At 33.9% G+C, this 121,896-nt stretch overlaps 3 protein-coding genes, 2 long non-coding RNA genes, 1 other non-coding gene and 2 pseudogenes across 10 annotated transcripts; 4 read left to right on the top strand and 4 right to left on the bottom strand.

Annotated features, from left to right (window-relative positions):
- Positions 1-1,207: 1,207 nt before the first annotated feature.
- LOC146898174 (uncharacterized) lies at positions 1,208-5,911 on the bottom strand. Of its 5 annotated transcripts, none has more exons than XR_015021746.1 (8): positions 5,497-5,911; positions 4,854-4,969; positions 4,619-4,755; positions 4,280-4,382; positions 3,226-3,299; positions 2,934-3,075; positions 2,168-2,268; positions 1,208-1,453 (listed from the first exon to the last, which is right to left on the bottom strand). It is a non-coding gene; the product is annotated as an uncharacterized LOC146898174 (long non-coding RNA). The 5 variants fall into 5 exon arrangements; XR_015021749.1 differs by having other exon boundaries at positions 4,625-4,755; XR_015021748.1 differs by lacking the exon at positions 2,934-3,075 and having other exon boundaries at positions 4,480-4,755.
- Positions 5,912-10,878: 4,967 nt separating this feature from the next.
- Positions 10,879-12,489, bottom strand: LOC146898173 (uncharacterized). The gene is made up of 3 exons (XM_085736513.1): positions 12,404-12,489; positions 11,297-11,770; positions 10,879-11,176 (listed from the first exon to the last, which is right to left on the bottom strand). The coding sequence occupies exons 1-3, from the start codon at positions 12,487-12,489 to the stop codon at positions 10,879-10,881; spliced, it is 858 nt and encodes a 285-aa protein (XP_085592639.1).
- A 44-nt stretch (positions 12,490-12,533) lies between these two features.
- Positions 12,534-14,338, top strand: LOC146898172 (zinc finger CCCH domain-containing protein 24-like; annotated as a pseudogene).
- An 18,658-nt stretch (positions 14,339-32,996) lies between these two features.
- Positions 32,997-35,647, top strand: LOC146898171 (zinc finger CCCH domain-containing protein 30 pseudogene; annotated as a pseudogene).
- A 5,689-nt stretch (positions 35,648-41,336) lies between these two features.
- LOC146898170 (protein DETOXIFICATION 43-like) lies at positions 41,337-48,549 on the bottom strand. The gene is made up of 12 exons (XM_085736512.1): positions 48,518-48,549; positions 47,512-47,633; positions 46,286-46,573; positions 44,833-45,026; positions 44,233-44,368; positions 43,914-44,010; positions 43,472-43,572; positions 43,081-43,244; positions 42,374-42,562; positions 42,173-42,268; positions 41,960-42,081; positions 41,337-41,775 (listed from the first exon to the last, which is right to left on the bottom strand). The coding sequence occupies exons 1-12, from the start codon at positions 48,547-48,549 to the stop codon at positions 41,721-41,723; spliced, it is 1,596 nt and encodes a 531-aa protein (XP_085592638.1). The 3' UTR covers positions 41,337-41,720.
- Positions 48,550-53,661: 5,112 nt separating this feature from the next.
- On the top strand, positions 53,662-55,981 carry LOC146898169 (uncharacterized). The gene is made up of 3 exons (XR_015022560.1): positions 53,662-54,092; positions 54,785-54,880; positions 55,724-55,981. It is a non-coding gene; the product is annotated as an uncharacterized LOC146898169 (long non-coding RNA).
- Positions 55,982-72,899: 16,918 nt separating this feature from the next.
- LOC146898168 (protein DETOXIFICATION 43-like) lies at positions 72,900-78,880 on the bottom strand. The gene is made up of 12 exons (XM_085733849.1): positions 78,583-78,880; positions 78,230-78,351; positions 76,628-76,936; positions 75,902-76,086; positions 75,521-75,656; positions 75,014-75,110; positions 74,813-74,913; positions 74,205-74,368; positions 73,863-74,051; positions 73,664-73,759; positions 73,421-73,542; positions 72,900-73,199 (listed from the first exon to the last, which is right to left on the bottom strand). Exons 1-12 carry the CDS (start codon positions 78,657-78,659, stop codon positions 73,157-73,159), a joined length of 1,641 nt encoding a protein of 546 aa, XP_085589975.1. The 5' UTR covers positions 78,660-78,880; the 3' UTR covers positions 72,900-73,156.
- Positions 78,881-115,625: 36,745 nt separating this feature from the next.
- TRNAS-GCU (transfer RNA serine (anticodon GCU)) lies at positions 115,626-115,707 on the top strand. The gene has a single exon. It is a non-coding gene; the product is annotated as a tRNA-Ser (tRNA).
- Positions 115,708-121,896: the final 6,189 nt, after the last annotated feature.

Raw genomic sequence — 121,896 nt, 5'->3', positions numbered from 1 at the left:
TGGCTATTACTGGACCCTTTGATGAAGACATTGAGGGGACCATTACTGATGCTTCTATTCGTACTTGGGAGAAGAGAGAGCAAAGATGTGCCCAAAATCACTTTTCTGATGATGAGGGTGGCCCATCTGAGGGCGCTGGTTCCTTTGACTTTGCAGGTTTGTAGACTTTCATGCTGGAGCAGCAGATGCATAACCAGTATGTGAGGGATCAGAACAGCTTTTTGATGGATCAGAACGAGGCAATTTGGAGGAGCAACATGGGCATACACCAGGACCTCTACAATGCTCACATGTATCCGGGAAATGCTGATTACCCGGTCATGACACCTGACCAGTACCAGAGCTATGTTCACTGGCCTGAGGGCAGGCCAAGTCCTTATGTGGGGGTGGCAGATGCTGTTGATGATGAGGCTACACCTGAGCCTGAATATGCTGGAGGTGAAGATGATGATGTGGAGGAGGATCTTGAGATGGATGATGCTGATGATGATCAGTAATGTGATCATGGCTTTTTAGTGATGTTTTTCATTTAGCTTTCGAACTTTATGTTTTTATTTTATTATTGTTGAAACTTATGTTATTTGGTTGTATTTTGTACTCTTCAAGCACTGTGGTTTTTGGTGCTTGATTTGATACTTTGTTGCTTTACATTTGGTTTAATAACTTATCTTGTGGATTTTAACTTATGTTTTGGATGAATTTTTTGTTTAAATCTTGCTTGTGTCTCTCAAAAGAAAATTGTTCATGAACAATAAATTTTAAAGTGCTCCAAGGAGCCAATGTTCACTACAAGAAAAAATGCATTTTGCGACCCTTAAAATGACGGATTGCGACTGTTCTAAGGGTCGCAAATCCACAACTGCGACTGTTCTCGAACTGTTAGGGATGTTGGGGTCGCAACAGCATTTTGCGACAGTTCAAGAAACAGCCGCTGCAACAGCCGCAATGGGTATTGCGACAGTTCATAACAGTCGCAAAGTACTTTTTTTTTTGATAGGGGTGTTGCAACAGTTCATAACAGTCGCAAAGTACATTTTTTTGTTTGAAAGGGGTGTTGCGACAGTTTATAACAGTCGCAATTGATGAAAACTATTTAAAAAACAGACCGACCCTTTTGAACTGTCGCAATTTGTGAAATATATTTAAAAAAAATAATAATAAATTATAAAATATGAATTCTTAATAAAAAAAAATATGAACTAATCCATAAACTAAAATTTGAATTTTACATTCATATAAAATTATAGGTGGCATCAAACACTCAGGACACGACTTCCAGATCAATACAAATTTTATGATTGATAGTTTCACCTAAAATGATGTTTATAAACATCGTATAATATGTATCAAAAAGAACAAACTAAAATAATTCTAATTCTAAATGATTCTAAAGGTAATAAGATGGAGACCAATAAATTCCCCTTCCGTTTGTATCCTCCACACATGTCCATGCCTGAAAGACAGAAACATAAAATAAGAACAAATATAGCTTAAACCCTCAACATTTCAATACTTGCATATATGGTATCCTATAGAATTCCTAAAGAAGTTTAAAATGAAAAGCCCACACAATAAAAAACAAACAAGTTGATGACACCATGAAGGGTAAACATAACACTTTTAAATCCAAATAATCTTGGCATAACATAGCATTTTGCAGACACACAAACATAACATAGCAAATTTTGTGAGTTTTTACCAAATTTGATTTACATAGTTTATAGCAGAAGTGCTTAACAGTTAAATGACAAGATATTTGATTTCAGAGATTTTTTTTTAAATAGCAAATATTATTAAAGGCACCTAAACCGGAGCCGAACCCACCTAAACTTTTATGTAACCAAAAAAAAAAAACCCCTCAAGGAGAGGATAATGTAGCCGAAAAAAGCAATACAATGTCCCAGTGTATACGCAATACTGGACAGCCCAAGCAAAAAGATTCCCAAAAACAATAGGCAAACATCATAGCACTAGAAAAAGAACTGCATCATCCACACCACAGATATACGCAGCAGGTGCTGCTGCCCACCTGAAACAGCTATAGGCCGAAAAACAAAACCACCAACAGCCACACACCACAACAACACTCCCCTTCCCAAAAATCTCCCCTACAACAATATCCTTTCGGAGATTAAAAGGATGAGTAAGCTAAAATAAGGGAACTTACAGTTTTTTCCTTTGCCGTTTCATTGACAAATGACCGTTGGAGCTTTTATGAGAAACTGAATACATATCTCCCGTACTATATTTTCTTCCATCTCTTATTTCCTACAAGCAAGAATATATAATAACTACTTGTGAAATTACATATATAATCAATAATAAATTGAGTGAACCCATTATCGAAGCATATATATATGTTTTATGTGTAATTTCAAAGAAAAGCATCCTTTTATCTCATGTGTTCAGGCTATACGTAGAAAAGATAGAACATATGGACTTTAGACTTTGAACACAATGACATGCAGTGCTATCTAGACTGACGTTTACCACCTCATTTGTTTAATGAAGAGATAATGTCAAGGACCAAATATTGCTACAGTTATCACGACTAAACATATGTTTAAACCAAGTATAAATCACTATAATGGAAAAATATGAATGTGAAAAAGAATGAGACATAATGGCATTTGTATATGCTTTCACTTTTCCAGCTACTAAATCAACCAATTCAGTACCATTAACAATTAGCATGTAAAACCTTTAATTACTAGACCAGGGTCGTGCTCCTTAGCTCAAGACTTTTCCAGATATTGTAAAGTCTTCGTAATGAAAAAGAAAACATTATATCTCCCTACTCTACAATTGTTCATACAAGTTCATTAATTAAATTTTTAAAGTTGCACATGAGATAAATTAAATTTTTTAAATTGCACACGAACAGAGAATTCAGATCCTAAGATTCATGAACAGCCTAATTAAGCCAATCTTACCTTCTGACAGATGCATTTAGCTCTTTCTTTGACAAGTTAATTGTTATCATTGAAGAGGTAGCCCTTTTCATATATATATTTCTAACTCCTAAATGTGTCTACCCTAGTGATCTTCAACTTCTTGACACTAGATCAGAACATCCTACACATTTTAAAGTGAAAAATACATTGACAGTGAATGCATTCTAAAATACATTGACAGTGAATGAATTCTAATATAGAAAAGTACCTCAAAGAAAAAAGGCAGAGGGCAATACATGGAGGAAAATGAAAAGACGGCTAGATTTCTTACCCGATTAATTGCTCTATAGCTTTCTTGTCAAATTTATCAATCACATAAGCAAGTCTTTTGTGAACATTGTATGCCTAAGAAATTTGAGAAACAAAAATGGTTATTTTATGGACAAGATAAGCAAAACAAGCGAGTTGAAAAGCTAACACAGTGCCTAAACAGCTTAAAACAAAGGTGCCACACATGCTAACTACATAATCTAGACATAAAAAATTCAGATTTTAGCTGGTAACAAAGGCTAATGACTGCATATAATATAACTACATATTCAAGTATTTGATGTGCCCATCAGCCTACGTCAATGACATGAACCATGAACGTTCTGCAACTACAATATTCTTCATCTCTTGCAACTACATATTCAAGTAATTTGAATAAAATATTGAAGACATCAGCCCAAGTACATATCTCAACTGCATTTAATTTCACTGATAAATTTCAGCTTTAACCCTCCATCACGTAGCCAAATTGATTTTTTAAATTAAAAAATTACATATAAATTTAATTGGATCAAGAACTATAAATTGGATCAAGAAACTATAAATTGGATCAAGAGACCAAAGTCTAATTCCTATGTTACTAAACAATACTTCAGTAAGGACCAAAAGACTCTACTACCCCAAAATCACCAAAAGCACCTGAATCCCAAGCATCCTTGGAGTCTACTAGAATCGTCTCTTAACTATATACCATGAACATAAAATCCTCTATTTATTTTTGAAGCACTCAATCTCACTCAACCAAATTAGAATCTTAGCTTCTCCATCTATATGCATAAAGATGGAAAATGATAAAAATGAACGATATAGAAAACAAAATACAACAATGATTATAAATGATTGGCTAATAAGAAAAAGTAAAAAACAATTTCAGGAAAAAACTTAGGTGCATTTCCTTAGGTGAACCTATGATTCTTAACTACCTATGATTTTCTCAAATCCATAATTTTCTCAGAGTTTGTTATAACCACAAAATGTGTATTTTAAGTTGAGAACCATACAAAAAGCACATAAGGAAATGCACCTAAGTGTTGTGCTAAATTTACAAATTATACCTGCATCAACAGATACAGCAGGCTGAACATAATCTGGTGGAAGAACTAGATGCGCAGGCAAGGATCCAACACTCATATAGGCAACAAGTATAATCTAATGCACCTAAGTGTTTTCCAAATTAACAGAGCACATAGCTAGTCATTATTAAAGTCATTATTTAGTCTAGGAAAATAAAATAGAACTAAACAAGAACACACACTTTTATTTTAAAAGGACCATTCCAGGGATCACCAACACAATAGCAAAACCAGAAAATGGTACATGAAGCTGTGGACATATAGCTTAAACGAATAACAGGCAAATATGAAGATATATTATTTTGATTTAGTATGACATACAACTACCAAGTCCTTTGCTGGATTTTGTATTGTTATCCACCTTAAGATGTCTTCAATGTCATTAGGTAGTTTGACATACAACTACCAATGACTTTACTGGATATCAATTCTTTAAACAAATTGTATTTTCACTTAACCTGTCAAAAGTTGAATATCATGACAAAAAAGTGAATTATAAAATATGGTCATAAACAAGGATATAGGGAATTCCACACAAATATATCTCTTTGTTTACCTTCATCAAAGCCATCTTGGGTCTTTTATGTGTTCAGGAACGTCAATTGTGTCTTGTTCATTGCTGCAACTTAGAAGAACAAGCCAAGGCATTCACTCCTCATCAACTCCAAAGAGCTTACATAGTTACAAACAAACACATACACATGACAGTTACAAACTTATCCAGAACATTTATAAATCTTCATAAAAAAATATTTATCTCTAAAAGGGCTTAAATAATTACATTATGCTACCTTCACTCATCAAATATCCAACAAATTTCTTCTCTTGTATTGCTTTTAATAATCAATCCGGTTTTCATGAAGCATCAAGATATTGCAAGCCATCACAATAAACATAACAAGAAAATAATCAATTATAATGAAATCCCCAATATCTAATAGCAGCTTTTGCAACCCTTAACCCTAAAAAAAGACCCCTTTTTTACTGAACAATCATTGCTCAAATTGTTGGCTTGTCAATAAAATAATTCAAATTATTAATTGAAAAAAAGAAAATCTTAGGTTATGAATTAAACATTGATATTCTAATAAATCACTAATCTAAGATCCAAATCCCAATCGGAAGTGCCATAACATAGGGAAAAGAAAGAATTCATAAACAACAACATGAACAGAACTAAAATAAACGAAGTAACTCACTGCTTTTGGACCAAGCTGGATAATTCCAAAAGGGTTGATGTTCCGCCGTGAAATTGATGTTCTTCTCTTTGATTGATTGAAAGCGTTGGATTTGGGTTCAGCTTCTTTCTCCTCCCTCTCTCGGATCTCATGAATGATTTTGAAGATTTGGGTTTGAGATTCAACGAAGGAGTCGGATCCGACGGAAGAACGGCGAGAGGTTTGTGAGATTTGGTTCATGATTTGAAATGGAAAGAGGTTTGAGATTCAACGCGGAAGGGAAAGATTTACAATTTGAGAGAAACAAGCAACAATTTGAGATTCAACGAAGAGGATTTTGGGGAGAGAAATTTTTTTTGCTGAGGGAAATTTTTTTGGAGATAAAGAGTGAGAGCAGTTAGATTTTTTTTATTTTTTTAGAAAAGTGAGAGAGCTTAGTCTTGGTGAGAGACTGAGAGGGATTTCTATATTTCCAATATTTCACTTGGCGCCGTGAATGCTCCAAAAGGCCAAAATATTGCGACCCTTAACCAAACTGTTGCATGTGCCATCACTAAAATCCAAAAAAAGACACATTGCGACCCTTCAGAGGCCAACAGTTGCAAATTATGTGTCGCAAATGTTCAATTTTCTTGTAGTGGTTTGAGCAAAAGCAGGTGAGTGATAATGATATTAATTGTGAGAAAGCGCAAAACCAAGGTATTAGTTTCCCGTTATTCTAGGTTTTTACTAAGAATTTGAAACTTGTACTCTGCACAAAATGTATCTCATTTAATTCTTGTCATAAACATAAATATTTATGAACCACTTAGTACTTAACCTAAATGTGAGGTAACTTCAAACTCTTTTATATATATGCTGGAGACCGATAATCACCGTGTAACTTGTTTTAGTTATGTTAAATCTGATAATTATTTTGAATTGTTTGAAAGCATGGAAAGGATCAAGGCACTTTTTGAATTGAGAGTAACCTACTTGACCACATAAAGCCTACCTATGTGAAGAGCGAGTATCTGATACCCCAATCTGAGCCAAATGAATCAAGTCCTCAAACATGAACTGTCAATATTCATAAGCACAATGCTTGTTGAATTTGCCTGAAATTTTTCAAAAATCCAGTTCATGGTTGAATCTTATAGGACTTTGATATTTTTACTTTGTTGAACCCTTAACCTTTTTGTACTTTGTCCCTTGCCTTAGGATAGGGGAACATTCAATTAGAGTTTTGTTGTATTCAAGTTGGGGAGAAAAAGGAGGCATTATATGTCAAGTTTGTGGTGAAATTGTTAGAATAACCTGACAACATAGAATCAAAGAAAAAGTTGTACATTTGATAAAGAAAAGAGAAGAAAAGAAAAAAAAAGAAGAAAAATAAAGTACAAAATCAAAAATAGAATAAGTTGTCAAGGTTATTAGTTTGATTGTTAATCACCTAAGGTTTTAATTATTGGTAGGGAAGATATTGGATTTCAAGTTGTATTACAAAGAATGTTCCTCTTTGATAGGCTTTCTGATTAATTGCCCCACATATGACATTTCTTTTGTAGCCTGGCCAAGTTATAACCCTTGCAAGACCTTTTGATCCATGCTTTTATGCTTTTTGAGACGATATTTGGATGGACACCTAACTTAAATAGGATGTTAGCCTGATTGTTGGATGTGTGTTCATTACCTTACTTATTGTTATCATAGTATTGCATATACTTTTAAAGAAGTGTGTTAGGTGTGGTTCATAGAGAGTTATGTTTATGTTTTGAAGTTTATGATGTACAGTTTGTGCTTAGGACATATTTCGCATTCTTAGTTTGCACCTAGAGTAGCGGAGGACTTCATGCTTGCCAGCACGATCATATTTGAATCACCATTTGTTTAAATTTTTGTTTTGAATAGTTTGACACCATGTTAAAAACCTTGTCCAAAGCCTTGTTAGTTTCCTTTTCAATTGATTTGTTTGAGGACAAACAAAAAGCCAAGTTGGGGAGAGTTTGTAAGTGTTTAAAAGTGATATATTTCATATAGGAGTTTAGGCATTTTAGTGACTTGTTTTGCAAGATTCTCTATGGAAAACTCCAAATATTGTGTAAATATGTCATTTATGCTTTTGAGCCTTATTCTACCCTTTTTGTGCAGGAAAATACAAGCAAGGAGCAAGAAACGTCAAAGTTCAAAGTCATACGCCATTAGCGTGTCCTACGCTATTAGCGTGATGAAGAAATGCCCAAGGTCAGAGAGATACGCCAATGGCGCACCTGGGGCGTGGATCTGGAGCACTCTTGAAGAGTACGCTATTAGCGTACAGGCTCCAGAGAGCTACGCCATTAGCGCACCTGGAGCGAAGCTGGTCATGAAGAAACACGCTATTAGCGTGGGTTACGCTATTAGCGTAAAAGCTCCAGGGGGATATGCCATTAGCGTAGCTGGAGCGTAGAAGCAGGGCAAGGCCAACGTGGCACAAGCCCATTGGCCAGATTATAGGCCGACATACCACGCCATTAGCGTAATCTGCGCTATTAGCGTAGGTACAAAAACACAGGCCCTTTAAATAGCATTTTTACCTCTCTTTTAGGTCATTCACTATTCCATTGATATTTTCATACATTCTAAGAGAGAGGTCAGAGCTATTTCCAAGAGAGAAACACAAAGCAAGGTGTTTAGGAGTAGATTTAACTTAAGATCACTTTGGACACGAATGATCTTGACATAGAATCTTCATCTTTCCTTCATCCTTTGCATAGTATACATGTCTATGTGTAGCTATCATCTTCTTTGTAGTATTGAGGTAACAAACAAGCTATTATGTAATCTTTTGATCTTTTAATATATAAGGTTCTAGCTTAATGATTCAATATTGTTGTTATTCTTGCTTTTAATGCTTTCAAAGAGATTCAAGATGATTTGGATACAAACTCTTGAATCTAGAACTAGAATAACAATCTATCTTATGTTACATCACTCTTGACAAGTTTGTAAACCTTTGATAATTACTTTTAATCAAGATTTTAATGCTTTCGGATACTTAATCAGGCTGGACACAGTCGATTAAGTTATCCGATCGACTTTGTTATCGTTTAAGGGATTTGGACGCGAATGTTTAAACGCTAACTTAGAAATAACGATGTCGCTTTGGACACGAAGGATGTTGTAGAAATGATTGTAATAATATTGGTTATAATGCTAGAGTCTGTTAATCGATCGAGAGATTGCTGTTGTTATGCTTGCTCGTTATCTTATACCGCAAGCGAAATAGTTCGATCTCCTCTCGTTTTTACTTTATTGTCATCTATGGATATAGTGTTACAAACAAACCTTTTATAAAGGATACCTTAATGTGAAAGATTGTGAAAACGCTTATGATTTAACGCAACTCCCTGTGGAAAACGATCCTATATATACTCACGTGTACATAGTTATATGACATGTAGAAATTCTACATCAACCCGTAACAGAGTTCTGGAAATCTGGTGTAGGACGCTTAAGCGTGCTTAGGACGCTTAAGCATCCCACCAGCGTCCCAGAAGAATGCCAAAAGCGTGCTGTTCCAGAAGTTACTGGAACTAGGACGCTTAAGCATGCGGAGGACGCTTAAGCATCCTAGCCCCAGTTCAGCAACTTTTGATTTTTGTTTTCGAGCACTTGGGGACCAATCCTATACTTCTAAAATGTTTCTTTGGACTTAATTAACCTCCGTTTATGCCTTTAATCCTACTGGAACATGATTTGATTTGGTTTGGACTTGAATTTGTGAAAATCGTCTAACTTTTATAAAAACGGTCCAAATGTTGATTTTTCCGAAAACTCGTTTTTCTCCGGAATTTGAGGTGGGATTAAAGTTGTATATTGTTTATATGATTTCTAAAAATGGCTGTGATTGGTTTCACCAAATCTTAACTTGTTTTGCTTGAAAATGAGAGTTTTTGTGAAAAATGATGAAGTGAGACGAACTTTGAGTTTTTATTGAATTTGTCATGTTTGGCCGATGAATTGTTTATGTAATCTCTATTACACACATATGTGACTTGTGAGAATACATGGCATAGGCAATTGAGCTTGTTTACTTGGTTTTGACCCAAATGTTCAATTAACTTAATGTTGTGATTTTGAGAGACGTACTTAACTAGAAATGACTTTTGAGAATTAAGTGATGGTGAATCCTTTATGGAGAGTTATTATATGTCATGTAAAGATGATTGGTGGTGTATTTATGTGACAACTACATGTTGTGGAATTTTTGAATATTGTTGGTGATTGTATATACAATATGTAGTGGTGAATTGTTAATGATTGCATATATACAAGTATTGGTGATGGTGAGGTGATTATTGTTTGTGTGAACATATGCATTTGTAGTTGAGTCATATGTTCATGCATTCATGACTGATGGTGGTGGATTTTATATCCAATTGAGGTGATTACGATGTTTTTGTTGCATCGGAGGTGACGACCTTGAGGTGTTTTGGTACCACATGCATCTAGATGAGTCTAGAGACATTTCATAAACTGTTGGTGGATTGAATTGCATTAAGATGTGTTTGATGGTTGATTATTGCTAATTGTACTTGCGGATTGAATTGTTAATTGTTGATTGACAAGGTGAGGTTGTGATATGTGTATGATACACTTGTGGATATGAACTTGATATAATGATATTGATTGATCTTGGATTGCTTATATGATGTGAATATTGAGGAACCATGTATGAATTGTCATTCTTATCCTTGATTATATCTTTTCATTTTCAAAGTTTTTATTAATCTTATATGGATTATGATGATGTAATGCTAACCCTCAGTGGTTTACCACCTACCTTTCCGTATGGACGGGTAGATGGAGTGCAAGATGCTTAGTCTGTTTTGCTTGATGATGCCGAGGAGTGGAGTTCCTCTTTATTTGCAAGTGTCTAGATTAGGGCTCTGATCTAGGATAGTTCTTGCATGTTGCTTTATTGACTATGTATTGTGGTTTATTCGAAGACGTAGCATCTATTTCTAGAATATGTTTGTATATTCGCGCGTTTTACCGCTTATTAGAAATAGGGTGTTACAACTAGCCCAAGAACAGGCCGCTCTAGCTAAACTATGAGCAACCATGTTCGCTTGTCTCCTAACAAACTTAACCTCGAAGCTGGAATGTAAAGATAACTGATAAATAATACTAGAAACAATAGCATAGAATTCCGAATCACCCTGGCAAGGAGACGATAAAGCTTGCACTAGAGTAGATGAGTCGGACTCGAAGACAACCCGGTCCCATCTGTTCGCATTAGCAAAGTGAAGAGCCTCGAGTAAGGCTACTGCCTCCCCCTCCAAAACTGTCATATTTGCCCGCTGCCATTTCGTTTGAGCCCGAATAACTTGCCCGCGGGAGTCTCTAACACAACACGCAAAAGATGTAATATGGTTACGGTCATGGAACGCGACATCCACATTGCACTTCAACCATGTCTCGCGTGGTTTCTCCCAAACTGTTAGCTTGCACTCTATTCTGCCCGTGTTGCAAAATCGATTGTGGGGGATGTTTATGAACCTCCTGCCATTGCTGCCATGCATCTAGTGCCGTCCTCCCAATGTTTGTTGAAGTATGATGAGCGGCATTCCAAATGACATCATTACGTGCAGCCCAAATTTTCCAAAGAAGTGAAGCCACCCGACCAGCAATGTCTCGGCTTTCGGAACGACATATATCAAAAACAAAATCTGCCAAACTGTTCACAGTTCCAACTCGCGGTTGCAGCACAGTCGAAAGGCCTGCCCAATACCAACTCTCACGCGCCACCGTACAACCCACAAAAGCATGTCAATCATCCTCAACATCCGTCACACACCAGGGACATATCACGTCACATTGTACATGCCGTGATTGTAGTCGGAGACGCGTCGGAACACACCATCTGCAAATCCTCCATAACAAATTACGAGCTTTGTGAGGGGAATTCACATTCCAAATTCTATGCCACTCTCCTTCAACATGGAACCGATCAGTATGTAACAACTCCATCATAGCAAGTTTATAACCAGTCTTAACAGTATACCTCCCGTTACGTTCCATCATCCACACTATTTTATCATTCTGAACTTCTGCAAAGAGTGGTGTGTTGAGAATAGCTTGCACAATATCATCTGGAAACAGAGATTCAAGCTTATCAATATCCCAAAATCGTTCCTCGTCAACTATCAAATCAGACACACGCAAACTATGCACACCCTGACTTTGTGGGGATTGAATCCAGCTACCATGACCACCTCGAACCCATGGATCATTCATCACGCTGACCTGCTGCCCATTTCCAATTGTCCACCTACATCCATATAAAAGTAACTGACGCGAATTCCATTACTGAGATAATGAAAAAGCCAGCCCAAAATCTTGCACATACTCGATTTAGTTTCTTAAGCTTTTAAAAGCATAAAAGAAAAAAAAAATTGGACATATATTCATATTGTGTTTATTACATTTTTTTTAATTTTGAATTCACTCCCATCAATTATTTTTTTTTAAAAAATAAATAAAGGATAAGGAAAAAGAATTGATATATCGTGGACAATAAAGATTGAGTTTGTTACACATTTTTTTAATATTTGAATCTACTCTTGTCTATTTTGTTATATGTGTTATTTGTGTTTAAAGTTGAAGGTAATTTGGGAAAGAGAAAAGTCAACCCAAAAGGGCCAAAAGAAGCTATTTTCTTTACATATAGTATAGATTCGAGGGTTTTCCTCAAATGTATTTATGGAAATGCATATCTCACAAGAAATGATTGACATGTGGCACGTTGAAATAAACCAAATTTTCTCATGCATTTGACTTTTAATGCTATTCTCACCACATTCATCCTAGCCAATTTAGGCAACATCATTTATAACATTATATACTATTCTGAACCGGCCAGAAGGCAAATCCCATACTGACATGTGGAATAAACGTCCATCACCTTAGGCTCGACGCCTGAAGGAACACGCCGACATCAGTGCATTGTATTACATTCAAGCACGCATCCGCACGACGATCACCATACATGTGTCCTCTAACTGTTCCTTAATCACACACTGCAAAACCCAAAGATGGTTATTCTCACGCGCGCGTATATAACGGTGACTTAGCTTCACCCTCAAGGTATGATTCACTTTACACAACACTTTCTACACACTCTTTCTCAGTTCCATTACTGACTTGAGCGTTAGAGTGCTAACGTGCCCACAGGTACCTTTCGTCCCACCGCAAAGACTCTTCGCCGCCGTGCCAGAGCATATTTCGCCACCGTTGCCTCTATCCATCCTCACCAGACATATCATTTGAGAAGAAACAGTATCCAATTGATCCATCATTTCCTGGTATAAAAAACATGTATGCAAGTGATGAATTTCGGATGTTTTCTTTCAAGGTCCTTCGTTGTTCCCGTGCACAATCTCATGATTGGACTGAGTGTCCATATGTGCACCCAGGAGAGAATGCTCGGAGGAGGGACCTTAGGAGGTTCTCTTACAGCTGCGTGCCTTGCCCTGAATTTAGGAAAGAGGCTTGTAGGCATGGAGATAAGTGTGAATATGCTCATGGAATATTCGAGTGTTGGCTACACCCACATCAGTATCGAACACGACTCTGTAAAGAGGGGACTAGTTGTGATAAAAAGGTGTGTTTTTCCGCACACGATGAAAAGGAATTGAGGCCACTGCCTTCGTTAACTAGATCTGGTGTTCCTTCACTACGTTCATCTGCCTCTGCTTTTAATGCGATGGACATTGCTGCTGCAATGAATCTTTTGGTCGGTTCACCCTCGTTAGTCTCTTTCGTTCATCCATCTAATTTAATTTTTCCCGGCCTACGCCCCCTTCTGGAAATGGCATCTCATTCTCAAGTGCAGCTTGGTCACATCAAAATGGCATCTCATCTCCCAGGTATTCTGACCCAGCAATGGCTTCTGTATTTTCCCCTTCACGTAAATCAGCTGCTATGAATGAGCTTCAAAACATGTTATCGCCTTCAAATACTAATATGCTCTCTCCAAAGAATGTTGAGCAGCGTCTGTCACAGGCTTCATTTGGTGTCCCTTCATGCGGTAGCATGCCACCTAGAAGTATTGAACCAATCTCCTCAATGAGCCCTCAAATGTATGCATTTCCTCATCGCGAGAAACAGAAGCAACAACTGCAGAGTGTTAGTTCTAGGGAACTTGGTTCCAAAATCCCTTGCTCGGTTGTTGGATCCCCTGCGAACCCATGGTCTTATTTGGGATCTCTTACTGAGATGTCTTATCGCACAATACATCCTCATTTAAACATAAAATCAGCAGGGAAGAAGATCCTGATCTATCATGGGCCCAACTCCTACTGAAGGAATCCTCACCTAAGATGATTAAAGAGAAGTTTGCATCTTCTGGCCCTATCACATCTTCTGCTAGATTGAATTCCAATTCGCGAATTTAATAAGTTAATTTGATAATTCATCTTATTGAGATAGGTGCATAAATTCTTAAGGTACATATTCTTTTGGTTGCATTTTCTGGAAGAGAGGTATTGAAGGAGGCAGAATGGGCTACTGAGCTCATGAACCATATGCTATTTTTCCAATATATGAATAATAGTTTTTCATTCTACATTTTTCTAGGTATTTAATTTTAGCTGATATTCAATAGGGAGAGAAAATCATGTGGCAGTCGTGCATTAACGCCCCATTTTCAGGATTCTCCCTTTTCCATATTATTCCCATTTTCTTTGAAGAAACCTAGATGGTTTACAAGTTTTTTCTCAAGTTAATGGTGCTAATATATTGAACATTGAATTTATTGTTGAAGGAATAGTTGCAGGAAATCTGCACTGCTGATTAATTACTGCAGATCACGGTGAAATAGTTAATTTCATTATGTTAATCTGGTGTATCATTTCATTTTGGAATTAAAATGTGGTGCTTTATTGTCTTATTTTTATTTATTTTTTACTTTTTCTCTTGTAACAACTAGAATTTGGATGTCCTCGTGAGCTTAGCTTAGTTGGTAAGGACATTGCATAATATATGCAAGGTCCGGGGTTCGAACCTCGGCCACCACCAAAACTAGAATTTGGATGGATTGTTTTAGATTCTGGTTACTAGAATTTGGATGGATTGTTTTAGATTTTGGTTATAGTATGAGTTCCTTGAAGAAATAGAAATTTCTTGAACTGTGTGTGATTTTATTTGATAGAAACAAGCATCAATATATATATATATATATATATATATATATATATATATATATATATATATATATATATAAAATAAAAGTTTACACACTCATAATGTAATAGGAAGTAACATTTTCTATAAATTATTTTGATATATATAAATACATCAAAGTTTACACACTGACTCTCACATTCACACTCACATTCGTTCATTCATTCGTAATTCCGTTTTCCGTTTGCGAAACGACGTGGGAACTCTCCATCGTTCATTCCATTTTCCTTTTGCGAAACGGCGTGTTCTCGCTCCTCTTCAGTGTTCTTCTGTACCTCTCTCTCTCTCTCTCTCTCTCTCTCTCTCTCCCCTTCCCTCTGGACCAGGTTTTGGTGTTGTAAAATTAGCACGCTGCTCCCAATCTCAACTGTTCATCTCAGATCAAACAGTTGAGATTGAAATTGTGTTTTTAGTTAAAATAATCCTGACCTTTCAATTGGATCGGACAAATGTAATTGATTACAACACCCTGCTGTAACAGCAGCGAATCCTATTCCCTCTCCTCCTCCTCCTCCTCCTCCTCCTCCTCCTCCTCCTCCTCCTCCTTCTCCTCCTCCTCCTCTTCTCGCACCATGGATGAGTCTTATTTCAAAGGGTCATTGATGGCATAAAGACCGTAGAAGAAAAAAAGTTCAAAATAGTGGAGAACTTGAAATTTGTTTCTAAGGGTGGCTTCCAATGGAAAGCCAAGCTTGTAACGTGGTTGCATCTATTTTCATGATTTTCATTTTTGAACCATGTGTAAGGTCATGTAAAGCCAAACTCTTGTTCTCAATAAAATAAAATAAGAATAAGACATTCTCTCGTAAAACCAAGTATGGTACTTGGGTAAGGTAGAAAGATTCAAGCTATCTCATGTAAACATCATTGATTTATCACTAGAATTTAGTCAAATTATCAACAATTTTAAAGATGTAACTTTAATATCGTAACACGTAGTAAGTGTATACTAAGAAACTGATCCTAACCTCAAGGGCTGTTAAATCAATAAAAATGAAAAGGAAAAGGAACTTCTATGTGGTAACCGAAAGAAGAAGAAAAATGAAAAGGAACTTTTATATGGCAACCGGAAGAACTTTTTTTTTTTTCAAAAAAAAAAATAATGATGAAAAAGAATGGCCATAAATAAAAGGAACCACTAATAATGAAAAGAAACTGCTATTAGAAAAGGAATCGCTAGGACTTTTGTGGCTTTAAAAAAATGTTTTAGTACTGTATATCAATTTTAGAAGCAACAAAATTTCAACAAAATGGAAGTGGCCTAGTGGTGAAAGTTGTGAAGTGTAGACATACGGTACTCAGTTTGAATCCTTGCGGTGACTTTCAAACCCCAAATATAATATAAATTTTTATCTTTTTTAATACCACCAACAATATTGTTCATGTTGTAGTGCGATATTTTCTATTTTAATGAGATTTAATTTTTTTAATTAAATTTTAAAAAATATTTTTAAAGGATATAATAGTAAATAAAATAGTTTAAATGAAGGGTTAAATATGTAATGAAAAATCCAGCCCAAATTTATGTATTTTAAGCTTATTTTCTTTATATAAACTATTAATATCATGATTTAAGTAGAATTTACAATAAATTTGTAATTCTAACATATATAATGTTCATTCTCATATGTCATGCATGACTTTGCAACAAAAAAAAATATATGACATTCATGACTCAGATCCATTTTTTTATTTTTTTGTATAACAAAGATCCATATTTAATACACAAAGAGTGAGGAAGATATGCATTCTTTTTTTTTTTTGGTAGTGTTCTTTGAAATATATATTAGCGGTTCGTGCATATATAGTGTTGTTTGTGATTGAAATGTATGACTCTAAAAGTTGTGCTTAATTCATGAGAATGAGATAAAATCAATTATGTGTGATTTATCTAATATACAAAATTGGTTTTTATTTTATTTTAAAGTCAATGATAAATTACTTTGTGTTTTTTATCTTTTCATGAGAATGAGATAAAATCAATTATGTGTGATTTATCTAATATACAAAATTGATTTTTATTTTATTTTAAAGTCAATGATAAATTACTCTGTGTTTTTTATCTTTTGTTTAATTAATAAAGCATATGCATTATCAAAAGTTTGGTAGATTTATTAATTCACCTTTTTAAATGTTTTAGTAACTAATTTCTTAGCATGATTTAAATTATTTACTCTTTTTATTGCATAAAATTTTGAAAATTATGAACGGTGTTTTTCTATGAAATTTTGATTTTGAATATTAACGAGAGACAATACTGAAGTGAAGTAAATGGGGGGTGCCACTGGAAGAAACAAAAAAACATTAAAAATCAATTTTCAGTTTTTTTTCCTCCCGGTTGCCAACTGCCACCTGTCCTGGAGAAAGGCACTTTCCCATGGTGGGAAAGAAGTTTCCTTTCCCATGCTAAATGCCACCCAACTTTAGAGCTCCCTTGAGAGTTTTATTCAACAAAATGTTAAGGATGCAACAAGAATGACACGGTTGTGAGGTTTGGGAGGGCAGCGTTGGTGAAGTTGATGTTGCTGGTGGGTGAGTGGGGACGTGGAGGAGAGACAAGGGTGGTGTAATACTGTAAATGTATCCATTATATTAATAAAATGAGATTTTATGTCTATTATTTTTGTTCCTTTATTTTTGTTTATATTTGCATTTATTTTATGATTGTGTATTGAATAAATAAATTCGAATAAAGTGAATTCAAATAAAAGTTGCGTATTAAATAAATAAATTCGAATAAAGACTAATTAAACCCAGCGTGAATTCGAATAAAATTTGAATATTGAGTAAATAAATTCGAATAAAGACTAATTAAACCCATCGTGAATTCGAATAAAATTTGTGTATTAAATAAATAAATTCGAATAAATTCAAGTCGTCGAATAAAAGTTGCGTGTTGAATAAATAAATTCGAATAAAATTCCAAGTAAGGTAAGAATCCGTGACGGAAAAGCTTGGCTTCCCATTGGAAGCTTCCCTTAGAAAATATAAACAAAATTCAATTTTTGAATTAGGGTTTGTTCAATCAAACCCTAATTGAAAGAACAAACCTAATTAAACCCGAACTACCCTACACTTTTTTGGGTACAATACAAATAAACATGAGGGCTTTCATTGGACTGAAAGATGAGCATGGGCAGGCTACTAATTCTTCTGGAAGCTTAGCTGCAATCCCTGGACAAAATGTTGAGCTTGAATTGAAAGTTGAGCCTGAATCGGAAGTTGAGTCATGGAAGAATTTTGACCCTTCTGGACAGAAAGGTGAGACTGAGATTGAGTCTGCACAAATTGCCGACCTTGGACAGAAAGCTGAGACTGAGTCTGCACAGATTGTCGACCTTGGACATAAATCTTTATTCCGTTGGTTGCATCTATTTATATGATTGTGTGGTTATGTTTAATTCATTTCTATGATTCAATAATATGACTTAGTTTTTCTTCTTCTGCCTGTAACGTGGTTGCATCTATTTTCATGATTTTCATTTTTGAACCATGTGTAAGGTTATATAAAGCCAAACTCTTGTTCTTAATAAAATAAGAATAAGACATTCTCTCGTAAAAACCAAGTATGGTAGTTATTAGTTTTAACAATGCTCAGTGTTGGATTTGAAACCTTGGGTAAGGTAGAAGAGAATCAAGCTATCTCATCTAAACGTCATTGATTTATCATTAGAATTTAGTCAAATTATCAACAATTTTAAAGATGCAACTTTAATATCATAACACGTAGTAAGTGTAGACCAAGAAACTGATCATAAATGCAAAGGCTGTTAAATCTATAAAAATGAAAAGAAAAAGGAACTACCATGTGGTAACCAAAAGAAGAAGAAAAGTGAAAATGAACTTTTATGTGGCAACCGAAAGAAAATAATAATAATAATAATAATAATAATAATGATGATGATGATGATGATGATGATGATGATGATGACAAAGAATGGCCATAAATAAAAGGAACCACTAATAATGAAAATAAAATGCTATTAGTAAAGGAATCGCTAGGACTTTTGTGGCTTTAAAAAAATGTTTTAGTATTGTATATCAATTTCGGAAGCAAAAAATTTCAACAACAACAACAATATTGTAACAAACCAAAAAAATCATGTTTATCTTTTTCAATACCACCAACAATATTGTTTCTATTGTAGTGGAATATTTCCTAATTTAATGAGATTTAATTTTTTAATTAAAATTTAATATAATATAATTAAATGATAAAATAGTAAATAAAATAGTTTAAATGATGGGGTTAAATAGGTAATAAAAAATCCAGCCCAAACTTATGTATTTTAAGCTTATTTTCCTTATATACAGTATATATAAACTATTAATATCATGATTTAAATAAAATTTACAATAAATTTGCAACTCTAACATATATAGTGTTCATTCTCATATGACATGCATGACTTTGCAACAAAAAAAAATGAATGCATGACTCAAAGATCCATATTTAATACACAAAGAGAGAGGAAGATATGCATTCTTTGAAATATATATTGGTGGTTCGTGCATGTAGTTGACAGTGTTGTTTATGATTGAAATGTATGACTCTAAATGTTGTGTTTAGTTCATGAGAATGAGATAAAATCAATTATGTGTGATTTATCTAATAAAACATGCATTATCAAAAGTTTGGTAGATTTATTAGTTCACCTTTTTAAATGTTTTAGTAACTAATTTCTTAGCATGATTTAAATTATTTACTCTTTTTATTGCATAAAATTTTGAAAATTATGAACGGTGTTTTTCTTTGAAATTTTGATTTTGAATATTAAAAGTATAAATATAAATGATTGTTACTTTCAAATTATAACAAAACAAACTAATCTTGTTTATCTATTTCAATGACACGAATAATATAACGAAAAAAAATATAATCTAAATTCTTATCTTTTTTTTTTGGTCGAAAAATTCTTATCTTTTTAATGACACCAACAACAATCATTATTACAGAAAAAGTTATTTTAGGGTTGATGTAGTAAATCCGCAAGTGCACGGTTCACCGATGTAGTAATAAAAGAGTATCGTTCCGACAAGGAGTTGTTGAATTCAATTAACTTCTATGGATGATTAGAAGAGAGTTAAATTGTAAAGTTAGGATTTTTAACGGTTTTGAAAATAATAATAAAAAAACGCCTTGAGATTATTGGTTCGTCATGGTGACAAATCCTTTGCAAACCAAACCCTAAACCTAGAACTTTATGTTGGACCTACTTTCTAAAGACAAGTTTCTCTTAAGCTTATCACATCTCCTTTCGGTTTCAGTGAGTGTGTTCCTCTAGCAACCACGCCTATTCTCATGGTTGATTGCTATTAGAATCCTTGAAAAACGAAACTTTATTGTCTCAAGGTTTGCTAGACTATTATCATGTTTTGCAATCCTTGTCTAATTTCACTTGTTCCAATATCAAAACTTCTTCTTTCGATGCTTCGCTTTGATATTTGTGATGATGAATTAACAAGTACTAACCCTCCGATGTCGCATTATGAGTTTGATACTTGTTAATTCATTATAAAAACGGTGAAATTAGATTAGAAAGTAGATTTACATAAAATTAGGGTTCGAGGCTTGGTTTGATTAGGATTATGTCATTAGACTCATCCAACAATCCCAAGACAAGAAGATTCTACTCACTCATGTTCATTGTAGACATAGAAGAGAAGAACATAAAACAAAATAATAAAAAGTAGAACTTTTATTCAAAGAAAACAATTGTCACTATTAATTTCAGAGAACAAAAGATAATTATACAAGCTTGATGGTTGCTCTATTTATAGTCGAATATTAACTTAAGCCCTAAGAAATAAATCACTAAAGTGTTGCACAAGAAACCACAGGCTTTAGGTCAAAAATAAACTAATAGGCAGCTTGTCCGGGAAGCAGAAAAGCAGCAAAAGTGACTCTGGGTGTTGGCACGGCCGTGTGGCTGGTGGCGCGGTCTGTGCCAAGCTTCTGACTTGGGGGCTTCATATTTTTGCATTCAATCTTCGTATTTTTAGCCCAAATCAGCTCCAAATCTCCTTTCTTTTGCTCCAAGACTCAATCTTTAGAATATTCGTTCCTGAAATTAAATAACTTGCAATTGAAGTAAAATAGTTACAAAAAAGGAAATAAAAGCAAATAAAATCTAAATAAAATAGACTCAAATAATATATTAAAAACACTAATTATTGACTCATCAAGGGTATAATTGGAATAATGAAAAAGTCAGCCCAAAATCTTATACATACTCGATCTAATTTTTTACACATTTAAAAGAATAAAAGAAAAAATGTTAGACATCTATTCTCTAATTATAAAACTTAATGTCTACCAAAAATACAATCTTACCCCTTCTTAATTTTTTGACACGTCATCAAAATTATATTCTTTTGTGTCTTTTGCTTCAACTTTCCCCTATTTTTTCTCTCTCAAAAACAAATTAAAACAAACTCACTCGATAAAACACACTAACTAAATCTTTTTTAAAGAAAAAACAAACTTAATCTTAATCCCAATCAAAACAAATTTTCCTATAATTCAACTTTTAAATATCTAAAGAGTTAAAAAAATTACAATCTTCTATTTTCTAATCATGATACTTAAACGTCAAAAAAAAATAAAATAATCATGATACTTAATGTCTACCAAAAATACAATCTTACCCATTCTTAATCTTATGACACGTCATCAAAATTATATCCTTTTGCGTCTTTTATTTCAACTTCCCCCGATTTTTTCTCTTTTAAAAACAAATTAAGACAAATTCACTCAATAAAACACACTAACTTAATCTGCAAACAAACTTAATCTTAATCCCAATCAAAACAAATTTTCTTATAATTCAACTTTTAAATATCTAAAGAGTTTAAAAAACAAATACAATCTATTATCTTTCTCTAATTATGAAAGTTAATGATCAGTAAAAACACAATTTTGCCACATCTGAATATTTTGACACCTCAACTTATATTTATTTTTTTGTGTCTTTTGTAACAAAAGAACCTATTTAGCTGAGAGAGAACATAAATTTCAAAAGATTGATGTGATTTTGCAACAAAAAGTTTCTTTTATATTGATGTATCTTTTTTTGGTGGTGGCCGGGGTTTGAACCTCAGACCTTGCATATATTATGCATTGTCCCTACCAACTGAGCTAAGTTCACGAGGACTTATATTGATGTATATAAACAAACTACAGTATATTATTTTTTTAAAATGATTTTATATTACCATAAACAAACACAAAATATATTATGATATTTTTATTGAAATTTAAAAAAATCACGAAATTATTGAATGTCAAAATTATTTTTATTTTAATTCGTAACGAATAAGCTCTACGGGGTTTTCTATAAATTTAAAAAAAACTTCAAACAAGAAGATAATTTTGTACCACAAAATCCATTTTATATAGTTGTATCCAAACAATTTTTTTTTCAAAGAAGTGATTGTTATTATGATAAACAAACACAAAACTGATTCCACTTTTTCAAAAATAATCTCTAAATGATTGAATATCAAAATATATATAACTTTCTATTCAATATCAAAATATATTTTTATTTTATTGAAAGCAAATTATATATTCAATTTACATTTATTAAAAATAAGTTTTGTGATTTGACCAATTTTTATTTTTTTATGACGTTCATGTGCTTTTATCTGACACTGAGTCTATTGATGCAACATAACTAACTTCCTATGATTTTTTAGTTTTTAGGATGCAATAGAACTACCTTCCTATGAGTTTTTCTTTTGCAGGTAATCCAATGAAAAAATGACAATTGTTTACATATCCTATGATTTTTTAGTTTTTAGGATGCAATAGAACTACCTTCCCATGAGTTTTTCTTTTGTAGGTAATCCAATGAAAAAATGACAATTGTTTACATATTTAAACAAAAAAAATATTCAAAAATATAAATTTTAATAAAAAATATTAATAAATACATTTCATTTATCAATAAAATAACAAAATATGGTTGAGACGGTTAACTTCGATACTAACAAAACATTGAAAAAATATTTTCATTAAGAAAATAAAAAAAAATTCAATAATTTCTGATTGATAATCACAAAATAACAAAACTTCATTCTTAAAAAAAATAACATAACTTCAAGAAAGTTACAAAATATTTATTACAAGGCATATATCTATTTTTAAAAAATTAGACATTTTAAAAAAAAAAAGATTGCTTCTCTTCTAAAAATACTTAGTCAAAAGAAAACTTATATTAAATAAAAAGAAATAGATAAAGAGTCTGAGGGCATTAGACCTGACTCAGGTACAACCCAAAATGGGGATACAACATAATAAATCAGACCAAGAGGATCGACCCAAATCTATCCTAACAAAAATTCACTAATCACGGGCGCAACCTAGCAAACCCATATACGTGCGCGAAACCAGGTTACAAAAAAATATGAAACTTGAACCTCTGCGAAAAACAATTAATGGATCGACCGTCAACACAGTAAATAATACAGTTGTACAATTTATAAACAAGACTCATAACGACATCTTTATCAATAATGAAATCTTTACACTTTTAAATATTTTTACATATAATTACACTAACCTCCCTTAAGATCTTTTTTTTTTTTGAAGAAGCTAAAATGGAATATATTACTGAACGCCTAAAGATTTCAGCACAAGGAGTGCCAAAAACCCAGCTGAAAGAGTATCAAATACAATAAAAAAATACGGGGAACAAAAACAGGAAAACCCAAAAAAGAGAGCTACCCTGTTACATAATTATTCCCAAGCAAGGTAAAGGATTTAACCACCAAGAATGGTAGGAGAAAACAAAACTAGGACGATTTTCTTTCAGCCTCCAGTAAGATTGAAGCTTAACTTTATCTAGCAATTGATTAATCGAAGCTTCTGTTTGGTGAAAAACCCGAGCATTCCTTTCAAGCCAAATCACCCACACACAAGATAACCATATAAGATGAAAAGCTGAGCGGTTGTTATTTAAGATCTTCTTAAATAACACAAACACCCGCTCTATTTTTTAACTAAATATTAATATCCTTTTTTTTTAATCAAATTGACAAACACTTTTCTTATAATATAACATGGTTTAAACTTTGTTAATTCCATTTATTTTGAGCAATTAACTTCTTCATACAAGTATGAAACTCATTTAATTTTCGACCATTTTTCTTTCCATTTTTCATGTAGGTAATTTTCCCCAGCTTATTGTTCCTAGGTCAAGGTGGTTTAATTTTTAAACTCTAATGTAATAAAACGGATATATAGAAGATTATTTACTTTTCATTGATCAACCATAATGTCCATCCACCAAAAAATTTCTCATTTCTATATTCTCTTTTGACCTCTTCTGTAATTGTCGATGTTAGATTCTATTTGGTGGTAAAAACAAATGTTGTTATTGTTTCTCCATTGCGAGAAAAACACTTCATTTAACTTATTTGTGAAAAGAGAAAGCTGATACAAACAAACCAAACTGACGGATTAAATTGTATATTTACAAAGTGATTGAAATGGATAAAATGAAGGGAGATTGGTGTGTTTCAAAAATTAGATGGGGTGTCTGTGTTATTTAAGAAAATCTCAACGAAAGTCAAAATAATTTTCCCTTTTATCATTAACGTCGGCTTTATCATTAGTTTTTTCATATATTCTCAATTTACAATATATAAAAAACACGAGATCTTTACTATATTTAATATTTTGACATATTTTTATTATTCTACGCTATAATATTTAATAAAAATTATTTCAATGTTTTTATCATTAACGTCAACTTTATCGTTTATTTTTTTCTTATTTTTCAATGCATATAACATTGCAAATGTGCTTCGACGCATAACCCGCACTTCAACGCACAGCCCGTGCGTAGCACGGGCCCCGTGCTTAGCACGGGTCTGTTGCTAGTATATTCATATTGCGTTTGTTACTTTTTTTTTTTAGTTTTGAATTTACTCCCATCAATTATCTTTTAAAAAAAAATAGGGGATAAGGAAAAAGAATTGATATATTGTGGACAATAAAGATTGCGTTTGTTACCCATTTATTTATAATATTAGAATTTACTCTTATCTATGTGTTATGTGTTATTTGTATTTAAAGTTGAGGGTAATTTGGGAAAGAGAAAAGTCAACCCAAAAGAGCCAAAAGAGGCTATTTTCTTTACGTATAGTATAGATTCGACGGTTTTCCTCAAATGTATTTATGGAAATGTATATCTCACAAGAAATGATCGACACGTGGTTTCTGTAACCTTTTATATTTTTTACATGTATATTCTCACCACATTCATCCTAGCCAATTTAGGCAACATCATTTATAATATTATATACTGTTTTGAACCGTCCAGAAGGCCAATCCCATACTGACACGTGGACTAAACGTCCACCGCCATAAGGCTTGACGCCTGAAGGAACACGCCAAAATCAGTGCACCATAGTACATTCAAACACGCCTCCGCGCGACGATCACCATACACATGTCCTCTAACCGTTCCTTAATCACGCCGCAAAACTCGAAGATGGTTATTCTCACGTGCGCCTATATGTGGGTGACTTAGCTTCACCCTCAAGGCATGATTCACTTTACACAACACTTTCTACAAACTCTTTCTCAATTCCATTACTCACTTGAACGTTGGAGTGCTAACGTGCATGTAGGCACCTTTTGCCCCATCGCAAAAACTCTTCACCACCGTACCAGAGCACATTTCGCCACCGTTGACTCTCATCCATCCTCACCGGACAAATCATTTGGGGCTAGAAGGCGGGGATCGTTCGCTAACCGCCACGGTCTAATGATCCTCCATCGTAACCGTTTTTTGTTACAAGCTCCTCCGTCGTTCCTCCATCGCAACGGTTGATAGTTATTGCTCTATCCACCAAAGTAATGGTCAAAACTCGTAGAAGAGACACCACGAGTCACTCCTCCATTACGCAAGAATCACGTCTTGTGATTCAAATCCTCCAAGATCTAACAATTCCAGTTCTTGAATCGGTGAATCAAGGAGGAAACATAAACGACATTGTCCTCAATGTAGTGATCGACGCTTGTCCTTCCCCAACAATGGACACAACACTCTTTCCTCCACCTCCTCCGTGAGCGGAGGATGTGCCTCTTCCTCCATCTCCGCCGCGCACAGAGGACATTCCACTCCCTCCACCGCCAGAGACGAACGAAATCCTGATAAATCTGGTGAACTTGCTCCAACATCAGAATAACAGACTCGAACCCGTGGAAATAAATCAAGAAAAGACTCCGACGAAAATCGCTACACAAATCGAGCTTGCTCATTGAAACAAACGCCACGGAACATCAGCAGCAGTAGATGACATCACTTCTGTTCCGGCAAACCATCGCAAAGGCGGTAGAAAGCCTCCTGACGATTCCGACAAAGGAAACACGAGTTACTCCTCTGACCGTACTCGTCGCGGTAAGCCTTCAGGAAACCATACACAGAGGGAAATACTCTCTCCCACACCGAAACCACCAAAGGAAGGAGGACTATTTCCGGGAACATCGCCGCCAAGACCGGCGTGAAAGTCCTTTCACTTGAATGACGAAGGGGTGTCCTATCTCTCCAAGGATAGTGAAGTACGAACTGCTCTTCATGACGTTCCACTTGATCTGGGTTCGAACTTCAACACCTCCACTTATGTGTATGTGAGTTTATAAATTAATGATTTTACCATTTAGTCAACCTGCCAAAAAAAAAAAAACGTGTCAACCCAATTTAATTTCAATACAATAATTTTAACTACTTTTTAAGTTTATTAGTGCTCTACCGATATACAATTATTTTATACGTGTTGTGTCGTTACATCAAATTAATGAGTATGACAAACACGTGTTTTCATATTCATTAATTTACGTGATCATAATATATAATTGGATTCATATGTAAAATAATTTTAAATCGATAGAGTATACTAGTTAAATTCCTTCTTTTTACTCCCTCCGTCCCGGAATAACTGACCCATTTTCTAAAAAAAAAGTGTCCCAAAATAACTGACCAATTTCAATTTTCAATACTATTGCATAATGAAGATAATAGTAAAGACACTAGTGATAATAACCCTAGTTAGAGTTAGCTTGCGCCCCAAGTTATCTAGGGATAGTTAGAATACAGCTTGTATATGATAGATATTATGGACATTCACTTGTCTATATAAGTTGTACTCTTGCTTCATTCACATGTAATGAGAATTAATTCATTCATTTGTTTCATTCATAATATGGTATCAGAAGTTTTTTTTCTCCTCTTTGAGGAGTTAGTTACGATCCAGTAACCGTTTTCCGCCATTGTTGCTTCTTCTTCAAGCTTCGTTTCGAAGCTTTCTTCTTCCTCTTTCCTGTTGAAGATACTTCAACTTCATCCTCTTTCTTGTTTTTGCTTCGAATTACACTTTCTTTTGTTCCAATTCGTTCGCATTTCTCTTCTATATTCTCTCCTTGTTCATACTCTGTTTTTCATGGCCCGTGGAAATTCTGCACCTTCTAACTCTGATTCAGACTCTCCATACTATATTCATCCTAGTGATGGACCTAGTTCTTTGGCTATCACTCCCAAACTCAACGGTTCCAATTATCTTGCATGGCATCGTTCTATGCAACGAGCTTTGGGCGCGAAGAACAAATTTGTCTTCATTGATGGTTCCATTTCTGTACCTGACATTGATGATCTCAATCGTCAAGCTTGGGAACGTTGTAATCATTTGATTCACTCTTGGATCGTGAATTCTGTTACGGAATCCATAGCTCAAACTATTGTATTTCATGAGACTGCTTTGTCTGCTTGGGATGATCTGAAAGAAAGATTCCAAAAGGTTGATCGTGTTCGTATTCTTTCTTTGAAATCCACCATTAACAATCTCAAGCAAGGTACCAGATCTGTTCTTGATTACTTCATTGAGCTTCGCACTTTATGGGATGAATTGAATTCACACAGACCTATTCCAAATTGCACCTGTGTTCACACTTGTAGATGTGATTCTATACGCCTTGCTAAATACTACAGAACTGAAGATCTAATCCTTCAGTTTCTTACTGGTTTGAATGAGTCTTTCTCTGTTGTGAAGACTCAAATTCTTCTTATGGATCCTTTACCTCCTATCAACAAGGTTTATTCTTTGGTTGTTCAGGAAGAAAGCCAAAATGTTGTGTTTTCTACTCCTCCTGTTATTGATGAATCCAGCATTTCTGTTAATGCTTCAGATGCAAGAAGGTTTAACCCTCGTGGTAAGGGTGCTCCTGGTCCTTCAAATAGCAAGGGTAAAGATAGGTATTGCACCTTTTGCAATAGATACAATCACACTATAGAGTTTTGTTATCAGAAACATGGACACCCTACCTTTAATAAGGGTAATTCATCTGCAAATAATGCTCATGCTGAAGTTTCTGATTCAACTCACACTAGTGGCTCCAATGATGTGGTAGCACCAGATTCCAAGTTTAGTTTAACTCAAGAGAAGTATGATCATCTTGTGGCTTTGCTCCAACAGGCTAATTTGCTTTCCTCAGTTTCTTCCCCTACTGGTCCAGTTTCTAATCATATTCATACTTCCACTCCATCTGCTTCTGATTCTCATCAAGCAGGTATATTCAGTGTTGTCTCTTGTTCTCTTGATTCTGCTCCTCATCATTGGATTTTAGATTCAGGTGCTAATGATCATATATGTTCCTCTTTGCATTATTTTACTTCTTTCTATAAAATCAAACCTACAAATGTTAACTTGCCTAACAAGTCTTCTGTTTTAGTTACATATGCTGGCAATGTTTCCTTTTCTTCTTCATTATACCTTACCAATGTTTTATATTGTCCTACTTTCAGTTTTAATCTCATATCAATTTCCAAAATGTGCAAATCATTATCTTGTTTTGTCAATTTTTCCACTGATAGTTGCATTATTCAGGATTTGAGTACCAAGAGGATGATTGGTTTGGGTGAAAACCTCAATGGCTTATACAGATTGGTGGTGTCTGCTGATTCCTTCAAACCTTCTTCTCATAGTTTCAATAAGAATTTGTCTGTTTCTTGTAATAATGTTTCTCAATCTTCTTTCAATGTAATTCATGCTTCAGCCTTATGGCATTATAGATTGGGACATCTCTCTCACCAGAGATTGTCACATATGCATTCTATGTACCCTTCAATTTCCTGTAATAATAAAGATGTTTGTGACATATGTCACTTGGCAAAGCAAAGAAAACTGCCCTTTACTCCAAGCATTTCTATTGCTTCTGCTAAATTTGAATTGCTCCATTTTGACATTTGGGGTCCTTTAGCCATTCCTTCTGTCCATAACCATAAATATTTTCTCACCATTGTAGATGATTTTAGTAGATTTGTTTGGATCATTCTACTTAAAAGTAAATCTGATGTATCCATTCATGTTAAGAACTTCATTACCATGATTCATACCCAATATAACATCACACCTAAAACTGTTAGGTCAGATAATGGTCCTGAATTTCTTCTCCCTGAGTTTTATGCCTCTAAAGGTATTATTCACCATAGGTCTTGTGTTGAAACACCACAACAAAATGCCAGAGTTGAAAGAAAACATCAACATATCCTTAATGTGGCAAGAGCTTTATTATTTCAATCTAAACTCCCTAAACAATTTTGGTGTTATGCAGTCAGTCATGCTGTGTTTCTTATCAACAGAGTTTCTACTCCTTTACTTGACCATAAAACACCCTATCAACTCTTATATGATTCTTTACCTGACCTGAAACTCTTTAAAGTTTTTGGTTCCTTGTGTTATGCCTCAACTCTTATGTCTCACAGATCCAAACTTGACCCTAGAGCCAGAAAATGTTGTTTCTTAGGTTACAAGTCAGGCTTCAAAGGTTCTGTCCTTTTTGATCTACACTCTAAGGAAATTTTCATTTCTAGACATGTCATTTTTCATGACAACATTCTTCCCTATCCATCTTCTTCTCATCAACCTTCAGATTACTTTCCCTTTGACTCACATCCTTCAGACTCTTCCCATGACTCTCCTGAATCCACCTTTGTTGATTCTCACATTGAATTTCCACAACCATCCTCTTCCCCTCCTATTATTGATACTTCCACTCAACCTTTACAAAGAGTTTCTTCCAGATGCAGACAGCCACCACCACATCTTAAAGATTACATATGCCAATCATCTGCATCACCTTCTTTTCTTACTAATAAATCTGTTTATCCTATTTCCCATTATTTGTCTTATAATAAATTGTCTAATGATCATCTTCATTTTGCTTTGTCTCTTACCACTCACACTGAGCCCAAAACATATACTGAGGCTAGCAAATTTGAATGTTGGAACAAAGCCATGGAGACTGAACTCTCTGCTCTTGAACAAACTGGTACTTGGAAATTGGTTGATTTACCACCAGGAGTCAAACCAATAGGCTGCAGATGGGTGTACAAGATCAAGCATCATGCAGATGGTTCCATAGAAAGATTCAAGGCACGTTTAGTTGCTAAAGGGTACAATCAAATTGAAGGTTTGGATTACTTTGATACATATTCACCTGTTGCCAAACTCACAACTGTCAGACTCATTATTGCTTTGGCCTCTATGCATCATTGGTTCATTCACCAACTTGATGTTAACAATGCTTTCCTTCATGGTGAGCTGCAAGAAAATGTGTACATGCAGCTTCCACCAGGTGTCAAATCCTCCAAACCAAATCAGGTGTGCAAACTAATTAAATCTCTCTATGGATTGAAGCAAGCAAGCAGAAAGTGGTATGAAAGATTGACTTCTTTACTTATAGCTCAAGGTTTCAAGCAAGCAAATTCAGATCACTCTTTGTTCACCAAGTCTTCATCTGAATCATTCACTATCCTCCTTGTATATGTGGATGACATTATTCTTGCTGGGAACTCACTTTCTGAATTTCAATACATCAAAGATATTCTTCACAGTTCTTTCAAAATCAAAGATCTTGGACAGTTGAAATATTTCCTTGGTTTAGAGGTTGCTCATTCTAAACAAGGCATTTCCTTGTGCCAAAGAAAGTATTGTTTAGACTTGCTTGCTGATTCAGGTCTCACAAACTCTAAACCAGTCTCCACTCCTTCAGATCCTTCTATCAAGTTACATAATGACTCCAGCCCCATGTATGAAGACATATCCTCCTACAGAAGATTGATTGGGAGACTGCTGTACTTGAATACCACTAGACCTGATATCACTTTCATCACACAACAATTGAGTCAATTCCTCACAAAGCCTACACATATCCATCATGCTGCTGCCATGAGAGTCCTCAGATACCTCAAGAGCTGTCCAGGCAAAGGTTTATTTTTTCCCAGAGATTCCACTCTCCAACTTCTGGGTTTTTCAGATGCTGATTGGGCAGGATGTTTGGATTCTAGAAGATCAATATCAGGCCAATGCTTCTTTTTGGGCAAATCACTTATCTCTTGGCGTACTAAGAAGCAGTTGACTGTCTCAAGATCCTCTTCAGAGGCTGAATATAGAGCACTTGCAGCAGCCACTTGTGAACTGCAGTGGCTTCTCTATGTCATTCAGGATTTGCAACTTTCATGCATCAAGCCACCAGTCATCTATTGTGACAATCAAAGCGCCCTCCATATTGCAGCCAATCCTGTTTTTCATGAAAGAACCAAACATCTTGAGATAGATTGTCACTTGGTTAGAGAGAAGCTTCAAGCTGGTGTCATGAAACTGCTTCCTATCACATCTCAGGACCAAATTGCAGATTTTTTCACAAAGTCTTTGCTTCCTCAGCCTTTTCATCTTTTACTATCCAAGCTGGGATTGGTAGACATCTACCAACCTCCACCTTGTGGGGGGCTATTGCATAATGAAGATAATAGTAAAGACACTAGTGATAATAACCCTAGTTAGAGTTAGCTTGCGCCCCAAGTTATCTAGGGATAGTTAGAATACAACTTGTATATGATAGATATTATGGACATTCACTTGTCTATATAAGTTGTACTCTTGCTTCATTCACATGTAATGAGAATTAATTCATTCATTTGTTTCATTCATAATAAATACAACTTTCATCATTCCCAATACAATATAACACTAAATAATACTACTTTTATCATTCCCTATACAATATATTTCACTTTCCCCTTTATTTATACATTTTTCTTAATATGTGTGGAAAACAAAATTGTGTCAATTAAATTGGGACGGAGGTAGTATCAATTGTACCATCTAATTAATAAATTTAATTTGTATATTTTTGAAATATGCACCAAATAACTTCATTGTGCCACTTTTTGTAGGCTATTTTCTAAAATATCCTTATAAATATCTACTTGATATGATTTGATTAGTTGGTTGCACGGGTAATTTCTTTTACATGTCTGATACATAAAAATTGTTTAATAGAGTACTAATTGCATAATTTCCAATTTAATATCTTTCATATTTATTGTTCTAGTAATAGTACTAATAATAATGAAGAATATTTTCGTTCTGGATTTAACTCCACAATTGACATATTTCCTTGCTGAATTCATTTCAATTTCTGAGCTATATAAACTATTGCTCTCTCATTCATGTTTCATCACTATCATCGTTGGAAGTTCAAACCTAAAGCCTTCTATGTTCCAAATCTCATTGTTTCACACTACTTACTCCGATCACATTTTTAGTCTCAATTCTACTGATGATTCCTCGTGTTTCTATTGTTTATCGTTTTTTTATTACTTTGATATGTTTTGCTATATATTGTGATTAATTATTTTTATTTTGTTGAATAATTTTACCTTGCATCAATGTTTCTGTTGTATAGCATTATAATATTTGCTTGAAATACATTTGATTTGCAAAACTTTAAGCACATGACAAGACATAACATGACACATTATAGAACTCCATAGAAGAGAGATAAAAATATAGTATTTTTTTTCGTTTGAAAATAAAAATTGTATTTTAATATATTTCATAGTTTGTACATGTATAAAACGTTGTTCATGGTTTAATGAGAGACAAAATTTCTTGTTCGGTCCTATGAGTAGTTTATAGTTTCTAAATCAAATAAAGTAAAAAAAATCGTTTAGTCCTTTTTATTTAGAAAAACAAAAACACCCCTAGTCCCTAGAGTTATATTTAGGGATAATTTCATTTTTTTAATCATGTTTTGCTGCATATTTTTTTAGAAGTTCACAATATGTTTAAAAAGTGTATACAAATCATGTAATTTTTTTTTTTTTTTGATTCATTGGCAGAAACGTTTGTTTTATTTACTGTTAGCTAATGATGGCAACTCCTAGAAAAAAAGCCTAATACAAATTGGTCTTAAAATCACTTTTTATAAAGACTTAGATGAAGAGATTCCAACTATTTTTAGAGAAATGATGTTTGGAGTTTGGACAGACCATATTGTTTCAGTATTTTGTTTGGAGTTTGTATCCAGTTAACTGGAGCACGTGTGGTGGCCCAGAGAATTAAAATCAAGGTCTTGAATTTTGTGTATTGTCGTCAGCCGTAGAAGTTTCGAGGATATGGAAACAGTAGCTGTCAATATAATATTAAAGATTCTTTTCCCAGCTTACTAGTACTTGCTTCTCACAATAACTACGAAGGTTTTAAGCTTCTTTTAAACAAAGAAGTAGCTTCTTCAATTAACGAGGTGGGGATTTGGTATGGTCGACAAAACGGTTCTACAGAAATTGTTCCTGAGCACAAAATGCCTTTGATGGTTGCTGCTACTTATGAAGGTTATACTCTCGTATCATGATGTTTATGTGAATTTTGCTTGCGGGGTAAACAAAAGTACTGCCCTTCACTGTGCTGTTTCTGGTGGGTCTACTAATGTTGTTGATGCTATGAGGATTCTTATATCCACAGGTGCAAATGTTAGTTGTGTCGATAGCAATGGAAATCGTTCTGTTGATGTCATTGTTGTTCCTCCTAATATGCAAGGATTGAAAGAAGTTCTTGAGAAACTACGTTTGGATAATGCATCTGATAATATATTTGTTGGTGATTTCTCTATTTCGGCGTCTGTTGATTCTTCTAGTTCTGATTTTCTTGAAAATGGGATGTCTTTGCCATACACTTCTTCAGTGTCACGACCTTCTCCTGTGGTGGATTCAAAATTTACCGTGAAGAAACAATATCCAGTTGATCCATCATTTCCTGGTATAAAAACAGCATGTATGCAAGCGATGAATTTTGGGTGTTTTCTTTCAAGGTCATTCGTCGTTCCCGTGCACAATATCATGATTGGACTGAGTGTCCATATGTGCATCCTGGAGAGAATGCTCGGAGGAGGGATCGTAGAAGGTTCCACTACAGCTGTCTGCCTTGCCCTGAATTTAGGAAAGGGGCTTGTAGGCATGGAGATAAGTCTGAATATGCTCATGGAATATTCGAGTGCTGGTTACACCCAGATCAGTATCGAACATGACTCTGTAAAGAAGGGACTACTTGTAATAAAAATGTGTGTTTTTTCGCACATGGTGAAACGGAATTGAGGCCACTGCTTTCGTTAACTGGATCACGGCTGCTGCAATGAATTGTTTGGTCGGTTCACCCCCGTCAATCTCTTCCAGGAATCCATCTAATTTTTCCCAGCAGATGCCCCCTTTTGGAAATGGCATCTCATTCTCAAGTGCTGTTTGGGCACAACAAAATGTTTTAGGAAGCAATTTTCAATCTAGTCGGTTGGGATCTTCTCTCCGTGCTCGCGACATTCTGCCTGAAAACATCAATGTGTTGAGCTATTTAGATGGGCAGCAACACCTTATGAATGACCTGAACTTTTTCTCACAACCCGGTCCTAGTACTTGTCGGCCTAAGGCACTAATTCCATCAAATCTTGAAGACCTTTTTACTGCAGAAATTTTCGGCCTAAGGTATTCTGACCCAACAATGGCTTCTGTTTTCTCCCCTTCACATGAATCAGCTGCCACGAATAAGCTTAAACAGCTTGAAAACATGTTTTCACCTTCAAATACTGATATGCTGTCTCCCAAGAATGTTGAGCATGTTCAGTTACATGCTTCATTTGGTGTCCCATCACTTAGAAGTGTTGAACCAATATCCTCAATGAGCCCTCAAATGTCTCCATTTCCTCATCGCAAGAAACAACTGCAGAGTGTTAGTTCTAGGAACTTGGTTCCAAAATCCCTTCCTCAGTTGTTGGATCACCTACTGACCCATGGTCTTATTTGGGATCACCTAATGAGATGTTTGATTGGTCCGTAAATGGAGACGAACTAAGTCGCCAAATGCAGAATACATCCTCATTTGAACATAAAATAAACGAGGACGAAGAGCCTCATCTATCATGGGTCCAAGTCCTACTGAAGGAATCCTCACCTAAGATGATTAAAGAGAAGTGTGCATCTTCTGTCCCTATCACATCTTCTGCTAGATTGAATTCCAATTCACAAATTTAATCTATTTATCATTCGGTTTTAGGAGCTTGGCTTGAACAATTGAAACTGAATCAGCTTGTAGTCTAAGTTAATTTGACACTTCATATATCTTATTGAAATTGGAATTGGTGTATAAATTCTTAAGGTATATATATTCTTTTGGTGACATTTCCTGGAAGAAGACAACAAGGAAGAGAGGTATTGAAGGAAGCAGAATGGGCTACTGAGCTCATGAACCATATGTTATTTTTCCAATATATGAATAATAGTTTTTCATTCTATATTTTTGTAGATATTTAATTTTAACTGATATTTTTTTTTTTTTTTTTTACATTTTCTCTTGTAACAAGTAGAATTTGGATGGACTGTTATAAATTGAGCAAGTAATTTTGATGGACCATTTCTACCTACAGTGTTACTAACAAAATTTTTTAACAGCTTAAAACAGAAGGCACGATACAAATTCCATAATGATTTCCAATCTTTATTACAGAAAAATCATAAGACAAAATTTCTCTATTCCCAAATTTTAGTGTATCATGTTCAAAGCATCCCCTCCTCAACTAACTTCTGATCATATTTACTGGTCAATTTATAACGATAATATAAAGTTTGTTGAAAGACTAATAACCTGTTAGGTACTAATATGTGTTTCTCAAAACCATTGTGGGTTTTCATGTCGACGTGGAAGCTGGAATTTGATGTTTCTACGAGAAAAATGCCATTGGGACGCGTGAGTGCTATAGGAGACACGGAACTAAATAACTAATCTTTCAAATTGTGGTTATAGTATGAGTTCCTTGGAGAAATAGAAATTTCCTTAACTCGAAATGTGTGTGATTTTACTTGATAGAAACAAGCATCAATTTATAAAGGGTTAATAGTGTTTTACCCTGTAATATAGGTCATTTTCGGTTTTCCCTCCTGTAATTTTTTTTTTATTTACCCCCTTTAAATTTTTTTTTTCGGAATACCCCTAATAGGTCATTCAAAAACCAATTTTTATTTTTATTTTTTCCAGAAATTTTAGTTTTTGAATGACCTATTAGGGGTGTATTCCGATTTTTTTTAGAGGGGTAAATAAAAAAAATTACAGGGGGAAAACCGGAAATGACCTATATTACAAGAGGTAAATCACCATTAACCCATTTATAAATTATTTTGATATATATAAATACATCAGAGTTTACACACTCATAATCTAATAGGAAGTAAAATCTTCTAAATACAACAAAATTCATCAAACTAAGCACTTAACACATTATAGGATGCAGACCATAACAAGTTTTATTGGAACTGTCCAAAACATAATATTACAAAATATAATGAAAGTATGCATATAAAGGCCAAAAACATATGATTATTATCAAAGAAAGTTACATTGCAAATAGATATACAGTGGAGATATGATTGACAAACACTAACGCTAAATTTGATTGTATTTTTCCAAGGGCGGGTTGAAAAGGTTAAAAGTGTTGCTAAATTATTGCAATGTCATTCCAAGATATCTCAACTTCAATATGAGTTAGCAATTTACAAGGCTGAAGCAGCAGAGTTGGATATTGTGGCTCAGGGAACTGATTTCAACAGTGTTATTGGGATTTTGTTCTGTTACGTTTTAGAGAATTTGGCTTTGGCTGGTGGAATTGTAATCAACATAAAAATTTGGTTTGTAGTTTGTTATGTGTTAGAGATTTTATGAATTTGGTTTTGGCTGTTGAATATAGTTCTGTTATGTACATCTAGAATTTTGTGACATATAATAACAAATAATTTAGTTTGTTCAAAATTTTGTGTGACTTATGCACATTTACTTGGGACAATCCTTCTGGGATTGCTCAAATTTTAAAGTTGGTTTGGTAGCAATTCAAGTGCTCGCTTATGGTGTTGTGTGATTGCTAGATGGATTTTGGTTTTTTTATTACCTTCTTGCTATCTCTTCCTTTAATCCTCTAGGATTTAGAAGATGTCGGTGGTGCTTGTATCTCTTCTTTTCTTTTTGTAATATTTATTTCTTTGCCATTAAAAGAATTAGTGTGTTAACCCGTACTCCCTTAGGGAGAAATTTGTCAAAATAATATACTATTTTAACAATTATTTATTGTGTTTTAATAATTTATTTCATAGCATAATTATAGAATAGAAATGCTATATCTACAAAATATATAAATATGTAAAACCCCCTTAAAAAATGTAAAATAGAAAGAAACACATTGTTTCTTATCCCTACCATACTTTCTCTACATTATTTATCAAAAAATAAGATTTTCTATGTTGAATCTAAAACGGTGCATTTCCCAAAAACAACAATTGTGACCGAATCTATCTGTTTATATTTCTTCGAATAAATATTTAATAGTAATCAAATTTAAATAGGCCAAGTTTACTTAACAAAAAAAAGAGCCACGTTTATAAGTTTCTTAAATACATCCAATACATTATTCTATGTGTATAGGTATGCAACTTAAATTTTAATCAAATTTAAATAAGCCAAGTTTCACATAAGTACAACTTTTGTAAAAAAAAAAAAAAACAAATAAATACAACTACACCATTTTATCTTATAACAACGATATACGACGGTGGCGGCAAAACCAAGATGAGAGGAAAAGGGGTGATGAAAGGATGAGGAGATAGAGGGTCGGCGGTGGTTGGTGAAAGCTAACAACGACGAGAGGAGCAGGCAAAGGAAGGAATACATTAAAAGGAAACATGTGTTATTTTGTTCTTTTTTTTTTATTGAAAAAACGTCTTTCTCTTTTTCACCGAAGTTCTAAATAATCACTTACAAGGCGACAATTTGTTAAATACCCTATTCTAAATTATATATACTAGCGAAAAGACGAACACATTTTTACTATGCTAACGCAATTAAATTATGAACGGTATTTTATATCAAGTTTTGATTTTGATTAAAATTATAAGTACAAATATTTGTGACTTTCAAATTGTAATAAACCAAAAAAACCATGTTTATCTTTTTCAATAACAACAATATTTTAACAAATATAATATAAATCCTTATCTTTTTAAATACCATCAATAATATAACATTAAGATAGTCTGTCAAAAACAAAAATATAACATTAAGAAACAAAAATTTGTTGAAGGGTATAATTGAAAAAAAAAATATAACATTAAGAAACGAAAATTTGTTGAAGGGTATAATTGAAATTATAAATTATTTAGCCCAAAAATCCCTATCCCCTTTAGATATAATATTGATAATATTGTTCGGGATATTTCCTATTTTAATGTGATTTAATTTTTTAATTAAATTTTAAAATAATAATATTATTAAAGGATAAAATAAAAAATAAAATAGTTTAAATGAATGGTTAAATAGGTAATGAAAAATCCAGTCCAAACCTATGTATTTTAAGCTTATTTCTTTATATATAGTATACATAAACTATTAATATCATGATTTAAATAAATTTTACAATAAATTTGTAATTCTAACATATATAATGTTCATTCTCATATGACATGCATGACTCAAAGATCCATATTTAATACACAAAGAGTGAGGAAGATATGCATTCTTTGAAATTTATATTGGTGGTTCGTGCATGTAGTTGACAATATTGTTTGTGGTTGAAATGCATGACTCCAAAAGTTGTGTTTAATTCATGAGAATGAAATAAAATCATTTATGTGTGATTTATCTAATATTCAAAATTGATTTTTATTTTATTTTAAAGTCAATGATAAATTACTTGTGTTTTTTATCTTTTGTTTAATTAATAAAGCACACATTATCTAAAGTTTGGTAGATTTATTAGTTCACCTTTTTAAATGTTTTAGTAACTAATTTCTTAGTATGATTTAAATTATTTACTCTTTTTATTGCGTTAAATTTTGAAAATTATGAACGGTGTTTTTTTAATGAAATTTTGATTTTGATTAAAAGTATAAATATAAATGATTGTTACGTTCAAATTAAATCTAAACAAACTAATCATGTTTATCTATTTCAATGACACCAACAATATAACCAAAAAAATAATAATCTAAATTCTTATCTTTTTAATGACACGAACAACAATAATTATTATAGAAAAAGTTGTTTTAAAGTATAATTGGGATAATGAAAAAGTCAGGCCAAAATCTTATACATACTCGATCTAATTTCTTACACTTTTAAAATCATAAAAGAAAAAAATTGGACATATATTCATATTGTGTTTGTTGCACCGCCTTAAGGGTCGATGCCTGAAGGAACACGCCAATATCAGTGCACCGTATTACATTCAAGCACGCCTCCGCGCGACGATCACTATATCACATTTCCTTTAACTGTTCACTAATCACACGCCGCAAAATCCGAAGACAATTATTCTCACGCGTGCCTATATTAGAGTGACTTAGCTTCACTCTCAAGGTAGGATTCACTTTTCACAACACTTTCTACACATTCTTTCTCAGTTCCATTACTGACTTGAGCATTGGAGTGTTAACGTGCCTGCAGGCACCTTCCGTCCCATCGCGAAGACTCTTCACCACCGTATCGCATCACATTTCGCCACTGTTGCCTCTCATCCATCCTCACCGGAAAAATCATTTGGTGCTAGAAGGAGGGGATCGTTCGCTAACTGCCACGGTCTAACGATCATCCATCGTAACCATTTTCTGTTACAAGCTCCTCCGTCGTAACTTTTTTCAGTTACACGTTCCTCGACCGCAACGGTTGACAATTACTGCTTCATCCACCAAAGTAATGGCCGAAACTTGTAGAAGTGCCACAAAGAGTCGTTCCTCCACTGCGCAAGAATCACGTCTTGCGATTCAAATCCTCCAAGATGGAACAATTCCAATTCTCGAACCGGTGAATCAAGGAGGAAACAGAAATGACGTTGTGCTCAATTCAACGATCGACGCTTGTCTTTCCCCAACAATGGACACACCGCTCCTTCCTCCACCTCCTCCGCGAACGGAGGATGTGCCTCTTCCTCCATCTCCACCGCGCACGGAGGACGTTCCACTCCCTCCGCCGCCAGAGACGAACGAAATCTTGACGAATCTGGTGAACTTGCTCCAACAGCAAAATAACAGACTCGAACACGTGGAAAGAAATTAAGAAAAGATTCCGACGAATATTGTTACACAGATTGAGGTTGCTTAGCTAAACAAACTCCACGGAACACCGATATCAGTAGATGACGCCGCTTCCGTTCCGGCAAACCGTCGCAAAGGCGATAGAAAGCCTCCTTAAGATTCCGACAAATAAAAAATAAGTTAATCCACTCACCGTACTCATTGCGGTAAGCCTTCAAGCCACCACGGAGGGAAATACTCTCTCCCACACCGAAACCACCAAAGGAAGGAGGATTATTCCCGGGAACGTCGCCGCCAGGACCGCCGTGAAAGTCCTTTCACCTGAAAGACGAAGGGGTGTCCTATCTCTCCAGGGACGGTGAAGTACAAGCTGCTCTTCATGACACTCCACTTGGTCTGGGTTTGAACTTCAGCACCTCCACATGTGTGTATGTGTGTTTATAATGATTTTCCCATTTTGTCTATCTTCCAAAAAAAGTGTCAACCCATTTTAATTTTCAATACAATAATTTTTACTACTTTTTGAGTTTATTAATGCTCTGTCGAATGAGTTAAGATCCTCTCCATTTATTATTCTCTCCATTTCATCCATTTGGAGAGATATAGACACACAAAAAAATCGAAAAACTAAAAAGTAATTAATGATGGTAAGACCTCCTTAATAGTAGGACCCAGTATCTATTTTATGTGTCTATCTCTCTCCAAATTGTATACTCCATTTATTATACCAAATGAAGAGGATCTTTACCCCTGTCGAATACAATTATTTTATACATGTTGTGTCGTCAAATCAAATTAATGAGTATGACAACTATGTTTATCATAAGACAATTTTTTTTAACAGCTCAAAACCAAAGGCACGATACAAATTCCATAATGATTTCCAATCTTTATTACAGAAAAATCATAAAACAAATTTTCTCAGTTCCCAAATTTTAGTGTATCATGTTCAGAGCATCCCCTCCTCAATTAACTTCTGATCATATTTACTGGTCTATTTGTAACAATAATATAAAGTTTGTTGAAAGACTAATAACCTGTTAGGTACTGCGTTGTGTTTCTCAAAACCAGGTTTTCACGTTGACGCGAAAGCTGGAATTTGACGCTTTTGGAGATCACGACAAAAATGCCATTGGGACGCGTGAGTGCTATAGGAAACACAGAACTAAACAATCACTAATCTTTCAAATTTTGGTTATAGTATGAGTTCCTTGAAGAAATAGAAATTTCCTTAACTTGAAATGTGCGTGATTTTACTTGATAGAAACAAGCATCAATTTATAAATTATTTTGATATATATAAATACATCAAAGTTTACACACTCATAATGTAGTAGAAAGTAACATCTTCTAAATACAACATAATTAATCAAACTAAGCACAAAACTCAGAGTAGGATGCAGCCCATAACAAGTGTATAATTGGAACTGTCCAAAACATAATATTACAAAAATATGATGAAAGTATGCATAGAGGCCAAAACATAAGATTATTATTAAAGAAAAGTACATTGAAAATAGATATATTGTGGAAATGTGATAAGATAAAGATGGAATTCATAGCTCCATATGGATCTTAGATGCTGAAAATTGATGCAGAACACAACATATACTCCCAAAGAGTAAAAGATATATTCTATGGCAATGAGTTGGCTCTGAGATAGCTCCAAGGTCCAGTTGCTGTTCCCATCCTGCATTTACATTTTAGAATACAAATTAACAAAATAAAACCCTAGAGATGGATTAAACTATAAAGTAATGTCATATGAAAAAAGTTTTATTTGATTAAAATGCTACATTTTCATGATTAGATTCAAACTCGAGATCGTTCATTAGTTAAGCAGGTACGAGTCGAACTATGGGGAAAGATTGTACCTCCATATACCAGCAAACATACGAAGAATCATATAGATGGTTAGTGCAATCCATATACCGATGAATTGTTTGCTCCTATAGAGAAAGAATTCTGCAACAATGCTTACAACCGACACCATGACCTAAATAAAGAGAGTAGCAAAAATATTTCTCAGTAACATAAATTTGAAAATAACAAAAATATTGTATCAATTAAGAAAGATGATCACTTACTAAGGAGTAAGCAGAATATGCAAAATCAGAAGATCCATAATTCACACCATCAAATACAAAGGCCAATGCATTGATTGGTTGTGTTGCAGCAACAAACTGGTGGATTAATTAAATTAAATTACATCAAGATAAAAATCATAGAAAAAAGACAAATTTAATTTCCATTAAATTTTGTTTAAGGGATATTATGTGTATATATACCGGGATTCCAATTTTAATTAGATGCACAACATTAACATCCTTTGAAAAGATTCCTGCTCCAAAGTAAAATCCAACTCCAACAAGCACAGAGAGTCCCATTCCTAATACAAAACTCATTTGCAGTGCTCTTGTTGCTGCAGCTGTTGTCTTTTTGTAGTCCTTTTCAGTAAAGGAACATGCTAGTATTGCCTGTGAACAATGAAAATTATTGATTTTTTGTATATACAAATGCATAATGTTTAAGTTAAATTAATCATTGAGAAACTGATTTCTATTTCTATTTTTGAAATATGATGACACATATAACATGACACTGATACACCAACATTGATAATAATTTGAAAAAATGAATCAATTGAATGTAAGTACAGAAATCGGACACGTCTTTAATTAGGAGTGTATACATTTGTGACACGCTAGTATGTATCTTGAGACTTTGATCATTTTGGAAGTTTATGAGACTAACCCTAAGACCCGACTTCTAAGTGTTTTTTTTTGTCGGGATTCCTCCCACCTACACAAGTGTAGTGTGCATTGTCAACTTAGCCACATCCATTAGGTTTGTGTTAAATTAATGACAAAATTTACCTGCATTTTCTTTTGTATATTTTGTGTTGTTCTTCATTTATCATACCATTTTGTCGATTATAACAAACTTTGCCAAAATTATATATAAATTTGAGAAATCATGGAGTATTAACACATACCTGAACAGCAACAGCCAAACCATCAGCAAGAAGTGATGATGTCAACCAGATTTGTAAGCAAGGTTGAAATGCAGCCATAGGAACTGAACCTAACCTTGCTGCCAATGATGCTGCAAAGGTCATACAGAATGTCACTGCTACTACTCTTGCCAACAATAAACCACCTGTAGTCAACAACCATGAAATTAGAAACAACAAAATCCAACAAAATTAATGCAAGTTAAGTTTCCTATAATCATTTACCAATGTTGTATATGGAAAAATTGGTAATAAAATAATGGAAGAGTTTAATTCGTATACATATGCACCATCGGTGTAAAAAATAACACGCGCAACAAATTACATAGTCACTATGCCACTTTACTATATATGTTGAGTTTAAACATCTTACCATTTTTAAGAAACCGGAATATCTGCAAATCCTTAAGGCTTGGAGGTAGGAGATACACCTTTTTCATTAATAAAATTAAGAGGACGAATGCCATCAAGTACCTATAAGGATAAATGAACATTTTGTGAGATATAGTTATAAGTAGAAAAGTGTAAATTAGTTAATGTTCAATCAAATTCATTTATTTTATTGAAGTTTAATTGCTACATCAAACATTAGAATTCATTTAAAATGAGAGAAACTTAAAATTTGACTAGTGAACGAGTTTTTCTTATAAATTGGGCACAAAAACATAAATCAACCAAATTCAAGTTTTTTTTTTCCTTTGGCAAGTCAAGCCTAAACTTCAAGTATGTTCAACCGTAACAAAGAATTATTCACCAACATTATATTATAATTAATCTTTGTTAGTATCATTATGAAAGTGATATATAAGACTTACTGAGAGAAAACATGTGAAATAGCTGCACCATTGAGTCCCAATTTCAAATAAAAGATGAGTATTGGGTCCAATATGACATTCAATGCATATCCCGAAACTGCATAAAATCCAATGATCAAAGGAACAAAGTCAGCAAAAATATTTGAATATGAAAATGAAACAAGATATTTATTTTTTATTTTTTCTTTTAAAAATATGGAACAATATATTGATCTCACTTGTATGCATATTATTGCTCATATTTATCATACTATTTGTGAAGGCATTCAATTAAAATTGTAAAAAAATTTAAAAAAGTAAAACATATATTTGAACTCACGGATGACATATAAAGGAGTTGTTGTATCTTTGAACCCTCTAAAGATTCCTTGCATTGCCAATGAGAGAAGAACAGCAGGAGAACCAAATGCTCTCAATCTTAAGTATTTCACTGCTGGTTTTAGCATAGGAGAATCCTATTCAAAATCAAAGTAGTTACATTGTAATTTGTTCTATACATAGAAGAAATATACACACCATATTATATTTTTAGCATAAGTGCCAACAATACTTGCTCTAACACCATATTAAAAAGTTTCGCATAAGTGAAATGATCTACAAGAATTTCATCAAATAAAAAAATGTTGAAAATATAGTGTCAGAGACTTTTCTGACTCAGAGTATGGATTGCAAACACTTTTTTACTTCCTCGCTTCTTTATTATTTGTCACATTTGTAGATTATTTTAATTTACTTAATGTTTTTAAAGTTCAATGCAACATTAATAATTGTTTAATCAATTAGTGTACCTTTAAATATTTATTGCAGAGTAAAAAATAAATAAAACAAAATAATAAATAATTACAAATATTAGAAAGGAGAAAGCAATTTTTTATTAAATGTATTAAAATTTAGATAAATAATGAAGATATTAACTCACATGTTTTATACCCATGGCAGCTAATAGAAGTTTAGCTCCAAATATAAGTATTGCAGTTTGAATTAGGCCAAGCATTGTGCCAAAAAGGAGTGCTGTTGATGCTGAAGCAATGTGTCTCTTCTTTTTTCCAACTTTGTCTTTACTCTTGTTTTCATTTGTAATTGAGGAATGCATGCATCTATTTGTTTTGGAATCTAAAAAGTACATATATATCATAATTAAGTGAATAGTTAGAGTCTGTTTGGTAAACCACAAAAAAGAGCTTTTAGCTCTTAGCTTATAGCTTATAAGCTCATTTGACAAAAAAAAGCTCTGTTTGGTAACACTTTTTGACCATGAGCTTATAACTTATTTCATGAGCTTATAAGCTATTTTTCAGAAACTATTCTAAGTAGTGTTTGAGCTTATAGCTTTTAGCTTCTCATTTTTTGTCTCATTTTTACCCTTATCAATTTAACAAAATCCATATTTACCCTTTGTAATAAATAACTACGTTGAAGAAAAACATGACACTTTTAATCCCAGATTTCACTTTAACTAAATATATATGCTCACGCTTTTATTTTTTTTTACAAAATATATGCTCATGTTTACAAAAATAAAAACTACATTTTTCCTTAAAAAAAATATATGTTACGTTTACCTAAATAAATCATATTACGTTATGTTTAATTTTGTTTTTAAGTCTAAAAACAAAATTCTGTTTGATTTTCGGTCAATACGATTAATTTTGTTTTAGAGGGTAACAATTATTTTTTTAAAAGGTTTTGTTTAATTTTTTTTATAAAGTCTAAAAACTGAAATAAAATCAATTTTAAATAAAACATTAGCCAATTTTTGAATTTAAAAATAACATATGAAAGACATATTAGATTAATATGTTTAAACTATGAAATTTTAAATATTTTAAATATCAATTGATACAAATTTTATAATGCATTAAAAATACCCTTTTATGTCATTTTATGTTTATAAGCTAGTTGAACCGCTAATTTTATCAAACACTTCAACTAGCTTATCAGTCATCAGCTAACTTATCAGCTAAAAGCTATCAGCTATCCGCTATTTTTACCAAACAGAGCCTTAACATGTTATTGGGTTTAAAAGTATATAACATACTCAAATATACCCCTTGTACTTGTATTCTTTTATAAGCTATCACAAAAAGTTCATTTATTTTGTTTAAAACATGAATTAATTTAAAGGCATGTTAAGAAAGAAGAATTTGGATTTGGTACAAATGGTTAAAGTACACACTTGCAACATTAAGCATCTCGGACCGTTGGATCTAAATCGAATAATTGTTTCGTGTTTGAATTCTATTCAAATATTTAAAGTTTAAATTATTTTCTTTCGATCTTGATCTTACGATAAAAAAGGTTCGCATCAAATGTATATTTTTCCTACCAAAGAAAATTCGAATGTGAAGAGATTATAAAGAGAAAGCACATACCATCTTCAACATTTGTGTCATTGTTGGCAGCATATTTTTCAACATCAATATTCTCTTTGTGTGTCTCTCCATTTTCTATGTCTTGAAGTAACTGATCCTTAGGGGGTTCAATTATTTCACTTAACTTAGCATCATCAATATTTTTGGATGCTTGGATATTCATTCTTTCAATAGTATCTTCCTCAGCTACAAAGGAAGTTGTAATACTAACAAGAGGAAATATGGTAATCCTTGAAGCTTGGTTGAACAAAGCAATGGAAACTCCTGCTGCAGCAAGTTCCACCGGTCCTAACCACATGAACAAATAACAAAGTTATATTTATTTTTTTGTCAAAAAAAAAAAAACAAAGTTGTATTTTTTTTCTTCCCTTTCTATAAGCAAAATTTTATTAAAAGGGAAAGAAAAAGAAAAAACAGAAACCCAGGGGACGAACAACAAAACTCATGAATAAGGACAAACAAAAATAAACATAAAATATATAGGAAGACTTTATGACAAAAATCTCAATTTAGGAAAATGGAGAATATATTCGTCCAAGTGAAGTCTAAGTGACTTTATCATCAGCCTCCATAAACTTGGTTCGAGACCCGGCACCGAGAGAAGTCTAAGTGACTTACTAAACACTAGAAAAAGTTGAAATAAAAAAAAAAGTAAAATGAAAAAAAATAACATTTGTTGTCAAATTTGATATCTCAAATAGTCATAGATAGAAGTACAAATGAAATTGTTCATGTGAACTTAACTCAATTGGTATGGAAACATTGCATAATATATATAGGGACTGTTCGAACATCGGACTTTTCGCTTATTCACATATTTAGCTAGTAGGTAGACAACTTGACAAAAAAAATTACAAATGGATTTTATTTTGTTCGTCTCTTCTTTAATTTCCACATTTTATACACCAAAATGTAAAATTCCAAAAATAGTCGTCCTTGTCGATAATAAATTAATTTCAAAAGTTATCAAAATAACAAAGTACTTTTACTATAAACTTCATTCAAAATCATAACTTTATGGTGCAGCCAACTTAGACCGTAGATTAAGAGTGATGATTTTCTCTCTCTTAATCTAATCGTCTATAGTTGGTTTTATCATAAAGTGAACTAGTTACAGAACTAGTTAGTGTATATGCTTAGTAATCCTTATGTTAGGATCCTCTAACCATGAGTAAGAGATGGAGAAAAGCTATGAAATTAGATGGAGAATGAAGAGATAAAAATACCCAAGTGGCCTATGAAAGCTGTATCAATAAGAGAAGCAAGAGGATCAGCAGCAACAGCTAATGCTGAGGGTAATGCAATCCCTAATATCTCCCGAGAAAGTGCATCTAGCTTGAAGACAAGTCTACAATCACAATAGAAGAAATTAAGTATTAGTGTATTCATATTTATTACAAGTATTAGTATTCATAAAACCATGGAATTTGGTTTCACTTATGAATTAGAAGTTTTATGTAAACACTTTTCAAAATGAGTCTTACGACTCTCATAATTTAGTGAAATTCACATAAATTTTATTCAAATTCAAAGCGTGGCGGAATGGGTGTTAGATAATACTATCATTAGCTCTACGAGCAATTTATGGAGTCAATTTTTGAGACCATACCATGTAATGTTTTCCTATTAAAATTACATGAGTGTGCTTTTGAATAAAATAAAAATTCTGCTTATGAAATATACACAAAACATGGGATAAATATATAGTAAACCTAAAATATTAATGAACTCATTGTTTGGTTGGATGTAAAGGGAAAGGAGGAAAATTGAATAGTGAAAATATATTAAGAGACCACTCTTTTGAGGGATTAGTTTAATTGGCACAATAATGCTCCTATGTAAGGGACTCTAATATGAACTGACATGCTACAACAAATTTTATTAGTGTTTCGTAAAAATGGAAAAATCATTTGTAATAATATTCGGGTTGCTCAATAATAACAATTAAAAACACATATCCTTTCAAAAAAAAATAAATTAAAAACACATATTGTCACGAGAAACATAACTCATCCGACATGTATATTGCATTATGCATGAGTTAGAGTTCGAACTCCGGATCCTCCACATATTTGAACATATATTTATATCTATTCATTTTTATTTTTTGAAAATTGACCTATATTTATAGTTTTATATTAACATTAGAAGAAAAGAATATAGCAAGGGTCCTTTCAAAAAAAAAAAAGAATATAGCAGGGTAGTGATGACTATGTACGTATACGTACGTACCTTGCATCTTTGAAGAAAACGAAGAGAGACATTTTCAACTCTGCACTATTGATTTTTTTTTTTTTTTAGGAATGCACTATTGAATTCCTTAAAAAAAAAAAAAAAAAACTCTACTATTGAAAATCTCACACCAAGCAATTTGAAAATCTCTCACCAAGCAATTTGAAAATCAAGCGTAAGAGAGAGAGATATATATAGCAATAATGTGCTACCAGTTTGCGTTGAAATATGACAAAGCAGGTGGTGTATTTATAGGAGTCATTGCGATCGAAAAACATATATAAATAAATATACAAGCAATTATTTTGTCTTAATATACTTTTTTGAAGAATTTTTGTCTTACTAAAAGGGAGGCCACTTCTTCTTTGATCGCAAAAAGAAGGAGAAGGTCACTCATTATATTTTGCACATGATGAATATTACACAAAATAATTTAGAATTACTTTTTTTGGTCTTAAATTAAGTACTCCCTCCGTTTCAAAATGAGTGTCGTTTTAGGTGTTTACAAACATATTAAGAAATGCAATGATTAAGAGAAAGAGAATGATTATTTTACCAAATTATCCTTATTAACTATTGGTTAGTTTTAAAAATAATACTTTGGAAGTAGTGTGCGGAGTATTAATTGGAGGGTACAATTGAAAAGAAAAAGTTATTATTGCATTGGAAACTGAAAGCGACACTCATTTTGAAACAATTTTTTTTGGCTAAAGCGACACTCATTTTGAAACGGAGGGAGTATTTTGTTTTAAATGTTTATTTGTTTCGAATTATTTATACATACTAAGAAGTAAATGTTTGAATTCCGGCCGTTTAGTTACTCCCTTCTTTGGACAACGTAGTACTCAATTTATGCTGGTCCTGCAATAGTTGTTGTGAGAAGTTTCGTGTTGTTAGAACAAGAATGGTTCATACAATTCCTCTAAGGTTTTGATGATAACAAAGTATTGAAGAACAATTGGTATACTAACATATGTTCAAGTGTGCAGAATCAAAGAATGAATCTATCATTGAAGAATGAACACATGAAGAGCACCAGAAGGACAGAGAGAAGCCTAGAAGACTATGGTGGAAGATCTGCAGAAAGGTCAACCAGAAGTCAACGTCTTTAGAAGAATGATGCCTCACAGAAGCTAGAGAGTTACCTCAACTGATTCTATGAAGGACATCAAACTCAGAAGCTGACAGCCAGACTTGGATGACCCTCAAATTTTAGAAAATCCTGAAGGATTTGTCTTCTTATGTGAATTGTCCCAATCATAGTATCTGATAGAGCAGTTTAAAAGTGTTTTGTGTCTGCTTTCTCTCTCTATATCCCTTTATCTTTGTGTTATGTATTTATCCACTGCATTCAGACTGTGACCAGGCTTTTAACACTTAGAAAAAGAAACCACAAAAGCCAACACAAATCAACCATGACCAATTATGTTTTTCTCACCTTTCACGTGTTAGGTTATCAGCTTGTTTCATCAAATCATAAGTAGCATACAAAACTGTTTAATCCCTTTAGGTTTATATTCAACAAAGACGAAGGGTGGATTCAAAGGATTCCCTAATCATTGCTAATCATCTTAATCACAAACCCTAATTCTGCACTCAGGAGGGTAGTTCAACCCAGCAACCCTATTCAAATTTAATTAACTTTTACCGTTTAAAATAAGTTTTATTAATTACTAAATTGAACGACAATCTCTGTGAAGAACGATAAACTTACTACTTTATTATTTGTTACGATTTGATGCACTTATCAATTTCGTCTATCAGTGACATTCCTTCTGAAGACGACAAACTGGTTCAAAGTCTTCAGCTTCTGACATCACTTTTCAGAGGCTCCATCCTTCAGAGTCTTCATTTCTTCATATGCTTCTGAACGAAATTCTTATTCTGATCAGAATGTTGACTTTCTGGTTGACCTTTCTTCATATCTTGTTCAAAGTCATATAAGCTACTCCTTTGCTTCAGGTGCTACTTTATGCTTTCAGAGTCTTCATATTTCATGATCGGAACTTGACTTATGTCATAATTTAATTCTATAGTCCTGCAATATACACATTAGCATATCTAATAGGTCTTTTATTCCATTTTATCATCAAAACTTGAGAGGCATTATACAAAACTCATTTTGGTTCAACACAATTAGTATTATACCAAGGAACACTTGACTAATCCCTCAACACGGATATCTGTTGGTGTGGATGATTTATTTCCGTTAGAAAATTTATTCATACGTGACTCTATTTTCATGTTTTTATTAGGCACAAATTTTAGTCACATGATTAAACTTACCAATCATAAATCTTATTCATTGATTCTTCTATATTTATCAGTCACAAATATTAGTATAGTAGTTGAGGATGATTTATTATAGTTAGACATTTTGTTTATATGTGACTTTAAAAATATTAATAGCATGTTGTTTCGTGTATATATAATAGTTATTTTAAAAAGTTTATCAATGACAATGTATCATGTGCATTTTAGTTGATGATCGTTCAATATCATTGTAGAAATAAAGTGAGGTGATATCCTAAATAGTAAAAACGTTTTAGTAGGAACTATATTTTATAAATAACAGCTTATCGCGTGTATCAAAGTTAGTTTAATCAGTGACAACTTATACAATGCATTTAAGTTAATTCTGAAACTTTATTAGTTAAAACTTGTCAAATTCATGGTAGTTTTATTTATCAATGTCAACTTCTCTTGTGTATTTTATTAATGACAACTTGTCTCGCACTTGATATTTCTATTTAATTAATGTCAACTTCTCCCATGAATTTTAGTTATTTTTGAAATGTCAACTAGTAGAAAAGTTTTAGCAAGAATAACTATTTTTTCATAAATAACAACTTGTCCCATATATCCAATGTAGTTTAGTTAGTGACAGTTTATTCCTGTATTTGAGTTAATTCTAAAATTTTAGTCAAGGCCCACTTCTCCCATGAATTTAGTTATTTATGAAATTTTAGTCAATGCCCACTTATCTTGTGCATTTTAGTTTATGAGGGTTGAATTATGTCATTGTAGAATTGAAGTGAGATGATATTTTCAATAATATAAAAATTTTAGCAAGAACAAATTTTTTATAAATGACAACTTGTCCCGTGTATTGAAGGTAGTTTAATCAGTGACTGCTTATCCCATGCATTTGAGTTAATTTTGAAACTTTATTAGTGAAAACTTGTCAAGTATGGATTAATTTGATCAATGTCAACTTCTCTTGTGTATTATTTATTAATGACAACTTGTGTCGTGCATGATAGTTCTATTTAATTAATGTCAACCTCTCTGATGCATTTTAGGTAAAGAGGGTTCAATATTTCTGTAGTATTGAAACAATGTGATAGTATAAATAGTAGAAACATTTTAGTAGGAATTTTTTTTTCCACTTGTATAATAAATTTTTGCACTTCTTCAACCACCTCACCCACTCCTATTCCACCATCACCATCTTCATTTAAAGGATCTTCTTTACTTATATCGTATAGATAGTGGTCAATCAAATGGGTGATTTATATTTGTCACTCATAAATCATAGTCCATATATATATATATATATATATATATATATATATATATATATATATATATATCAGTCATAAATTTTGATCTTCTGTTATTTAATATTTATCTCTCCCAAATCATAGTTTAGTATTTGTTTTTAAATTTATCAGTCTCAAATCTCGGTCTTGTGTGTTTTTTAATATATATGTAACAATCGTAAAGCCTGGTCTCGTGTTTTTTAATATTTATCAGTCATTAATATTGACCTCTTCTTTTTCTCAATTTTTTCAAGAAAGAGTTTTTTATTTATTATTCATTAATAAAAAAAATTAAAAACGTGAAAATAAAATTGTAGAAAAAAAAATTGTTAGTGGGCTTAAAAGCCCAACCCACACATAAAAACACTTACAATCAACACAACTTCTCCTTTTTCTCTAACCCTAGCCGCCACCATCTATCACTTTCTGGTTGCTGATTTCTGCATTTCTTCTCCTCTCTCGAACAACCCTCCACCTTCTCTCTAATTTTTAACAAAATCATAAGATGATGATGATTATTATTATTATTATTATTATTATTATTATTATTATTATTATTATTATTATTATTATTATTATTATTATTATTATTATTATTATTATTATTATTATTATTATTATTATTATGATAAGATTATTATTATTGTTAAAATTGACCATCTATATATGCAATTTTTTTGTTCGTTTTAAATATAATCCTACATTTTAATTTACTTATTTGTTTTTTAGTTTTATTCTTCAATAAACTTTAGTTTAAATTATATTAAACTCGGCATATGTTTATCAAAATTAATATGAAATTTTCAATGCAGGTGCACTAAACAAAACATTGCTTCTTTTTTTGACAAAAAAAAAAAAACTAAACATTGATGTTTATGCGTGCTTGACGCCTAACTAATTAAAGTGTGCATGCATGCATGCTTCATTCGATATAGTCCGTAAACGTGTTCTCCGCTTTGTCAAACATTTATATTTCTACACCAACAACCAGTCAATCAAACCAAGGTGCACTATACAAGCAATTATTTTGTCTTAAAATATATATTTTTTTTAAGAAATTTTGTCTTACTAAAAGGGAGGCCACTTCTTCTTTGATCGCAAAAAGAAGGGGAAGGTCACTCATTATATTTTGCACATGATGAATATTACAAAAAATAATTTAGAATTACTTCTTTTTGTTTTATATTAAGTATTTTGTTTCAAATGTTTATTTGTTTTGAAGAGTAATGTGCTAGCAACACTCTCTTTTGAACACTCTCTCTAACACCCACTTTCTTATTGGTTTAAATCATTGTGGTCGGGTCTACACTTTGAAAATTGAACCCACACAAAATGGTGGAAAATACAATGATTTCATCCCATAAAAGAGTGAGTGCTAGAGAGAGTGTTGAAAAGTGAGTGTTGCTAGCTAGCATTCCTCTTGTTTTGAATTATTTATAAGAATTACTTTAAAATGTCGACATAACTATAGTTAATTTTTTAACAATACCCACATGTTCTGGGCTATCCAAAAGCTTAATCTGCTACAAATTAGGACAATTTTTACACGTGTTTAAGTGAGTATAATCTCATTCTCACCTCGGATACGTCTCAATACACTACTAAAAAAACAGTGTTTTCGGACGGAATTTTGGGACGGAAGCTTATTTGTCTGAATTTTTCGGACGGATTTGAGACAGTTTTAAAGGAGCGAAATTTTCGTCCCAAATCCGTCCCAAAATCGTGTGAAATTTTTATGACATTTTCAAACAAGGATTTTTCCCACGAATTTCGCACGAATTTCCTTAAAAAAACAAATCTGTCCCAAAACCGTGTGAAATTTTGAGACAGATTTCGGACGGAAGGTTTTAATTCTATTTTTAATTGTGAAAATTCTATATCCTGCGTATCCACATCAAAATTTCCCTCTGTGTGTTGCTTCCTCTCATAACTAGCTTTACTCTTCCAACCCTAAAATCAATTTCACAGTCAATTTCTCAAACTCTTCAAGCAATTTCTTCCAAAAATTTGTACAATTTCTCAAGCTCTTCAAGGTTAGCTTCTCTTCTATTCTCTTCAGATTTGAGGTTCTCAGTTTTTTTTTTTTTAATTTCTCAAGCTTTTCAAGGTATTACCATTCACTCTCTCTATTATAATATGTGTTCTCTTCAACAAATCAACCATGTTCCCATAAACTTGTACCTGATTCTTGGTTTAATTTCAGGGTTTATTTTGTTTTATTTATTAGGGCTTTTAGTGTGCTTAACTACCTAGACCTGGATTCATGTTTGATGTTGAAATATATTGTGGGTTTTGTGCGTTTTTGCTGTTCCAATTGGGTGTATGTTGTGCTTTGTGTTTTATTGGCCTGTTCCAACAGTTACTCATTTTGTGGTTTGCGTTTTTGTGGTTTGCATTTTTGCTGTTCCTGAGTTGCTGTTTATCAGGACTATATATCTTATCAGGATCTTTGGCTAGATTTACACCCTTATGTATTCAAAACCGGAGTACTACAATGCTAATTTCTCGAATGGCGTTGAGATCTTTTAACAAAATAAAGTTGAACTATTGTAGTTTATGTTGAACTTTGTTGTGTTTTGTGCTGCTCATGTGTGATGATGGTCTTCAAACATTTGGTCTATTTTTAGAGTTAAAAGACCTTTTAGAATGTTTATTTGTTTATGTTTCTTGTTTTACATTCTTTTTTAGTTACTGGTTCTACTCACGACATTAAATTAAATTGCAGGAAAGAATTGTTGCTTCAACGAGTCACGCGTGGCTTATTATCTGGAACAAGAACCTCACCCATCATCCTCCAAAAGTTTGAACCACCTTTTCCAGAGTATGTTCCATATTCCGTTATCTTCAATTGGTTTCTTTATGTGAAAATTCTGTTGTGACTTTTCTATCTATTCATGGGGGCTGTTCTCAATTAGCAGTGGTAAATATAGCTATAGTAATTTGATGTTATTGCTCATATATATGAATTTTACTACTGATTGTTACCATCACAGATTTACCTTTGATCATGTTTTATAATGTTATAACATTTGTGTGATATGAAATAGTGTTCAGAAGGTCTGAACTTTAAAGACAATGTTTTCATTCTCAAAATTGATTCATATTATTTTTTCATTCTCAAAAGAAAGTACTAGTGAGAAACAGTTCTAAACCACATTAAATCATGAATGCACCGGTTTTCATTAAATTATTAAATGTGGAGTGACACGATGTTGCAGGGGTAAAGCAAAAGGACTTTCTAAGAGGGACTATTAAGAATTGTTGTTGGGGAATTCTCATGATTGTTATTTTCTGACAAGATTTACAAAACTTTAATTACTACCTATGCCTTATGCTTATGGCTTTGCTTTGAAGGATACCCTCTTTTTGCCCCCTACACTTTCTGATTGTACCATTGTTATCATAATTTGAAGTTTAGGGAGTTTTTGACCAAGCTCAATTTGAACATTTGATGGGATAGATTTGGGGCTGTGACACCTGTGTGTGCGTTTTTGTTGTTTAAGTGTGTGTATCTCAGTTCTGTTTTTCTGTTGGCATACTTTTGGAGTTGTATTTTGGTAGCTAGATATACCTGATGTTGGGTGTTATATTTTTGGTGACACCTAGCTAGTTATAGATTATCTCCATTGGACATGATAATGATCACATTTTTTTTTTTTTTAAGTTTTCAAGGGTTTACCAGCTGTGGCAGTAGTTCTGCAACTCAATACCTGGCTACGGACTATGGTTTTGCAATTAAGGAGCAGCAATCATCCTTATGGTGTCACAATTTTTCCATTGTTTACAATTAAATGCAATTTGTGTTTTGTCCTTCTTTAAAGAAATAAATTGCTCTTTGCCCAATTTTAATTATCATGCATGTCATTGTGCTAGAACATTGAGCACATATATGAATCTAGTTTGTATAATTTTGTTTTAGACAATGAGCATTTGTTTATTCTTGAATTATTATTTATTTTTATTTGAATCTAGTATGTATTATTGAATATAATTTTAGAATTTCAATTTATCTTAAACTCATTAAATAAATTAATTTTGTTGCAATTCTGTATATAAAAAAAAAGCATATAATCTCTCTTGAAAAGCGTGGTATATATTTTAAGGTTCCCTAATTTCGTTCGAAAATCGTGGGAAAATTTGTCTGAACTCCGTAGGAAATTAAACTTAATTCCGTCCGAAAACTGTAGGAAATTAAACTTAATTCCGTCCGAAATCCGTAGGAAAATATACTTAATTCCGTCCGAAATGCGTCCGAAATCTATTCAAATGTCCCACGAACGTAATCGTGCGAAATCCGTCTGAAATATTTTTGGGACGGAATTTGGGACGGAATTATGATTTGCGACGCGGCCTTTTCGGACAACGCCCTATCCGTTCGAATTCCGTCCGAAAACACATTTCCGTCCGAATTCTGTGGGAAATGTCCGTAAATTTCGTCCCAAAACCGTCCGAAATATCGTCCGAAAATGACATTTTTTTAGTAGTGATAAAGCCACATAATGATCTGACGACTCATAATGGTTAACATGGAGGACATTCATGAGACCATTCATAACGGCTTTCCACCATTACTACATAACAGTCTCATCGACCCTATATAATGGGCTCTTGACAAACTGATAAGGTTTTTATTTCTCTATGCTTCACCTCACTCTTGCTCATATACTGACTTGGGCATCAGAGCACATGTAGGTACAACACCCCCTTCTCCTCAACGGGGTTGCCGCCACCACATCCTTGGAGCACCGCCATCAATAGTCGAAGCACCTACTTTCGTGAGTCCACCACCACTATGAGTATCTTTATCCTTTTCGGGTAAATTCTCCAGTTTAAAGATAGACATTAATGTCAGTTTATTTATCCAAAATCCACATTTACAAAACAAGTAAAATCTATTCGACATAATTACTTGTTCCTCAGTATGCTAGCTATCAACTACTACATCACCTCCTGAAATGTAAGGCAGAACCCCAACTCACAATGGGATCTTCACACCTCAGGCATAGAACTAAAATGTTGTTTTTTGTTCATCCACAATTTTTGGTTCGAACAACATCTTCGAACACATGTTCAGAATTACATGTTTTGGAATTTATTGCTTCTAATGTATACTACGCTTAATGATTATAACGATCACATCTAGATCCCCTCGTAAAATAACACGCAAGTCTTCACTTCATTACAAACGAAGAGATAACTTAGAGGAGGAAAGGCAACGCCTTTTGATTCAAACTTCGATTAAAATAAAATTGTTATCCTCATTCATACATGTAAGTGAACTCTACCAAAAGTTCCACCAATGAGCATAAATAAGGTAAAACCTGCACGAACACAATTTACGCCTCCTCGGGTTAGAGAACTTTGCCACAAGTGTTGGAACAAGAAGGGTATTGATAATTCCTCTAAGGTTTTGATAATAACAAAGTATTGAAGAGCAACTGGATATACTAATATTTGTTCAACTGTGCAGGATCATAGAATATATCCATCAAAGTATTGAACATGTATTAAAGCATCATAAACACAAGATAAGCTCAAAAGACTATGGTAGAAGATCTGAAGAAAGGTCAACTAGAAGACAACACATTGGATCAGAAGAAAAGGATGCCTCTCAGAAGCTGAAGAGATCATCATAATCTTTGGATATCATCATACTCTGAAGACCTAGCCAGACACAGAAGACCCTATCAGACTTGGAAGACCTTCAGACTTCATAAACACCTGAGGGATCCAGACTCCACGTCAGATTTGTTGTCTTCTATAGCTGTCCAAATCAAAGGATCTGAGCACAATTTTGTCTTCTTATGTCCACGTGTAAAAACAGACAAAGAACTTCAAGGGCAATAAGAATGAACAGATACTTCCTATTTCAGCAAAGGATTTTCAAATGACTATCCAACGGAAATATGCATATCAGGCAATTGCTAAACTTCCTTGGTTTGAAGCTTATCAACGACTCTTAATGCGCTAACACTCTTCTCCAACGTCTCTCAAATCCCTGCCTATATAAAGAGCTAAAGACCATGAAGAAGATAACAAGACTCTACTATTTTTACCGTGCCATTACTCTTCCTAATCAAATAGCGCAAAAGAACTTAGAATTTTCATTTCAACGTTTGTATCTTAGAAATTATATAAGTCTTTAAGAGTCATTACATATATTGTTCAGTTTATACCAATCATTTGTATATTGGTCGGTGTAAGAACAAGTTTATTTACATTTTCTGTGAACAAACAGAAGTCTCTTGCTTGTGAAGCTTGAGCAACATAAGTCTCTTGGTGAAACCTTGAGAACTAGAAGTCTTATTCACTTGTGATTGAGCACTAGAAGTCTCTTAGGGTTTCCCTTTGAGCATTGGAAGTTTCTTGCCTGCGTGCTTGAGAAATAGAAGTCTCTTGAAGTTGTCCTTGAGCAATGGAATTCTCTTGGTAGTGACCTTGAACATAGAAGTCTTTTGCAAGGGTGCTTGAGCATTGAGAAGTCTCTTGGAAAAGTCCTTGAGCAATTGTAATCTAGTGATATTATAGTGAAATCCCTTGGATGTGCAAGGGGACTGGACTACTCTTGAATTGTGGGAGGAGCCAGTATAAATTGCTTGTGTCCACTCTCCCTCTCTATCTTTTATCTTTGTGTTTCTGTTTTATCCTCTGCACTCAGATTCTGAGTCAGACTCTGAACCATCAAATTCTGATCAATATCAAACACTTAGAAAAATAACTAGAAAAAGCAAACACAATTCAACCCCTCTTTCTTGTCTTTTTTTTACCATCAACAAGTTCCACCACTGAGCACAAAACATATTAAACAACGAATATTGAACGTCATGACACACCATCATCCTCATTTAAAGGACAATTTTAATGTATTTGACAAATACAACTTTCTCCTCAGTATGAAGTCTTCCAAATGCTTCATCACCGACAAGCATGTAAGCTTGAACCCTAACTCACGATGGGATCTTCACGCCTCGGGGAAGAGAACCAAATCATGTTTTGTTCTTCTACCGTTACCGTTTGAATAACAACTTCGAACACACGTTTATATCAACCCACTCTTAAACGTGAACCGTCAATGTCTTTTGGAAAAAACAACTTCCAACAAAAATAAGCTAGATATGAAGGAGCGAAGGAGAAGATTTATCGAGGAAAATTTCATTGCTAGGGATGCCTATACTATTTTGTCAATACCGCTTTATGATGGGGTTAAAGAACTAATAGTTAGTTGAAATACAACTCTACCCAAATTTATAGTGTGTAGTGCGATTTGAAAGTGAGAAAAACACAATAAGGGGATTGAATTATGTTTGCTTTTTAAAAAAAAAATCTAAGTGTTGATAAAAACAATTCAGAGTCTGAATCAAAACAGAGTATTATTCAGAGTCTGAAATAGAGTTGAATGCAGCGAAATGAGAGAGAGAGAGAGAGAGAGAGAGAGAGAGAGAGAGAGAGAGGAGATGACACAAAAAAATTATACTGGTTTCTCCCACAAACTGAGATTAGTCCCGTCCATTTGCATTTGCAAGAGATTTTCAGTATAGTTTCATAGATTACAAATTGATCAAGCACACAAAAAAGAGACTTAATTTGCTCAATCACATAAAAAAGAGACTTATATTGCTCATTAAAGCAAATTTTAACATATTAGAGAAACTTTCACTTATTAGAAGCAATAAACTTTAGAATTCTAAGTTCTTATGCGTCAGACTCAAAATTAAATACATATAACTATTACTCCTCATTTTGTCATCAATCAAAAGATAAATAATATGCAGAAAAGATACTGGAATAAACATTCAATACATATTAAGAAATGTTGATCATAGTACAAAGTAAATTGTGCATAACAAAAATAAAAAAATTAGGGTAAAAGTCCTAACGGTTCTTGTTCTTTAGAAACTACAAAATAACCTTCTTGTCATCTGCCATTTTATCTTTCTTAGCTATGACATTTTCTATCTTGGCTTCCGGAACAACTTGTCTTGAAAACAGTGCATGCTGAGTCTCCCTCTGTGCAACCAATTTATATTTAATATCCGACTTGAAGAGGTCAAATTTAGATGCAGAGACAACAAACCCTTGAAAAACAACCTTGCTCAGGATCAGATGCTCAGGAGTTAGCTCTATCAGATTCTCTTGTAGAGATGGAAAATCTAGTTCAACGTCCAGACCATCATCAATGGTAAGAGGCTTGGGTGGAGGTAGTTTCCTATAAGCATTGATTCTTAAATTTACCAGATCCACTTGACTTAACACTTTAGCAAAACACTCTTTTAGAGCTTCTCAATTGGCTTCTACAACAGCTTTTCTATATTCTTGCATTGTTGCGGATTCGATGAGAAAACCACACCAATAACAAACTTGATGTGTGGAGCAAGGGATAGTCAAGCAATCAAAAAATTCAAAGTGTATGAAACAGTTATAATCTCAAGCCAAAAGTAGAAAAACACGGTGAGAGAAAAGAAGAAGAGAGAACACAAAAGAATATGTTTACCCAGTTCGGTCCAAATTGACCTAGTCTGGGGGAGAGAGCAGTCCTCCGTTCCACTATATGATGAGTAACGTTACAAAAGAGATTTCAATGGGTTACAAGAATAAGTCTCCCGCCTAATTTTACCCAAATCCCAGCCTCTTCCCGTAACCAAGAGACTCAATCCTAATAGTGTTTCCAAGGTCAATCAACCCTCAAACCCCAGTGTTTGTTCCAAAGAGACAAACTCTAAACAAACCCTAGTTTTGTTGTTGCCTTTCTAAACCCTTGTTTCAGCCCCCTCTATCTCTCTCTCTAAATAGTCTGATACAAGGTCTATATTTATAGTAAAAGTTTTTGCTTAAAATTTGGAACAAATCTGCACCAAAAAATACGTTTATGTTATGTGCTGCCAACGCACCATCGTGCCACGTTGCCTGCCCATCATGCCACGATTTTTCCAGTGACTTGCCTCAAAAACTGAAACCTCCATCGTCCCACGTTGCCCTTCCATCGTGCCACGTTTTCCTGCAGATCCTGATTTTAAGTTAACTCTCACAATTCTCCACCTTGACTTCAAATCAGTGATGATGCCAAACCATCAACCACCTTGCTGCTCTTTCCCTTGTTCCCACTACACCAAGTAGCTCCACAAGTTTACACCCTAATCCCTTCAGCCATCGGAATGTCTTCCGCCTTCTCGAAGGTACTTGCAGTCTAACTACGCCAGGAATTTTAGGTAGTTCCACAAGCCTTTACCTCAACCTCTTCAGCCATCGGAACGTCTTCCGTCTTCTCAAAGAGTCCTTGCAGTCCAACTACACTAGGATATTTAGGTAGTTCCACAAGCATTCCCCATGACATCTTCAACACAGGACATCTCCTGCTTCCTTGAAGGTCTCCTTGCATCCAATCACCCTTGGCCTTTTTTTTAGGGTAATCCCGCAAGTTGTGCTATACATTCTTCAACCTTATGAAGAAATCCCTTGCTCACCATAGAGCATAGCACCCTAGGTCCTCCATAGTCGTACCATTACCGGTGTGTTCAACTCCACCTCAATCTGAGCGTACTCTACCTCAACTAGCAAATGCGTACATCCCACTATGTCTTCAACCTTGAAACTCCACCTCAACAGGTAGATCATGAGTATTATTGCCTCCGCCTCTCTAGACTGATCATGAGTATTCTTACCACCACCTTTCCAGGCTGATGTTGAGTGTTTAACGTCTCTCCAGACGAACACCGCTTCACTAGGCTTCAATCCCAAGGTGACCTACATCACCTTCATCCTCCAAGCAACACCACACCATCAGAGCACCTGCATCCTCATAACCCTCAGTGACAATTTGTGCGGAGTTACCATTAATCTCTGGACAATCCTTCATGAAGTGACCCATCTTGTGACAGTTAAAGCATTCAGATTTTGACTTCTTACCACTCTTTCTCTGGTTACCTCTACCTCCACCATTCCCTCTTGTGACACTTAGACCTTCACCGTTTTCATGAACTCTCAAGTCCTTGGACTTGGTCAACTCCTTGGTTCTCAAAGCCGCTTGAACTTCTTCCAAGGTAACAGTGCCTTCTTTGCCATAGAGCATGGTATCTTTGAACGATTCATAAGATTTCGGTAGAGCACACAACAAGAGTATAGCTTTATCTTCATCCTCAAGTTGCACCTCAATATTCTCCAAGTCATCAAGGATTTTGTTGAACTCCGTAAGTTGCTCCATGATGGCCTTTGACTCCACCATCTTGAATGAGTAGAGTTGTTGCTTTAGGAATTGCCGATGAGCCAAAGACTTTGTCATATACAAAGATTCCAACTTTGCCCACATCGATGCCGCGGTTGGTTCCTTTGCTACTTCTCTCAAAACTTTATCCAGTGCCACGTTGCCTGCCCATCATGCCACGATTTTTCCAGTGACTTGCCTCAAAAACTAAAACCTCCATCGTGCCACGGTGCCCTTCCATCGTGCCACGTTTTCCTGCAGATTCTGATTTTAAGTTAACTCTCACAATTCTCCACCTTGACTTCAAATCAGTGATGATGCCAAACCATCAACCACCTTGCTGCTCTTTCCCTTGTTCCCACTACACCAAGTAGCTCCACAAGTTTACACCCTAATCCCTTCAGCCATCGGAATGTCTTCCGCCTTCTCGAAGGTACTTGCAGTCTAACTACGCCAGGAATTTTAGGTAGTTCCACAAGCCTTTACCTCAACCTCTTCAGCCATCGGAACGTCTTCCGTCTTCTCAAAGAGTCCTTGCAGTCCAACTACACTAGGATTTTTAGGTAGTTCCACAAGCATTCCCCATGACATCTTCAACACAGGACATCTCCCGCTTTCTTGAAGGTCTCCTTGCATCCAATCACCCTTGGCCTTTTTTTTAGGGTAATCCCGCAAGTTGTGCTATACATTCTTCAACCTTATAAAGAAATCCCTTGCTCACCATAGAGCATAGCACCCTAGGTCCTCCATAGTCGTACCATTACCGGTGTGTTCAACTCCACCTCAAGCTGAGCGTACTCTACCTCAACTAGCAAATGCGTACATCCCACTATGTCTTCAACCTTGAAACTCCACCTCAACAGGTAGATCATGAGTATTGTTGCCTCCGCCTCTCTAGACTGGTCATGAGTATTCTTACCACCGCCTTTCCAGGCTGATGTTGAGTGTTTAACGTCTCTCCAGACGAACACCGCTTCACTAGGCATCAATCCCAAGGTGACCTACATCACCTTCATCCTCCAAGCAACACCACACCATCAAAGCACCTGCATCCTCATAACCCTCAGTGACAATTTGTGCGGAGTTACCATTAATCTCCGGACAATCCTTCATGAAGTGACCCATCTTGTGACAGTTAAAGCATTCAGATTTTGACTTCTTACCACTCTTTCTCCGGTTACCTCTACCTCCACCATTCCCTCTTGTGACACTTAGACCTTCACTGTATTGATGAACTCTCAAGTCCTTGGACTTGGTCAACTCCTTGGTTCTCAAAGCCGCTTGAACTTCTTCCAAGGTAACAGTGCCTTCTTTGCCATAGAGCATGGTATCTTTGAACGATTCATAAGATTTCGGTAGAGCACACAACAAGAGTATAGCTTTATCTTCATCCTCAAGTTACACCTCAATATTCTCCAAGTCATCAAGGATTTTGTTGAACTCCGTAAGTTGCTCCATGATGGCCTTTGACTCCACCATCTTGAATGAGTAGAGTTGTTGCTTTAGGAATTGCTGATGAGCCAAAGACTTTGTCATATACAAAGATTCCAACTTTGCCCACATCGATGCCGCGGTTGGTTCCTTTGCTACTTCTCTCAAAACTTTATCCAGTGCCACGTTGCCTGCCCATCATGCCACGATTTTTCCAGTGACTTGCCTCAAAAACTGAAACCTCCATCGTGCCACGTTGCCCTTCCATCGTGCCACGTTTTCCTGCAGATCCTGATTTTAAGTTAACTCTCACAATTCTCCACCTTGACTTCAAATCAGTGATGATGCCAAACCATCAACCACCTTGCTGCTCTTTCCCTTGTTCCCACTACACCAAGTAGCTCCACAAGTTTACACCCTAATCCCTTCAGCCATCGGAATGTCTTCCGCCTTCTCGAAGGTACTTGCAGTCTAACTACGCCAGGAATTTTAGGTAGTTCCACAAGCCTTTACCTCAACCTCTTCAGCCATCGGAACGTCTTCCGTCTTCTCAAAGAGTCCTTGCAGTCCAACTACACTAGGATATTTAGGTAGTTCCACAAGCATTCCCCATGACATCTTCAACACAGGACATCTCCCGCTTTCTTGAAGGTCTCCTTGCATCCAATCACCCTTGGCCTTTTTTTTAGGGTAATCCCGCAAGTTGTGCTATACATTCTTCAACCTTATGAAGAAATCCCTTGCTCACCATAGAGCATAGCACCCTAGGTCCTCCATAGTCGTACCATTACCGGTGTGTTCAACTCCACCTCAAGCTGAGCGTACTCTACCTCAACTAGCAAATGCGTACATCCCACTATGTCTTCAACCTTGAAACTCCACCTCAATAGATAGATCATGAGTATTGTTTCCTCCGCCTCTCTAGACTGATCATGAGTATTCTTACCACCACCTTTCTAGGCTGATGTTGAGTGTTTAACGTCTCTCCAGACGAACACCGCTTCACTAGGCATCAATCCCAAGGAGACATACATCACCTTCATCCTCCAAGAAACACCACACCATCAGAGCACCTGCATCCTCATAACCCTCAGTGAAAATTTGTGCGGAGTTACCATTAATCTCCGGACAATCCTTCATGAAGTGACCCATCTTGTGACAGTTAAAGCATTCAGATTTTGACTTCTTACCACTCTTTCTCCGGTTACCTCTACCTCCATCATTCCCTCTTGTGACACTTAGACCTTCACCGTTTTCATGAACTCTCAAGTCCTTGGACTTGGTCAACTCCTTGGTTCTCAAAGCCGCTTGAACTTCTTCCAAGGTAACAGTGCCTTCTTTGCCATAGAGCATGGTATCTTTGAACAATTCAAAAGATTTCGGTAGAGCACACAACAAGAGTATAGCTTTATCTTCATCCTCAAGTTGCACCTCAATATTCTCCAAGTCATCAAGGATTTTGTTGAACTCCGTAAGTTGCTTCATGATGGCCTTTGACTCCACCATCTTGAATGAGTAGAGTTGTTGCTTTAGGAATTGCCGATGAGCCGAAGACTTTGTCATATACAAAGATTCCAACTTTGCCCACATCGATGCCGCGGTTGGTTCCTTTGCTACTTCTCTCAAAACTTTATCCCCGAGGCACAAGACAATAGCACTCCTGGCCTTGTCCACCATCTCGGTCTTCTCCGCTCGTGACATGGTGACCGGTAACACACCTTCACCCTTCAAAGCTTTCTCACACTTCTGCTGTATTAACACCGCTTCCATCTTTACCTTCCATAACCCAAAATCGTTATCGCCGGTAAACTTCTCAATATCCCACTTCGAACCCATGGTACTAGATTATCCTTTGACCCTTGCCCCACGGTGGGCGCCAATTGTTGCGGATTCGATGAGAAAACCACACCAATAACAAACTTGATGTGTGGAGCAAGGGATAGTCAAGCAATCAAAAAATTCAAAGTGTATGAAACAGTTATAATCTCAAGCCAAAAGTAGAAAAACACAGTGAGAGAAAAGAAGAAGAGAGAACACAAAAGAATCTGTTTACCCAGTTCGGTCCAAATTGACCTAGTCTGGGGGAGAGAGCAGCCCTCCGTTCCACTATATGATGAGTAATGTTACAAAAGAGATTTCAATAGGTTACAAGAATAAGTCTCCCGCCTAATTCTACCCAAATCCCAGCCTCTTCCCATAACCAAGAGACTCAATCCTAATAGTGTTTCCAAGGTCAATCAACCCTCAAACCCTAGTGTTTGTTCCAAAGAGACAAACTCTAAACAAACCCTAGTTTTGTTGTTGCCTTTCTAAACCCTTGTTTCAGCCCCCTCTATCTCTCTCTCTAAATAGTCTGATACAAGGTCTATATTTATAGTAAAAGTTTTTGCTTAAAATTTGGAACAAATCTGCACCAGAAAATACGTTTCTGTTATGTGCTGCCAACGCACCATCGTGCCACGTTGCCTGCCCATCGTGCCACGATTTTTCCAGTGACTTGCCTCAAAAACTGAAACCTCCATCGTGCCACGTTGCCCTTCCATCGTGCCACGTTTTCCTGCAGATCCTGATTTTAAGTTAACTCTCACATGCATGCCCTCCATAACCTTATCCACTTGGGCTGAGATTGTTTCATTTAGTAGAATGCTTTTGGAAGTTGTAGTCAATTGTTGTTTTCTCAACCAATTCTTGAGCTCTATTGTAGATAAAAGTACTTAGCTCCCCAGGATCAGGGTGAGAGGGTGGTGGTGTAAAAAAGTGTAGGTTATATGTGGAGTGTCTTATGGGTTGTGGTGTGACTGTGGAGGTTAATGGTGTCGGTCTATATGGCAAGATAGAATACGCACAAGAGGGGAGGTGAATAGCATTTTAAAAAATTTATCGAGTTTTTAGTGAAAGCGTGTTTGAAAACAATTTGAATTATTGGATTTGTGCTCGTAACGATAACTATGACAAAGAGATTAAGACAATGTAAAACACAATAAGATTTACTATTGAATTGAGAGATTCAAATGCTATATCTTAATACAATCAACTATCAATAATTCTCAACACAATATACAAAACAAGACAAATATCAAACTAAACCTAAGAGCAATAAATCGAGGTATAACTAATGAACACAAGGTATATGAATTTGGTGAATTGAAACTTGATTGAATTCAAATGTGATCAATATGAGTTAGAAAGAAAACATGATTCAATGAATCAAGAAAAGGTTAACAAATTAAAACTTAGATCACATTCAAATCAATGAGAAACAATTAACACAAAGTAAAAGAGGAAGGGAAGAGAAACGACACTGCGATTTATAGTTGTTCTCCCTTTCGTCCTCACTTCGAGATACCTCCACTCTTCTTGATAGAAAATGTCTCTATCAAGGACTTCAACTAAAATAAAAAAATTGATTACAATGTTGTGATTAGAACAACTCCTTCAATTACCTGAATTTTTAATGCATATGCAACTACAACCCCCAATCTTCAAGTACCCCTTGAAATTGGTGTTTCTTCAAGTCTTCGAATCCTCAATCACCCATGCAATCCTTGAAGATCTTCCCTCAAACTCTTCTTTGCTATGTCTGGTGGTTGGATCCCCTTGAACTTGAGAAGATTAGAAAGAACCCCCAATACCCTTGGAGGTGGATTGAAATTACGCGATTCACTTTAGATCCTTAATACCCAATCAATATCCTTGAAAACAATCAACTTACAATCCCTACAACAATCTAGCAATCTATGACTCAAAACCATTAAGCATTTAACATATTCAGACGTATACATTTATCCTTCATCACGTCGTCTTGTACAAGTCCATTAAATAATCTAACATATCTTTAAATTGGTTAACAATTAGTTAACAGACCAATGAGATTAATTGTATTATATTTTGGAATCTAGCACGATCTATTAGAGAAACTAAGACATAGAGTCCCAATATATCAAACATAACACATACTACATATTTCTCGTCTGAAGAGTATCTAAAGTATAAAAAATCTCAATTGAGGAAGAACCACAAGTCAATTGTGCATGTGCTCGTTATCCACATCTTCCACTTTGTGTTTCAATACTGAGGAGAAACTACTACTAGCCCTTCATCGAGATATTCCTAATATCTTTGATAAATTATCATGTCATAAATTTCAAGATCATTTATATACACGTTCCTTTGTTTTAAACATATGTATAATTATAAGAGTAGTGCAAGGTTTGGTCAAAAAAAAAAAAAGAGTAGTGCAAGGAACTCTCGTTTTAACTATCTTTTTCTAAGATCAGCTCTCTTATTCGATGAAATTATATACACCATCATTTTACTATTATAAGCAAAAACACTAATTTTTAGATTTATTGAATGGTTGATATATCTTATAGTATTATAAACTAGATATATCACTTATTCAATGAATCTAAAAATGATTTTTTATTTATAATAGTGACCGAATGATGTAGATCCTACCACTTAATATGGAGCCTATTTTCAAGTGTTTTAAATTTTAAAGGGAGTGTTATAATCTGTGTGTTGCACATAGGTTATATATGTTAATGTGATTAGTTATTATTAAAATTAATTCCCAACGGCATGCTGCATCCTGCATGAACTGTTCTAGTTCTAGTGGACCATATACATACGAGCTGTTAACGAGTTGGGACCGTACATGTTTAGAAAGTGTTATCTAAGCCTCCTCGAACTTGTTAATTTTACTAAAGGATTGATTTCTCAAATTAGTAAAATTAAATTCAACAAAATTTAATTAAAATACTAAGGCTTTGTTGCGAGTTCGGAGGGGGAAGGGAATGGAAGACTTTGAGGGGTGGAAAATATGAGGAAAAATGGAGAAATCATTCAAAAAATTTAAAAGGGTAGTATTTAAGAGAATGATAAATTAATGTATATAATTACTATATTTTTAACTTTAAAAATAATATAACAACATAGATTAAATTTGAAGAATTCATATAAACCCTCCAAAACCCCCTAAATCCCTCATCCAATACAATTTTTTAGTTCTCCCAAATGAGGAGGTTTTAGTATTATGAAGAAAAGTTAACCCCGAAAGCCCTCCCCTCCCATTTTCTTCCATTTCTTCCACTTTCTCATTCCTTTTTTCCCCAAGCCTTCCCCTCCTTTTCCCTTCAAACTCGCAAACAAAACCTAAGCGTAGAAAATTTTAGTTCTAATCTTTAAAAAGATTTATTAAATAAATTATTTTATGTTTTGTATACTCTAAATAAATTATTTTATCATGCAATTTATAATAAGTTATCTTTTGATAAATAGAGCTTTAAGCCACAATACTCTTCTCTAATTATTAAAGTTATGACCAACAAAAACAAAATTTTGCCATATCCTAATCATTTGACACTTTGGCATATTTTAAACATTTTGTGTCTTTTGTAACAAAAAAAAATCATATTTCGGTGAGAGAGAGAGAGAGAGAGAGAGAGAGAGAGAGAGAGAGAGAGAGAGAGAGAGAGAGAGAGAGAGAGAGAGAATAACTATCAAAATATTGAGATGATTTTGCAACAAAAAATTTATTTTATATAGTTGTATCTAAAAAAAAAGTGATTTTATTAAAAACACAAAATAGTTAATGATCAACAAAAACATAATTTTTCCTTCTCTAATATAAAAGTTAATGATCAACAAAAACACAATTCTATCCCATCTCAATCATTTGACACTTCAACATATTTTAACTATTTTGTGTCTTTTGCAGCAAATAATCATATTTCGAGGAGAGAGATATAATTTTTAAAAAATTAAGATGATTTTGTAACAAAAAATCATTTTATATAATTGTATCTAAACAAACTAAATATATTATCTAATTATGAAAGTTAATAACAAACAAAAACACAATTTCTCCCCATCCCGCATATATTTATTCTTTTGTAACAAAAAAAAAATATCCTTTTATATAGTAGACGATGCGTTGTAAATTTGTAATATACAGAGGCCAGTGTTCGAGCCTTGAAGATCCCACTTATTCGTGATTTTTTTTTTATTAAATAGCTTAGTGACTAGAACTCATATAGTTTTAAGTGTGGGAAAACGGACAATTCGGGGTTGGAACTACAACTCATGATACACATAATGTCTCTCGTAGCTAGTGATTGAGGTACACTTTTCGTGAATTTCTAGCCTGATTATTTGATGAAAAAAGTACATAATTAATAATTGGATTTTGCTAACCAGTGTCATTTGATTAAGAAATCCATTAGGAGAAATTGTGTCTTGGAAATCCAAATTTTTACTTTTGTCATAGTAATAGTTACACAATTTTTATTGCAAAGTTACTTATTTTAGTACTTTAAACAATACCCAAAAACACTCATTAGCATTTTCCTTAATAATTTATTAACATGCACGTCATCTAAAAAAAATTAATACTATATATGCTCATATTTTTTTATTACGTTTGTATCAAGAGGAAACCTTATAAAAGACAAAATCAAAATTGTCGTAGTTCACATATTCTTCTTTAGTTAGGAGAATACAATTTTTTCCAAAGTAGCTAGTAAAATCGATTTAGGGAAGCCTTTAATTTAATATTCAAGACGCATGCAGTGTGTGATTTGGTTTTATGATTCTCGGAATCTACAAAAGATGCTGCATATTAGATGAATATTCCTCAAGATGCAATGTTACGTTCCATGCAATGTTTCTGATTCTCATAGTAATCTTGGCTTATTTGCTCCTTATCAACGGTGGAGATCGAAGAGTGGTCAGCTCTTAATTCCCACTGAAATAATAATCATTGATCGACGATTTTAATCTTTAGTTTATTAAATGAGATGAATGGAGTTTTGATTGTTAAAAATAGTATCAAGGGAAGGTTTCACATCGGAACCAACAAGTGAAAGTTTAACATGAATGGAAGCTTCATCAATATTGGTTTTGCATCAACCGAAACTTCAATCTTAAACTATTTCAACTCGACGGAAGAATATTACTTTGTTTTTACTCAACATAATTGTCAATCTCACATTTTTAACCACAACTATTAATAAACAACCTAACATTCAAAAACTATTATTAATAATTAATTCAAGCATTAAATGGTACAAAAATTGTAAAATAAATGCAAAAATAAAAATAAAAAACATGGGCTCCAGCCACAGTTAAGTGTCGTTGGGGACACAACAACGGTAGTTAACTCCCGCTGACACCGGTTGTAGTTAACTGTCGTTACGAGTTCATGTCAAACAGTATCGAAAGTATGGCAAAATTTGAACAATGTAAATGAGTTAAAAGATGTATTACCTGTTTCTTGACGTCGAATGAGTGTAGAACATTTCTAGCAATCATTCTTCAATTATTTGAGGCAAAGACTATGCAAAAAAGAATTTATACTTTTGGGGTTTTGGATGGAAGAGGGAAAAGAGATGGTAGAGGAACAGTAAGGTGGTAGTAAGACATTTGCCGGGAACAATAGTTAACTGCCATTGGAAACAGAATGATCATTTTGTGGTGTGTGGGAGCAATTTTGGCAGCTTAAATAGCAATTTTCGTTGAACAATGGATACATGGTCCGACACATTAAAAGTTCAAACCCATTAACAAAATACTAAATACACCACCTTTTTACTCCTTCTATTTCTTTTTTTTTTCTTTCCAACAATTGATGGGTTCCACTTCGGGAGTAAACCCACCCAACACATATGTGGTTTGAATGTTTACTAAATTGAATGTTTTAAGATCGGTGAGACATTGCATGTCACATTTATGGACTAAATGGAATGTTTACTAAAAAAGAACGTGTAAATGGTCATTTTACAACAATCTTTGGGAAGATTTAAATTTCATATCTTAAAGTGATAAGGACAATCTCTTAACACCGATATAACATCATGTGGTTTAAACGTTAAATAAAGATCTACTTATTATAATTCATATTTTTTTTGTTAGTAATTTCAATTTTTTGTGTAGTAGAGATGGGGATGTTGCGCTGAATGAGTGGTAAGATTATACATGATATGATTAGGAATGACATCATTAGAGAGAGTGGGGTAGCACCTATAGTAGAAAAGTTGGTAGAAAATAGGCTTAGATGGTTTGAGCATGTAGAGAGAAGACTTGTAGATGCCGTCGTAAGAAGAGTAGATCAAATGGAGGAGAGTCAAGTTAAAAAAGGTAGAGGAAGACCTGGGAAAATTATTAGAAAAACCATTAGGAAGGATTTAGAGGTCAATGAGTTGGATCCAAATTTGATTTATAATAGAACACTATGGCGTAATTTGATTCATGTAGCCGACCTCACTTAGTGGGATAAGGCTTGGTTGTTGTTGTAGTGCATTCAATTTTTTAAACAACTTAAAAATCAGTTTATTGCAGTATATTCATTAATCACATCTGATATTTATTTTTTTCAAATAAACCTTATATTGGATATCTTAAAACAGATTTTTCCAAGTGTGATTAACACAATCATTCATAAGAATCATTCAAAATTTTGAAGCAGTAAAATATGTATTACTCTCTTATATAGTTCAAAATTTTGATCATATGTTCCTCTTTTAATCTTCCTTAAAAATATTTAGTGGATAAATTTCTTCTTCTTTTTCTTTTCATTGATAAAGGGATAATTTTAGGTTTCACAAACAAGATTAGAATACTCATTATATTCCATTAAATGTATTTATTTTCTAATCCAAAAAAAAAAAAAAAGTAGACAATTTCTTGTATGCATCAAAGGAAAATCAGAATACAGTTAAAACTCTATAAATTAATAATGTTAGGACCAGAGAAATTTATTAATTTAGAGAGTTATTAATTTATCGATAAATTAATAATTATTAATTTAAAGAGTTTTTAAGTAATTATACTGTACATACCAAACAAAAAGGCAAATTATTCTATGCCTCTTAGAATTACGTTGCAACGAACCTTGGGACTCAACGTAAATTAGTAACTACTGTGTTCATATGCATTGGAAATCAATAATGACTTTTAAAGTAAAGTAAATGTAAACAAGATGAACAAATGTGTTCAATGTATTCTTAATATATTTTTTTCAGTTTCTATGAATTATTAATTTATGATTTTCTTGGGACCGAAAATTATAAAGCGATCTCCCGAAAAATTATTATCTTATTATTTTATCGAGTTTTTCAATTTTTTACATTGGCCCAAGTCGGGACCGAACAAATTTATTATTTTAGAGAGTTTATTAATTTACCGAGTATTAAATTAAAGAGTTTCTACTGTATATAGAAAAGTAGTAGTAGAAATACTTTGGTCCAATTACATTAGGATAACAACATAAGCGAAATACAACCAACACCCCCCAAATCTACTTTCTTAGGATACAATCAGGTGGTCATAGGTAGATTGTCACATTCATAATGTACACAAAATCCATATGGATCCTAAATATATAAGGGGTGTTTTAATAAGGTATATATACTGCTCAATGCACAGTAAAATTTCCCTTAAGGTAGGGTAATGTAAGATATATTAGTGCAATTATCCTCTGAGATAGTTCCAAGGTCCTGTACCTGTTCCCATCCTGCATGTGCAAAAACATTTGAAAATGAAAAAACATCAGCCATGCTTGAATTGATTTTTTTAAGTGTATGTTTCCGAAGGAATTTAAACTCCGTCCCATGAATTTACGATGTTAAATTTTTACCACTATGCTGACACTTCATAGATGAGACTGAAAATATATGGAAATTAAACGAGTATGAAAATCGAACATTTGATTACTTCGGACAAGGAAAAGTTTACCTCCATACACCGGCCAACATGCGAAGAGTCATATAGATGGATAGTGCAATCCATATCCCAATGAATTGGTTGCTCCTGTACAGTAGAAATTCTACACCAACACTTAACAATGACACTGTAACCTGGATAAATTTACCAAACAAAAATTACTAGATATATCAACTAATTTGATTAATTAAATATGACACTTATATTTATATAAAAAAAAAAAAAAATTAAACAAGGGCATGAAAACTGAATTACCAAGGAATATGAAGCATATGCAAAATCAGAAGCTCCATAGTTTACACCATCAAAGACAAAGGCTAATGTATTGATTGGTTGTGTTGCAGCTACAATCTGGTGAGTAATTTGATGAAATTAAATATAATATATAGTGACACATAAATGTTACCTTTTGCAAAAATAGAGTATAAGAGATAATCTAATCCATAAAACCTACCGGGGCGCCTATTCGGATAAAGTGTATAACTTGAAGGTTTTTGGTAAAGATTCCAGCTCCAAAGTATAATCCAAATCCAACAATAACAGAGAGCCCCGCCCCTAAAATAAAACCGAATTGTAGAGTCCTCGTCGCTGCTGCTGTTGTCTTGTTATAGTCTTTCTCCGCGAAAGAACCAGCTAGGATTGCCTGTAAATCGACAAACCATAAGATAAATGCGACAAAGACAGTTTCAAATCTCTCGTATGCAATAACGAAGATATTTCACCCGAATCATAAAGAACGAGTAAGAATTTTCACATGAAATTAAAATATAAAATGTATATTCAAAAAAATCAGTACCTGTACAGCTATAGCCAAACCATCAGCAAAAAGGGAGGATGCTAACCAAACTTGAAGGCAAGGTTGAAAGGCAGCCATGGGAATTGAACCTAACCTTGCAGCCAAACTTGCTGCTAAAGTCACACAGAATGTTACTGCTATTACCTTTGTCATCAACAGACCTCCTGTAATTAACCGATTTACGAAAAAAAATTAATCCAACATAAATAATTATTCAAATTTTATTGTCAAGATCATTCACAAAATTTCACTCATTGTTGTCAATAAAATATGTGAAATTTTAATTTCTTTTTCCGATGTTATATTGGAAAATTTTGGCCTCTCGGAAGTCAAGTTTGCATGTCTACCCTGTGGCGACTAATATTTTTTTAAAAACTTGTTAGATAAACAAGGTAAAACTTCTCCGTCTGCAAAAGTTAAAGATCGAACCCTTAAACCAATAACTTAAGGTATTCAAATTTCTTACCACTCGGATAAATGATATGCTGACTTATTCACCTATGAGTCGTTTAAAGTAGCCGACCTCTGCTCATTTTTTTTTTTCTTTTCAAGGATGATAAAAAAAATTCAGCCTAAGGATTTTATTTATGTAAAAGCAAGAACTTTACCATTTCTAAGAAACCTGAAAATCTGAAGATCTTTTATTCTTGGAGGTAGGAGATACACTTTTTTCATTAATATGAAGAAGAGGGTGAATGCCATCATGTACCTATATAAGGATCACAATTTTGTAAGATACACTTGTATATTCGAATATAAATCATGGTTAATAGTTATTGTTAAGATTTACCAACAAAATTAGGACTTACTGAGAGATAACATGTGCAATAGCTGCTCCTTTTATGCCCATTTTCAATTTAAAAATAAGTAATGGCTCCAATAACACATTCAATGAATATCCCGCAACTATATAAAATCAAAATTAAATTAAATTAAATTAAATTAGAGATAGAAATTAAAGACAACTAACACTACCAAAATTACACTAGGTATATGTGTGAGTTTCACCACTATCATATTCTAATCATATTGCTGAATTTAGTGACTAAATTAGAGATATAGTAATTTATATTTCTTCTTCTCTAACTTTTTTTTTGAAAAGGTTCTCTAACTTAAGCATGATTCAATTATTTTTCAAGCAGTCATATATGTTTATGCTTGCATACTTTATCTCCCAAGTTATATATGTACTTTATAATGTACAAATAAAGGAGAAATCCACACACATAACTAGTTTAATTTAATTTTCTCCTACTAAGTTTTTTGTGTACTTTATCTTTAAAAAAAAAAAAAAATTAAACATAGCAAAATCATACCAATGACATATAAAGGAGTTGTTGTGTCCTTAAATCCTCGAAATATTCCTTGCATTGCCAATGAGAGAAGAACCGCAGGAGCACCAAATGATCTATATGTCAAATACTTCACTGCTGGTTTTAGCATTGGAGAGCCCTATATATATAAAGTAGAGAGTAATCCACTATAATTAAAGTAACAAAATTTACGTGCATGTTTGATATCACGATGGATTGTTAGAATCACGACGAACAATCATGATTTTGTAAAAACTACATTTTGTAGCTTTCCCAAAATCACTGTGGCTCAACATGCATTGTATAATTGCTTTAAAAAAACATGCACCGTATAATTTATTATAAATTATGGAGATGCATGATATCTAACATAAATAAACTTACATGTTTTACACCCATCACATATAATAGAGGTTTAGCTCCAAATATAAGGACTGCAGCTTGTAGGAGGCCAAGAATTGAGCCAAAGAGTAGTGCTGTTGATGCTGAAGCAATGTGTCTCTTCTTACTCTTATTGCTCCTTGGAACTGAGGATAGTAAATGGGGTTCTTGTTCATTCTTCATTGCCACTAGATAAAAATAATATAATCAACAGAAATTAGTGGCAAAAAAATCTCTATCATTTCCTCATTACAAAATTTAGGGAGTTAGAGTGATTTCACGTTTTTTCTCACTAATTAATTTTTGTTAATGTGTTTGACAAAAAGAGTAACATATGCTTACCATTGAGTTTTCATTAATTTAAAATCTCAAGTCCAAAAAATTAAAGAAAATTAGTAAATGTGTAAATGAACAAATCTCATTGATTGAAAAATAATAATAGGTACACACTATAATCAAAAATTCATGTTTTAGATTTATTCAATATATGATGTACGTGTTTTATAAAGATCACATACATCATTAATTGAATGAATCTAAAATGTCAATTTTTGCTTATAATAGTGATCGAAGAATGTATATGGTTAGAAAGGGACGGAAGAGTGCTAATTCACACCTACTAAAAATTAAATAAGTAAATGTGTAAATTGGCAAATCTCATGTATCGTTGATTGAAAAATGATAATAGGCATATAGTAGTAAGAAAGAGACTGAAGAGAGAGGGTATACCAACTCCATTAGTTTTATCATCGTTTGCAACTGTACCATTTGTTTCATTGTGTCCTACCACAGATTCCTTTTGAGCCTTATTACTCTCTTTGGGTGTCCCTTTCTCTAGATCTTGAACCACATCACTCTCAGTTGTTACTTCAGTCAACTTACTCTTATCATTTTCAGCTGCTTTGATATTCATCCTTTTGATAGTATCTTCCTCAGCTACAAAGGAAGTTGTAATACTAACTAGAGGAAATATGGTGATCTTTGAAGCTTGGTTAAACAATGCAATGGAAACTCCAGCAGCAGCAAGTTCCACGGGACCTAAACAGAAAGGAAAATGTAACGAAGTTAGAGATTCATCATTGTTTCTCTTCGCGCTGCTAGCCGATGGTGTAGGAGTATCCTTTATTAGGACGTAATTGCATTCTTTTTAAAACCGGATAGACCAATTCAACATGTTGAACTGAGAACCCGCCAATATGTCGGTTGATTCAATCAAAATTCTTTTTAAGTATGTCATAATATGTCATAATCTGATAGAATCGGGTTGAACCGCAGTTTGCTTCAATCGGTTGGTTTTTTCCTATTTTTTTAATACATATTTGTTTATTTATTAATCGTGTTTCGGTCGTGATTTAATTAACCAATTGAATCATGACTCAAAGCTCGAAGGTCTCACTCATGAGATCTTGAGTTCGATTTTTTAGACTTTGATCGCAAATTACATGTGTATATATATATGTCTCATATTTGTCAAAACATATATGCCTATTTAAGATATGTATATCAAACGATAAAAGGAGACTATTAAGTATTTCAATTCAATATGGTTGACGTGTTATTTATTTTTGTGATAAAAACATTTTTTAGTAACCAAAATGAACACACATGTTTTTATTATCTCTGCGAAACAAAATTCTGATTTTGTGGCATTATTGGTTACTCCCAACAAAGTTTGTGGTGCCGTGAAACTTGGTGGTCTTTTCTCACATTTTAGACATTTGCATGAATCATGTAAATAGAAGAAAATAAAATGTAGTAATATATTGAAATATGCAAGACATCATACTTAACACCTGAAAAATTGTTGCTTAAAGTTTCAATCATAGTTTTATTGGAAATGCTAAAGAAAAGAAATTTTATATTGAAAATTGTGTATTTCTTTTTTAAAGTTAAAAATTATTGTTAGCCAGGCATAATTACTAGTACTTGTAAGTTTTTTAGCATAACCTAGTTTTATTGTTTTTACTACGGTTTGATATTGTTGTCTAAATTGCTTTTCATTGTAACTTTGCTCCTTTTACCTAGATCAATGATAGTTTTCAGATTTTGTGCGATAAAAACTTACTTCGATGCCCAAAATAAAAATTGACTTATTAGTTATTAATTATAAACTATATAAATGAATTTTTCAGCTTGTAACTAGTTTATGTATTTTTTTTTTACCAAAGAGAGTGTTAGCAAAATTAATTACAGCGCTTGGTTAAACTTAAAAGTTGGTTAACAATGTTTAGTCCATAAATCTATATGAAGACCTAACTTCTCATTTAACAATCATAAATATGAGATTCCATACAGCTATGAAGTTAATGTGAAAAGGAAGATAATAAATACCCAAATGGCCTATGAATGCTGTGTCAATAAGAGAAGCAATAGGATCAGCAGCAACAGCCAATGCAGAGGGTATTGCAATCCCTAATATCTCCTTTGAAAGTGCATCCAACTTGAAAATAAGTCTACATTTGATCATCACAATATACAAGATTCAAGTATTAGTACTAGCTCATAAAACTTCATTAAATATATATGGTTTTACTTCATTAAGGAGCTTCATGTAAAATATTTTCTAGCATTAGCTAGGTTAGTCGATAGGACCCGTGGGGAGCACAGGCCGATGGTCTAGTATGTAATATGCTTCTACTACAAGAATAAAGGCTAAAAATATTTTATGTATCTAATAATTATACCTTGCATCATTGAAGAAAACTAAGAAAGGAAATTTCCACTTCTTGTTGGGTTCATTAGCATTGCCATTTTCATTCATAGTAATATGCCTCCCAAAGTAGATCCACAAAGGAGAATGATTCTTAAAGAGTTTGATGGTGCAATCAAAATTGAAGAGAATAACGAGAGGGGGATGTAATAAGATCAATCCTGATCAACAATGTCAATTGTGATTTTGGGATATTGATCAATTTTGCTTTCAAAATCAAAATCAAAGTTTCCCAATAGACTAAGGAACTTGATGTGTTATCTTTTGGCTTTGAAAGGTCACACGCCAAGTAATCTATTTATAGGAAACATTGCAGTTACCCAACAGGCAAATTTAATTTGCTGCTCAATGAAATAAATTCTAGCATAAGGTATTATTACAAGTACCAATGAAAACCCTCTCAAACAAAAAGTATCAATGAAATTAATAAATTGTGTTACTTTGTTTTTTTTTAATTGTAGTTTTGGTTGCCTTATTTTAGCCAAACACAATTTTGGTCCTCATATTTCTAATATTAAGTGAAACTGTCATTCATTTTTTAATTATAAATAAAATAATAATTAATGTTGTATTGAACTTTAAAAATGATAAGTAAATATGAATAAAAAGAATTCCTACAAAAGTGACATGCATGTAATACTCTCTCAGCCCTAATTAAAAGATTATATATATATATATATATATATATATATATATATATATATGTGTGTGTGTGTGTGTGTGTGTGGAAAATGCTAACAAATAGAAATTATGTATTGAAAATTATGCTTATTTGTTTTTCAAAAAATAAAAAATTAATTTATCTCAATAAATATTTTTTTTTTGACAAGTCAATAAATATTTGTTATATATAGAAGGGTTAATTATGTTTCTAGTCCCTATAAAATAGCGACCTTGTAAGTTTAGTCCCTACTTAATTTTAATAGCATTTTTAGTCCCTAATTTTGTTTTTCTGCACTGAGTATTAGTCCCTACTCAATTCAAATTTGTTTAATTTATGCTTAAACTCTTAAATTTTTGAACATTTTTTTGCAGACATGTTTAGAACATTACTAAAAGTTCGTCCGCAAAAAATTATTGCAAAATTTGATTTCTACATCCAGATTTTATTACTTTTTATCTTTAACTTTTGTCGTTTTAAAAAATTCATATTTAATTCATTTCATGTCAGAAAATTCTAAATTTTAGTAAACGAACCTTTCATAGTGTTCTAATCTTGTCTCAAAAAAATCGTTCAAAAATTTAAGAGTTTAAGGATAATTAATCAAACTTTGTTTTAGCAGGGAGTAAAATTATAAGTAAATTTTTTTTTATAGGGACTAAAAATGCTATTAAAATTAAGTAGGGACTAAACTTACAAGGTCGCTATTTTATAGGGACTAGAAACATAATTAACCCTATATAGAATCCTTAACATAGACACATGTTATATGACCATAAATATAAAAAAGTTGATGAGGTCCAAGTGGTGATGCATTATAGTCTCACATTCCAAAAAAACAATTATAATATCTTAATCTTAAATATATGATCACGAGTTTTTTATCATAAGCGAATACAGTACGTATGAAAATTCGCCATTTGAAAGAGACGCCCCTCAAATTTGGGTTAGATCCTCAAATAAATGAGTCTTTACAATTGCGTAAGGAAATATTAAAACAAAAAAATAAATAATATAGACAAAGTATCTCTTTTTTTTTTTTTTTAAGGAAATAAAGTATCTCTTATTATTAAACTTTATTATAACAAACGCCGACCAAAGACAAATGTACCCGTACTTTTATTTTATCGATAAAAATAATAGAAGTCCGTTTGTCAAAAAAAAAATAATAATAGAAGTCTTACAATTTTATCCGATTATTTTAAAAATTAAATTACTTAACAGATAAGAAAGAATAAAATTATAAAAATAACTAACTGAAGGGTAAAATTGGATGAGAAAATATTACTCCAAAACTTGGTCTATTTCTTTCCATAAGGTATAGATATTTAAAAAAAAATTAATTATTCAATTAAATAATGAATGATTCCACTGTAAATAAAATAGTTTATATGTAGAATAATATTGGAAATAAAAAATTAACACCAAATTTTTTTATTCCATTATATAATATGGTTTAGATAGGAGCGGGAATGAGTCGAGTCAAGTTTATTCGAATTCGTTCGAGCTCGTCTCAATATGAAAGTGGTTTGACACGAAATTTGACTCGAGTTTGAAATAAACTTTTTATTTAGCACGAATTTGGCTCGTTTAAAGTTCACAAGCAACTTGGTTCGACTCGTTAAGTTCAGATAGTCTGCTCGAATCACATAGTTCAAAAATATTTTTTATCAAAATGTAAAATAAATTTTATGTGTTTTACCTTTTAATTTTTATTTTAAAAATGAAAAGATTGAATTAAAGGACAAACACAAATTCAAACATATATTGTTTAAAAGACATACACAAATACAAAGTTTTTTTTTTGTGGTGGTCAGAGTTTAAACCTCAAACCTTACATATATTATGCTTTGTCCCAACCAACCGAATTAAGCTCACGAGGACACAAATACAAAGTTTATACATGTATGCAAAATAAAAATATAAACACATAGCAAGCTACTAAAACTAAAAACAATAATACTAAAAAAACAAACTAAAACTAGTACAAGTAATTCCACACACACATATGTACGCATTCACGCATGCGCACACACACACGTACATATAATCGAGCTAACTTATGAATCAAACAAATCGAGTTATATATGGTTCAAGTTCAATTTATTTGGTTAACGAACTTGCCTTTTTAACTTAAGTTCATCTCATTTACTTCATGAATCAAGTTCAACGAATTAATTGTCTAATCAAATTCTGAACTTTATTGGAGTTGGTGTGGTTGATTGTCAAGCCTAGACGTAGATTAAGATTATTGGAAAACCTTTCGAAATAGTTATTTTATAATATTTTTTATTTTTTTAGGGGAAAATATTTTAAATTTATGCTTTTCCATTTTCCCATGAATACTTTGCTTATAAGAATTGCTCGGATATGCTGCAGATAATCCAGAGATACGAGTAGCATTGCATCTTTGTCTTTTCTTATAGTTAAAACCTCCCTTAGTTATAACAAATAAAAATGCACATATTAGGGGAAAGTAGCATCAAATGAGATGCATAAACGTTGAAGGATGTGTTCACATTCACATAAGAATTAAGAACGTGACAATGAGGAAATACCTCCCTCAGTTCAGTTCCGTATACCCTTGATGGCTACATAATAGAAACTGCTAATCAAATTAAAACAAACAAAATTGTATAATATTACTCCTATTATTTATGTTTATGAAGCAGAAAATAGGTCACGCAAATTTAACAGGCTCTTTAGTATTGTTGGAACATAGTGATCACGCCACATAAAATCAGGACATTATGTAAGAGCCGGCAAGCATGTTTAATAGTTAAAGAAAATAAAATACCAATGACAAATGTTAATTAACATATGTGTTTTAAGCTCACAATTTTGAGTGTTTAATCAATCTCGCATCTACGCATCACTCATTTTATAGTTTTTAATATTAATAATAATTGATAAGCGCTAGTTCTCTCATGCTCGGTATCTCAAAATAGATCTGTCAATTAACTCTATTTCACTACATTTCAATAAAATTTATTTATTTCAATGTTATTAATTAGGACACGTGAAAAGTGAAGAGATTGTTCTTCTATAGCCACATTTTTATATAAATAAACATCCAATTTTTTTACTCCACAATGAGAATCGTATTTAGCTTGGGTCTCCATCGTGATTTTTTAGTTGCTTGAGTTACTTTTTGTGGGCACAAATTTTTAAGCAACTCTAACTAAATTTACTCCCAATGGTTAGGGATTGGCACATTTTAGTCGGTGGGTAGATCATTTTTTACAATTCGGCCATTTTTGAGGAATCTCTATAAATTTAAATCAGCTTTGTATCTTTTATGCCTCTCTACTATTTGTTGGGTAGATCATGTTTCGAAAGTAATAAACATTTGGCTTTTTCATCAAAAGGAGCTAAATCAACGTTTATTGGATAATTAAGCTTCAATCTTTTTGGTGGTTGAAATCGAAATATGTTATGTTCGATTTCAACTACCATCTTTGATGACTTAATCCACTTTAATTTCATGCTTAAAACAAGTTGCTTTTCAGTTTCTTTCGATTTTTTTGGATTTCTCAATTTTGTTGTAATTGTGTATACTTTTGCCTAGTTTTCCTGCACATATTGTGCTTAAAAAAGCTATTGTTGTTTGGCTAATATAGCCTCATTTTGGCTTCTTTAGAAAGAAAAAAAAAAATAAGAAACTCGTCATACTTGATCCCACCAAGTTATATTTTTTTATATGCACTTAATAGTTCCATGTGAGATTAAATTATAAAAATTGTTATTGTAGATTGAGTTTCCTAAAATTCACATTGCTCTTTGAAGCTCTACTCTTAAAATTCACATTGCCGCATAAGTTAGGTAATAAGGGACATGGGTCAAAAATAAAAGGTAATAAGGGACTATAAAGTGAATGTTTTGATGAACAGTAAGATTAAAAAATCTATCGTGAGTCACTATAATTTTGTGAAGAGTTTTGTCAATCTTTCGTTCATCTAAACATGCATTAAGTTACTTGCATTGAAGATGTTTTTTTTTTTTCTTTTCAAAAAAAGTTAAAATGGAATATATTAACTGAAATCCTTGACTTGCATTTGAAGATGTTATTAAGGCATTTGTTTTATATGAAGTATTAAAATAAAAACTTTGTATTGGAATTGGAGATTCAGTTTCTTGTAAAGTTTTCCTTTTTTAGCGAAGTTTCTTGTAAAGTTAAAAACTTATTTTTTATAGATATGTAATTTATATGTGAATTTTTTAACAAAGTTAGCAAGACTCAATAATATTTACTAAAAAAAATAATTTACATGCAAATGGAATAGAAGTATTAGGTATTTTAAGGCTTTGTTTGAGAATTTGGAGGGGAGGGAAAGGAAAGACTTTGGAGGAGAGAAATATAAGGGAAATTTGAGAAATCTTTCACATTTTTTGAAAGAGTGTTTTTTATAGAGTGATAAATTAATGTTTATGATTAATATATTTTTAATTTTAAGAATATTATAACAACATAAATTAAATTTTCTCTAAAAAAAACAACATATATTAAATTTGAAGAAATCATATAAACCCTCCCAAACCCCTCATAACCCTCCTCCAATGCAATTTTTTAGTTCCTCAAATGAGGAGAGTTTTATATATTGAAGAAAAATAATCCTCCAAAGCTCCTCCTTTCAATGTCTTCTATTTCTTTCACTTACTCTTTCCTTTCTTCCAAGTCTTTTCATCCCTTCCCCTCCAAACTCGCAAACAAAGTCTATATGATTTAAGTTAATGATTAAAGGAGTTGAAGGTTTGCAAAATGAAACAAGGCATGTAATAAATATCTTAAAAAGAGAACGAATGATAAAATTTATTTCTTAATGAAAAAAACGAAGGATATAGATGAAAAATAACCAATCACGTAATTTCATTTTTTTTCTAAATAACCAATCATGTAATTTCATATTTAGCAAACGACCACTTTTCATATATAAATTGATCTTTTCCTACTTTTCTTTTTTGAGGAAATCTTTTCCTACTTTTCAACAAATTACTAGTAGTCCCAGAAGAAAAAAAATGTATGCTCAAGTTTTTTTTAAGCAAAAACGTATGCTCAAGTTAAGTACTTATTTCATAGGCAGGGGTGGAGCACCACCCGGCGACCCCGGACACTCGTTCGGGTTCAATTGATACTTTCTTTATATTTAGCCCAACTTAATAGTTCATTAATCCACTTAAAATAAAAATAAAAATTGGGCAAACTCAATATTTTCACACGCGCGCGCACAAGAATTCCTGACTCCATAATTTTTGCCTAGACTCTATAAAATTTCTGGTTCCGCCACTATTTATAGGAAATCTTTTACTACTTTTCAACAAGTCACTAGTAGTCCCAGCAAAAAAAAAATGTGTGCTCAAGTTTCTTTTTTAAGCAAAAACGTATGCTTAAGTTAAGTAGTTATCTTTATGGATTTGTGTACCATATTATTATACCACGCAACTCCATCCCTTCTCAAGTAATTGTCGTCCTAAATTATTTTAGACAGATTATAAATATTTTCTAAAAAATTATGAGAGGAAATTATTATTAAATAAATTGAAATTTATTCTGGTTATTTTACAGTCGTCATAGAATTTTACCTTTTCAGGTTAGAAGGCCAGTGAAATAATTTAAAGAATGTTTTTTGAAGGAATAATTTAAAGAATGTTGTAATTTAATAAAATTATCTTCAAATTGCATAAGAAGAAAATAAAAGGTTTTTTTTTTGTGTGTACTGTGTAGCAACAAAGTCACTAGTTCTTCCGGGCCAACAACGAAAAATGGGCTGATAATGAAAGCTTGTGAACGGCCTATAATTAAGAAAATTTGCTTTTTAAGCCCTCACCATTTACTTTCAGACATCCTAAACTAACGAAAAATACTTCCAACGATAGTTAACTACCGTTCGCTGCTCTATGATAGTTCACTGCTTCTCTAGGAATAGTAGTTAACTGCTATTGACAGGAAAGAATGTCAACTATCGGTTCCAGAGAAAAAACCTACACAGTTTCAGAGTTTGATTTTTTTTTTTTTTTTGTGTTTGTTTTGGCCACTACATTCATTTATTCATACTATCATTCATTCAATCATTCACTCATACATTCATTTATATATTCCTTTATTCATACATACATTCGTACGTTCATTGAATCATTCATGTCCAAATATATATAACAAAACACAAATTATCAAAAACAAATTCATTCATTCGAGAATCGTTTAGGTAATAGTTACATTGAACCAAAACCAAAAACAAACATTCATCATTTAAATTAAACCAAATGCAACCAAATAAAAAATCATGGTGCTCTGAATGGCCTCCTCGTTCTTTTAATCCTATATGTAGTGGTAGGGAGTGTCTCATCCGCAATCCTCAAAAGAACAGTATGTAGGTATTCCCATGTTTGGCCATTTTACAACCTCCCCACTGTAATGGACCAGACACTAGTGATGATTTGTGATGAATCTGAAGTATCCCTCCCTAGCATGCTCCGACTCAATAATTAATTATTGATTCACTGACGTAGGGGGTTCTCCCTCGATAAGGGGGTAATACCTTTGAGTGAGATACCCGATAAAACTAGGACATGTATTCTGGTAGGTGCTCCCACAAATCCTTCGCATGTAGACCTCTACAAGTCTCAGGTATGACGTGCAACAAGAAATCAAAGAAAGCTTGAGCTACAACTGGTATACTAACAGCAGGTACAATACATGGATGTCTCGAAATGTATGCCACATGCATGTACTGCCTCTTCACCCGCTGGAAAGTGGCATGATGGTCATATCCCCAATTGGTGTGATGGTCGTCTGCCCAACTGGAAGATGGAAGCTGCATGTCTCATCGTGCCACCGCTCGAACAAAGCTAGTTATAGGGCATGACTAAAATTCTTGAACCCTGTCGCAAGCAGTGGGGAATGACCGGAAGCATAAACATGATGCCATAACCAATCCAGATGCGCTGATAGATGTATAAGCTCATTTGTACTTATCTTCTCGCCATGTCTGATGTATCGGAGTACACGCTCACGATTCTGAAATAAAAAATAGTTAAATACATACAAATCACAATAAAAACTTGAAATTTAAAAACACTTGAATTTGACCAAGATAATTATACTTACTTCATCGTTCGTCCAAAACCTAGCGGCAACATGACGTATGAAATTAGACAGTATAGATAAATTTGAAGGGCCGCCGTAAAAACCCACAGGTGACGGTGGTTCTAGGTGGGTTGGTGATATGTGTGCTTCGGTGGTGGTGATAGAGCCTGGTGCTACTTTTGGCATTCTGTTGTTCGTCAAGCTCATATTATTGCTCATGCTCCTGTGTAGGGTTAACCACCTGTAATAGACCCATCTATGAGGTTCCCTCCCCATCGACGTTCCTATGCCAACATCTCCGTTTAGGAATAGGGCTCTCTCTCTCTCTACTAATGGTCATAGTTTGCCTTCTTAGCATGCGTCAATCTAGATTGTCTTCCATATCTACACAACAATCAACATAAGAAAAAAAATCAATGAACAACTCTTTGAGGTATTTCATCAAACACTTGGAGCATAAAATATACATACTTTACTCATTGTGTTATTTCAATTTATAAACTATCATATTGCACTTAAACTTAGTTTAAACTACATGCATAGTCTAAACATGCAAATATTTGAACATGAACTACCCAAAATATCATCAATTTACTAAACCCTGAACACTAACATATGAGCAATTAAAAAAACCAACATATAAAATAAGAATGTGGATGTTGAGGTATTATGAACGCTTACTTGTTATATGATTGATTATTTGCTTGAATTTGAAGAAATTTAATGGAGGTTGGTTTGTGGGAGTTTTGAGGGAGTTTATGTTGAACTAAAGTGGATTTTAGAACAATATCTCTAAGGTTTTTATGATAACAATTTATGAAAGAACAATTGGGTACCCTAATGTAAGCTTAAGTGTACAGAACCATAAAATTAAATTTTAACTTTGAAGTCAACTTGTTGGTTCTGAAACACCAAGCTCTGAACAAAATGGAACACATTTGGCACTCAAGAAGAAGCTATGATGACTAAAACCAAGCTCTGAACCAAATGAAACACATTTGATACTCGAGAAGAAGCTATGGTGACTAAAACAATGATCTAAAGAAAGGTTAACAATTGTCAAAACTTTGATCAGAAGGTGCATTAAGCCTTGAAGATTCTAATGGACATGTCAATGATCAACACTTTGATGGACTCTGACTAGTTTTGTCTTCTTCTGAAGAGATGTCGCTTTCTAAGTTCTGCAATATTATTTGTCTTCTTCTGACCGTGTGCAAAAACAAACAAAGTTTTTCAAAGGCAAAGAGAATTCAACATATCATTTCAGAAGAAGCAAAAGAAACCTCTAGTACTATTCAACATAATTATCAAACCTAATCAAAGCTTGTCAAGGAAGATTAATGCGTTGACACCTCTTCAAACAACAACTTTATTTTTTTTGTATCATATGTAAGGACCTTGAGCGTTTGAAGAACATAAGAGACTTCACATATCAAAACAATACCAAAACTCTGATAAATTTTATAGCATACAAACACTTAGAAAAATGATTAAAAACTTTCAATCATAGAATTTCTTAAGTGTTCAGAAGTCTATTGAGCTTTAAGTTAGTTTACCACTCTTTTTGTCTTAAGTGTAAACATAAAACAATTTTAGTTTTAAACTCTAATTGTAAGAAGTCCCATAGTACAGGCAGAAAATCTTAGACTTGTGTGTCTAAGCAATTGTAATCTTGTGTGATTATGGTGGAAAATCCATTGAAAGTTCAAATGGACTAGACTAGCCTCGGATTATGGGGTGAACCATGATAATTGCATACTCTGTTTTATTTCATAACTTAGAAAAATATTTCAATGGTAACATAAATAATTAATATTATTCTATAAATTATGCATATATTAGGAAGATAATTAAGTTTCTTCAAAGATCTCAATATCATAAAGTTTAATTTTGACTCAACTTTAAAATATTTCCAACGACTTTTAATTCTTTAACAAGAATTTCACCAATAATATCATCAAGACTATTATGTTTTAGATAAAAATTCATGATGTTTGAACCATATTTTAAATCTTTATATCAGTGAATAATTTAAAATTTTCAATACTAAACAGAAATTCAAACGTATTTTCATAATTGTCATACTATTAACATCATTCTACTAAGAAACCATTTGTTTGAATATTATATAAAACATACACAATTGATTCTTCCTAATTCACATGTATTAAATATAATTATTGGAGTCATGCATGTCAATCACCAACACCACTGTTTTATCTTGGTTTTCGGGTGTCAAACATTGATTACGTTTGAACCTTTTTAACCGTGATATCTTATTTTTTCTTGGGAAGGGAAAAAGTAAGCAAAACCCTTGAAAATCGAGGTCCGGGAGTTGTTTTCGCTACGGGAAGGTGTTAGGCACCCATAACGACTATAGTATCCTATAGGAACCGTCTTTAATTTCTACGCGCGCGCTTTATTTTTAAATGCTATTTAAGAAATGATATTTACACCTAAGAGTTTTCTAAGTGAAGAATTGGAGGGAGAAGAAAGCGTTTGAATTTTTATTTTATTTGAATTGAAGGAATATTGGTTCCTTGCCTACGTACCCTTTTAAGGGATCAAATCCACCGTAGTTCTCTTCCAAAAATGTTTTTGTTTTTGTTGGTTGATTTTAAGTTTGAAAATGAATTTTGAAGAATGGAGATTGAGAGGCCTTAAAGGCATGAGACTTTAAGAAAAAAGTGAGGTTTTATTAGTGATTTTGGAAAGAAGTCAAGTATGATTAAAATTCATTAAAATTTGATTAAAAAAATAAAAGAGAATACAATGGGATTTTAGATCCCAAGGTTTATTATGAAAAAAGATTTGAGTGATGTTGTTCATATTTTTTGGAAAAGAGTTTTTTCTAAGTGTAAAGCCTAAGCATTCATCTAAACATACAATCCTAAACATACATCTAAACATGCATATCCTAGCCATACATCTAAAGTGAGGTGTGTGCATGTGTCGGTGCTTGTGTCGGTGTACATCATTAGAGTCCATTGTCCTTTACATCATGCCCTAGTTTACATTCTATGGTCTTGCAAGAATTGAAAGCATTAAGAAAATTACAAAATTCCTAAGCCTTTACATACTAAGTCTTGGTAAGATTTAAAATGCAAGGAATAAAGTGAAGAAAAGGATGAAGTATGGAATGCTTATGAATGAATGGAACATGAGATGAAATAGTTAGTGGCATAAGGAATAATAGGAATTGAAAATTATAAGCAAAAGAAACACTAAAACTTGGCAAAAGTTAATGAAATTTTTAACCTAAAAGTAGCTAAATTCACCTAAAATTTACCATGACATCAAGACAAATATGTGACCTATAATCCTCATATCACGACAATTTCCTAAAGGGTTTACTTACAATTAATGACATGGGAATTATAAGAACATATTCAAGTCAAGATCCATGATATATTTAAGCATATTTGCATCATTTATTCACAAACATAACTTGCAAACCAAGCAATTGGACACAATTCATACACATGCAGCAAAAGCACACATAAACAGTAGCTAAAACTTCACAAAATCATGTGATATAGGTCACAAACTTTTATCAAGAAATTGGAATTAGAATCAAGCAATTTTCACAAAATTTTAATATAAAACATCACAAAATAGCAAGAAAGTCATCACATTATTCTCTCCAAGTTTTAATATGCAAAGATCATCACAAAAATACCACAAAACTATCAAGAAATGTGTATGAAAATTTTTAGAATTTTTAAAGAATTTTTAGACACAAAAAACATATAAAACTTCACAATTTTTTAACAAAAATAGTAAACAATCAACAAGAAAATACCACACATTTTTTAACCAAGATTTAACACATGATAACATCACAAAAATATCCAGAAAATGATCAAGAACACATAGGAATTTTTTAGGAATTCTTAAAGGATTTTTAGACTCAAAAATATACAAAAATTCACAAATTTTAACAAAAAAATAGTAAACAAATTAACAAAAAATTCCACATATGTTTTCCTCAGGTTTTGACATATAGAAACATCACAATAAGGTCAAGCAAAATATCAAGAACATATGAAAAAACTTTTAAGAATTTTTATGAGAATTTTAAGCAGTACAGGAGGGTGTAACTAGCAAGGAATCAGTAAGAACATGCAAGAAGGGGGGGGGGGGGGGGGGGCGCATAGCAAATCATGGAGGTTGGGCCTAAGGTGGCCACTGGATCGGGTTGGAGCAGGCAACGGGTCGAACCATGGGCTGAACCGGTTCAGTGGCCTATATAAGGCCATGAACCGGTTTCTTGGTTCATTTCTCCCATACTTTCTCTCTCTAACCTTCAAACTCTCTCCCTCTCTCTCTAGGATAGGCTGAACGGGGAAGGAGAAGAAAAGAGTTCCGACGCGGCGGCCGGCCGGTTTCCGGCGGCGGAGCCACCGCGTCAGAAGAACTTAACCTATCTTCTTTCAAATTTTTTTTATGGAAACCACTCCTTTTCTTCTCCTCCACTCGAATCTTCAAACGTTTTTTTAAAGGAAATCGCAGATATGACCTAGATCTAAGTTTTTAGGTTCGGCACTTTTTGTGAAAACACTTAGGAACGAGATTACAACAAGAGATTTGTAGAGTATTTACCTCAAAGCTTGTATCGAAGCTTTTGAATCTTTGAAGCACTTCTAGCTTTTCTTGCTGCTCTTTCACGATCTTAGCTTTGCATGTGTTGTTCTGGACTTTCTTGACGTTCGTACGAAATGCTTGTGTTGTTGTTCATGTGATGAGTTCGGATCTGGCTTCCATTTGCTGAATCCGTGAGTTGTGATATTGAACTTGAACTTGTTGCTGAAACCGTTTCGCAGATTTCGTCACTGTGATTCGGTTTTGGTGTTTGTTTTTGACGAATTTCTGGAATTTTTCTTGGATTATGGCTTGGTGATGTTGATGATGGATGATTCTTGGTGAATCAGTGATGGATTGTGAGGATTTTTTGGGAAATTTGGTGAATTAGGGTTCAAGGATGAAGATGAATCTTCATCTTTGTTCTTGAGGATTTTCGGTTTTGATTCTATTTTTGTGGAGAGAGAAATTGTGATTGTGTTTCTGGTGAGTTGGTAAGAAGTGTATGTTTTATCTTGGTTTTCGGGTGTCAAACATTGATTAAGTTTGAAACTTTCTAACCGGTGATATCTTATTTTTTCTTGGGAAGGGAAAAAGTAAGCAAAACCCTTGAGAATCGAGGTCCGGGAGTTGTTTTCGCTACGGGAAGGTGTTAGGCACCCATAACGACTATAGTATCCTATAGGAACCGTCTTTAATTTCTACGCGCGCGCTTTATTTTTAAATGCTATTTTGAAAATGGTATTAGGCCTAAAGGTATTCTAAGTGAAGGATTGGAGGGAGAAGAAAGTGTTTGAATTTTTATTTTATTTGAGTTGAAGGAATTTTGTTCCTTGCCTACGTACCCGTTTAAGGGATCAAATCCACCGTAGTTCTCTTCCAAAAATGTTTTTTGTTTTTGTTGGTTGATTTTAAGTTTGAAAATTGGATTTTGAAGAATGAAAGAGAGAGGCCTCAAGGGCATGAGATTATGAAAAGGGTGAGGTGGAATTAGTCAATTGCAAAATGTGGTCTAAGTATGATTAAAATTCATTAAGTTTTTATTTAAGAAAAGAAAAGGAAAAATTCAATGGGACTTTGATCCCAAGGTTTATTTTGAAAATGGTTTGAGTGAAGTTTGTTCATATTTTTGGAAAATGATTTTTCTAAGTGTAAATCCTAAGCATTCATCTAAACATACAATCCTAAACATACATCTAAACATGCATATTCTAGCTATATACCTAAAGTGATGTGTGTGCATGTGTCGGTGCTTGTGTCGGTGTACATTATTAGAGTCCATAGTCCTTATTACATCATATCCTAGATACATTCTATGGTCTTGCAAAAAAATTAAAAGGCATAAGGAAAATATTACAAAATTTCCTAAGTTTTACACTCTACTTTTTGCATGAACCTTAAAGTATAGAAGAATAAAAGGATGAAGATGTGAGATGGAAGATGAGATGCTCATGATGTATGAAATATAATAAAGGAAATGGTTAGTAATATAAGGCATAGAGAGATAGAGATATAGGTAAGTAAGATGGCACTAACAAAATGACAAAACTTGGCAAAACAAGTAGCCAAATATGTCTAAAACTTTACTATAGTATCAAGACAAGCATATGACCTATAACTCTCACACCATGGCAATTTCTTAAAGGTCTTATTACAACCAATAATGTGAGGATGATAAGAACACATTCAAGTCAAGAATTATAATATGTTTAGACATATTTGGCACTTGATTTTCACAAACAAACATTAAGTTGCCTTGTAAAGCAAGTAATCAACTTCACACATCTACATACAGCAAAAACACCTCCAAACAATGACCAATCAATTCCCAATCCACACATCCTAACTCACAAGCATATACTAAAAAATTTGAATCAAAATTGTGTATGTTTTCACAAGTTTTTACCCTAAAATTCAAGAAATGAAGCAACACACAACACATTATTTTTCCTACATTTTCATATGTCAAAATATCCTAAGAGACAAGTTCTAAATGTCAACAATAGTTGTAAGGAAATTCAAACCAATTTTTTTTGGAAATTTTGACATGATTTTGACAAAATTATAGGCTCTAAACTAAACAAGAAGTCAACAATTTCACATGCATCCTCCTACCCATTATTAACACATAAAAACACCAAGAATCCATGAAAAAATATCAAGAGAGCATTAGGAAATATTTTTAGGGGTCTTCTCATGCATTTTTGAAGCAAACAGGGTGGGTTTAGCAACATATAGTGTTAAAATAGCACAAACATAGGCATAAAACGAAACACCAGCAAAAATAGGCCCAAGCCCAAAGAAAAGATGGATCCTGGACCATCCAAACGTACCAGGGACGTTGGATTGATCCAGGATCCACAAACCCTAGATCCAACGGTTACGAACATGCAGCACACCATAAGAACCATGTAAACGCGCAGAATCACGCCATCAAGGCCGTACACGTCATCATCAGGTAAAACGAATGGTCCAGATTGAAAGGAAAAAGACTGAACCAAGTGAACCAGCAAGGTTTGGGTGAACCGGCCGGTTCAAGAACGTTTATAAAGGGAGAATGAGGTCGGTTCACCTCATTCCTTCCTTCTCACTCTCTCTCTAACTTCCTTCTAGTGAGAGAAGCTCTCACTTCTCTCCTTCGCCGGCGTTCTTCCCTTCGCCATTTTCTGGAAAACAACGGCTGAGGAAGATAAAGATTCATCGGAATCTTCATCACCACCGCCGTGAATTCCAGATTCCGGCAACGCCTCAAACCAAACGGTTTGTATGGATCTAAACCCTGATCTACTTGTTTTTTCCCACAGATTACGAATATGAACTCAATTCCTAAAAATAAACGGTGAATCTTCGTAGATCTACGTTTTAGGGTTCGGTTTAAAACTTTTTTGGATCTTTTCAAAGTTCTTTCGCAGGAAACTGCTTCTATGTCACCGATCTATTCTGATTCACCGTTTATTTGTGTTAACAGACCTTCGTTGAGCTCTTTGCGATGAAAAAACGAGGGAGTTTTTGATGAATACCTGGTTTTAATCGGAGATTTCGAACAACAAGATCCTTGCAAGCTTCTGGTGAGTTTGAACCGAAAATAAATCGGTGTTCTCTCTTCTCCTTCTTCACTGGTTCGAAACTGACTTTGATTCCTCTTCTTTTCTTCTCACACTTGCTTCTTGTGATCGGCTTCGGCTTGAATTGCAAGAAGTTGAAGTATACGATTCGATGATGATGATTTCCGCAAGGAATCTCTGAGAACGAACACAAATTAAACCAAATTTGATAAGAGTTTTTCTGATTGAGATGATGATCTTTTTGTCTTCTGAAGGCTTCTTTTGGTTTTGTGTGTATGATGATGAATTCTGATAGAGAATTGGTATGAATTCGAGAGTTTTGTGGTGGTGATTGATTCTGTTACGGTGGCTTTCTGATTCTGTTACGGTGGCTTTTGATCCTTGTTACGGTGGTTTAGGGTTTGGAAGAGAGAGAGAGTTGGTTAGGGTTTTCTGATGATGTGTCAGTGATTGAATGGCGTTGTTGTTCTGTGCATTGATGACTTGGCTCCTTATATAGGCTGCCATGTGGCCTCTGAGCCACTTAGGACCTGCCACGTATCTTAGGCCTTACCTTGGACTGATTTTTGGACTTTGGGACCTTTATGTAATTTTGAGAACTTCAAGGACTGACCTGCAAAAAATATTAAGGACTAATCTGCAAATAAAAACTTAAGAAAAGTGAAATTTCGAAATAGGCAAAAAAAAACTTAAAAAATAAAACTTGAAATTAGAAGAAGGACTTAAATGCAATTTTGGAAGCTTTGAGGACTTAAAAAAAAAAATTGGACTAAAAAATGGTAATTTGACTAAACGTAAAGTGAAACGATTAAAATTGACAAAACGGACTAAAATGAACCAATGGCTTAAATGAGGTACTTTAAAGTAACCTCTCTCTGCCGAAATTTCGTGTGAAATGACCAAAATGCCCCTGGGGCTAAAACGACTAAAAATGACTCAGATGCAATGTTAAAATGGATTTTTAACAGGGAATTGCAGCAAGAACTTATACAAGCAAAATTAAAGACTCAGAGACACTTTTAAGAGTTTAAACAGAGTTTTGACGCATGAAAAGACTAAAATGCCCCCAGGGGCAAAGCTGACTCAAAATGACTTAAAATGCAAATTTTTGAAATGGATTTTGACATAGAATGAAACAGAGACTTATTCAAACCAAATGAAAAGACTCAAACAAATTTTTTTTAAAAGACTGAAAGAAATTTTATCATAGGAAATGACTAAAATGCCCTTCTATGTAAATTTTGCAAATAATATTGAAATAAAATGCAGGGAAAGATGTAATTGATCAAAAACAATTCAAATGGCTTGTAATGCAAGAAAAGAAGAATTGAGTTAGTATTTTTAGGTCCAAAATTAGGGTATAACAGTGTATGGTTCTCTGTGATGAGTTGGCTTTTTATAGGCTGACACATGTGATAATTGGACCAATAATGAGCTGCCACGTGGACTAGACTGTAACTAACTCCCTTTGGACAAATGAAAAATTGACATGTGGACTGGACTGCAAATTTGGACCAAAAGGACTAATCTGCAAAATAATAAAAGACAAGGACCAAAATGCAAAATGACACAAAAGGACTAAAATGCAAAAAATAATAAAATTGAATTTAAAAAATGTAATTTGAAATGAACGTAAAGTGAAACGATTAAAAATGACAAAACGGACTAAAACGAACCAATTACTTAAATGAGGTACTTTAAAGTAACCTCTCTCTGCCAAAATTTCGTGTGAAATGACCAAAATGCCCCTGGGGACTAAAACGACTCAAAATGACTCAGATGCAATTTTAAAACGGATTTTTAACAGTGAATTAAAGCAAGAGCTTTATACAAGCAAATTACAAGACTCAGAGACAATTTTTAGAATTTAAACAGAATTTTAACACATGAAAAGACTAAAATGCCCCTAAGGGCTAAACTGACCCAAAATTACTTCAAATGCAATTTTTGAAATGGATTTTGACATGGAATTGAAATAAAAACTTATTCAAACAATTGAAAAGACTCAGACAATTTTTAAAGGACTAAAATGAGCTTGGACACAGGAAATGACTAAAATACCCTTTTATATGAATTTTGCAAGTAATATTGAAATAAAATGCGGAGAAAGATGTAATTGATCAGAGACATATCAAATGACTTGAAATGCAAGAAAAGAAGAATGGAGCTAGTATTTTTAGGTCCAAAATTAGGGTATAACAGCTGCCCCTATTTAAGTTTCTTTGTCCGGAGAGTCAAGAGACGAAGTCTTTGATTTGACGGGACGAAGATACTTAAATATTAACATTTGCACTGTTTTTGGACATAAAAATACGCTCTCAGATTTTCAAAATATGAATGCCATGCACCATTTTGATTATGAATGCAAGACAAACAATTGGAGTCTACAGAGCATGTCACAACACTGGGGATTTAAGTAGACATTGACAGGGTAGACAAACCAGGGAATAGAAAATAGGGTACAAGTTGTTCTTTGGATCGAACTAGCCACTTGACCAAGGAATACAAAACAAGAGATAGGTACAAGCTATTCTTGGGATCGAACTTGGCACTTGACCGGAAACATAGACATATAGGCAGATACAAGCTGTTCTTTGGATCGAACTTGTCGCTTGATTGAAAATTCAAACAGATAGACAGGTACAAACTGTTCTTTGGATCGAACTGGTTGTTTGGCTGGAGATATAGACAAAAGGGTAGATACAAACTGTTCTTTGGATCGAACTCGCCGTTGGATCATCACCACATCATGTGGGTAGGTGCAAACTGTTCTTTGGATCAAACTTGTCGTTTGACTGATAACAAAGCATAAGCTGGGTACAAACTGTTCTTTGGATCGAACTTGTTGTTTGTCCGGAAGTATAGGTATATAAGCAGGTACAAGTTGTTCTTTGGATCGAACTAGCCACTTGACCGATAATAAGATATGCATTGGAAGTTTGATTTGGAAAGATACAAATTGAGAGTAAGTTGACATTGACTTGACTTGGAGACAGACATGACCATCTTGTTGGCCCAAGAGCAAATTGAGAGTTGATTAATATTGACAAAGACATTGAATCGAAAGTTTGAGATTGAAAGAGAGATTGAAAATTGAGATTAATCAGAGACATAGACATAGACACTGAATTGAGAGTTGAAATTGAATTGAATTGGAGATTGAAATTGAATTGAGTTAAATTGACATTGAAATTGGGTTGAAAGTTGAAATTGAATTGAATTTGACAGTTGAAATTGAAATTGTGATTGGATTGAAATTGGAGATTGAAATTGAGTTTGACAGTTGAAATTTGGAAGTGAGTTGAATTTTGAAAGTGAAGATTGAGTTGAGTTGGAAATTGAATGTTGAATTAAATTGAAAGTGGAGATTGAACTGAATTGAAAGTGGAAACTGAGTTGGACTGAAAGTTGAAATTGGGAATGCAATATGTATGTATGGTATAACAAGATTATTGAATGTATGAGCACATAAAATGCATGATTATTCATGTATGAATGCTTGAAATGCATGATTGGTTCGTAATTTGACAGAGAAGTTTCACAGAGGCAGACGAAACATTGGAAGATTGGGCACGTAGTGGCTCGTGCTGCAACATATTCACATAGAAATCCTCTTTGGAGAGACCGTCGTTGAAAGACGTATCAAAAACCATGGCTGAGGGCAATGAAACTTGTAGAAGAGGGACCCTTGGAAGATTCTTGGATACAGGTCGCCGTTGTTAGGCATGTCAGTGCTGGGTAAACATTGGATACTTGCATCTGTGGTCAATGCTTTTCAATATTTCATTCTTTCATCCTTTCATTTTTCAATCCCATTTTTGCCAGAACCGCCTTTTCGGGTTTTCGATTCACCGGGGAGTAAAATTCTTTTCATTGCCCCATTTTTGCCTGAATTGTCTTCATAGGTTGTCAATCAGCGGGGTGCTCATTTTTGCCTAAGCCGCCCTTTCGGGTTTTCAACTTAGCGAGCTTTTCATTTTCATTTTTTTCAATTTTTTCATTTTCATTCTGTTTTTTCATTCTTGCCATTGACCACAGATCATCCTAGGGAGTAACCTGCTCGTAACATGTATTGAAATAGACATTGACATTCATTTATTCATGCATGTTTCATTGAAATGTACCTTATTGCTCAGGTTTGTTTTCAAAATAGACATGGAAAGAGTTTTCAATTTTCAAAAATGTTTGTTTCATACATTGTCATCATCAAATAGAAAGAAAGTGTTTTGTATATAGCATTGAAAGTAGAAAGAAAAATAGAGTTTCAAATAATAGCACAGGCTCAAATTGATGTAGAAGAGTGAGAGTCAGCCAAAGGCATGACTTCACGGATTTACAAGGCTTGGAAAATGGTAATTTTATTGATTGGTGGTACATTGAACACGATGACCGCTACATTTCACAGAAATTTTGAATTCACAAGTACAGAAGTTTCTGATGAAGACGATCATTGACAGTTGCAGATGCCCCAAGGGGTGATGGTGATTTGCCAGATATAGTTACTTGTCTTTTATCAACCTCATTTTTGCATGAACCGCCCTTTCGGGTTTTCGGCTCATCGAGGCGCTCATTCTTGCCTGAGTTGCGTACAATCTCAGCGAGCTTTTTCATATTCATTTTTTTTGTCCCTAACTTTTGCCTGGATCGCCCTTTCGGGTTTTCGATCCACCGGGAAGCGCATTTTTGCCTAGGCCGCCCTTTCGGGTTTTCGACCTACCACGCTGTTCTTTTCTTTTTAGACAAAGTATTTCTTGACTATATCGGCATTAACAGGATTTGGGAGTTCAACACCATCCATGTGTGTGAGAATCAAAGCACCACCAGAGAAAGCCTTCTTGACAACATAAGGACCTTCATAGTTAGGTGTCCACTTGCCCCTTGGGTCGGGTTGCTGACTTATCCTTCTTTTCAATACCAGTTCGCCTTCCTTGAACTCTCGAGGTCGGACTTTCTTATCAAAAGCATTCTTCATTCGCACTTGATACAACTGTCCATGAGCCATAGCATCCATTCGTTTCTCTTCAATCAGATTCAATTGATCGTACCGACTCTGACACCATTCAGCCTCAGTCAACTTTGCCTCTATGATCACTCGAAGGGACGGAATCTCCACTTCTAGAGGGAGAACTGCTTCCATACCATATACCAAAGAGAAAGGGGTTGCCCCGGTTGAACTGCGCACTGTAGTACGGTAACCATGCAGGGAAAAAGGTAGCATCTCATGCCAGTCTTTGTAAGTAGTGACCATCTTCTGAACAATCTTCTTGATGTTCTTGTTAGCGGCCTCAACTGCACCATTCATCTGAGGTCTATAAGGAGAAGAGTTGTGATGTTCGATTTTGAATTCTTCACATAAAGCTTGCATCATGCTATTGTTCAGATTGGGACCGTTGTCAGTGATAATCTTGTTGGGAACACCATATCGACAGATGATGTTATTCTTGATAAACTTCACTACCACTTGCTTGGTCACATTTGCATATGAGGCAGCCTCAACCCACTTGGTGAAGTAGTCAATTGCCACTAGAATGAAACGATGTCCGTTGGAAGCTTTTGGTTCAATTCTTCCGATCATATCAATGCCCCACATAGAGAAAGGCCGTGTGGAAGACATAACATTGAGAGCATGTGGAGGCACATGAATCTTGTCAGCATAAATTTGACACTTGTGGCATCTCTTAGCATGTTTATGGCAATCACGCTCCATAGTTATCCAGTAATAGCCGGCTCTTAACAGTTTTCTCGACGTAGTGTGGCCCGAAGCATGGGTCCCAAAAGTACCATCATGTACATCATGCATCAATTTCTCAGCTTCTTGTTTGTCAACACATCTCAACAAGACCATGTCATAGTTCCTTTTGTATAGGATTTCTCCGTCCAGAAGGAATCTACTAGCCCATCTTCTCAAGGTCTTTTTATCCCTGTTGGAAGCACCAGGTGGATATTCATGATTCTGCAAGAATTGTTTGATATTGTAATACCAAGGCTTTCCATCATTCACATCTTTATCAGCCTGATCTGGCATATTTTCAATAGTAAACACATGAGCGGGTCTATCAAGACGCTGCACTTTGATTACAGGCACGTCATTCCAATGGTTCACACGAAACATGGAAGACAAAGTAGCGAGAGCATCAACCATCTGGTTTTCATCCCGAGGGATGTGGTGCAGCTCAACCTTGGTAAAGTATGTCAACAGACGTCTTGCATAGTCACGGTATGGGATCAGTTTCTCATGATGAGTCTCCCATTCACCGTTTATCTGATTAATAACAAGTGCGGAATCTCCATAGATGTCAAGGTGCTTAATTCTCAGATCAATGGCTTCTTCAATGCCCAAGATGCATGCTTCATATTCACCTATATTGTTCGTGCATTCAAAGGTTATTCGAGCAGTGAAAGGAATGTGGTGCCCCTGCGGAGTTACAATAATGGCTCCCACTCCTTTACCATAAGCATTAACAGCACCATCAAACACCAATCCCCACTTGCTATTGGGATCCGGCCCTTCATTGATCAGTGGTTCTTCACAGTCTTTCACTTTCAAATACATAATCTCTTCATCAGGGAAATCAAACTTAATCGGCTGGTAATCATCAAGAGGTTGACAAGCAAGATGCTCAGCAAGGATGCTCCCTTTGATTGCTTTCTGAGCTTTGTACACAATATCATATTCAGACAACAACATTTGCCAACGTGCAATCTTTCCAGTAACAGCAGGCTTTTCAAAGATGTATTTGATTGGAATCATTCGGGATATCAACCAAGTTGTATGATTCACCATATAATGACGCAGGCGTTTGGCAGCCCAAGCTAAAGCACAACAAGTCTTTTCAAGCATTGTATACCGAGTCTCACAGTCGGTGAACTTCTTGCTCAGATAGTAAATAGCATGTTCTTTCTTTCCGGTCTCGTCTTGTTGACCGAGGACACAACCCACAGAATCATCCAATACTGACAGATACATAATCAAAGGCCTTCCTTCCACTGGCGGGACAAGGATAGGTGGTTCCAACATGTATTCTTTAATGTTATCAAAAGCTTCCTGGCATTCGTCATTCCATACAACAGGCTGATTCTTTCTGAGCAATTTGAAAATTGGTCCACAGGTAGTAGTCATGTGAGATATGAATCTTGAAATATAATTCAGACGTCCGAGGAAACCTCTGACTTGCTTTTCAGTTTGAGGGGCCGGCATCTCTCTGATGGCTCGGACTTTATCAGGATCGACTTCAATGCCTCTTTGACTGACAATGAAGCCTAGCAACTTTCCAGATCTTACACCAAATGTGCAATTGTTAGGATTCAACCGCAGCTTGTACTTTCTCAATCTTTCAAACATCTTTTTCAAGTACACAACGTGCTGCTCTTCATCACTTGATTTCACAATCACGTCATCAACATATACTTCAATCTCTTTGTGAATCATATCATGAAACAGAGTTGGCATACCTCTTTGATAGGTAGCACCAGCATTTATCGAGCCAAACGGCATCACTTTATAACAGAATGTTCCCCACGGAGTGATGAAGGACGTCTTTTCTCTATCTTCAGGTGACATCCGTATCTGGTTATAGCCAGAGAAACCATCCATGAAGGAGAACACTTTGGATTGAGCAGTACTGTCAACAAGCACATCAATATGAGGCAATGGGAAGTTATCTTTTGGACTGGCTTTATTCAAATCTCTGTAATCAACACACATTTGAACTTTCCCATCTTTCTTTGGTACTTGTACGATATTGGCAATCCATTCAGGGTATTCAGCTGTCATGAGGAAACCCGCGTCAATTTGCTTCTGCACCTCCGCCTTGATCTTAAGAGCCATGTCCGGACGAGACCTTCTCAATTTCTGTTTGACTGGAGGACATTCAGGTCTTGTCGGTATCCGATGTTCCACAATCTTGGGATCTAGACCCGGCATATCTTCATAGGACCATGCAAAGACATCTGGGTAATCACGGAGAAGCTGAGTGATCTTCTTTTTCGCTTCTGGCTCTAGTGCAGCACCGATCTTGATTTCTCGCTTGTTCTCTTCAGTACACAGGTTGATGAGCTCAATCTCTTCCTGGTGAGGCTGAATGGCTCTCCTTTCTTGCTCAATCAGTCGAGTGATCTCATAAGGTATCTCTTCATCATCATCCTCATCTTCAGCTTCATATACCGGGAATTCAAAATTTGGAGGAACTATAGGGTCACTGTGTTCAACGGGTTTATTGTGGTTCAATCTGCATAATATGATTGGGATGATTTTTAGAAAAAGTTTTTCATGCAGATTTTTGAAATTAATAAGAAAATACAGATGTTTTGGTTTTTTCTGGTATTACCATTATTTCCAAGAAAAAGGCACTAAAAAGTAAAAAACAAAGAGTCGTGAGAAAGACGACAACTTTTATTGATAACGGCAATGCCGAAACAAACATGCCCTTACAATGATATCACCTTCGCCTTGGGCAGAGCGAAAGGATTGTTATTTTGAAAACAAAGAAAAACATGAGCAACAAGACACATTACATGGAAGCATGCATGACTAAAGGAACATCAATGGCCTCCCAATTTCTCACAGTGCCTCCTGGTACAACAAATGTAGGCACATAACTACTTTCAGCAGTATCTTCAGCAATAGCATTGATAAACCCAGCACTGTAGAAAGTTCTTGTTGAAACGCTTGAGGTCGGGGAGAATCCAAGGCCCTCTTTACGCTTGTTTTCCAGAATCTGAATCACTTTGCCCCAGCCAGCAGCTTGCCCTTCTTGAACAGCCTTCTGGGCATCTTTCAATGAAGCCATGCTAGCACTAGCTCTTCGGGGTTCTGCACCTTCAACAGTCAAGCCTTGAAATGACGTCCCTTCGGCGGACCCTGCTTCAACACAAGAGAAAGATGACACTTGGCTAACCAGATGTGCTTCTTCACCATGTACGGTGACAATCTTACCGTTCCTCATGAACTTGAGCATTTGATGCAAAGTAGAAGTGACTGCCCCAGCATCGTGAATCCACGGTCTTCCAAGGAGACAACTGTAAGAAGCATTGATGTCTATGACCTGGAAAGTAATCTGAAACGTCTCAGGACCAATGGTAATTGGCAAGTCTACTTCCCCAAGAACATCTTTGCGAGATCCGTCGAAAGCCTTAACCAGATAGCTACTTCCCCTCAGAGAAATTCCATGATGACTCAACTGTCTTAGTGTGGATTCAGGCATTACATTTAAGGATGATCCAGTGTCCACCAGCACATTGGATATCATGTCAGACTTACAGTGCACTGAGATATGCAGAGCCAAGTTGCGGTATTTCCCTGCTTCGGGGAGTTCATCATCACCAAACCCCAAGTTATTGCAAGCAGTAATGTTACCCACTATTCCATCGAACTGATCCACAGAGACTTCATGATCAATATAAGCCTGTTCCAGTACTTTCATCAACACTTTCCTGTGAGCCTCTGAGCTCAGGAGCAGAGACAAGATGGATATCTTTGACGGAGTTTGTAGTAGCTGGTCAACAATTTTATAGTCACTCTTTTTGATAAGCCTCAGAATTTTGTCCAGATTAGACTCTTCAATAGACTGGCCTGATGGGCCGGGGCTCTTGTCAATAGGAGGAGCAATTGGTGGAGTTATTGTGGCAATAGGTGTAACCACCTTCTTTTGGAACAAGGGTGGACGGACTTTCCCGCTTCTCAGCGCTGTAATTTCACTAGCAACGTTATCAACCGTTGCTGGGGATACCAGAGGCACTTCCACTCCATTCTCAATCATGGTTGCATTGTACTTGTAAGGAATTGCTTTTGTAGAGGCATAAGATACCGGACCAGGTAACCTGATCACCAAAGGTTCCACATTCCTTGTCTGGGATACACCTTCAATCGGAGAATCATGAAACACTGGCACAATCACACAAACATCACTGGCAATCAAGTGCTTGTCATCCACCAGGCTCTGTATATCATCTTGCACCACACAACAACCCATAGGATTTTGTAGACATTCTGAACAAGAAGCATGATTGTGATTGAACAAAGAAGCCTGGCAGAGTTTGACATGTAGTGGCGCCAAGGGAGTAAGAACATTACGGACATTCAACATAGGAGCCTCTCTAGGAATAGGGACTCTTTCAAAAGCCTCGATCATGTTAACTGCGGCATGATTTGGAAGTGGATTGTCAAGAACATGAGGAACACTATTTTCAAAAGTCAACCGACCTTTTTCTATCAGGTCTTTCACAATATATTTCAGAGCATAGTAACCTTCAACAACGTGGCCTTGAGCGCCCTGATGGAATTCACATGTAAGATCCTGTCGGAACCTAGGAGGCAAAGGATTAGGCGGAGGCTTGCCTGGTCTAGTGACGCAGTGGCCCTTAGCAAGTAGAGTTGGGAGCAGCTCAGCATACCGCATTGGTATTGGTGGAAAATAAGTCTTGGGCCGAGGACCCTGTTGTTGTTGCTGTTGTTGTTGAGCAGGAGGTTGGTGTTGTACTTGCTGAGCAATGGCATTAACGGGCACTGGTGGTTGACCCGGTGGCAGAGGATATTGCTGATAGAACGGCGGGAAGAAGGGATGTTGAGAGTACTGCATGTATTGATAGGGAAAGGGTAATTGAGTAGTATTAACAGGTGTAGACTGATTACCAGATACCATCCCTACTTCGGATTCTTTCCTCTTATGGTGGCCATTAGCATACTTCTTTGGTGCACTGGCTGAAGGTTCACCCTTTTCTAGAACAATGATGCCCTCTCTGACAGCCTCCTCTAGACGAGTTCCCATAGTAACCATGTCGGAGAAATTGTTTGGAGCAGAGACTATCATTCTTTCCTTATATTCCTTCTTCAAAGTCTTCAGGAATGTCTGTGTTAATTCTTCCTCATCGAGTCGAGGAGAAACACGGGCAGCTGCCCCTCTCCATCTCTGGGCATACTCACGGAAGGTTTCATCTGATTTCTGAGACAAAGACTTAAGAGAGTCCCTATTTGGCTTCAAGCGGGTGTTGAACTCATAATGACTTTCAAAGGCAGCAACAAGATCCTCGAAAGTATGGATATTGTCTTTGCTCAAACCAGTGTACCAATCTGCCGCATCTTCTGCCAGGCTGTCTTGGAACAGTGGATCATCAGTGCATCATTATCTGCATAATTGGCCATCTTCCGGACGTACCGAATGACATGGCTATGAGGACAGGAAGATCCATTGTATTTGTCAAAATCTGGCACCTTGAACTTCTTAGGAATCTCAAATCGGGATACCAAGCATAGATCACGAGCCTTAGCAGAGACACTGTTCCCACGGCTAGCTTTGACCTCACGGAGTTCTCCAGCCAACTCTCTTAACTGTCTTCTCATAGCTTCCATTACAGGGTCTTGTCCACGAGGAGTATCGACATCAATTACATGTTGCACAGTGTGTACAATAGGATCGGTAACAACAGTAGTCACTTGAGGCATAGAGGTGGATACGGGGATCTGTCCTTGACCAGCAAAACCAGAGACACCAGCATCAGTATTAGGAGAATAGAAAGCCGAGAGCCCATAAGGACGTCCATTGGGCATAACAAAACGAGCATCAGAAGCCACAGTAGACAGTGGGATAGAGGGAATCCCTTCAGTAGAAGCCGGAATAGATGTGGCTGGTTGTTCTTGTGCAGCCATCATAGTGGACATAGCGTCATGAGCCTTAGCCAAGTCTTCTTTCATAGCAGCCAATTCGGCACAGAGCTGAGCATTTTCTTCTTCAAAGTTAGCCATGATTCTTCTCTTGTGAAATCTTGTTTGATGAACTCTATCTGGTTGGTAAACTTTGCGAGCACGAGCCACTTTTCAGACTGCGGCGGACAAAACCAGGAGGCAATGAGCACGAGAGAAGTCTTTTGTGACCAATGAATGCATATGATGCATGAGATGTGTTAATGTATATGCAAAAGGACTCTTTTTTGTGTTATCGAAGGGTTTTAGACAAATTAGAAATTTGTAAACATTACTAAACAACAATTAACATAAACGGGAAACAAACAACCAACATATAGTTTTACAAGACGATTCCCTTTGAAATGCTAAGCCAAGGGATAGACTTTGAAATGTAAAGCAACATAAACAAATGGAAATAACAACAGGAAATGGAAATCCTCAAGCATAGGAAGTGGAAGCATCGTCCTCAGACTCAGACTCAAAGCTGCAGTATCGGGCATAGAAGTTACGGGCACCCCTAGCCCTCTTGGAGTCCCTCATAAGCAACCTATCTTTCTCTTCAATCTCTCTCCTAGCCTTAGCTAACTCTTTCTTCAGTGTCAAGACCTCATGAGTCTGCTGGTCATCTTTTCCATCCAAAGTCATGATCAAGTTCTCAGCCTCATAGTATCTAGCCCTCCACTGATGTTTCTCCCGACTCTCCATAGCTAGATGCTCCTGATACATCTCCTGAGTAGGTGGGAGTAGAGGCAAAGGCATGGTAGGAATAGATGCAGACACATATCTCATGGAGGGGTAAGGCATGCCAATCTCCTCAGCTTGGTTTATCACCCACTGTGTATAGGCCTCATGAGCAACACCGGACCTTACACCCATATGCTTCACCTCTTTCTTCCGAAGTTTAGACCAAGCTTCCATGAAATCCTCTCTTATTCCCATGGGGGCATTGGAGTAGCGGAAGAAGTAGGGGGATGTGGCAAGATTGATGGGCTTTTCTTTCATCGGGAAACCAAATTGTCGCAAGGCGAGCTCCGGGTTATAGTTGATTCCACCCCGGGTACCAAGAAGAGGTACATTAAGAAACTTTCCACCACCAAAGATAATTTCCTTGACTCTAGAAGCTGGAGTGAGCCAAACCACTTCATTAGGAGTGAGAGCCATAATCCTTTGTGAAATAGACCAGTTCTCCGGATTGTCGTGGAAAGACTCCGAAAGGTGTGAAATAAACCACCTATAGAGGAGAGGTACACAACAAAGAATGTATCCACGACCCTTGCCGGATCGATCGTGAATAGCATGGTATGTGTCAGCTAGCAAGGTAGGAACCGAATTCTTGGAGTGGAAGATCATAATAGCATTCATGTCCACGAAGTCATCAAGATTTGGAAAGAGAATAAGCCCATAGATGAGAAGTGCAAGAATAGCCTCAAGAGTGTCCTGACAAGTGGTATGGAGGTGAGCTTTCTCAAGTAGATACTTTGAAGTGAACCCTCGGATACGTGCCTTAGTGACAAGATTCTTGGAGACATCGGTGGTCTTGAGATAGAGATCTTTAGCAATAACCAATGGAGTAGGAGGATTCTCAAGTCCCGCAAAGGGCACCCCCTTAGTAATAGATAACCCTGTCAAGGAAGAATAAGCCTCTAGAGTAGGCACCAACTGAAAGTCGGGAAAAGTAAAGCACCGATACTCTCGATCATAGAATTGCACTAGAGTGTGCACAAGCTTCTCATCCACATTAGTCTGGAGAATAGTAAGTAAAGCCCCGTAACGATGTCGGAAACCAGTCGGATCCTCAACTTTGAGTGCCAAATCTCTCAAACTAGCCAAATCCACTTCCTTGAACTTGTAGGACTTAGTCTTCCCCATTCCTACAATGTTTACAAATTCAATTTGTCTAAGCCCTTCGATAACAATGCATGGAAAAAGCTTATGCATGTATGCATGATTATGTTCAAGTTCGGAGAAAACATGGTGGGTTTAAAGTCAAGGAGTCATGGGTGAACACGGTGTCCGGTGAAACTAGGGTTTTAGGAAATAGTAACTGGGCTCTAAGAAGGTTCCCAAGTTGCAACCTCTCCGACGTATATCATGGTGTCACGAGACAACACTCACTCCATGATTATCCGTGGAAGGTCTAACTTGAGTGTAGTATCGCGTGACGACTAAAACTCGAGACAACACTCGGTTTAGCCTCCGCACTACATCCTAGAAAATGGCCATGGATGGGTTTGGTTATCTACGGTTCATAGCGTCATAGAACAATTAGAAGGAAAGTGCCTAAACACGACAACACGCGCCGACAACATCACCCCCACAATGCCTCAGCTATGTGGGATTGATCGCATAATCCAAAACACGAGGCAACCCCCGGAATGAATTGTCGATTATATCCCCCCTAAATCCTAAGTTCACTCAGCCCGGGTGTAGGACTTTTGATATTCTCACCCCACACGTTTGCAAGAATTTAAACATTTATTCACATGAGGAAGCAAGTAAAAGGAACAAGTAAAAAACAAAGCGCAAGCGTGGAAATAAAGACTAGGAGTAACTCTCGAATCTCCCTAGTGAAGTCGCCAGCTGTTTTATCTTGGTTTTCGGGTGTCAAACATTGATTACGTTTGAACCTTTTTAACCGATGATATCTTATTTTTTCTTGGGAAGGGAAAAAGTAAGCAAAACCCTTGAGAATCGAGGTCCGGGAGTTGTTTTCGCTACGGGAAGGTGTTAGGCACCCATAACGACTATAGTATCCTATAGGAACCGTCTTTAATTTCTACGCGCACGCTTTATTTTTAAATGCTACTTAAGAAATGATATTTACACCTAAGAGTTTTCTAAGTGAAGAATTGGAGGGAGAAGAAAGCGTTTGAATTTTTATTTTACTTGAATTGAAGGAATATTGGTTCCTTGCATACGTACCCTTTTAAGGGATCAAATCCACCGTAGTTCTCTTCCAAAAATGTTTTTGTTTTTGTTGGTTGATTTTAAGTTTGAAAATGAATTTTGAAGAATGGAGATTGAGAGGCCTTAAAGGCATGAGACTTTAAGAAAAAAGTGAGGTTTTATTAGTGATTTTGGAAAGAAGTCAAGTATGATTAAAATTCATTAAAATTTGATTAAAAAAATAAAAGAGAATACAATGGGATTTTGGATCCCAAGGTTTATTATGAAAAAAGATTTGAGTGATGTTGTTCATATTTTTTGGAAAAGAGTTTTTTCTAAGTGTAAAGCCTAAGCATTCATCTAAACATACAATCCTAAACATACATCTAAACATGCATATCCTAGCCATACATCTAAAGTGAGGTGTGTGCATGTGTCGCTGCTTGTGTCGGTGTACATCATTAGAGTCCATTGTCCTTTACATCATGCCCTAGTTTACATTCTATGGTCTTGCAAGAATTGAAAGCATTAAGAAAATTACAAAATTCCTAAGCCTTTACATACTAAGTCTTGGTAAGATTTAAAATGCAAGGAATAAAGTGAAGAAAGGGATGAAGTATGGAATGCTTATGAATGAATGGAACATGAGATGAAATAGTTAGTGGCATAAGGAATAATAGGAATTGAAAATTATAAGCAAAAGAAACACTAAAACTTGGCAAAAGTTAATGAAATTTTTAACCTAAAAGTAGCTAAATTCACCTAAAATTTACCATGACATCAAGACAAATATGTGACCTATAATCCTCATATCACGACAATTTCCTAAAGGGTTTACTTACAATTAATGACATGGGAATTATAAGAACATATTCAAGTCAAGATCCATGATATATTTAAGCATATTTGCATCATTTATTCACAAACATAACTTGCAAACCAAGCAATTGGACACAATTCATACACATGCAGCAAAAGCACACACAAACAGTAGCTAAAACTTCACAAAATCATGTGATATAGGTCACAAACTTTTATCAAGAAATTGGAATTAGAATCAAGCAATTTTCACAAAATTTTAATATAAAACATCACAAAATAGCAAGAAAGTCATCACATTATTCTCTCCAAGTTTTAATATGCAAAGATCATCACAAAAATACCACAAAACTATCAAGAAATGTGTATGAAAATTTTTAGAATTTTTAAAGAATTTTTAGACACAAAAAACATATAAAACTTCACAATTTTTTAACAAAAATAGTAAACAATCAACAAGAAAATACCACACATTTTTTAACCAAGATTTAACACATGATAACATCATAAAAATATCTAGAAAATGATCAAGAACACATAGGATTTTTTTAGGAATTTTTAAAGGATTTTTAGACTCAAAAATATACAAAAATTCACAAATTTTAACAAAAAAATAGTAAACAAATTAACAAAAAATTCCACATATGTTTTCCTCAGGTTTTGACATATAGAAACATCACAATAAGGTCAAGCAAAATATCAAGAACATATGAAAAAACTTTTAAGAATTTTTATGAGAATTTTAAGCAGTACAGGAGGGTGTAACTAGCAAGGAATCAGTAAGAACATGCAAGAAGGGGGGGGGGGGGGGGGGCGCATAGCAAATCATGGAGGTTGGGCCTAAGGTGGCCACTGGATCGGGTTGGTGCAGGCAACGGGTCGAACCATGGGCTGAACCGGTTCAGTGGCCTATATAAGGCCATGAACCGGTTTCTTGGTTCATTTCTCCCATACTTTCTCTCTCTAACCTTCAAACTCTCTCCCTCTCTCTCTAGGATAGGCTGAACGGGGAAGGAGAAGAAAAGAGTTCCGACGCGGCGGCCGGCCGATTTCCGGCGGCGGAGCCACCGCGTCGGAAGAACTTAACCTATCTTCTTTCAAATTTTTTTTATGGAAACCACTCCTTTTCTTCTCCTCCACTCGAATCTTCAAACGTTTTTTAAAGGAAATCGCAGATATGACCTAGATCTAAGTTTTTAGGTTCGGCACTTTTTGTGAAAACACTTAGGAACGAGATTACAACAAGAGATTTGTAGAGTATTTACCTCAAAGCTTGTATCGAAGCTTTTGAATCTTTGAAGCACTTCTAGCTTTTCTTGCTGCTCTTTCACGATCTTAGCTTTGCATGTGTTGTTCTGGACTTTCTTGACGTTCGTACGAAATGCTTGTGTTGTTGTTCATGTGATGAGTTCGGATCTGGCTTCCATTTGCTGAATCCGTGAGTTGTGATATTGAACTTGAACTTGTTGCTGAAACCGTTTCGCAGATTTCGTCACTGTGATTCGGTTTTGGTGTTTGTTTTTGACGAATTTCTGGAATTTTTCTTGGATTATGGCTTGGTGATGTTGATGATGGATGATTCTTGGTGAATCAGTGATGGATTGTGAGGATTTTTTGGGAAATTTGGTGAATTAGGGTTAAAGGATGAAGATGAATCTTCATCTTTGTTCTTGAGGATTTTCGGTTTTGATTCTGTTTTTGTGGAGAGAGAAATTGTGATTGTGTTTCTGGTGAGTTGGCAAGAAGTGTATGGTTCTCTGTGATGAGTTGGCTTTTTATAGGCTGACACATGTGATAATTGGACCAATAATGAGCTGCCACGTGGACTGGACTGTAACTAACTCCCTTTGGACAAATGAAAAATTGACATGTGGACTGAACTGCAAATTTGGACCAAAACGACTAATCTGCAAAATAATAAAAGACAAGGACCAAAATGCAAAATGACACAAAAGGACTAAAATGCAAAAAATAATAAAATTGAATTTAAAAAATGTAATTTGAAATTAACGTAAAGTGAAACGATTAAAAATGACAAAACGGACTAAAACGAACCAATTACTTAAATGAGGTACTTTAAAGTAACCTCTCTCTGCCAAAATTTCGTGTGAAATGACCAAAATGCCCCTGGGGACTAAAACGACTCAAAATGACTCAAATGCAATTTTAAAACGGATTTTTAACAGTGAATTAAAGCAAGAGCTTTATACAAGCAAATTACAAGACTCAGAGACAATTTTTAGAATTTAAACAGAATTTTAACACATGAAAAGACTAAAATGCCCCTAAGGGCTAAACTGACCCAAAATTACTTCAAATGCAATTTTTGAAATGGATTTTGACATGGAATTGAAATAAAAACTTATTCAAACAATTGAAAAGACTTAGACAATTTTTAAAGGACTAAAATGAGCTTGGACACAGGAAATGACTAAAATACCCTTTTATATGAATATTGCAAGTAATATTGAAATAAAATGCGGAGAAAGATGTAATTGATCAGAGACATATCAAATGACTTGAAATGCAAGAAAAGAAGAATGGAGCTAGTATTTTTAGGTCCAAAATTAGGGTATAACAACCACCACCAAATACATTCATGACACCGCCAGTATATCTTGTTAAAGTATAAATTTGCTTCCATTCTCATACATCTCATGTGACAACGAGTATTATATGTGATAAAAATTCAGAAATAATTGTAAAGTATAACTCTTACATTATGTATTACATATCTATTATCTATCAAAAAACATTTTTTAAACACATACAATGTTTTTCTTTATTAATTGATTCAAGCAAGATGAGCGTCAATTCATAATATTGAATGTTATAATGACTAGCGTTTATTGCGCTAATCCATATAAATTATGAACAATTAGTTTTATAAAATTTTGATTAAATTTATTTTGATTTTGATTAAAATTATAGGTGTAGATAATAGATATATATTTTGCATTTTCATATTGTAACAAACTATATTTTTTTTTAAGAAACAAATTATACTTATATTTTTCAATGATACAACAATATAACAAATATTCTCTCTGTTCCTTTTTAACCGTCACATTTACAAAAAAAAAAATGTTCCTATTTAAGTGTCACTTTTAGAGTTTAAGGTTGTAATATGTCAATTATACATCTAACCTCTCAATTACCACATCTTATACATTAATTGCATAGTCCATTATTGTAGCCTAATCCAATTCATGTACTCCCTCCGTCCCATATTATAAGCAAAAAAAAAAAAAAAATCACACTTATTAAGAAAACTAAAACATAGTAGTTTGTAACATAGTTTTTTGTGTTATCTGAAATAAGTTTTATAGAAAGATGTAAAAACAATTTTCATTGGTAGTTGATTATAGAGAAAATGAAAAATAGAGCAAATTGAATGCACTTTGCATTTAATTTTCCTTTGGAAAAGATAATTTTTTGAAAAAATATAATTAAATATGATAAAAGTTGGTCTTTTTTGCTTATAATTTGGGACAAAAAAATGGATTTTTTTTCTTATAATTTAGGACGGAGGTAATTTACTGAGGCAACAAAATGTTTTCTACTAATAAATGCAAAAAAACCACTCGGCTAGTTCCAATACATAGAGATCCACAATTATGGATAGATAGAAACACATTTTACTTTTTTTGTTACGTTATAAAACTTAAATGAATAAAAGTTTAAAATAAAATTTCAGTGGAAAATAATTAATTTAATAATAACATATAAAATATATATTAAATTAATAAATTTAAACTAAATATTTTGGTAAAAGAAAGTATTTTAAATATCAATTGTTGTAAATTTTATTATGAATTAAGAATGTCCTTTTATGTCATTTTACATTTATCAGCTAGTTGAACCGTTAATTTTACAAAACACTTTAATTAGCTTATCAGCTATCAGTCATCAGTCATCAGCTATAAGCTATCAGCTATAAACTATCAGTCATCAGCTATCAATTAGCTTATCCGTTATCCGTTATTTTTACCAAACAGAGCCAAAGTAGGAAATTCGATATATGTGGATTTTCAATATATGAAGAAATACATGCTAAATTTGGCGGAGATCTTCTCTCATATGGTTGTTGATGTTAGTAGTATTTCAACTCTATGTATTTGCTGGTATCCTAAAGATCAGAAAAAAAATACCTTCAAAACAATAAAGGCACAGAGCTCTGGATGATATTAGAGAAAGTATTGAGGAACTTAGATACCGTAAGGCAAATATTTTCAAGCCAAAGTTCAAGAAATGATAAAATTGCTAACACAACAACATGTGAATTTTGATGGGAAGATTTCCAATTCGAGTATAAACCTCATTGTTGTATAGGTATGTATCTATAACAGTAAAAAAGTGATTAAATTATGAAATGGATAGAGAACTTAAATTGTAACCATAAAATAGTAATTAGTCTGGAATGTTTAAAAACAAATTCAAATTATGGATTCAAAATTTTGAAAATTTTATGAATTTGAGCATTGTGTCTTTAAATGAAATATGACGCTCACTTTATAATTAAGAATATCATAATATTCATCTTTATTGTGACATGAAAAATTATGTTTATTTTCATTACCTATGGATGCAAATAAAATATGCTAAATTCAAAACAACCTTGTGTAACAACATTTTATACAAAATTTTAATACAAAACACAGTGATTGATCTTTTTTGTGAGTGTAGTCAAAATTTAGAATGTCTTTGCTACACAAAACGGTAAATTAATTTCCTAAAATGGTTATACAAAAATTATAAATAAAATATATAAAAATACATCAAAACATCTGTGTCGCGTTGGTCACGCTCTAGTTATTAGACTATTGTTTTTTGTTTGGTACAACCATAGTAGCATTTATACTGGATTCCAATATATGGAAGTTGTACCACTTGTACTTTTTTCCGATATCATTTTTCAATCTTTATCCTTATTTCTAATCTTTGAGTACAATGCAAACCTAATTTGCATAACCTAAACCTAAACCATGTTGGCGCCACTTAATCTCAATTAAATGAGGGTTACACATGTAGCTAACCATACTAATAGGCAGAAGTTCAAATTCAAATCTTCTCTCTAAACTCTTCCAATCTCCCAAGTGCACAACCCATATGCCATAATAAATGGTGTGTATTTCCCATACCACAACCACTACCCATGCAGCCAATGCATATGCAGTTACAAAACACGTGACTCAATAGTGCAGTAAATCATTATTTCTATCATGTAAAGGCAGAGTCATTGGAGAAGGAGAAATTACTTGCAGCCATAGAAAGTTTAGTCTGATTGAAACCTTCCGAGACTCATTTTGGTGTCAATGTATTTGATTATGAAGGATTTTCTCCTAACAAACAACATCGAAGAAGCAAGCTATTGCTTAATTTAAAGGGTATGCAACTGACTTAATTCGAACCTGAGATCTAATTGTTTCTTCTCAACATTTTGACCACTAAGCCACTAACAATTTTCTTGATTTAATTTTGCTTCCATTAATTGATATCCAACATCAAACGCTCTTTTAAACAAATCATTAAATCCCATTTTCGTTTCCCACTATCACATTATTCATAACTAACTAACCACCTATTAATTTCTACCCACACAATTATTATTATCAGCATCATAACTTCCCACTAAACCCCGCCCACTAACCTTAATGCATGACTAAACTTTTTGAGAAATTGTCTACGATATTAATCATCATTTCAAGATAGTCACTTATAACATTTCTATAAACAATATATATGTCTTATTTCAAATTAGGGTAATATATATATATATATGTCTGATATCATTTTTATTCTTTATTTTTTTATGGAATATATAAATCATATAGTCAATTAATGAATCAACTTAGTTTTTTTTTAAAACACTATTGTATTTCAATAAAAGTTTCTAATAATATAGTCAATTTGATAACTATATTATTGTGTTTATTTCCAAGTTTGATTACTTTCACAGAATTTAATTTATGACTTTGAATGTAACTCTAAAATTAATAATATAGCCAGTTTGATACCTATATCTAGTTTTTCAATAAAGCTTCGCCATTAAAAAAAAAATACCCTAAAAAGATTATTATTTTTTGTTACCAAAATACCCTAAAAAGAATGATCAAATAAATAAATGGTTGGAGTGTCCAGTAATCTCGGTGGAAAAATTAAGATCAGGAAGACAATATTTACGTATTAAGGCATATGTTTACAGTATATATAACATTCGTTTGGAAACTGAAACAACAAAGTCGCTTTGGCCGAGTGGTTAAGGCGTGTGCCTGCTAAGTACATGGGGTTTCCCCGCGAGAGTTCGAATCTCTCAGGCGACGTTTTGCAATTTTTTTATTTTTTTTCCTTACATTGAATGTTTCATTTGTTTTTTTTCGAAGGATGAGCGCTTCATTTTTGAAAAACGCAATATTCTATTTCTTCCTATCTTTTTAATCTTTTCGAATCTTTCTTTTCTTTATGAAATTGAAAATACCAATTAATTAACATTGAAGATTCCAATTTGTAATGATCTAATCTAATGCCCTTTTTTTAAAGTATTCAGCTTCTTCGCTTTTATTTTCTTCCTCTTCATTCTGCATTTTCCCTCTTTTTGGCCCCGTTTGGATAAACAACTTATATAGATGCTTATAGTATTAGGGCTTATAACATTAGAACTTACATCATAAGCTCTTATACTTGATAAACTATTTATGTTTGGATATATGTAGGGGTGTTCGCGGTCCGGTTTGGATCGGTTTTGAGGTAAAAAATCAACCGATCCAAAATAAAAATCACGTGCGGTTCGGTTCGGTTTGGATGATTATGTTAAAAAAATCCGAACCGATCCGATCCAAATATATGTGGTTTAATTTGGATCGGTTTTTGGATATCCAAAGTGTAACATGTAATTTTTTTTTTAATATTAATATTACTCATACACAATAAAATAATAGGTTTGATACAAAACATGACACAAATTTATTAAAAAAATTAACATTACACAATGAAAATGATTGATTATAATTGAAATAGATGAAGTAGTAATAATATAGATTAAATTAATGCAATATATAAGATTAAATACCAATAAACAATATATTAGTGCAATATATAATACTAATAAAATAATAAATAAGTATAAAAATTTACTTTTGCGGTTCGGTTTGGTTCGGTTCGGTTTTGAAAAGGCAATCCGAAATCCGATCCGATCATAGCGGTTTTTCCAAAACAACATCCAAACACATCCAAAAATATTCGGTTTTTTGCGGTTTTCGGTTTTTTTGGATCGGTTCGCGGTTTTATTTTGGATCGGTTTGGATTTGAACACCCCTAGATATATGTACACTAAAAAGTACTTACATAAATTGAAGTGTTTGGATATGACATTACATAAGCAATTATCAAAATTTCAAATATTTTTAATTTAGCAAAAAAATCAAAGAATTGAACCGCAATTATCAAGATTTTTTTTTTGATAAAATTAATCTAGATATAAAAAAACAATATTATAATATATTAATTATAATTATATATATAGTATAATCAATATTCGTCCTTAAAAAAAATATCAATATTCATATAAGACAAAATTAACATTAGAGATGTAAATAAACTTACCATATATATAGATATTAGTGTATAGTTTGTTACCAAAAAAGACAAGTTAAGTTTGTTTTTTTTTATTCAGTTTCATTTTGTTACGTAACAAAAAAATAATAAAAATCTTCCTTCAAAAAATAAAAATAAAAATCTTAGTTACGTGTGTTACTTAAGATAAGTATATAACAATTTTGTTACTCATGCACCGCCAAAGATAACTAACATTATAATTAAAATATATGTTTTGAAAAAGTGGATCAAGAGAGAATCGAAGAAGGTTACATAAATTCATAAGCTCCTTGTTAAGCCGGAGGGTAAGCTGAAAATTTAGGCTTATTAAAATATGGCATAAGCAGCTTATGAAACTATGATAAACTATTTTTATTTATTTACCCAAACACCTTTAAAAAGGCTTATGGGAGTAGATAAGCCCACATAAGCTCAAAATAAGCCAATCCAAACAGGGCCTTTATTATTTCCTCTCTTCTTAATTATAACTCCCTTTTACAAAAAAAAAAAGTCATCTCCTTAAATATAAGTCTCTTTACAAATTACTAGAAACATTTATTATTTTTTCTAAACAATCTCTAACTAATACTACTACTAACTTACATTGAAATATGAAAAGTCAAATTAAATAGACATATAAATAAGGGACAATTTAGTGTATAAACTAAACACGTTAACTACCCTCTCAATTTTTCTTACTATGTGTGAAATTAGTCAAAAAAACTTATAATAATGAACAGAGGGAATATTCATATCAAAGCATTACATTAACTTGCCAGTTTTTCTAGAAATCAAGTGATTTGACATAAATATTCCCCTCTTCCCTATTATAAGCTATTTTGACTAATTAAATATTAATTGAACATATCTTTTTTGTGTCATTTCATATTTATATTCTAATTCAACTGTTGATTTTATAAAATACTACAAAAACAATAAATTAGCTTACCTCCTCCCAATTATCATCCATCCACTGCAAGTTCATTCACTATAATCTAGATTATCGACTATTCACTATTTTTTACAGAACCAAATGATACCAAAAAAAATCATTTATAACATTATTTTGTGCAAAAATAACACATTTTAATCTTTAAAAGGAATTCTTATTTGAAACCAATAATTTTGTTAAAAAGGCAAATGGTTGATCAACTCAACTAGAGTGAATTCAGTTGAAATAATTTATATTTTTTTTATAAATAATTTTAACATGCACAAGAATTTAACAATCCTTCCCTACTTTTCCCCTTCTCTATAATTTGTTATTGTCTTCTACTCAGTATCAAATTTCTCTTCAAATGGATCCTTTCAATCCTTCCCACATTGCATAAATGTTCATTGAATATATGAGTGATGATTTTCTTTGAAAGTCAAACACAAGAAGAAGTCGTGAGCTCTAACTGACCAAGATGTCAAAGAAGAAATACAAAGGAACCATGTAGAGTGACATAATCAATTATTCAATAATTATTTTTCAGAAACTCTAGTATACACAAATTAGTAGTTTCATCAAAGACATTGAATTGATAAACATGTATTTCTTTGTATTATTGAAGCTCTTGGTCACCATGATGAGTATCATGATAGAATCAAAGAAGACGATCGGGGAGATCTTGAGGGTATCCTTGGTAGGAGGGGGTCTTACATAGAGGCGGGAACCGTTGTGACACTCCCGTTGAAAACAACCCTTACAAGACTCTTTCATTCGTGAGGTAGGATGTTACTTCTCTACTCGGATCCATGTTTCAGAGTTAGTTGATGATAAGTTGCATTATATATCAACGATGATAGTCATTACATTATGTGCAATTTTATGATATTAATGAAATATATATATATATATATATATATATATATATATATATATATATATATATAGACACATATATACATACATAATATAATATGATGATATAAATTCTAAAAGATTAAGTTAGAGGAAATGGTTAGTTGTTGATAATATGTACAATTGCACGAACACAGACACCTATCATTCATGTCTTGTTTGAATATATGTTTGGATTGTGAATTCTCATCGTACAAACAACCTCAAGAAATCTACGGTAAATAGAGCTAAACCGAAGTGATACCTTTTGTGTAAAGAGATTATTTGTTTTATTTATATGATAATAAAATTTTAACTTTTCCGCAAATTTTTACCATATAAACGTTAATTTTGTAACTTTTAACTAAGGACAAACAATGCCACAATGCTTGCAGGAAGAGCATGAACTTAGAAGAAAGAAGATGTCCAAATATACAATTTTAAGTTTGGTTTCGTCCGTTTTTTTTATTTTACAAATAACAAATATCATGTGTGTATGTGGACACAACTTAACTAATTAAATTGTGTATATGGTTGATCAATGCTGCCATTAGGGATGAGAATCCGCCAGGCCGGCCTACAGCCTAGCCTACGACAGGCCAGAGTAGGTCAGACTTTTTTCTTAAACATAGAAGGTTTAGGCTTTTTTAGAAGCCTATTTAGCTTAAAAGGTCAGACCACAAGCCATTCAAAAAGTCTCTTAGGCCTATTAGGCAGACCTATTTAAGTAAATATGAATAATATTATTTATTATTATATTATATTTTGTACTTTGAATTAAAATAAAAATTTGTTAACTTTTTCAGTAATTTAAGCTTATTAGTATACATTAATTTTTTGCATATTTAAATGTATTATTATAAGCTATAATTGAAATATGATACAATATATAGTCAAATTCCCTAAAAACTCATCTTGATTATCAAAAGAAAGTTTAATCTAATTGATATATTAGTTCGCTAGTCTATTTAAACTTAGATCACATTGCTTATTCAAAGATGTTCATATGAAATAGACTTTTAAACATGCTAGCAGGTCGTATCAGGCTTTCGCAAGGCCAGACTCAAGCCTAAAAAGTAAGCATATGACAGGCACATGCCAGACTTAGGCCGTCAAAAAATTTGGCAGGCCAGACTTAGGCCTTGCAAAGTCTAACTCGGCCTAACCTATTCCCAGCCGTAGCTGCCATGTTGATGTATTGGTTAACATGTCCACTTTGTGTCGTGTACCATTGCTGCAATACCATGCATGCTTCAACACTATCATCTTATTTTGGATTACCAATCTCATGCATTGTAAAATTCATTCATTCATACCATCATGAAGAGGAAAACTTAAATAACGAAAAACACTATTGTTAATAACTATTTCCATTTTTCTCCTATATCAACACATTGGTGACACTTTCAATGTCACCTCACCACCCTAAAAAGTCACATAACATTACATAGTTACCCCTATTTATGATTCACCTTTTTATTATAGTTTATGTTTGTTGGTGGACCTAATTCCTGTTTGCAGATTTTAAGTCTACAATCGGTATTGTAGTTGATAAAGCCTTTGAAAGCTGAAACATACAGCTGTACGGTACCATATTGTAGTGGTGTCACATGCAGCAGAGATTTCCCTCTCATAAATGTAATGTATCTTCACATATTTATTACTACCACTATTCTATCTTAATGTCTCGGTATATTTGTTCTTTCTAGTTTCTAGTGTATGCTTTCCCTTTTCCTTTATAATGTTGATGCATTTATTTCTTATGGTGATTGAAGGAAACTTAAAGCAACTATTTTAAGCTGAGAGAATTAAACTGACCTCTATATGAGGGGATGCATTTATTTTTATGGTTAATGTCAATGATGTTGCAATTCATACAGACTGTAAGACAACTGAACTTTATAGTTGCAACGTACTTTAAAAATAATCAAAAGAATAAATTAAAGTTAACGGTTATTAAGAGTAATAGACAATTTCCTGTCAGAATTTAATCTTACTCTTTTTTTTTGTTTGACAAAAGTAATTATATTCTCCAAAATACATTTTATTTAAAATTGTTTCACAAAAATATAAGGGATCATTAAACAAATAATATTTAAAATTAATTAAAAGTTGTTCTAAACCATTATAATTGAACTTTTTACTTGTACTTTAAAACATTAAACTTGTTGATAAAATACATATTAAAATACTCATAATAATAACCAATTTAAAATACTTAATTAATTCAATATATATATTGTTTGATGTATTTAGGAAAAATAATAAATGTATTTAATAATGTAAATTGAGAGTTTTTTAGGGGATAATTGAGACTTATAATACCTGTGACCTCATACACAAGATGATTATTATTTTTTATTTTTTTTTGGAAGTTTCCCCCTTCAAATATAAGAAAAGATCATTCATTGAAGTATATCCAACTTCTTTTAATTTCATACGCATATTTCATATTTAATATAAAACTGGGGTTTGACCCTTATGTCACATTTTGAACTAAAAAATTAATATATGTTTTAAATTACATGTACATTCCTTAAAAAAAATGACATGATACATGATCTGGTTACGAAAAAAGGTCAACATCAATGAAGTTGTAAAAAAATATCATAAAAAACTTCATTTAAAACATGTCATATCATTGTATTTTAGTATCAGTACTTGATAGAGGAACAAAATGATAACTTTTGCATAAAAAGATGTAATTATTAGTTTTACATATTCATAACAAATATTACATTTATAACATCACATAATTGCATTGATCTTTATAATTTTTATTTTTTTTCTTATATTATTTTCTACAAAACTTTGAATTACTAAACTTTTCTTAGAGAATTGGAAGTGAAGACAAAAAAATCAATTTATATGGGCATATTTTTTTTAGATAGATAGACGAAATGATAAATATATAACCATTGACACTTATACAAATATAAGTGGAGGGGTTGTGGTTCGAACCTCGGTCACACGATGTCTGATTTCACAATTTTGATATTTTTATTAAAACATGTGACTTATATATACATGAACATATTTATTACAACAAATAAAAAGAAGATAATATATAAAAAAAACCTAAAAAAAAATGAAT

This window comes from Medicago sativa, chromosome 8 (genome assembly GCF_051527215.1).
Source record: "Medicago sativa cultivar Bolivia chromosome 8, Bolivia_mono, whole genome shotgun sequence".
NCBI classification, from domain to species: Eukaryota; Viridiplantae; Streptophyta; class Magnoliopsida; order Fabales; family Fabaceae; genus Medicago; species Medicago sativa.
Note: the sequence above shows the minus strand (reverse complement) of the source record. Positions and strands in the feature narration are given on the sequence as shown.

Bases quoted from the DNA above. Each gene is read 5' to 3' on its own strand.
- LOC146898168 (XM_085733849.1), bottom strand. From the start codon at position 78,659: ATGAATGAAAATGGCAATGCTAATGAACCCAACAAGAAGTGGAAATTT. The intron at 78,352-78,582 runs GTATAATTATTA...GATCAAATGTAG, and splicing joins GTTTTCTTCAATGATGCAAG to ACTTATTTTCAAGTTGGATG. The intron at 76,087-76,627 runs GTATACCCTCTC...ATTTTTATCTAG, and splicing joins TGATAAAACTAATGGAGTTG to TGGCAATGAAGAATGAACAA.
- LOC146898173 (XM_085736513.1), bottom strand. From the start codon at position 12,489: ATGTATGGTGATCGTCGTGCGGATGCGTGCTTGAATGTAATACAATGC. The intron at 11,771-12,403 runs GTGATGGACGTT...ATATGGATGTAG, and splicing joins CTTCAGGCGTCGAGCCTAAG to GTGGACAATTGGAAATGGGC. The intron at 11,177-11,296 runs GTGTGTGACGGA...AACTGTGAACAG, and splicing joins TGTGACGTGATATGTCCCTG to TTTGGCAGATTTTGTTTTTG.
- LOC146898170 (XM_085736512.1), bottom strand. From the start codon at position 48,549: ATGTCTCTCTTCGTTTTCTTCAAAGATGCAAG. The intron at 45,027-46,285 runs GTATGTGCTTTC...TGTACTTTTTAG, and splicing joins TGACACAAATGTTGAAGATG to ATTCCAAAACAAATAGATGC. The intron at 42,082-42,172 runs GTAAGTGATCAT...CTCTTTATTTAG, and splicing joins CATATTCTGCTTACTCCTTA to GTCATGGTGTCGGTTGTAAG.